This window comes from Nesoenas mayeri, assembly GCF_963082525.1.
Source record: "Nesoenas mayeri genome assembly, chromosome: 3".
In the NCBI taxonomy this organism is placed as follows: Eukaryota; Metazoa; Chordata; class Aves; order Columbiformes; family Columbidae; genus Nesoenas; species Nesoenas mayeri.
In genome coordinates, this window is record NC_137544.1 from 70,538,877 (window position 1) to 70,666,552 (window position 127,676).

Here is a 127,676-nt window from a genome sequence, read left to right on the forward strand (position 1 = left end):
GTCATCTTTGCTCAGCCAGAAGAACCATGTCACCATTGTTCTCTCCACTGTTAACAGTAGCATCAACCCCCTTGTTTACTTCTTCGTAGGAAGCAGCAAGAAGAAGAGATTCAAGGAGAGTCTCAAAGTGGTTCTTAGTCGAGCACTTGCTGATGGGTTGCGGCCGAGAAGCCAGGAAGTTGGCATGAGTTTGGATATAGCTGAAACAATTTTTTAAAGCTTGGGGTGTATGTGTGGGGGGAACTCTAGGGGCAAATAATTGGACTTCGACGGTTTAATAAACCACTGCAAAGCTAAAAGTATTTTTCTTCCATAGAATGCAAAAAGCAGTGGTGAAATGGTACTGTCATCTTCGGTGACTGAGCAATGGAAAAATATGGACTAGAATAACGATAACTTTTATTTGTATTTTCTTAATTATTCAAACACATGCTACATCCTGATGTGACTATGTCAATCAAAGATACCACAGTGGAAAACAAATGGGCCAACAGAGAATATAAAAAAAGGACACAGAAATATGTTATAAATAGTGTGACATTTATACAAGCACTGAGCACCCATAAATGCTATTGAAGTCATCAGGGCCTGTGTGTATTTGCATTTTTGAAAGTCAAATCCACTAAATGCAGGATTCACGTTACATACTGGGATTTAGTTTCAATTGTTTCCAGCTTGCTTAAGTGCGCAAAAGAGTTGCTCCCTGGGGGAAACAGAGGAAGAAAACCCTGTATGAGAGTAAGTACCCATACATACCCACAAACATATGGTGTAGTTTTTGTCTAGCAAAACATTTAGGTAGATATTAAATTGTCAGGTTCCTCTGTTGTTAAGAGTCTGTTTTCAAAGTGTGTGTTGCGTAAATTCCAGTGACATCAACATTTCTCTGGGTCCTTGGATAATTCGGTACCTGACACACAGGAGCAGCTGGCAACATAGAGATGTTGTCAAGTCACAGAGGGTTTCTGCCCTAATTATGAAGGGTGGGGCTGGCTTATCCCCAAAATGTCAGTATTCCTGTAGGTTTTGTTATTGAAGGAGCCTATGAGAAAGTCAGTCCCAACACTTGCTGTCCCAGCCACCTAGTATTTCGTGGTTCCCTGGAGAATATATATTCCCTGTGTGATCTCCTTGTTTTATAACAGTCAGTTTTAGACAAATAGAAAAAAAGGTGCTTCACACAACGCATGACTGGGGCTCCACCCCAGCCACACCGTTCCAGCCGACTCCCTCCAGCTGTTGAATGCCAGGGTACCAGGGCTGGTATTTTGTGTCATTTAGTTCCCATGCCAGGGCCACTTGCCCAACTATAGCCAAGCTGCAGAGCACAGAGGAAGACAATAGAAAGGAGAGAGTCTGGACAGAGATCTGTGGCACTTCCAAAGTGATGTCTGGGAGATGCATTTGCTTCTGGCCCCCACGGAGCTCCAAATTCAGCAGGAACTGAGACCACAGGCAGAAGCAGCATCTTCAGCTTCCCGCCAAGTTTCCATTGGCACACTTAATAGCTAACTGAGGAAAGAAAAATACAACCTACCCCTCCTTTGCTGAAAGATTGCCAGTCCTGGAATAAGGAAGACGGTAGGTTAAGACTGAGGATTGGATGGGAATTCACATAGAGAAGAGATCTCAGAGGGAGAAATATTCCTGCTACGCAAGCGCCCCTTTCTCCTTACATTGAAGTGTTGTGGTATGTCACTGCAGAAAACTCAGGAAAAGGAAGAGGTTACCCTTGTATCTTCCCAATTCCCTCACTCCATCAAAACCTTTATCTGTGACAGCCCTTCTGCTTGTCCCAGTGTTTGTCTTTGAAATTCTAGTCCCAGGCTCGTCACCTCATCTACCACCTGAATGGTGGCAGATTAGTGCAGTCCGCTCCTCTCCAAGGGCAGCGATCTACTGTACTGTTGGAATGACAAATGGGCAGAGCAGCACCCCATTGCCAATGGTGAGTGCAAGACATAGCAAGCAGGTCTGTGGACACCCTGTCGGGGTCAGACAGAATGGGTGTGTGTGATGTCTACATGTGGCATCTGTGTGCATGCACCTGCTGGGGGACGGTTGAGGAAACTGTCGACACTGACAAATGCCATAAACTTGAATACTAGGGTAGATCTAGCCCAGAAAAACAAACAAACAAACAAACCAAACCAACTCTTTTCTCTAAGGCCATTCCCTACCCTTACCTCAAGTCCCTGTATAATAATCACATGGAGAGGGGCAGAGTTGCTGTAACCACGCATGTAACCTACTACTCTCAAAGTGATTCAAGTGACACAAGGCATATTATTTACAGTGCTTAAACATACCTAGATTATTTTAACAGGTTGGGGTTGAGGATCACTTTGCATGCAGCCAGGGCAGTACATCTGAAGAGGCAATGGTATGCATTGGGGCAATCTGGGTACATGTGAGCTGAATAGGTGCTTTAGGACTTGTAGCTTCTTACCCCTTTTCGCTTATGCCTGGCCATGCCCTCAAATGTTTCAGAATTTGCACTGCTGCCCATAGATCAGTTCAAAGAGTAGAAAAAATTAACATTCAGCACAAGATGAACGTCTAGAAGGGTGAATGAGAATGAACAGTTAACAACTGAAAAATGATTAATATTTCCCAGTCCACAGATAAAAATATCTCAGGACTGTTCTTTCTCCTTTATCACGGCACCTGATGACTCGTCTTCTGCATCAGGCAGACAAGCTGCAGTACAAGCGGAACTTATCAGCACATTATTCCATTATTAAAAAAAAAAAAAAAAAGGAAAAAAAAAAACTCAGGGAAAATGTGACACTTCATTTGTTGCACAACAGGAATGTGATTCTCCAGAAGCCTGCAGTTTAAAAAATTATTTGTATCTGTGGGAAAGGGTGAAATAACCCTGTGCAGATCAGGTGGTGCTAATAAACACTTTGCAGTGGTGCAGAGCTGGAAAGATTGTCTTGTAAGTAAAGTACTAGCCATGGAGTTTAGAGATGTGGGTTCTGTTTTAAAGCAGTCTTGGCACATAATTTTTCTGTTCCTCCCTTTCCTGCCTATAAAATGAGGATTATATTATTTTGTTTCCAGTGTTGTGCCTTCACATTTAAACTATAGACATTTCAGAACTGCAGCTATCTCTTGGTCATGTCTTTTAATGCGCAGGGCAATAAGGATTCAATTTCGCTGTGCGGTAAGACGAGGAGTCATTCAGGGAAGAAATGCCCAGGATAGTGCTTACTTTATTAAAATTCTCTTTACCAAACTTCTGTTCTACTTGATACTACTGAGTGTTGTGGGATATAAAAGTGTCATCAGAAATGCAGAGAGAAATGCAGAAATGCACTTCCCTTGGGACTGCACATAGTTTTTTGCTGTGGTAGCTACTCCCTGGCTGGAGAGGACAACATGGGGCAGGTTGCTGTACAGGTTCAGGTCCAAAACTATGCAATCAGTTTATGCAGCAGCTTTCTTCTGTAACTCACAGACTTTGTGAATGATCCTTGTGACAGCAAGGGCAGAGGGGTGAGGAAGAGCTAAGGGAAATTGAAATACTTCCCAGTTGTACTGGTTGCTGATGTAGGGTTTTGCGAACAGAGAGGTTCAGTACAAGGGATCACGTATCACTCCTTGAGTTCCCCGTATCATGGATGCCTGATGAGACAATGCCCAGAGAGGCCGTTTGAATCTTTAGCTGATTTTAATCTTCCACATTCTGCTGTTCTTTCCCCACACTGCTTTCTGGACCTGCAAATACCCACCGCTCTCAGTCCGTTATGCTAGACCTGGACTGTGTACTCTTGTCCTGGTGGTGGGGTGTCCACCCCTTTGGTAGCCCCAGTGGCTATCAGGGTGGAACCTAGCTGTGTGCCCACCTCTCCTTCCCCAGCACTGCCTGGTTTCCAGCAGAAAGGACAGCTGCTGCCTGTGGCTTGCAGCTACTCCTTTAGTTCAAGCAGTGGCATTCCTGGCTTGCTGATGCTGTAGCAATGATACTGGTCAGCAGAGGTACCATTCTAAGATGGTACCTAGGTCAAGAGAAAGTGGAAAATTGGTGTGAGCTTGTGTGTAGCTGCCATAATATGCTGACTGCCATGTCTGTACTTTGCTGCTTATCTTCCTAACTGCATGCAGAAATCATCTGTTAAGATTCACTACTGGGGGCTTCTAGCTACTTATGCAACAGGAAGGCCAGTTTGCTTTCCATTTGGTTGGCCAGGTGCTTTCGTGATGTCCACATGGGGTTATTTTGCTTTTCCAGTTAGCTCCTACAAGCCTAAAAGATGAAGCACCAGGGTCCACATTGAAATAAAAGAATTGTAGGTGCAAAATTCAAAGAAGAGGTACTGAGATGAGGTGGCATGCATGATCCTAATACTTTTGCCTTGCATGTAGTAATTCAATTTTTAATTATATGACTACAACCTATTTTTTTCAAAACTGGACTCTTACATTATTATGTACACAGACTGGACCTGCTACTGGTATAGTTAGTATTTCTAAAAACCTTGCTTCACTTATTCCAGAAAAATGGAGGGTAGGAAAGAAGAGGGAGTGGACATGGCAGTGTCCCTCTGGTCCCAAATGCTATCTTCAGCAGTGGTCACAAGCAAATGCCTACAGAGAAGAAACAGAAGATATCACACTTCCTTCGCATCCCCTCCAAGCTTTCAAGAGCTATTAGCTCAGAAACTTCCTGGACTAGAAATCTTTGTATTTGGTAACTTTCAATAGATTCCCTTCAACAGTTACATCTGACCTCCACTGGAGGCCATACAAGTATTTTATGTCATCGACACTGTTTCACAGCTTAATTAAATGTTTCCTGAAAAATATCCTCCTTCAGGCTGTTTTGATCTGCCACTTCCTAGACCTTTTAAGGCCCCAAATTCCTGTATTTGAACAAAAATGTTAACAATCTGTTCTGACCAACCTGTCTGTGTTACTTGTGATCGAACAGATATCTTTGTACCTCCCAACAGCTATTTCTCCTTTGACTTCTTTATTTAAAAAAAAAAAAACAAATCCTCTCCTCGCTTTTAAGGAGCTCCTTTCTTGACAATGAGTGCAACTGTCCACAATTTTGTTACTCCTGCAAAGATCTGGCTGTATTATAGTGGCCACTGCACAGCAATGTTTTGACAGTGGCATTTTGAACCAGGTTCTATATGTTACTTAGAAGTCAGGGGATGCTTTTCTCGTCACCAGCCCCTGTGCCAGTTGCTCCTTGGAGAGTTGGTGACTACCTGAACCAGTGTCCTTGGCCCCATGCTCTGACGTGACCATCATGCTGCCATGGGACAGCTGCTGCCCCGCATCGCGGCCCCATGCTCTGCCTTCACAGCAGCTACAGTCCCCCTCAGCACCTTGGCTGGGCAGCCAGTGAGACAGAAAATAGAAAAAAAGTATTTTTAAAATTCCAGCTGGAATTTTAGTCCACAGGTTTGAAATCTAGACTAACATGTTAATCTGTAACAGTGATTTTTATCCTAAACTTTCTCCAATTTGCTGCAATTATTCCACCACTAATACTGTCTATGTATCTTTCCTCTATAGTTTGTACCTTAGTATTTCATGGTCACCCTGAAGATGTGTTCTCAAGAGTAGGAATAAATTCTCACTTGGATTCTGTCATTCTAACACCATTAAGCAAGAAATGACACTACACAACTATTTTTTTTTTTTTTTTTTTTTAGAATAGGAGTAACTTTAAATTAGGTATTTATTTATCTGATTAAGAATTTGCTTTTATGACAAATATGGACCTTGAAAATTGGACTTTATAGCAAATAAACATATGATAAAAGGTAAAAGATTGTTGAGGTAAAGAATACATTAAAATATCTCAAGAAATAAGTATTTTTATGTATAAAGAGTCTACAAAGAGATGTAAAACTTTTAACAGCTATCTGCAGAAGATGGAGTGAACATCCTGATGTTACTGTTCTATCTCACAAGTAAAAAAACCATTTGCTTAAATGTATTGGGGAAGGGTGTTTTATGTTCTATGTTGTCTTTGATCTGTCTGGATTTATTTTTTGACTCAAAGAACGACATGGGTTTCAGATATAACTTTAAAAAATTATTTATAGGACAAAAGTTCTCTTTATTACAAGTGAAGATTTTCAGATGAACACATACTCCAAGCTCGCTGAAGATACTCAATTACATACTACAACAAAGTGTAATTATTTTGGTGAAAATAAAGATGAACAACCAGCAATTTTTGTTTTGGCTATTTTTTATATTTTTTTTCCTTGGGTTTGGCCTGGAAGGGACCTGCCTTGAAGAAGGGACAGGCTGGGCCAGTCAGACCAGTGTCGGAGCAATGAACGATACCTCTATCGCTAACCTTGGTACGGCTGAGGTCCTCTGTAAATATACCTCTATTTACTAACTATATTCTTTGTTATAAGCTCTCTTTTGGTTCATTTATCAGTTACCATGTATCTTTTTGAGCACAAGACTGGCCTCTGTTTCTTAGCAGCCTTCAGTGCTGAGAAACTTTTATCTGTACTTTTCCACATCTGGATTTGATGTCACCTCCCAAAGCATCATTCAACCACTCTGTGTGCCATCCCGTGGGTTCCTCCTTGCCTAATCCTTAGAGCAGAAGACTTCTAAGCCTACAGCACAGCTATTTTAAGTTCTTGGGCAGTCACAGAGAAATATATATACCATGTATGTCTCATCTTTCTATCCATCCTGAGTTTTCCTACTCATACTTCCCTCCAGTTTGATCCTTAGCATAAAACTTATAAAATTCTGCAGAGGTTGGATGACTCCTACCTTGTCTACTCGGAGTCACTGCAGCCATGACCTTCTTCTCTTGGCCATGAGATCATGTACCTCCTGTACCATTAGAGAGACAAAACACTGCCAAGAGGATTGAACAAGCTTTCAGTACCACAGCCTATCATCCAACACAGTGTCAGTCTCCACGTTATTGCTTTGTGTGCAGCAGCAAGAACAAAAGATGAAGAAAATCCCTCCAAGTAGTTTTACCAAAGGTTTCAAATATGAACTAGTGCTCGCATATCAAAGCAGCAGCTCCTCCAACACCTGTTTCAGAGTGCAAGCTCTGAGGATGGAGCGCACATTAGAACACTGTGAAGGTGAAAGTTATGCCAAATAATATACAGAGAAAAGTATTTTCTTTCCTGTGTGACGCAAACATTCCATCCTATTTTGGGAGAGAACGTACATGGTATGTCCTAATATTAGTGTATTTCAGCTGCTAAGGAAATAACTGTCTGGAAATATCAATATTTATCACTAGTAAATTTTCCACCGCAGTTTTTATTCACTTTGGTAAGAGTGAACTATAAGATTTTCTTCCCCATGATCACATTTATCATATCTGTAAATTTCATGTCAGTACATAAGAAAATACCACAAAACTCTTCAAGGCAGTTGTCATTCCATGTTGATCTGATGCATACTTCTTAGCACATTCAGTATCATATTTACATGTGTTCTATTCACTTAACTGAAAAAAGGTAAGGAAAATCGGGATTACTTCCACTGACTCAGGTGGAGTTATTACTGATTCAAAACAGTGCAGTTTGTAGATCTCTCGTCTTGTAATCGACATGTGCAATATATTATAATCTAATGTGGATCTTTAACTGAACCATTTATACAATCTTTTTATTTGTCATTAATCCTGGAATGGCTTAATTGGGTCTTCGGATGTACATTGCTATTGATATTTTTTCTTTTACCCTAGCTCCTTCAACAACTTATGAATATAAAACATACAGGTGGACACGACATCTATTATTAAAGAAAAGGATTGTCACTTTTCTTCTAAATGAGTTTATATATGTAACCTTATTTCTTATTCTTCTACTTCAGATATCTTAAATGTTTTACAGACAAATGTAATGGAAATAAAATGCATACCGAGAAGACATTTAATATAGGCCTAAACAGATTTATGAATGTGGGTATGAAAACAAATATGGATACATGGACAGAGTATATAAATATACTCTAACAAGACACGGCAACAGAAGAATCAGCTGAATGAATTATACCACATATTTTAGTCCTCCACAAATAGCACATTATGCAAGAAATGTCTTGCATAGCTTCTTTCCCCTGAGAGGAATATGAAGAAAGAAAATGTAGGCTGAGCCTTAATGAATTAAACAAAACTGATTGGTTAATTTTTAAGTGTGATGCTGAAGATGGTGTTTTCATTTTAGTATTATTCATTTACAAGGGAAAGAAGTCACAGTACACTGAGCCAGGAAAAATGAAATGAAATAAAAAATTATCAGCTGTCTTGCGACAATCAAGATGGAACAAATGACAACTTATTGCCATGCATAGTACTAATCAATTAGGTGAAGTGACTCCTGAATTAGGAAAAGTTGCTTATTGTGTCAGAATAAAAATACAGCATGATGGGGCAGTAAGTCTTCCAGATGTAAGAAGTTTAATTTATTAACTTCAGCTTCACAAGAGATACCTGCAGGTTTCTGCTGTGGCAAGTGGTCTTTATGTATCTTGTAGCAGCTTGCACTTCTCACAGCAGAGGAACCACAACTGTTTTCAGCTACTGTAGGTGAGGGAGCAGGAGGTTATCTTTTCCCATTATCACATCCTTCTGTCCTGAGCTGCAACTTACAGTGAGATAATCATATTACAGATCAGGTCCCAGATACAGGAAAGAGAAACACTTTACCTCCAGAAGTTGTGATGGGAAAAATGAAATTACTGGAGAGTAAAAATGATAGGTTATCATATTTGGAAAGAGATGGTGATATTTTTGGAGTACACAGTTAATGGCAACAGATAACAGCCTGGGAGATTGCTGACAAACGTCAGTTGGGAAGGGGATAGAGGGAACTGTCAGAAAATACTTCTGAAATAGTAAATACATTTAGGGACATTTTCATTTCCAAGGCCTGCCTCACAAGTGGGGTCTGTGTTTGCTACCAGCATGCTTACCTCTGCTTGTCTGACAGAATGCTCTCTGGGAACACAGCAAGGTTGGCAAGAGCAGGTTTACGTTGCATGCCCGTCTGGTATCAGCATAGGTCACAGAACCAAAGGATGGTGGCCAGCTCAAAGATGGCTGTCAGCAAGAGGCCACTGAGACAAAAGCTCCCGGGAGAAGAGCAGACAAAACTGTGAAAAGCGACACTGAAAGAAAGGAGCCCAGGACTGGGTAATGAGCTTTAAAATACTGAAGAGTCTTCCACTCTACATTTACTGCCTCGGTAAGGTGCTCTGAGGTTAAATTTTTTGTGTGTGCTTCAAATGAAACACGATTAGCAGAGAAATCAAATCATATTCCTCTAACATAAAAAACTAGGGCTAGTGACATTTCATTGAGTACCAATGAAAGTACCATAGGTTTATCCTGGTGAAGTAGTTTGTATTTTACAGGTCTTGCTCTGCTTGGTGAAAATCTGCCAAATAACCTAGGCCCTAGCTGGTGAATCAGATTCTTTGTCACTATAAAATATCGAGTTCTCACCCAAGCATAAATAGCCTAGAGTCATATTCCTACAGCTAGACCAAACATGTGAAAAGAGATGGAGAAATACAGAAAACCTCCTAAAGATTTGCTCAGGCAATGACCCAAGGCTGGCCTTGACTGGTGCCATCTTCTAATCTTCTAAGCCATGGTACGAACCAGTGCCCTTCTCAGCACAAACACTGAGTACAGTATCTAAGGACTTTCTCAAGAAGACAAAGATTCCAAATAAAATCAACACATTTAGACAAAGCTGACATTCTTTTACAGTTTCATTAAACAATAACAGCTAGATTAGGAAATGTCATTAATTATCTCTCTAACTTCATGGGCAGCCTAAACCTAAGTTTGAGAAACAAGGTCATCAGTCACAGTTTTCCTCAACAGTCTTATTTTACATTGTTATAAAGCAGGGTAATTCATCATAACAAATCAGGCGGTAACTCTTGTTTTGCTTGCCTTTCAAAAATGCTAAAGAAACAGAGAGGAGTAGAAGTGCAACACAAAAGGAAGGAAAAGGAGTAGAAAGAATTAGAGAAATGGTGGAAGACTGAGCAAGCTGCCAAAAGAACAAGGAGCATTCAGAAATAATGGCAATGTTTGTAAGACTGGGAAGACTAAAGTTCAGGTGTAGTGAGACAGAAAAAGGCAAAGAAGAGAGAAAAACTTGGTGAGTGCTGCCTCTGTGCTTTCTGAAGAGCAGCACAGGTCCGTGGAAGACCCATATGAAGAGTTTTCACAAAGTACAAAAATCATTATTTTATTACAGTGTAGCTTATAGACAGCTAGAAACAAACTGTCTAAATGTCACTGAAGAAAGAATTTCCCACAATCAAATGTAAAACCAGCTCTGGATTCTGAAAGTTTTTGTTCCTATTTGCTGAAAAGACAGAGATCAGATACGAGGGTTAAAGGGAACTGAGATGGTAACAGTAGAAGCAAGCTGCCTCTCAGCCAGCCTGTGCTGCACAGCAGATACTGGCCACATGAAGCAAGAGTGGGAATCAGAAGAACATTAAATGATGTGACATTTAATGCCTGGCAAGCTGCAAGGAAGAATCCTAGAGGACCTGTGTATTCATCACCTATTGATGATACCCTGACTACTGAAAACCACACATAACTTGGAAGTTTCAGCATGAGTTTCAAGTACCCTGGGATTTAGTTCAACATAACTAGCAGTAATTGTGCTGAATCTCCTGAGGAAAAGGAAAAGGTAAGATTATGAGATCACATTTCAGAATATTCTAACACTGTCCCACAGTATCCAGTTAAATGAGATGCCAATATAATTAAACATGGGTGGTAAATATTTAAATTATAATTTATATATTATATTCAGGATGAAACATTCCTGCCTATTTGTAAAACATAGTTTAGGATACAAAAATGACTGACACATAGTTCACATCATTTTTTACGTATGTACTTAGCCTTAAACATGGGAGAAATTCCATGGACCTTCAGAGAACCACTGGATCCCTCAGATTATAAAAGTTAAGGAAAATATACAGGAAATGGAAACAGTCATAGGACTGGATTCTGCAAACTTTTGCTTTATATTTTTACTTTTAAAGTATTTGTATTTACAATGTATATTTCATTATTTATGCAGCTCCATAGCTATCCAGCTTTAATTCACTGTTATGAATATGTAGTAGTACTTCAAATGAAAGTAGAATTCCTGTTTTTCTCCTTTCTAACTGGTATTTTTTCCTGATGTTTCAATTTCTTCCCTTCTTGTAGGGTAGCTGCTCACATACTTTTCTCTGTATGCAAAGAATCTGCTCTGTATTATCTGAGCCTTGTGTAAATATAGGGGCCTACACATTGCAAAGCAGTATGCAGAATGAAGAACGTAACTCCAATAAACTTCTTCATTCTTTTGTCAGTAAGCAACTTTGAATTAGGTCTTATCAGACAACTGAAATTAGCTGTTTATACACTGCCAGGGTCTGAAACTGCAGCTCTTCATGTGTATTCCTAATGTTAGCAAGAAGAACAGTAAAGTCACTCACATGCTTAAATGTACACAAAGATAATTTCAGGAATAACACTCTATTTGCAGAAAGTCAGGTAGCTAATCAGATCCAAAGTTACAGTATGTCTGCCTGCACTGCTGTCTGCAGTGAGTTTCATGATCAATACATTTTTAATTCAACTTGGTAAGCACAGACAGAATTTACCGGTAAGTCTTATGTATTTGCTCTGCTCTGCCTAGGGTGATGCTGGAACTGCCAGCAGAGCAGCAAAGTTTAAGAAACATAACCACAGAAACAATAGACTTGGTATTCCTTTTGTCTACTGCTTTTGTCCTCTTTTGAGTCTTTAAGTTCATGCTGTCAAGCTCATCTTTAAACTATACAGGCTGGAGTCTTAAAAGTAGATAACTGGGATTCTTGGATAATCAGATTTGGAGCTTTAAGGAATCCACTGAAGGCTAAAACAAAAGAGCAAGAGTTGGCAATAATTCATCATATAGTAATAGAAAGCTGCCAAGGATAACAGCATTTACGCAGTCCTTTTCATTAATGTTTTTCTTAGGTTCTGAGCCAAGATGGATTGATTATTGCTTAATGTCACAACTCTCCAGAATAAAGATTGAAACATCTTCCTCTCTTCATCAGCTGAGGACATTGCTATTAGGTTAGGTTGTGATAACTCCAGAAGCTAAGTTGCTACTACAGATGAACTGACCTATCATTGTGGTCCTCTTTCTGTTTTACGTGCCTCCTCTTCCTCCTCTGCCCTTATACCAGGATTGATCACTTCACTGAGTTGCTAAAAGTGCTGAGCTGGTAGAAAACTATTACTTTTATTTTTTTTTTTCAGCAGGTGATTTTTTTCTGTTGGACTCATGAGTTAATTCATGAGTTGAGTGGCTTTACACAAGGACCAGCACATCTTGTGCAAGCAGACAGGCAGAGGGGACTGGGAGCTGAGGCCACATGTGGCAGTGGAGAACAAATGGTTAGACTTAGCTGTAACTTCTGGCTGCCCTGGCTGGTTGAAATTTCACAGCAGTTGAAGCTGATATTACTTGGGGCCTCCTTACCCTGCAGCGCTAGCTTCACCCTCCTGTCCCCATCTTGAGCTGCTGCCAGTGTTTCTGCAGGTACACAGTGAATCACAGAAGTCAGGCAATGGATACTGCTGAAAACTTGAGCAGAATAAGCAAAACTGTCTGATAGCTTTCAGCCAGAGCAGCATCTCTAACCAGCCGACTGCCTTGCTACACAAAAACTGATGTTATGGGAAAGGAGGGAAGTGGAATACATAACTGAGAGAAAGGAGGAGGAAAGGAGGAGGAAAGGAGCAGATTGGCAGAGGGTTAAACCACCATAGAGGCAGATCTTCAGAGCTGTCTTATTCCTTTGGATGCCAGAGTATGGGGCAAGAAAAATAGAAACAATTTCACTCATAGGCCTGTTACATTTCTTTGTGGAATTGGCTTTTGGAAGGCATTTATCATCAGTGAACAGAATTTCTTCACACAAGTAAGACAGCTATTTAATGAGTGTTTATTTTTCTTTCACTCTCCCTGCCTTTATGCCTCTTACCACACTCAAAGGTGCTTCTTCTCAACAGGAGTTTCATAAAAAATTAAAAGCTATGTCTCTCTTTTGAATCATAAACATCCTAGTTAAAATTTGCTAAATCCTGGAAATGATCTACTGTACAAGCTCTGGGCTGGCTGTCTCTTCTCATTGAGGCAGAGGTGGTAGGAGAACATCTCTTCCACTTCTTCTGGCTAGGCTGCTGCCCAGTGCAAGCCTGCCCTCCCACACACGGTTTGAAATGGGGGATTCATTTCCACACCAGCTTCCCTTCTGTAGCAACAATTCTTGCAGCCACATAACCAACCACGTTGCTGCTATCGCCTCCTCAGTCTCCATCCCTCACGGGTTTAGTTTTCTGGTCTCTCCCAAGATGTCACGGCACGTTTTGAGCAATCCCATGTAACTTCTCCCAGTGTGCCTCCAACTCAGCCACTGTGCCACCCACAGTGCCTTTCACAGGGTGGCTCCCCGCAGACCCACCCCCACCTACAAGCTGGCCAGCAGCCGGCACAGCGCAACGCCTCAAGTCCCCCTCCCAATAGCACAAAGTGTGCTGGCCGCCCATCCCCCCTGCACCCGGTGCTCCGCAAGAGGGATAACTTGTCCCTGGAGCTGCCAGGCTCTTCTCGGTGACAACCAGTGATAGGACAAGTGGAAATGGGTATAAACTGGGACACAGGAGGTTTCATTTAAATTTGAGAAGAAACTTCACAGTGAGGGTGACAGAGCACTGGAACAGGCTGCCCAGGGGGGTTGTGGAGTCTCCTTCTCTGGAGACATTCAAAACCCGCCTGGACACCTTCCTGTGTAACCTCATCTGGGTGCTCCTCCTCCAGCAGGGGGATTGAACTGGATGATCTTGTGAGGTCCCTTCCAGTCCCTGACATTCTGGCACTCTGTGACTCACTGCCCGCCCGGGCCGCGCCGCAGCACTAACGCCGCGTAACCGCCACCCCCACGCGCACCGTTGCGAGCCGGTGGCACGCGCTCAGCGCCCACCACGTGCAGGTTCGGGGGGGGGACGGGACGGGGCGCGGCCGCCGGAGTCTCCACCCACTCCACGGCAGGGGAAGGGGCGCACCATGTGAGCGGCGCGCCCGCACATGACGGCGATCACATGACCGGGGAAGGGGGCGGGCAGGAGTCACATGACGTGCCGCTGGTCGCCGGCGCCGCCTGACGTCCCGGGGCAGCCGCGTCCGCCCGGCCCGGCCCGGCCCATGGCACCCGCCGCCCCCCGCATGGCGCCGCCGCGGCTCCGCCACGCCGCGCTCGCCCCGCTCCTCCTCGTCCTCCTGTCGCTGCCCCTGCGGCCAGAGGGAGGCGGCGGGGTCGCTGCGGCCCTGAGCGACAGCTACCGGGACCTGTGCAGGTGGGCAAGCGGGGGGTGGCCAGTGGGACGGGACGGGCGGCGGCTCGGGAAGGTCTTCCCGCCGGGAAGGGCTGTAGCCGACGGGGTGCCGGGCGAGGCGGGTCTCCCGGTGCCCGTGCTTGGTCCTGCACCGCGTGGGGCCGTGTGTGAGCCAGCGGGAAATGCGGGGGCTCGGTGTGTGTGTGGGGCTGTCCCCGGGGCCACCCGAGAGGGTCTTTTGGTTGCCCCTTTCGGTGGGGGTCAGGCCGGGAAGCGCTGGGGGAAGCTGCGGCTGGGCGTGCAGGTATTCCGGGCACAAGAGCAAGCTCGGTCCGTGCCGAAGGCACCGCGGTACTGGTGTGTCAGTGAGGCTGCGGGAGCCGCTGCAGAGCGGACGCCGGGGGTGTCAGTTGGGGCGGGGAGCAGCCCCCGGTGGGACCTCGTCCCGTGGCTCTGTACTTGCAGGTGGGAAGGTGCGGAGACTTGCTCTGTTCAAGTCGCCTGCGGTCAGGGCTGCTGGTTTATGTCGCTGCATCCGTTCTAGCGTGAAAAAAAAAACAACGAACCACATACTGTGATACTGTGAAAAAAAACCCAAACCAAACTTAAAAGTGGTTTTGAAGTGGTGTCGCTTGATAGTCGTCTTTTGACTAAGGGTATCGTCAGGTTCCATTAAGTTACTTGCCGGGGAGTTAAGAAAGCTTTGAGAAATGAGATCTACTATGTGGAAATGGCACTATTCATAGTGTTTTGGTATGTTCCTACTCTGAATTCAGCCATGAATTTATCCTGGGAGCAGTATCTTGCTAGTCTTCATTTCTTTGTTTATTAGCCAGAATATGCAGTGGCACTTAGAGGAATACATTATCTCAGTCAACGGTACTGGGCAGGCACTGATGTACACAGTAAATGTAGCGCTGAGAGCAGAGGCTGAGTCACTGGAGAGAATGGGGTCTCCGGAGAGAATATGGGCTATGGTACTGGTAAATGATGAAACAGAGAAAAAGTAGGTTTGTTTGCAAGATTAACCCATGAGGGGGCAAAAATTGGTTTTATCAGATGACCGCCCTAAGTGTAGAATTGAAACAGAAATGAGAAACTGTGTTTTGGTTGCTGGAGGGAATTTAACTCCTCTGACTCTAACGATTTTTGAAAAAAACCAAAACAACAAACCCTCTACCCTGAATGACCTGACTTTCAAGTGGTTCCTATTCTGAGAATGGTGTTAAGTCCTATCAATGTCTGTCTTGATTTTGTTGCATGTCTGTGGCTAGAGGCATATTTGGGAGTGCCATTGGGAGACCTGCAGTCTCTTTTTAGATGCAAATTACTGAAGCTAGTTTCCTTTTATTGCTGGCAAGTGAAAAAGAAATTGCGAATAGATATCATAATTAGCACTGTTCCTTTCAAGATGGACTGCTTCAGAAATGTGCTCAATGTTGTGCCATGGTGGGAAAAACTGCTTTAAAAGGACTCATGCCTAGTAATTTAGAATGGGTAAAGGATGAAACAAGAACTTGCAGTCTGGCAGGTGGGAAGACCCCATGGAGGTTGGTGGTGAAGTGTCATCTCAGGCACAGTTGCAGAAAAGATGCCAAGTGAGGGATGATGCATTTAGGTAATGCAAACACTTAAAGTACTGGCTGATGTTTCAGCTAAAAGATACAACATGGGTGTGCAGGACTAGTTCCTGACCAACCTATTTTTGTACTGCCTTAAGATGAGGTTTTGATTTCTTTTACAACAGTTAAGAAAACTGTCCTGACTTTTGTGTGGTGCAGTAGGGCTGATGAAGCTGCAGTAGGATCTGTGTCTGGTGTGTGAATGACAGAAGGTGGGCAAGGGAAGAAAATGCTGGGGATTAGAAGAGACACTGACTCTCCTTTAAGTAAGAGTAGATAGAGTGATACTCAGATTAGGAAGGTGGTCTTCCAAGGAGGAGGAAGGGTGTCAAAACTGTTTTGCGCAAGAACTGCGGCAAGGGGCTACTTAAAATTGAGCTAGTGGTTTTTATTGTTTGTTTCGTGTAGCCTTAGTGCTGATAAGCTTGGACAGTGTGGGGAAAGAAAAGCTTTAATTCTCTGAAACTTTGTCAAATGTCATGGCTTGTAGTGACTGATTTCATCATGCTTTCGCCTTTGTTCTTGTATGCTCTGATAGCTGACTGTGCTGTCGTGTGACTTGCAATTTGAGTTCTCTTTTTATCCTCTGTGTAGAGATGTCACCAGGACTGCTGCAGTATGAGCACCTGGGAAAGAATATAGGGAGCTGGTTGGATATAGGAAGTTAGTAGTCAGTTTGGTCTGTTTTGCTGTTATTTCCTCTTCCCCTTATCTTTCATGTGACAACACAGCAGAAACAAATTCTGGAGTTAATTCTGTGAACTGTTCTTTAAATCCATCTAGTTTAAAAACAAAAGAAAACTTGACAGTTTGGCTTCACCTTCTATGTAACGTTGGAGAAGTTGCTGTAATACTTTCCTTCACTTCTGAAAAAAAGAAATGCAAGAAATGTTTATAGTTTTAATGAAGGGCAGCAAATACAAACTGCTTCCTCTATATGTTGTTTTGCCTGATGATCTGCCCTGGATGAGAGGTGATTTGGTGACAGGTAATGTTTTAATCTCCTGTGCAAAGATAGGAGTTAGTGCATAAATTTTGTAACTTTTAGACTTGTGAGTGGAAGGAAAACTCCTTAAACTGCTGTACATCACAGGAGTGCTATTATGCAGAATTTCCAATTTTGGGGTTGTAACTCAACTCTACTTTACATTTAATGTTATAGTTCTTAATAATGCAACTCCTACACTTTACGTACAGTACTGTTAATTCAGACACTGTCTTTTCAGTTTTTGTTGTGAAACCACAACTCTGCTCTTGTGTGCCACTGAAAGCCCTGGGTTTGGTGTTCAGCTTAGCCTTGGTGAAGCAGCGAGTGCTGAGTACAGAGATGTGACCTTTAGGTGAACTTGCTCAGCTCTATTAAGTACTGTGACATATTTAAGTGGGAGAGGTAATAAATAAGTAATTACTGGACTTATTTGCATATGAGCATGGTTGCTTCACATGTCTGGGAAGCTACCATTATAATGGCTTAAATATGATTTCTCAGCACATAAGCTTCCTATTGCTCTTGCGTACTTGAACTTCAAATTGCTATACCTTTTCTTATGCATTCTGTAACATGATGTAGTAGATGAAGTTTAGAGTATGGCATGAAAGACCAAATGTCTTTCAGATGGAGAAAGCTGAACAGCTTGTGGTGCAACTGTGAGGCTATTACGCATGATGCATATGCAAGAAGGCTTGCCTGAAGACATGTACTGTGCATGATGGTTGGAAAAAGTGACAGGTAAGGTAGAGCAGAGCTAAGCATGAGTTGGGATGCATTGGAAAGCTCTTGTGGCAGTGATAGCTTTGTACTGTGTGCCATTCAGTGTTTCATTTTCTGTGAGGAGAACTTGCTTTGATATAGAAACAAGTTTCTTTACCATAGGTACTTGTGCTAAAATGTTGACCATGTGTAATGGTCATTTCTATGGCAAGTAGTGGATCTGATGTGCTAGCTTCAGATTTGAAATGATCACACTGGAAATAATTCCTGAGCTTGTGTGTCTGCGGTCATGCTGGTTGAACCTGCTTGTAAAGAGCTTCAGATACTGGTTTGAACTCTGTGATGTTTTCATAGGTGAGGAGCTGCTGAGCATGAAATTGTGTAGATGCACAATGATCAGCTCTCCAGCTCTGGTTATAGGTTGCCTTGTCTCTCTGTGCCGGGTTGTCCATGTAACACCCCTTCAGCAAAATGAGCCACTTGGGTGCGTTCACCAGAGAGCAAGCATGTGTTTCCTTGTTAACTGTTTTATAGCTGTTAGGAGCAGGGTGTGCTCCTCTTTCTAGTGGTCATCCCCTAGGTCAGAGTTGGGAACCAAAAACTTCAGTGTGGTTAGGAGAACAGTTGCAATGGTCGTGCTGGTGCTCTGTTGGCTTTGAAGTGGTTGAGTAGTGCTGAGACCTCAAAGTGGCTCTGGCATGGGGACGCACGTGCTGTGACAGCTGTTTACCATCTGCGCCTTGTCTGACTTCAATGCCTGGGCTGCTGATCTGCAAGGTAAACTAGACTTGCTTTTCCCTTTTTCAGTTTTTTTCGATTAGCTACTGCTTTGCTTTGTCAAGAAAATGCAGAGCTCTCTTTTGATCTTACACCTTGCTGGAAAGTAGTTTGATTTTCTTTTTCATGCCTTCACTTGAGTGTCTTAAAAACAAAGCTAGGTAGCTGGAAAGGCTGACCTGCAAGTAAGGTTATTCAATATAACTCGCTTGGACCTTGCTTGCACAACTGCTTTCAGCAGTGGCCAGGGTTGGCACTGCCTTCAGGAGGTGATCCTGCCTGCTGCTGCCACTGGTGCACAGCCAGACACCACAGCCAGACAGAGTAGGAACTGGCTGAGCTCAGTCCTCTCTCTGCACACATGCACACACACCTGTTGTTTTTGCAGAGTTAATTTTGAGATAGGGCGGTCCTTGGGTCCAGCTTGTGTCGTGTGCTGGGGCCAGAAACTTGGAGGTGACAGAGAGGAGGAGAGCCTGCATTGGCGGGTTGGTGCGAGGGTATGCTTCAGAGCTCTAACTGGGTTTATCTGGAAACAGGCATCATGTGATTTCAGCATAAATACTGGACAGTTTTCATCAAGGCAGATGCCAGGTTTGAGCCCAGCTCTTGAACTGCACCAGATGCTGCTGGAATGATGGCATCTGTGAGGCAGCAGCTGTACTGAGCCCCCGGGACAGAGGGTGCATCCACCCCACCTCATCAGCAAAGCTGTTGCTTTTTAAAACGCTTGGTGTAACAGCTCCCTAAACCAGATCAACTGCATTGACTCCAGGATAGCTTAAGCCCTTCAAATGAGATAACTTTGGCAGGCCCTGGTGAGGGGGTAATTACATGAGGCATTGTGGCTGGTGGAGGTGAGTGCAAGGCTGGAGGAAGCCTGTCTGCCTGGCTCAGCTGTGGTCAGGATGGGCGATGTGATTACTAACAGATTGTTTCCATTATGGGATGCAACGGAGAGGTCAGCTTGTGTCTTATTGGAAAGTAGAGCACATGCAACTTGAAACTATTCCCAGGCACAGATTTAGTGCCAGGAGTGTTGTGAGAGGAATAATTCTGGCTTTTACCGTGAAAGTGTGTTTTGCATATCTCTGGTGAGAACAGCTGCTTAGGCTGCATCCAGCCTGCTGTTACTCCCAAGGAATAAATCCTGCCCTGCTCCTCCCACCCATTAAAAAAAAAATCCCTTGAACTTCCTTGAAAGTAATTCTACTCTGAAACTGTGTTACATTTTCTTTTCTTTTTTTTTTTTTTTTTTTTTCAGCACAGAAGGTGCGGTTTGGAGCATGATCAGGGGCCTGTAAAAGGGTGGAGGGAAGGGCTGGCTTCAGTGACAGCTTTGCTTCTGTTCTGTCAGCTGCTCATCTTGTTTCTCTTTTGCTTCTGGCATGTGGGTGAACTGACTTGAAGATGTTGATTTTTCTCTGTTTCATAACATGGAACTGGGAAAGCAAAACCCTTAATCTCTGAGTGATAATTCTGTTGTGCGAACAGCTTAGATTCTCATTCAGTTCACAAACAGATTTTAACTTTCACATTCTTAAAAAAAAAAAAAATCCCACACTGAAGATCACTTTAGCTTGATCAAAAACTTCATGCTTCATGCCTTAGTGATGTATGTTACCTCTATGTTGTCTTCCAAAATCAGTCAAAAAAGAGTACTGGAGCCCTTGGGAATTTTTCAGTGTAGTGGTAACTTTCTGGGTCTTCATTGTGAAGAAATTGACCTTTGATTGAAGTGCATGTCCTTCTGGAGGTAAAACCAACTTTAGTCTTAATCACTTGCTGTTTTCAGAGCCCTCAAAGGTACAGTCCGGTTCTCTTCCAACTTTTGTGTGTGACTTGTCAGGCTTTTTTCTCTTGCTGAAGTTTGGTTATTCTGTACTGTAGCTTAATTCTCATAATCGTCCTGCATCAGAATTGTCTTTATCGACTTCAGAAGTGCAAGACAGTAGCTCAGAGAACTAATCAGTATGGTTGTAAAATGTCAGGTCTGCCTGCTTACGAGGAAAGAATAATGACGTGCTTGTCTAGGATTGAGACGCAGTCCTTAAATCTGATTAAAAAGTAATTGTATGGGTTGTTTTAGGTATGACTCAGTACCTGGTAAGTTATTTTTTTGAGCCTTATGTTATTATATTTGAGCCTTTTTGCGATATAAAGGATATAATTAAGATGTAAAGATTTTATTTTTTTTCAGTTCACAGAGAGAATTCTCTTGTAGTTGTCCCTGACTTGTTCCAGCCATTAGCAGACTGAAATTAGTACAGCTGCTGTAGTACAGGGAAGCCAAAAACCTTATAGTCAGTAATTAAATGGAAAAGTGTGTGATATCTTACTGCTGAATCTTTGATTAGAGATGGGATGCACTGGATTTGAGAGGAGTTCTCATAGGATTTAAAATGTAAAGTAGCTGAACTGCTGTTTCCCCTCCTTCACCTAAGGACTGGGCTTCCAAGTGGAACAAGAATGAGTTTTTCTCCTGTGGGATCTGGAGTATGGTAACATCAAGTGGTGAAACACCTATGAGCTAGAGGTTAAGGCAAACAAACCTTGTGACTGAAGCTTTTGGTCAACTTGTAATTTCTTGACAGCTGAGAGGAGGGAGCTGAGCTCCCTTGCTGAATTTGGTACTAATCTGTAGATGAAGACAAATGCTTCTATGAGTCAGATAGATGCATTAAACTCTGCATGAGTTGTAAATAATGGGAATACCTACTAAGTCACTGTGCTGTCCTCAGTTTTCTGATGTGATAACTCTGTATTAAATCCTACTGAAGTTGCCCCTTGTGACAGAGTGGAAGCTAAGGAATCTCTTATGTTGCAAAAATCAACCCTGTACAGAGGATGCAGGCTGCTACCAGCATCAGAAGAGCTGTAGCTGAGCTAAGCTAAGCTGACAGCAAATGTTTACTGAACTGTGCCTTTTTAACAGAGCTTGGGCAGAGCACTGTGCCAGCAAGCCAGGCTGCCCTAAGAGCTCCTGACTCCAGACAAGCTGACCTGGGCCTGCCTGGAGACTGGTGCTGTGGTGTCACATCTCGCTGCAGCCTGGTGCTGAGGGAAACGAGGCCTCTCTTTACCCCTGAACTACACTGCGCTTAGTTGCTTTCTTCTGTTGCTCTCATTTATTCCCCATTGTATTTAACCAGAGCTTCATGTTCCTTTACCAGTTTTTAGAGAGCTGAATTTCTGCTATGGCTGTAGCTAGCTGGTGTGATCTTTCACTGAGTCTCTTGTGGATTACTCTGCTTGTTTTCATAGAGTGGTTTGTGTTGGAAGGGACCTTCAAAGGTCATCTAGTCCACTCCCACCTTGTGATGAGCAGGGACATCTTCAACTGGATCAGATTGCTCAGAGCCTCATCCAGCCTAGACTTGAATGTTTCCAGGGTTGGGGCATCTGCTACCTCTCTGGGCAACCTGTTCCAGTGTTTCACCACCCTCATCTTCTTCATGTCTAACCTGAATCTCCCCTCTTCTAGTTTAAGACCATTATCCCAGTTTTCCAGCTTCTGACACCACCCTTCAGAAACTGTCCTTTCAATATTGAGATATATATGTATCTAAAATGTATAAATGTGTAGCTAGGCCCTCATAAGCATTATTAGCATCTTGTAGTCTGAATGCTGCGAGAATCTCAACCCCCATTTTGACTCTGAAGCTAGGTGGCTCAGCTGCTGGCAGACAGGGTGAGACTGGCTGCTCTGTTCCTCTTAGACTTAGCACTTCTGCTGCAGTTATTGGGTATTGCTACGGTGCAGTAGTGTGCAGCCTGCCGAAGAGGTTTGAGAAATTTATCAGTCTCTCAAGGGAAAAGGCTCGCCACTTGTCATATGCCTAGTCAGAGGGGCCTTCACAGAGATTTGATGGGCAAGAATGGGCAGTTGGGTGTTCAAGAAAGGGGAAAATGGACCCTATATGTGGTCCTTAGGGGGTTAAACCTGTTTTGTTCTTGACCCTGACACAATAACAATTATTTCTGCTATTTACAGATATAGAACACAAATAAGAAACTTGAGTTAGTGGTGCTGTCTGCTTTATAACTTGGTTATTTCAGGGACTGACATCTGGATGATGGCAGTGCAGACAATATGAATACCAAATGATGTGTGTTTTTCCTTTTCAGTTACACATGGAAAGCAATTGATGCAGACAAACAAGTGCTTTATAAAATAAACTTCTGTTTTGGTGTTGAAGAGTGTGGACGATCAAGTGCAGTCTGTGCATATGACATGAATAAGAAGACCTATTTGTCTGTAGGTAAGTAAACAAGAGTCCTTCCTTGTAAGTAGTTCAGAGTAGTCACGTTAATGGATGCATGGATGCAAACTTTGACGTGTTAGCAAAGACTTTTTTTGTCTCAGAGCAATGTAAAACTTTATTCTGTCCTAGTCTTACCAGGGAAATTTGGGTAAACCTGATCTGATTGCAGATAATCACTTCACAGGACAGTGAAACTTATCTTAAGGTCTAATTAACTGTAATCTAGTGTGAAACCATGCAAGGCTATCTCAAGTAGAAATAAGTGCATCTACCCCGTGGTAGGCTATGCTCTGTGCACATTGTTGTTTGGAGCTCGATACTGAACACAGGATAAAATTTGAGTTAGAGCTCTAAACTATACCACAGCCTAGTGTGATGTAACATCAGCTCTTGGTTCAGAGTCAGGTTACTCTCTGTAATGCAGTCTTGGAGTATTGCTGTCTTTAAGTTGTTACACACAGAAAGGAAGTCAATTACATGTGGTCCTCTGTTGTCAGTTACGCTTGTCTAATCTGGTGTCTGCTTGGGTAGTTCACAGATGTCCTTGGTATCCTGAGGAGTGATGAATTTCTGCATGCTGATCTAAATATGAAACTGGCCTATTTTTTATACGCATGCTTGCACCTTTTCATCAATCAGAAGCAGCTTGTGCTCTGAACAGTATTTCTGTGCTTATTTTCATGGATGCTTTTTATTTTCAAGGTTGCTTCTGTGCTTCAGCTAATGAAACAGTAATATATGAATACTGATAAAGAGGTTTTCTGATAGTTGACTGTTACTTCTAGTGGAATAAAGCAATAGCTTTCTGAAGAGTTACATCTCTTCAGACTGCCTCGTAGTCCTGCAGATCTGAAGTCTGAATCTAACATGCTTGCCAGTCTTGCTTTCCACTGACAGCAGATATGAGAAGCTGTGAGTCTTCAGTAAAAGTGTTTGAGCTTGAAATGCTGGAAGATGGTGAGGAGAAAGATGATTCTTGCCTGTATGCAGATGCACAGCATCTACTTAGCCTCCATTCTCCCCACCCTTACCCGTTAAGTGTAGAGATACTTTGGTTTCAGGCTGTGGTCAGTCAGTGCTTTTCAAACAAACGACCAGTGTTGTGACCCAGGCTTGTAAAATCACCAGGCGCATGAATAAAGGTTATATCTCAGTTCATGACTGCACGTGGGTTTTTTTTATGTAGTGTGGTATATGCAAGCTCTGGAATTATCTGGGATGACTGGTTAGGTTGTATTTGAGTTCAGGCTGCAATTGCATGTAGTAGCATCTTCTGCTTTGAGGAAGATGACATCTCAGACCACTTGATGTGTTTCATTCCTAAAATGGTACAGGAAGAATTTTATTTCCTGCTGATGTGTCTCAGCTCATGCGGTTCACGCATCAGTTGCCTGTGGATTACCAAAGGAAGCAGCATCTGGGCTCCTGTTCTAACTTGCCTTTTGAGTGAGACTGGAACGGGGTAGGTTGAATGAGCCTAAGGAAGCCTGTTTTCTCCAGGGAAGTGTGAGACCTAGAGGCTTCTGTAGGTTTTGTTCCACCTGTGGGAAGAAGAAGAGAGAACAGAGCTGGGTGATGACTGTGAGCAGTATCGAATATTCCACTGTATGTGAACCTTGAGTGTCTTACTGCCTGACTACTACTAGATAGAAGAGGATTAGGCAACAATCGTAACTTGGTCTTGGTAGATGCTGTTTGAACTGGCTCTTGAGGGTTAAGCCACAAATCCTGTACAATTAAGATAGGTTTTTAACCATTTTGCAATAAATTGAGCAATCAAGGCAGTGCAGTTAACAAAATTCAATATCAATGGTTTATTGGTCAAATTGTCTCTTCTATTCTTGTTCATAGGTAGTCTGAGACTTATTTTAGTGATGCCTGCTATGCTTCATCATCCTGCATCGAGTTGCATTGGAGCTTCAGCACCATCACAATGAGTTGAGATTGTGCTAATGGGTTATCAAGCTTCTTTATGTTTTAAAAAAAACAAAAACAAACAAAAACCAACCAAACAAAACAAAACCAAAAAACAAACAAAACCCCACTCTTAATGAGAAAAGAAGAATCTCTTTGATCCAAGTCTAGACAGGTGTAGACTCCCAGTTTAGATTCCAGTTACTTAAAACAGCTAAGCTGCATGCTTGTCTTCAAGCTATCAGGCTGATATGAGATTACTTGTATGCCAAAGCTGAGTGCAGCAGAAGGGCTTTGATTTGGGGGAAGAAGGGCAATTTGCTGCCTGATAAACTTTGCTAAGTTGTAAGCTTTCTTCAAATATGGGCTTAATCAGATCTCTTCTTCATTCTTTCAGAAAAAAAAAAATCACTGCAAACAATCTTTGTTTTTAAATATCAGCTATGCAAGGAGTGACAGCTGTGGGGTTGGTTCTGTTTGCTGCTCCCGGCTTTGATGTGTGGTAAGGCCATGTGCTCTGTGACAGTAACCAGTCGGTGTCTGAGGGCAGGCCTGTGACTAACAGGAACTGCGTGTCAGTGAGGTGTACCAGGGCTGGTGCTGAGACCCCAAAGGCTTCTTCTAGAAAAAGATCTTCAGCTTGATTGGTTGACCTTACAAGTTCTCAAGGTGTAGGCAAATGCTTAGTTCTTGAACATCAGCAAGGATGGAAATGGTGTGGTACTTATTTAACTTAGTGTGACACCTGGTGACTCGTGTGCCATTTAGCTGGACTACTACTAAAATGAAGAGTGGAAATATTATTGTAACTGTGTTAAGCTGAGTGGTGAAACATGTGCTTTGTCCAGCAGTGGTGGAAGGACTGGACATGAAATGATAGCTCCCACCTAAATGCCTCCTTCTTCTGGACAACTGACTGGATGTCTTCCATGATTGCCTTTCTCCTGCCAAACAGCTCAACAGATGGAGGAGTGAATGAGCAAAAGATGTTGTAGACAGTGTCTTTGATACTGATTTAACACAACTGCATAATGTCAAGTATCTGATGCTAATTTTTGTGAGCTATACGAGTGGATTTGTAGTTTGTTTCTTTGTGGGAGGGACAAGTCTCTAAAGTCAGGAAGAAACGTGAGCGATCATTAAAGAGGGAGCTTGATGTTACGGTAAAGGTAGGTGGTTGCAGTACTGGTGCTTTGGAAGGAAGCCCATGGGAAGCTGATGGTTCATGAGACTGCTTGTTCTGTGAGCAGGGATGAGTCATGTGCTAATGAAGAGATTCTTGCTAAAACTTCCAGCAAGTTCCCAAACTAGTTCTAAGCATGCAAGGGGGAAGAGAGCATGCAAATTGGCCCATGGTAAACAGGATGCGCTGGCTTAACTTGATTTTTCTTGATTATCACTTTAACTGAGGAAATTCGAGTCAACCCACAAAGTGCCTTTAGCACAATGTGGTGTGTTCTTAGAACTGAGAGAAAACTAGTGATTACAGAGCATTGAAGTAAGTCTTCAGATGGTGCTGCCATAAGCTCTCTGCTAAATTGGGGCTTATAGCTGTTTACATTTATAACTGGAGAGTTTTTAATCATGTGTGCATATTGTTACTCTACACAGCTTTTGCCTAGAAAGTTGTGGTGGTTTCCTTCATTCTGCTAATCTAGGGCAGAGAAGAGCACACTTTGCCAGCATCTTCTAAGACATGGTGTGATAAGTAGCACTCTTGCTTTCAAAGTAGTATGGAACTCTTAAGCTTAAGAGAGCTGCATGGTACCTTTACCAGCATCAGTGCTGGAAGTCTTAAAACCTGAAGATAGCCTTTTGGTAAGAAGTGTGTCAAGAAATATAAACCACTGCTGGCCTCCAGGTGCCTGGAAGGTGGCTCTGAACTGCAGTGGTGGTGCCACACTTCACTGTTGCAGGTTCTTAACCTGCCACAAATTCTGCACACACATGTGTGTGTCTGCGCTGCCATTCTTCTGTGCTGGCATGTCTCTGCTCTTACCTCCTCTTGAGAAGGCAGAGGGTTATAGAGCAATGAGTAATACTTGTTGCCTTGGTTATACAGAGGATGCTGTGACTAGGTATGAGCATCTTAATATGCATTCCTGTAAGTGAGCGTGAGCATATGCAGCATGAACAGGAGAGCCCTGAGCTACTGAGGGGATGCTGTGTCAGTTGGCATCAAGTTTCCATGCTGATTGCCACTATTTCAGCCTCACCTGCAAGTTTGGTGGCTGTAGTCACTTTCTCTCTGCTGCAGGCTAACAGAATATTTGTGAGGTTTTCGTACCCTCTTCCCACCCAGTTTGTTTCTGCTGCTTTTGCTCACAAGACTATATTACTTGGGTGTAGTGTAGTTTTGCTTGCCTTGAGTGAGGAGATAACAGGCTGGGCAAAGTTCCAGCAAGTGTGTTTTTAAGATGAAACAACATTTGGCCTAGGTGCAAAGCTCCTATCTGCTGTGATAACAGATTTGACTTGCTTTCTCCCTAGTGTAGACATCAACAAAAACGGAAAGGGGGAAGCCCATCAATACTAGCATTTTGTAGCAGTCTCTGTAGTTCAACCAAAACTCTTTGCAGAATTAAAATCTATCTATCAAAAATGCCAGAGGTAGCATGCTAGATCTAAAAAGGCTTGGTGTTTAATGCTAATCAAAATATGTTTGAACAGGAACATTTCAGTGGCCTGAGCTGGTGTTCATCACGATCTGAGATGTGTTCCACCTTTCCTGTCTGTGTTGGGTGCTGGGGAGGGATGTGCAGGGCTGCAGCACTGACCCCAGCCTTGAGCTGTGCTCAAGGGGATGGGAGATGCAGTGGGTCTGTGTTGGGTTTGTCTGCAGGCAGCACCAGTACAGCAGCTGTGCCCAGGCAATGGTGGCTTCTTCATTAAGTGGACTAGAGCTGCAATGTGTACACACAACCCAGAAAGCTGGCCATGTCCTGGGCTGCAACAAAAGAAGGGTGACCAGCAGGTTGAAGGAGGTTATTCCTGTCTTCTACCCCACTGTTGTGACACCCCACCTGGAGTACTGTGTCCAGCTCTGGGACTCCCAGCACAGGAAGAACATGGTCCTGTTGGAGCGAGTCCAGAGGAGACCACCAAGATGATCAAAGGCATAGAGCACCTCTCCTATGAAGACAGGTTGAGAGAGTTGGGATTGTTTAGCTTGGAGAAGAAAAGGCTCTGGGGAGACCTTATTGCAGCCTTTAAATGCTTAAAGGGGACTTAATAGGGCCTGTAGCCATAGGACAAGGGGGAATGGTTTTAACTAAAGAAGGGTAGATTTGAACTAGATGTAAGGAAGAAATTTTTTACAATGAGGGTGGTGAAACACTGGCACAGGTTGCCCAGAGAGGTGGTAGATGCTCCATCCCTGGAGATAATCAAGGCCAGGCTGGATGGGGCTTTGAGGAACCTGATCTAGTTGAAGATGTCCCTGCTCATTGCAGGGGGTTGTACTAGATGACCTTTACGGGTCCCTTCTGGGTGAAACCATTCTATGATTCTATGAAAGTCTTTCTTATAGTGTGGATGCTATTTGTATAAATGGCATAAAGGCTGAGAAGCTGATAAATAGAAGCTGGTGGGAGAAAGGAGTAAACTGTGGTACTGGAAACTAGTTGGTAACAGTTTTCTGATAGAATCCTTTAGCCCTTGTTCCTAAGGCAGTCACTAGTTTGTAGTGGCACCTGCTATTTGGCTTCTTAAGATTCAAAGTGTTTGCCAAAAACCTTTGAGAAAGTAGAAGAGTGATTAGAGATGTCAAGCATTATCTTAATTTGGGTCCAGTCTTCCAAACTGCAAGAACTGCACAGCTGTACTCTGCTCAAAGACTGGTGGAGCCTGTCTGTTGAGCTTCTGTGAAGGTGCTGTATTATGATAACCTCTCTTGTGTGTTTTTGTTATTTTTAATCCTAGGTGACACAGGCTTGCAAAAAGTTTCTAAAACTATTCTGGAGCTCAACACTACACGTAAATGCTTGCAGCAAGGCAGTCAACACCAAATTCAAAGCAACATTAACTTCCTGTGCGGGAAAACACTGGTAAGTCTAAATCTTGTGTTCTTATCTTCAGTGGAAATGGCATGTACCTCCAACTTGCTTTTTAAGGAGACTTGCTGTACTTGATGTACTAATTATTGAGCTTCATAGCTGAAGAAAGAGATGGTTATGTTTTAGTAACAAGTTAAAGTGGCTTTCAAAATTCATTTCTGGTAGAAAATAATTGCAGGTCTGCAGCTTAGCTCTGATCATGGGCTCTTTTGGGTATTTTATGTTTTTACAGGGATTGCACTGTAGTATTATAGTAGTGTAATATGGAGGAATGAGTCAACAGTGTACAGGATGCTGTAACACTGAGAGCTATTGTTTAAATGTTGGCTGTGCCCAAGCTGTGGACACAGTGCAGCTGTTTAGTAGAACAGCAGTGAAGAAAATGCCTGACTTCTGTTATGGGTCAGCGTACCTGACAACAGTAAGTGTTAGGCTTTGTCTGCACATAGTTGAACTAACAGTGCTTACAGCTGGGCTTCTGGCAGAGTAGTTATTCTTGAGAATCTGCATGAAGTGTGAATGGAGATCCCCAAAAAGTTCCTAGGGGGGTGTGTGTGTGTGCAGTTTACCTCCACGTGCTTTTGGAGTCACACTTTCCACACGCTTAACTGATGCCACAGCTTGGTATTCTGTACAGACTGTGATCAGTTTACGTATTTGTGTATCAGACATAAAACACTTACTAGTGCCACTGTTGGCACTGGTGATGCTGTTGCACACCCAGTCTTGGAAATCCAGCCAATTCAAACTGAATGCCAGTGCAGCAGAGGGTTTCGGTTCTGTTCGGTTTCAGCAGGTGACTCTTTAAATTTAAAATTATTGCTCAACTCCATTTGTAACACCAGATCATAATGATCTTTGAATTTCTGCTTAGCATACTTCTGACACCTGTTCTTCATGTGACCTAGGATTTTGTAATAGTGTCTGGAACAGCTTGTTTCTAACACTTATGGCAGAGTTAAACATGGCAGGAATCAGTTTAAGTAGGCTAAAAAGTGCTTCTAACTGACAGGATGGAGGAAGAATGGAAAAATCTGTTGCCTTTCTCTAGGCAGAGACATTCAGTTGAGCGTCCAGCCCTGAATCATGGTATCTTGAAATAGATACAAATGTGTGTAACTTGAGCCTACAAAATAAGTAGCTGAGATCAGAGGTATTCTTTCTGTGTAGCAGAAGAGATTGCTCATCAGTTTTCTTTGCAGAATAAAAATGAGGGAACTGGTAAACCATGCATTGCCTTGCTGTTCACCTATTTATACACATTTGTATTGGTGTTTTCCATTCTAGTAACTAGATGTGACTGGTGCTTCTGCCAATATCAATTGGCATAGTGAGCACTTCTAAAAGATGTAGTACAGTTACTGCATATTAGGGCTGACACATGTTAATTTGAGAATCGGTGCATATGCAGACTGAGAAGGATTTGGCACCTTGTATCTTCCAGAGTTTAACAACAAAGCTGTTGAATAACAAACTTGCTATTAACAAGGGCTGTTAAGAAACTGCATGCCCTTGTTCTGTGACATACTGTATTCTTTTTTTCTTAGTCTCTTGAATAACAGAAGAAACTTCTTGCTGTCTACAGAGGTAAAATAAAACTGAAGTCTGTTCTTCAAACTATTTTTTTTTCCTTTAAATAGGGTACCCCTGAATTTGTAACAGCAACAGAGTGTGTGCACTATTTTGAATGGAGGACTTTTGTGGCCTGCAAGAAAGATTTATTTAAACCTGTGAAAGAGGTAATCTATGTACTATCCATGCAGAAGTTACTCTTCAAACATCTGACAGTTCTGCTCAAACTGCTTGCCCCCACCCCAACTTTTTTATAGACATATAAGGCACGTGTTGGAAGTTGATGGAGCTGAGAATTTTAAATAACTCACCAACATTTTTTGTCATCTGGATGGTTGCTTATAGTAAAGCTCACCTTAAAAGCTAGAGCAGAGCAGACTAACTCTGGATGCCTCAGTTAACATGTCTAGCTTTAAGTATTTGAGCTTCTGGAAGGAAAAACCTTTTCTGCTTATTAACTCGACTTTATACGTGCCTGTTGATAATTTCTCCCTAATTGTGTAGCATAGATTGCATGTAACTTTTTGCTGTTGTTCTAGGTCCCTTGCTATGTGTTTGACAAAGATTTGAAGAAACATGACTTGAGTCCTCTCATTCAAGTTTCAGGACACTACTTGGTGGATGATTCTGATGATGATTCCTTGTTCATAAACATCTGCAGAGATTTAGGTGTGAACACTTGCTTGTGTCGTGTCGGTGTATAAACTTCTGGTAGCTTGATTCTTTTCCAATGCCTCAGCTGAGGTTTTCCTATTACCAAAGATGGGTATTTTAGGATTTGCACTGTTATTTCAAGCTACTTTTGATGATTTGAGGACTGGTTTCTGTGAAGCCAAGTCTTACTCTCCAGCTATTGAGGTGTTCAGAGATATACCCCTTCTGGACAGGTGGGTACTGTTTGAAAAGTCAACTTAAACTGAGCTGAGTGGAAGAGCTCAGCTTGTCTTGTAGCTGCTTCTGTTTGCTGCCAAATAGGACCAAGATGGTTCATAGCACTTCATGTGCTCTAAATTTATTACTTTGGATTCCAGTTCAGGCTGTTACTTGGTTCTAAGTGAATGTCCTGAGATGCATCTAAAATAGAGTTTAGGTACTTGGGTAGGTAGTGATGCATAGCTAGCACTTTCATGTCAGTTGGGAGCTATAAATGTAAGGAATTAAACCAGCAAAATCACTCACTTGGAACTTGCTGAAAAGGCTGCTGTAGCTCTATACTCCTGCTGTGTTTTTTTATTCTGCCATTAAATATGTATTATGTTCCCCTACTAAGGGTTTAATACTTCTAGTTTTAGTGGCAGGTCTATTCTTTTAAAAATCCCACTAGTCTGAAACTTTTTGCTGACAGCTTTGAATAAGATGGTTTATAAGAAACAAAGAAGGGGGAAAAAACCTTCCCTGTGAGGAGAGGTTACCCATTACTTCATATCATTTTGGTGTTGTGGAAAAAAAACCCCCACACTTCTAGAAGTTCTCAAACCTCTACGTACCCTGCAGCTACAGGTAACTAGCTGCAGCTACTTTGGCAGGAAAGATGAATCTGCTGTCCAAAACTGGGGCATCATGAGCTATCACTAAGCACTTCAGGTTTTCTCTTGTCAGTTCCACATTTTCATGTAACCTGTTTTAAAGGTATTTTTAGAAAAGGATAAAGCAATGAATGGTAAGTGAGCCCACAGATAAAATGACAAAATGCTTCAGGTAGAGCAGGGATTAGAAACCAAGTCCTATCTTCTATTTTCTACATCCTATAACAGGAAGTTCAAGTATAGAGACCATAAACTGCCCAGCTGGCAGTGCTGCTTGCTTGATGCATGAAGGTCACGTGTATGATGTTGGCCATCCACAGGAACAGCTGAAACTTCATGACAAAGACAGGTATGTAATTTTTGCAGTGATACTTCTGTGAACACTTCTCAGTCACCTGGGCTGGAAAAAGCAATCTTGGTTAAAGGTGTGTCTTCTAAAACATAACATCAATACCACTTCAATTCTGAAGCATTGGCAAAAAAAATTCTTCAAATACCGGCAAGGCAGAGTCTTTTTCAGGCATCCTGTCATAGTGCCGTAACAGATTGAATTTTCTTCTTCATTGTGAGAGTTTCCTTTGTACAGAATTGCAAAACTCTCTGAAGTGAGGGATGATTGCTGCTCTCTGCCCACAAGCAGAAGAGTGAGGTTTGACCACGTCTACCTACTGTCTGAAGACCCACAGAGTAAATGCACTTGGCTCTCTGTGGGTTTAGACACTGTATTTGGCTCACTCTACTGCCCAGGAGTACATCAAAAGTAGAGAATAGAGCCAGATGTTACCCTTCTGTATTTTTGCATTAATGAGTTCTTAATAGAAGAAATAGATAAGCAGTGCAAGGCCTATTGTTTCTGGTGGTGACAGAGCTAGGATGAGGGAAGACTGTTTCCTTGATGCTACCTCTGTTCTGTTTGCTGCTGCCTTTTGTGCTGAAATCATAGCTTGAAAGAAAACAAGCAAACAAAAGACTAAAACAAAACCCACCAAACCCCCATCCAAACACCCCAGTGTGGCTCAGGGGACTTAACATGCTGATCTTTCTGAGCTTCAGGTCACCTGAGCCTGCAATTGTACCCTGTTGACTTCTGCAGTACTCCTATCTCCTGCAAGCTGAAGAAAACAAACTAAATAAACCAGGTTAATAACAGGGAGGCCAAAGGTTCTGGCCTATCAGTGATAAGGCTGATGGTTTTGTTTTAGTTTACAAGGGCAGTTGTTAGTCCTTCTTTGCAGGGCTTTTCCCTCAGCATGAAACAAGTGGCTGCAGTCTCCTGTACCAAGGCAGAAGCTTGCATCTGGGGAAACACAAGCTTGTTCTAACATTAAAGTGCAACTAGTACTCTGTAGAAGTGCTTGGCAGGAAAGTTTATCTTATCCCTGCTAGGACTGAAGAGCTCTTAATTGCTTGAAAAAAAAAAAATAATTTTACGTGCTCAATCAGACCAGGGTGGCCTGAGAGGTGAGAGGGATAATTGTATATCTGTGTCCTATGGTGTTGAGAGGCCGGTCAGAAGTGTGGCTGACCTGAAGCCAGACCGTCACCCTTCTGTGAGCTATTGTCTTCTGCCTCTTAGACTGCAAAGAACAGTAATGCTTAGTTGGGAAGTTGTTGATCTCCTTGTTCTCTCATCCAAGTCATGTTGCTGTTTGTCTCTCCATGTCAGATAGTTGCTGTGTTTCATTCTCCTGCTCTTGCCTTGTCTGATCTGTCCCAGTTGCCTTGCTCCTGTCCATTTGCTAATGAGTTCATCTTGCTCTTAATTCTGAAGTCAGAGTGGAAAGAGATTGTACGTACAGAGGTTGTAGAGTCTAGAAGTATTGTGAAACATGAGGAGTTACTATGTCCCAAAGTTACAAGTGTTTGTCACATCTGCTTTCCAGCAGTTTATGAGCAAAGCTGAAAGTGTTCTTGCGACTATCAGCCAAATTCTTTCTACAAATACGGGTTGCAAGGCATTGAGCATAGTCTGAACTGGGGTGCAAAAGGATGCTGTTTTAAGTAATTTTTCTGGGGCTGTTTTTATTTTGGTTAACTGTAAGAATAAGGAAATAAAGACCTCCATAAAAGTCACTTTCATGAGCAGGGCTACTTAGGTATATTCTGCTTGGATATCTAACAAGCAGTGGATGTTCTTTTAAGAACATACTTTTTCTGTACAGCGCACAGTGTCTTAATTGTATTTTTGATTTGCCATCTTCTGTTTCTAGGCTGGTATTGAGTTATGAGAAAATATATAGTGATGAAGAAAAGCCAGACTTCTGCCTAGGCCATAACCCAGCAGTGACGATCACTTTTGTTTGCCCATCAAAGAGGGGAGAAGAGGTAACTTTGCTGTTTTAGTTTGTGTTAAATGGTTGATCTTTAACTTTTGTGCGTATTGTCTTTTATTCAGGGCTGAAGAGAACAGAAATGCTAGTTGTTTGCAGCTTGTGAAGAGTGTGATGTCCTAAATATACTCTTCAAAAAGTCCTTCTAGAACTTAAGAAATAAACTAGAACTTGAATAAAATTTCCCCAGGGGTGTGTTCTTTCTTGTCTTCATTAATTTGGTTGCCCTTTTCTGGGTTCAAAGCCTTTATCTGATAACAGGATGGAGTTAGGGTAGTGTTAATCCTTAGTGTAGAGCATTGCTTGCTAATGAACACTTTTCCATCATCAATCAGGCCGAGCATGCTTGTAGCTCTTGTCTGTAACTTGTTTCTTTAGTAATCCAGCCTTCCTCAGGAAAAACATAGCTAGCAAGTGTCCTTGCATGGCAGAATTCTATCACTTACTAAGCAGGCTCCAGAACTCCTTTTAACTTTAAGGACACAGTTCTAGCCTAGCTTCAGTGCAGTATGATGATCACGTTGATGTGATGCTGGGTAATCTCAGCGACCCACACCCTTTGAATTGAGCCAGAGTGGCTATTGCTCATGCTCTGCTATTTTGTATTGTGATGCTTTTGGTTGCAGGTTAGTGAAGAAAGGGACTCTTATCTGGCCAATCTTTGGTTTGATGTTGTGTCCCTCATCTGACCTACATGGGTACCTTACTTCACTCTTATTGCTGCAGAAACAAACCATAGGCCTTTCTCTGCTGTTGCTTTGTACTTCCTCATAGCAGTCATGCACGCTTGTAGTATGAGTAGTATTGCTAATGTTACTTATGCCTATAATTTATCTGATACTTACTTGTGTATCTGCCTGTTGTTGTAGTGGGTGGCAGAAATACAGAGTTACGAAACAAAGTGAATTTCTAAATATTTTACCTTGAAGTGTGCAAAACCACAACTACCTCTTCTCCTAGAGATATGAAAATGTTTCACTACAGAAAACACATCTGACAGAAGTGTTGGCTGAGCAATTCTCGAATGTCTTTCAGTCTTGATTTAATCTGAGGGACTCAAGGTTGCTAAAACACTCGTCTGAAGAGAATGCTTTGCCTTCAGAGAACACTTGATCTCTGCTCCCCTCTTTGAGTATTCCTCTGCTGCAAACAGAATTCAAGCTCTGCTTAGCAGTTTGGGTTCACATATCTCATCACGTTAAGGAAAAGTGCTTTTTAAAGTACTGTTATTTCAGCTGTCCTTCTGCTAATGCCTGATACTTTACATCTATTTAGGCTTCTAATAGTTTGCCAGGTGGTTAAGAAAAGCTGTTTTATTTCTTCTCAACACCTACTTCTGAGAGACAAGAAACAATGTTTGACCCTCTTAAGTACTTTACAGGTGAAGTTAGTCGTTACTCACCCTCAATGAGTGTGATATTGTTGCTTTAAATATCATATTTCAAATAAGTGTCTACTTGTAATTTAAATTCTGTTCACTTCTGTATCAGAGTGCAGGTCCCAAACTCACAGCAAAAACAAATTGCCGATATGAAATTGAGTGGGTTACTGAGTATGCCTGTCACAGGGATTACCTGGAGAGTAAGAACTGTCTTCTGACTAGTGAGCAACATGATATCTCCATTGATTTAAGACCACTTACCCAATTGCCAGGTAAGCTCACTATTTTGCTTTTGTATGTAGCGTTACCGGCCAGTTTTCCAGTTCCATGTTTGGAGACAGGAAAAATATTCTCTGTATTTATCTGGATTTTTACATCTGTTCTGCTGTGTGTTAGAACACTTTTCCTTTTGTTATGCATCCAGATTATGTCACGCCATACTTAGCCAAGGATGACAAAGAGGAGTATTACTATTACTTGAATATATGTGGGAAAACCACTGCAGGTAACTGCAAGGATGATACAGGATACACTTCATCTTGCCAAGTAAAATCTTCAAATAACCAGCAAAAAGTGGCAGGAAGATTTGAGAACCAAACCCTAAGGTGTGTAAAGGCTCTTTAGCCCTGCTGATGTGTCTAATTGATCTTTGTTTCTTGCTTTGTTGCCCTTTTTTGTCACTTAAGCAATATTTGATACAAAATGCAAGTATTTTTACTCAGTTCTTTGTAGAAAAACTAACAGTATACAAGGATAGCATTAGTGAATGAAGGAGCAGATGAGATTGGTAGAGGCCATTGCCTAGACAGGGAATAAACTTTCACTGATATTATTGTCAGAATTGCAGATTGTGCTCTGCTGCCTCTTGCCCTCGAGTTTTGCATGTAAAGTGGTAGCAGGAACAGATGTTTTAGGAGCTGTTCTCAAGGAGAGATCATGTCTGCTTCCTTTGCAAAAGCATGCATCAATCATATCCAAGACTGGTGAGGTCTGGGATTTAGTGATTTTTATTTATTTTTTTTTTTAAATTCAGGATTCCCAAATGGCATATGGAGACAATTTGCATGAGATTGCAAAGCTGACATTATTCACCTAGATCTAATCTTCTATTCTGTTTGTAAGCACATGACAGGCTTGTCAGAGTGATCTTCCAGGAAGTATGACTTCCTCCACCATGCAATAAACTAATAGGAAGAGATATTCCACCACAGCTGGAATAGCTTTTAGAACATTCTTTATACAAACTCATGAAAAGTAACAAAAAAAATATCAGCGGATGCAAGCCTTTGTTGCAGTAGAGACATCAGTATTAATGTTGAACAAGCATTTGTTTTCCCTTTGAGACAATAAACAAACAAGAGTATGGCTTCTGTTACATGAAGAACACTGTGTGATTGTGTCTGATCCCATGTTTCTATCTAAAACTGACTTTTTACTCAGATACTCTGACGGGGATCTCACTTTAATTTATCCGAATGGGGATGCATGTAGTTCTGGCTTTCAGAGAATGACTGTCATAAACTTTGAGTGCAACAAAACAGCAGGTGAGTTTAACAAACTGTGATGACTCTGCTTGGGGTTTGATTTCTGTGCTTGCTAGTAGACCTTATGTTCAAAGGAATGCATGTTTTGAGCTAGAGCTAACACAAGGAATTAATATTGGTAGAGTCAGTACTAATTTCCATGGCTGCCAGAATTGTTTTGTGCTGTGTAGTGGCACTGAGATTCTAAATTTACATTGATCAAGAATATTGAGATATAAAAGAGCCTCATTTCCTAGCCAACAGGAAAAAACAAAACCAAAACCACCAACCAAACAAGGCCCAACAAAAACCAAACCAAACAGAGCCAGAACCCCAAACTACACAAAACCCACAAACAAACAAACCCACAAACAAACCACAAATGCAGGTCCTGTGCAGCAAAAGGATTTTTATTTTCCTTGCTCATTAGTGGTCCTCAAGTCTCCTTGCTTTTCTCCCCCTCTCCACTGGCAACCTAACATCTGTTTATCCATCTTCGTTGTTAAGGCAATGATGGCAGAGGAGCTCCAGTGTTTACGGGTGAAGTGGACTGCACCTATTTTTTCACTTGGGATACAAAATACGCATGTGTTAAAGAAAAAGAAGATCTCCTCTGCAGAGCTGCTGATAAGAGAAAACACTATGACTTGTCACCTCTGACCCGCATTTCAGGTATGGCAATGACAACTAGCTTTCCGTTACTTTTGTCCTGAGTTTACGTATCATCTCTAATGCAGTTTTTTAGCTGAACATCTTAAGAGGTCTTTTTCCAAGCAAAACGATTCTGTGATTAATCAGCTTTTGCTTTTCTGTGAATTTCTGGGGTTTGCTTCTCTCATCCCAAAAGGAGTGAGTGTCGTATGAAAGTAGCTGTATCTGTGACCGCCTTGCTTGCTGTCATCTTAAGTTATTTTAAACATGGGTTGTTTTTTGTGATAAAAAAGCCATTTTGACATGGAGATGCTAGAACAATTAAACTGGATGACTTGTTCCTAATAACCCCGTGTATTTCAGAGTCAGCCCAGAACTGGGAAGCTGTGGACAGTAGCTTTTCAGAGGCAGGGAGGAAGCATTATTACATCAATGTCTGCCATAAAGTGTTGAAGAGAGGAGGAGCTTCCAGCTGCCCAGATGATGCTGCTATTTGTTCTGTAGGTGAGTAGTTTTGGTGTTGTGTGTGGGGGTGCTTTTTTTTATGTGTTTTTTTTAGGGTTTTTTTAAGGCTTGGCACTTCTTCTGCAAATGGGTTTGGCTGCCTAGGGTGCCATCAGTTATTTGAGGAAACAGAAGTTAGGAGCATGTTTATCAAGTGTTCCCAAAGACATTAGAAGAATGATGCAAGTTGCCTTTTTTAACTAAAGAACTCCAGGGTTTGTAGCATGGTTTTGTTGAGGTGAAAACAAGCTCCAAATGGTATGCTTTCTTAAGACTTTCCATTTGGCTAGTTAATATTATCTTATTAGTGTGAACTTCACTTCTTTCTGGGGAAACAAAAGTGATTTATTTACTGTCTTTACAGATAAGCAAAACAGGAGTCAGAATCTTGGAACATTTGTATCTTCTCCTAAGAAGGTTGGAGAAAATATTCAACTTACTTATTCAAATGGAGACAGCTGTGGTGTTAACAAAAGAATCAAAACTGTCATCACTCTCATATGCAGACCAGGTGAGAATATCCATACCCTGTTCTCTGATCCAGTTAAAAACTGGAGTTTAATATGTCCAGGCATGACTGCTAAATATTAGCATGTGCCTTTGTCTTTTATCTCCTTCTGTGCAAAAGCTGAAGCATTGTGGGTTGTTTTATTAGATGATAAGTGTAATTGCAGGTATCTAGCTCTGTTCGCCTTTTATACAAGTACTCTTTTAAAGACTCTAAAGTCTCTTGAACTAAGATGCTTCCAAACATGATGAAAGTATGTTTAAGCATTTAAAGCTCCACAAATACTTTGAAGCTATACAAAGCACTTTCTATCCCTAGACTGTCTTGATGGGAAAGACAGGTTCTGAACTGAGATTAGACACTTGAACCTTCTCTTCCAATAAATACATTTTGTGTCTACACTGCTTGCAGTTTACAAAAAGAAGCAGCATTTGCAGAATTTGTTAATGTTGTTGTAATAGCCTGCTAGTTTAACCAGCTACTGGGGAAATGGGAAACCTGTATTCTTCTACCTCAGTCTGAGGAAGCTGAATGCTCCAGGTGTGCTGGCTGTTAGGAAGTAGTGCATAACCTGATCCTAATAAAGCTGTTGCTTTGTGTACCAAAGCAAACAATTTTTGAAGAGTGTGGTAGTACTCAGGAACAGACTTAGCAGTGCATCTTTAGTTCTGGGCTAAACTTGTGGGGAAGAGGATACAAAGAACCTGTGGTTCTGTTTACTCCTCATTTGCAGGGGAGAGGTACTTTAACAGTTAATCTTGGTCTGCTATTGGGGAGCAGTTAGTAGTCCTAGCCTTAAATTCCAATTTCCTTTTGGCAGCCTGACTGTACATGTAACACTTTGCTTTTGTGATACCAGGTGACCTAGAAAGTGCTCCAATCCTAATGTCTGAGGGTGACTGTTCATACGCGTTTGATTGGTACACTGCTGCTGCCTGTGTCCTGTCTAAAACTGAAGGGGATAACTGTCAAGTCTCTGATCCTCAGGCAGGTATGTATTTATGTTCAGCAAACTGAAAGGTCATGAGGGTAGAACTTTTGTCACAACTCTGAGTCCTTTTGATGCGCAAGAACAAAGTGAGTTCAGCCTAAGTGTAAGCACCTATTAGAGCACAGCACTTTTCAGAATGTGTATGGAAGGTCAGAGCAGCATGAACTTAATATTCCCCTAGTGTGTGTAGAGGAAAATAGGTGTAATCTATATTTTAAACTAGTAAATCTCTATAAGAAAACATGCTTTTTGTATGTCCAGATTGTTTCTGGAGCAATAATTACGTGGAAGGAGACTTATATGGGGGGAGGTGAACTAGCTGTATGACTGGTAGAATCAACATCTATGAGAGATGGCAGGAAAAAAATAAACTGATGAAGTTTATTCCTTCTTGTTTAGGGTTCTCTTTTGATTTATCACCTCTGGCCAAGAAAAATGGGCACTATATAGTTAATACTACTAAATACTTGTTTTACATAAATGTCTGTGGCAGTGTGCCGGATGAGTTGTGTCACACAAAATCAGCAGCGTGCCAAGTAACACAGAGGTGAGTAACTCTACTTCTCTTGTCTGTAATAGAAGATCTCTTGTTGCATGATGTGTTGTCTGTTTGTAACAGTGAACAATTTGCATGTAAGATAATTACCGTGCTGCCTGCAACAGATTCAGGTAATTTGCATGCAAATTATTATTTGGTAGTGCAGTAATTATGCTGCCAGATGTTTCAAGTGAAGTGCACAGCCATGTAATCTTGCTTACAGCTAGCTTTTGAGATTGAATGAGTGTGTCCATTGCTCCTCCTTGTGTTTCCCGTAGGGACTGTAAGCTGTGGGTTAACTGGTGCGGTTCTATTAAGCCAAACCGCAAACTGGATTCAGTGTCAGCTGGCTTCCAAGAGCTGACCTAAAGAAGCACTGCTGCACTGAGGATAAGCAGTGGCTGCCTTGTGCAGAGGTGGAGCCCAGTGCTTGGAGGGTGTTCTGTATTTCCATTGCTGAAAGTGCTGGACAGGCCCAGTCTCTGCATGTACTTCTACTCTGACAGCGTTGTTGGTCTTACCTTTTACAAACCACGTCTGAGATAGTCTCTACAGTTCAGATTCTGGGTCAGACTGTTGCCAGAGATGTGGTACAGTGCAAGCACATACAGCTGTAGTTGGCTGTATCTCAGTTAACTTCTAGCCAAGGAGAGTTCACTGCAGACACTGAAAACCTTCTGCAGAGCAAGGTGATCAAACTCAGTCTATTAGAGCCAGTGTTAAGTCAGAGTAAAGAAAAGCTCCTGAACTAAAGCTGGTCCTGAGTTAAGAGCTGGTGCAGGCAGTTTTCTTCTCTGAGTGAGAAGACTTGCTGTTGAGCAGTGCTAGATCTTCTAGGTATTTGTGTGGAACCAGTATGAGCACAGCATTATGGTGTCTGCAGTTTGAATTCTACTCTGGAGTACAGGAACTTGATATTTCTGTCACTCTTCTAGAGAAGAGAGTGTTAAAGCTATCTAGATATCTAAGCAAGGTACAATTCCCTTTGCTTTTCAAAGAAAGACACCTGTTCATGTTTTAAGTTTCTTTTTGGCAGCATTCTATTCATCCTAGCTTGCTTATGTCTAATCAGTCTTAATGTTTGTCTTATGGTGTCTTTTATGAACTCACCTGTGTGCTTACTGCGGATGACTTAAGAGAGAATTAACTTTGCATTCTGCTCAGTCTCAAACCCCACTTTCTCTTTTCTAGTAAGGATCAGGTTTGGAGTCTTGGATTGCCCAGTTCCAAACTTTCATATTATGATGGTCTGATTCAGTTGACCTACAAAAATGGTACAGCATACAATAATGAGAAGAAAACGCAGCGATCTACCCTTATAACTTTCCTGTGTGACCGTCAGGCTGGAATAGGTCAGCCTGAATACCAGGTAAGAAGTTCTATGTGAAGGAGGGAAGGATCTCCATCCGCAAATCCTGACAATAATTGCTGCTAGGCCAGTGCAAACACAGCTTCAAGGACAGAAATATCCAGTATCTATAAAGCAGACTAAGATAAGTAGTTATTTCTCTTAATATATCAGCCTCTTGTTGCAGCCATAGAGCTGAACCACTGAACAGTGAGCTCTTCACTTGGATCCAGGTTCTTCATTCTTCTCTAGTCTCTGGGCAATGTAATTACTGGTGCTTTTGATCATCTTGTATTTCTAGCTGAAAAAAAGAAACAAACAAACAAAACCTGACTGAGAAATAACAAGTAGTAGGGCGATGCATCCTGTAACACAGCAGACAGCAGTTACTTTGCTCTAGTTGCTCGGTTCTATGATTTTGGAAAGAGTATTTTTGAAACAGGAAATGAGAGGATCTACAACAAAACAGACCTAGAGATATAAATTTGAGAAGATATATCCCAAAACCAAGATAAAAACAAGCTTAACATATAAAGGAGTAGCTGTGATTCACAGACTATTCTGTGCGGAAAGCCTCACTGATCTATTCTGCTGGTTTTTAGATAGAAGATAAGTATACCTACAACTTCAGGTGGTACACTGAACATGCTTGTCCTGAAATGCCACTGGAATGTGTTGTGACTGATCCCAACACCATGGATCAATATGACTTGTCAAGGTAGGAAGGTAACATATACAATATAACTTGGCTGTTCTGGTTTAGTGTTCTGGCTGATGGTTTAGCACTGGATGAAGTTGGTTTCCTATGTAGACAGCATCAGAAACTTCATCTGTTTTAATGATCGTAACTGCAAGTATCTTGAAATAAAAGACAGTATTTTCCTCTAATATACTGACTTGCCTCCTATGACATAAGTTGACTTTTTGGGGTGGTGTTGCTTAATAAAAGCATATTACTTTGTCAACCATACTCTAATTCCAATAAGTATTCTTTTTAATTGTAACACTTAAATATAAGGGGAAGGGGTTGGTTGCTCTGTTTCTTGAGACTGACAGAGAAAGCTAGACAGAATCTGCGAAGAAAGTTGTCTTATTGTAGAACTTTCTCTTCCTGCTCAGCTTAGCAAAATCGGAGAAGAGAGGTGAAAACTGGTATGCCATGGATAATTCCAGACCAAGTGAGCGCAAGAAATATTACATAAACGTCTGTCGACCACTGCTCACTGTCCCAGGATGCGACCGGCGAGCATCTGTCTGTCAGATGGAATATCGGCATGATCAGGTGAGTAGCCTTTCTGTCCCAGCTTGGAGCTGGTTTGCCAAGCGAGTGAGATCAAGCGGTGTACAAGACAGGCACATGAATTCTGGCTTCTTTGTGCAAAATACTGTGGTATTCGTGGATCTGTAATCTTGGCATAATTATTGCAGAGTGGTAGACCTCCTGTCCACATCTTCAAAGACAAAAACTTGAATTTTTACAGGTGTTCCAATGTTGCGTTTGACATGCATGATTCTTTGTCCTGTGTTGCAGAGGTAGACAAAGTGCATCTCTTCTTTGTAAACTGTTGTGGTCTCAGAGACTGCCAGCATTGCTTTTGAAACAGACTACTCTCATGGATATTCTGTCTTGCTTCTGGCTTGTTTTAGGTTGATCTGTAGAAGAAATGTGTTTAAAGATTCTTCAGCACCCACCCCTCTGAGCTCTCTTTGGCTTTGAGGAACAATCAGGCAGAAATTGCCGAGGAAAAAAAAAAGGGATGGTGGTGGTTATGGGCTTCTACTTCTGAGTTTTCTTGAAGTGTAACATGAGACTGTGCTGATAGGCTGGATAGACACTTTGCCCAAGGTGTGGCTTCAGTGCTGCTCAAAGCTGTAGGGAAAGTTGAACTAGATGCTCACGAATCTGCCCTAATTCCTTCTGTAAAACAGAGAGAACACCTTTGCCTCCATACTGTTGAAGAGCATGTGTGAGTGTACAGCACTGTCATGGCACTTGAGCTAAAATATTACAAGTTCCCCATGCTCGCATTAGTCAGTGTTGTGTAAGGCTGGTTACTTTACATGTGAAGACACATTAGGGCTTCATTGACTTCATTGCTGAAGACACTGGAGTAAAAAGTGAGCACTTTGGGTCAACCTAAATGCAGAGTTTTTTAAAAAAAAGGTGAAAGTCTTTGTGGACAGAGCTGCTTTGGAGGTGTATTCTGTTTGTTGCTGTTGCTAAGTTAAAATATAGGGTGTTTCAAAAGGTGGACCAAATTTGAAATCACTATTGCTTTGAAATTGGGTCTATCTCTTTGAATCACCCTGTAGTTTCTTAAAAGTAGGAAACACCAGTTATCTTGTAGAAGTTAGGATTAGTTTGGACCTTGGTACTAGCAACTACTGTTGTTCTGATGCAGAGTTTCTGCTAGTGCTTTTTAGGCTTTGTTAAGATCAACTCTAAGAATGCCCAGAGGCTTCCACATGCTGTATTTTAAAGGGCTGTACAAATTAAATCCTACTTATTGTGCATGAGGCACAGACTTCCCTAAATTCCAAAGCTGTGTAGCTGGTGAGATGAGGAAGGTGCACTATGGGCACCTTATTGTACTAAAAATAAAAAGCAAACCACGTGGGCTTGTGAAGCTTGTCTATTAAATATGTGAAACCTAAGTACAGAATGCGGGCGAAATATAGGGGGATCTCTACACCTTTGTTATCTTCAAGGCTCTCAAGATAACCTTCTGTAGACAAGGTTATTGTGGTAGATATTTTCTTTTTGACTGCAGCTCCTCACTTGACTTTAGAATTGCTGACATGCTTTTCTTTGTTTCTAGGTTTCTTACTCTGAAGTCACCTCTATTAGTAACCTTGGTGTTGCCAGCAAAGAACTTGTAGTTGAAAGACCTGGACACATTTTTCTAACCTATGCAAATGGCTCTGTGTGCATTGATGCTGATGGAAAGAAAACTACTTACACCACCACCATCCACTTCATCTGTTCCAGGGGCACTCTTGTAAGGACAAATGATCTTTCAGGTGTTGCTTCATCATAATAGGTTTTCCATCATCTAATGTGAAGCTACATGAAGATGTGTAGTGTATAGCAAATGCATGACAAGGGAGACTTCTTGAGGACTTAAAATAGAAATATAAAAACAAAGCCGATTTAGATGCTAAAGAAGTGTGTGCCTCAGACTGAGCATTTTATCGTAAGCAAGAACTAGTTATAAAGAAACAGCCTTAGTGGACAGTGGTATTTCAGACTACTCTAATTAGCATGAAAAATACATGAGGACTTAAGACTGAAGAATTATACATGCAAACATTGCAGACCCTCTTAAGGGAGGGAAAATACTGTAAAGTGCATCTTGCAGGCTTAGATTCCACATCTTCTGAAGCTTGTTGATTCTAGATACATTCTTCAATCTATAAAGCTTTTGCTGATACAACCGCACATACTGAAGTTTAGGCTGAGGGGACCATTAGACTGAAGCTTGACTAGATTCGTTCTTGCTGGTTTGTGAATCTGCAGGTCTTATTCCCTTCACAAATGACACCTTCAGTCCAAGAGGTATGGTGAAAATCTGTGACTTGGAGCAATTATCAACTGTTTGATTTTGTCTGAGAACACTGAAATGAAGTGTATATAATTAATACTTCTATTACCTTTTATTATAGCGGAAAACTTTTTGAAGCTAAGACTGGAGCAAGTCTGGTTATGCAAGTCTAGATTCAGTATTGAATTTGATCGGAATGGTTGGATGTCCAATTCAGTTCTTTGCTAAAGCTTCATGACATGCTAAGTGTTTAACTAGGCAAGGTTCTCAACAGTGACCTTCAAAGAGGAGAGGGAAGCAGGATGGGAATTGTGTGCATTTGTAGTTAAGTCTCTTAGAAAAACCTGCCGGTTTCTGATGAAGTGGAATCTCAAACATGACAAGGTGTTGGCTGTTACACTTACTCTGGTCTTCTCTCCGCAATCTGTTTCCAGAGTAGCAGCCCGCGGTTTATAGCTATTCAGGAATGTGTGGCTACATTCTTATGGGAAACTGAGGCTGCATGTCCAATCAAGGAAACAAAAGATGATTCTCAGGTGAGAGAGATAATTGTATTCATAATCTCAACATACTGGGTTTTTTTCTGTCTCTTCTGGTCGCTGTATTTAAATGACAAAACTAATTACAGTGAAGTCTGAAGTTGATCATGATGGAGCTTTGTCATATTGTATTGCTTTCTTTTTGAAGTGTTCCTGAGGTGAGTAACTTCTGACCAAAGTATTCAAGTGCTCTCTTGAGAGAATAACTTACTAGCTGTGGCACTGTTTCATTCTCTTACAAGGTTGCTAGTAAAACTGAGTTCATATGTGAGGATATATGTTATCTATCTTTGTGCATAGATCATCAAATGAGGCACTTTTTATTTTTTTTTTAGCCTGAGCTACTCAGTTGCTTCTATTACACTTCACAGGTCTCAAGCACATCAGTGTGAAAGCAACCCTCAGTTAAAATTTCCTTGCTCTTAGCTAACTTGATAGATGTCATCTGTTAAATTGCATTTTGATATGTTGATATGTGGCTGATGTCAATGGACAACTACGCAAAAGAAGTGAATGAAGTGTTGCTACCGCAAGAGCTGTATTTGGGTTGCCCAAATTAAGTTTCTGATTGATATGCAGGCTAGGAATGTATGTAATTCACTACTTTGGCTCTTTAAACAAATTAAGAGATAAAACTTAAGCAGAAGAAATGCAGAAGGAGAAAATAATACTGTTGTAATACTTTTTTTTTCCAGTCCTGTTCTGTGCGAGATCCAAACACTGGCTTTCTGTTCAATCTGCAGCCATTAGCTTCTGAAAAAGGCTATATGGCTTCTGGCATTGGGAAGAAATTCTTGGTAAGGATTCTGACTATACGGCTTCTTGCTTATAGATGCTGTTGTTGCATTTTTTCCAGTTTTAGTGAGCAAGTGGAGGTTTGACTCAGTCCTTTCATGAAATTTGAGTTGACAGGGAAGTACTGTGCTTGAGGGAAAGAATGAAAGATAACTTGATTCATCTCTGATGGTCTTAAAAGCGCCAAACTTCTGGTTCTTAGCAAACATAAGGTAGCTGCACTTTTGAGGCTGTGCATGTTTGTCCAGTTATGGATTTTTTTGCATAATACCAGTTTATTTGCTGATACTGAAGAAATGGACAGTGGAAGCCTTAATGCGATCTGCATGTATCAGTTGTCCTAGGCTGTCCACAGATACTACTGTAGTGGTTTTTAGTTTAAGAATAAACTTGCTAAACTACATCCTGTACTTCTAGTGGGGAGAATTTGTGGACCCTGTAAACTGAAGATTGAGGATATTGTTCCAGTATTATAGTTGGTTGTCTTGCAATCTAGAAATGACAGACATATCATGCTGTTTGAAATAGTTCATGACAACTGAGTTCTACTGATGTAGAAATGGTTCTGTGGACCTCATTTTTATGATACGGTTAATACAGTGTACACTCACATGTTTTCAAAACTTCTAGCTAAACATTTGTGGACCCATGCCGATGTGTGGTAATGTCAATGGCAAAATAGCTGCTGGCTGTGAAGCAGAAAATCTGACATCAGTGAGGATAGTAGAATTGGACAAAACGCTGTATCTTTCTGGTGAAGGGTTTCTGACTCTTACCTACAGAGGTCCTCTTCATGTGGAATCAGGTGAGTTCAGGAAATATGCAGTGGCAATGGATTCTGATATTGTACAAACTTTCTGTGAATAGTCTTAATTCCTCCCTTTGTTCATGTACTAAAACCTACAGGTCTTGATGTTTAGTCACTTAAATAAGCTAGTTCATATGGAAATTTTAGGGAGAAATCAGATCATGCAGAATGCTGGTGGCTCAGTTTTCGGTAATACAAATGCATTTGAAAACTTCTGGAAAAAGACCAAATACAGTACAGGATTTTTTTCCTTACTGAGTAGATGAAAAATATTTTTCCTTACATGAAGAAATTGATAGTTAAATTGGGAAAACAAGCAAAATGAACTCTGGCTCTCTATGTCCGGTCATTACTTTTAAGCAGTTTCATGAATAATGCTCTAAAGTTGTTTATATTTTAACAACAAAAGTTTTTTAGGAAAATGGGGTTTTGGCTGCTATGGTGATACATCTTATTTTCCCAGTTGTGACCTTTTTTGTACCTAATATACAATGGGCAACAACTCTCCTGTATTTTGCTTTGAGAGCTTCTACCATTTTGATAACACTAGATACACTGACAAATACTACTCTCCATAATTCTACCGTTTCTTGTGGGCTGTGGAAAGGAGAACTAAAGAGGACTTAACATATGCTGTTTAAATAGTATCAGTGCAATCATTATGCTGAACTTCTTAGAAGTGAACAAAACCCCTGAACCCAAAACTTTGCTATGTGTGATGTAATTTACAGGTTGCTGGTACAGCGGTCTTGGTGTTTTATAAGTTTTCTGTTTTTTCAAATGTATCATGTCAAAGACCTAGGAAGCACAGGTCAATGAAGGTAACTGTGCTCTTGAAATGTGTCAAGGCATTTGGATCTCCCATTTGGAGGGGCAGTTGTGGCTGCTAGGCAGTTCAGTGAGGTGTCTAAAGAAGGCTTGTGTATTTGCAGCTAAAATAAAACAAACAAAAACCAACCAAACAACAAACAAACAAAAAAGACCAGGAGATACCCACGAAACCTCAACAACCACCAACCTCAAACAAAACCAACCAACGAAACAAAAAATAAGGTAGTGTTTTTCTTGAAGCAGTTAGTAACAAGAAACTGTTAGAAAATTTTGAAGTCAAGTGTTAGCTTGAACTTTTAATATTCCTGAGTGAACCAGCAGCAGATAAGTGTTTGTTTTGCAGGAACATCAGACACGTTCACCGTGACTTTCATCTGTAATGATTCATATCCTGGAGAGCTTAAGTTTGTGCGTGAAGAGATAAACAGTGCGTTGAACATCCATGATACTTTTTTTGAGTTTCACACAGCTCTAGCCTGTGCTCCTGCTCCTGTAGACTGCCAGGTTACAGGTAAGTACCTGGACTTTGGGTGGGCTCAGTCCAACAAATCTTGGAGGAGGAGAGCATGTAATTTGTTTGAAGCAGACCTACCTTACAAAGACAGGCAAGAAGCTAATGTGGATCACAGTGGTAAACTTAAGAGAGCTGATAATGGCTGTGAAAACCTTTAATCCTTACCATGACTGGGTGCTGCTTCAGCCCAACTCTGAAGAAAATGGGTCAATTTAGTATTGGGCTCTGGAAAAATATGCCTGTGAATTGTGGAGTAGTTACTTGTGGGAAGTAACTGCCCAGGGAACTCTGTTTTACATTTGGTGCAGTTACATTTTATGACAACAGCACCTTCTCTCAATGACTATCTGATGTGATTCTGAAAATTACTTCGAATTATGTGTGATTTCAAACCCACTGCTGCTGCAAGTATGTAATAGATCATCTTTCAGCTTACTGCATGTACCACATCTCTTTCAGATGCTGCTGGCAATGAGTATGACCTAAGTGACTTGAGCAAAGAAGGTGAACCATGGGTTGCTATAGACACTTCAAAGGAAGCAAAGAAGCGAACATTTTTCTTGAATGTGTGCAAGCCTTTGCCCTATGTGCCTGGATGCCCTGGTAAGCCAAGTGGCAAGCATTTCTTAACTTATGCCTTCTGATGCAAGACCTTATATGCCTATATGCCTGGTCAGTCACTGAACTTGCATAGACATGAGTGAGGTGTGTCAAGGGTATAATAAAAAGAGTTCCTCAAATTGAGAGCAAACTTAGTGCTCATCAGGACTCTTGCGTTGGGATGTGTGGGAATGCATTTTGGAAAAATGCATTTCAGAAAAATGCATTAGGGCAGTATTTGCTAGTATGCTGCTTTTTTTTCTTTCTTTTCTTTTTTTTTTTTTTTAAGGAAGGAGGGAAAGTTAAATGTTGAAGCCTCCTAACTGAAGCTGGAATGAGAAGCTTATGCCATGTCTCACTGCGCTTTTAGCCAGCTTGATTTATTTAAACTGTTGCTGTAGTCTTCTATCAGTCTGTGGGAGCAGATGACCTAATGCAGTTTTAAATATTTCAGTGAATGCAGGAGAGTAACTTGTTCTGTTCTTAAAAGGCTTTAGGCACACAATGTCTCTATGAAAACACTTCTGTTGTGTTCTGCTTCAGGATTCTGAGACAGTCTGCTTTAATGCTCAAAGCTCTCTTAAAGTTACTCCAGTATGTTATTTTACAAGTTAACTCTGATTGTCAAAGCCTTCAACTAAAATACAAGCTTTTTCTTTTTCCTGTAGGTGGTGCCATAGGATCTTGTGTGAAATACACTGATAAAAGCAATAACCTTGGAGTCATTCAGATAAGCCCACAGGCTGCTACTGATGGGTCATTAAGCATTATTTACTTGAATGGTGACACATGCAAAGACAAGAAGCATTATTCAACACGTATAATCTTCCAGTGTGATCAAACAATGGTAATTTTCTGTGCCAGTTGCTATTAATGAGGATTTTAGAGCTTGAACTTATTGTAACAAAAAAGACAGCGTTTATGCCTCTTGGAATGGAGAAGCTAGTTCTAAGAAGTGATATCTTATGTACAGGCTTTTCCCTTGTCCCTCCTTACAACTGCTTTCCTGAACCTGTAGAATACTACAGTGAACTCTATCATGAAATCCTGTGAGCCACTAAAAGAAGCTCTTTGAAAATGAGTACTGAAATTTGATTATAGAAATCTTGAACTGTGCAACTACAAAAAAAAAAAATGCATTCTGCATATATGTTTTGAGACTTGCAGAGTAATTGTTAGTAAACCTCCTTCACATAGCTCTTTTCTGTAGGGATCACCGGTGTTTGAGCAAGAAGATGACTGTGAGTTCGTTTTTGTTTGGAGAACCTTGGCAGCGTGCCCTGTTCACAAAGCAGAAGGTAAATGTAGTTATTTAAGCTTTAAAATATCAAACAAATCTGTGTAAGAAGTGAAGCTGTTTGTTTCTTGCCCTGTGAATCTTTCTGTAAAGGTGTTGGCATGTGGAGGGATTTTTCTTCTGATCTTTAAGCCAACTAAGAATCATATCTAACATTAAAAGTACATCTTAGGTTGACAGGCAAACGTACTTCCCTGTCTAGGGAAAGTAGATAATTCAGAGATGGAACTATTACTTTATAGTACTACCTTGCTAAATCACAGGTAGACTTCCTAGTGTCATGTAAATCTTAAAAAAAAATCTGGTTTCATGAGAACACAGTTGATCCTCTGCCTGGCAAGTCATTCCTTGTTCCCACACTGATGTCTGGAAGCTACAGTGTAAGCTTGACCCTTGGTAGACAATGGTGGAGGAACCAGCGGGAACAGTATCAGGATTTTACAGTTCACTTCAGGGCATGCAGGAAGGAATCACAGGTTCTAATTCAAGTACTCAGTTGACTCTTAGATGGGAAGTTGAATGTGCAGGTATCTTTTCTGCCCTTGCAGGCTTTGTTTTGCAACTTGTAGATAATGCCTTGCAAAACATCCAGACTTCCTGTAAAGGATCTGTTGCAAGAGTCCTAGATGTTATTGAAACCACCAGTGATCTTGTGTGGCATAAGAGGAATGTTTACAGGCTGTTGCTCTGTTGCACACAGTTACTGTGAAGGTCACTGGTGACAAGAGTTGTGCTTTTGAAGGGAGAGAAAATGATGTTTTTAACTTGGTACCAACTTGTTGGATGGTTGAGGAGAGCATAATAATAATGGGATACAATCTGATAGTTTTTTTTTAAAACTTCAGAATATTGAGCCAAGGGTCAGTTTATAAGAGAGGACTCAATCAGCAGCTAAGTTACTGATGCATATCAGCTGATTAGACTCCTGAAACTAGAATTTTCCCAAACCTTTTCTGTATGCATCTTGGTAGACCCATAAGCTGTAGCTAATGCTTTCTATGATCATTTCCTAACTTGGCAAACTTCATAGCTGTTAAAAGATGACGCAAGATTGACCTCTAGGACAACTTTTGCTTTGGCCTTGTGACCTCGCTGTTCTTTCCAGATAATTAAGCATGTGCTGGACTTGGTGTCTTGTTCTGTATTTAACTTTCAGCATGGCTGAGGGAAGAACCTGTGAGGCCATTTTGAGGTATATTTTAAACTACAGTGTGACTTCTGCATCTTGCTTTAATGACAGTTATAAAATTAATGTTCTGTTTGTAGCTTAGTTGCATAGTTCTAGATATTGGTGACTTCCCAAAACAAGCTGCTTAGCTGGACTACAATGGTTCTTCAGTGTTACTGCTCTGAAGTGCCAGGTACTAATTTTTGTGGGCTCTTTTGTTCCAGTAAGCCTTAATTGTTGTGAGTGTATTTGGCATGGCTTATAGATATTAAATTGTATTTTAAATTCTTAACTTCTCTTTAAAGGAGAGGATTGCAAAGTGAAAGATCCAAGGTACGGTCATGTTTATAACCTGAAGCCACTTTCCAATAAAGACATTAAAGTGAGTACAGATGAGTATGACTACTACTTCAGAGTTTGTGGAGAAATATCAGTACCTTGCAAAAAAGAGGCTCACAGTGTGTCATCGTGTCAAGTTAAGAAGATGGACAGTAATTTCAGAAAAGTAGCAGGTATACCACTTGATTGGAAAGAAATTACAGAATGGGAATATTAATCAGCATGAGATTGAAGCAACTGTGTGACACAACAGCGGTTCTGGCTGATATTGTAGGGTGTTTTATCTCTTAAGATGTACTGCTTTTGCTTTGTGTGCAGATAAAATATCATGTATGTAGTTACCTTGACACACAATTAGGAATGGGCTTGAGCCTGCTGTAGTGGAGTAGTACATATTCAGTAACTAGGCCACAAGTTTTAGAGGAAGGTTGAGATCTTTCTATCAATATTTTGTGCATATATTGATGCACGAAATATTGTGCATGTTATTTCTGTCTTATGTATCCCTGTTGCCAGAAGAGTTACTGCAATCATGTGTATTTACTGGATTAGCTGTTTACTTTTCTTAACTCTTTGCTTCTAGGCTTGGTTACAGAAAAACTGACTTTCAAAAATGGTTTAATAATGATTAATTATACCAGTGGAGAAAAATGTCATAAAATATATGAACGATCAACTGCCATATTGTTCTATTGTGACAAGACTACATCTGAGGTTAGTTTCAAAACATATACTTCCTGTATGTACTGTCTTCCAGGGTTACCTTCTTCTTAATGTGTAGGAGGGTAAGGCAAAGAACATAATCTAGCTTCCTTCAAGGACTGCCTAATCATTTACAGATTAGACAGGAGACTGAAACATACTGTGAGGTAATAGAAATGAGGAATGTTTCCTATTTATGGAAGGTACCTTTGTCATGCCCTAGGAAAGTCAGGGCATGTTGTTCCCTTAAGGGGTGCCTGCTATTAGCAAAGCTCTTGCTGATGTTGGGAGGAGATGTTCTCTCAGAAATAACAGCCATTTCTTTCTGAGAAATAAAGGCTAGGAGGATGAATCTGGAGAAAAGTAGGTATTACATGGCTGGATCAAAATAAGCTGATTACTTGTTTTTAGTATTATGTCTCTCTCTATACTTGTGCTTCCCTTTGTGTTTTTAAAACAATGGTGCCTAGAGTTACTTTTGTTCTTCCCCTTGTTCACGGAGGAGGCAGAAGCACCTGATGGCTGCTGCCCTTTATACCAGAAGAGTACATGTGGATAAACTTGGTTTGGGAGAAGCCCTGCTTTGGTCAGGGCAAAGGCATAGTGTGGCTCCTAAGATATGTAAATACAAGTTCCTGGATCTTGTTGAAGCAAGAATGAGACAGTTAGGTAGTTTTGGTGTCACTAAATGAGAAAGTAAATTCCTTTTGTATTTTGTTCTTTCAGCCTGTATTTTTGAAGGAAACTCCAGATTGCACCTACATGTTTGAGTGGCATACGCAGTATGCTTGCCCACCTGTTAAATCTACTGAGTGCTCCTACAAGTGAGTTCTTTCCACAAACTTGAAATGGAGCTGTATGATGGCAAAAACAAATACAGCCTTATTGCAGCTCACTGGAATACTGCCGCTTCAGCTATTGAGTTTTGACTGAGTCAGTAACCAACTGATGTGGCATTCAATGCCAGTGCAATATATCTTTAAGTAACTTCTGCAATTTGTACTTCCTAAAACTAATTTCACTGAAGAAAAAAGCTTTGAGCTTCTTCTGGGGAATAAGCCTAGTATCAAAGTGAACTGTTTGGTATGAAGTTATTGATGGCTGAAATCTTGAGTATGTTTAGGTTGTTACAAGTGTCTAATTATTATTTAACTATAGCTAATTTAAACAAGAATACAACTGCTGTCTATTTGGAACTTCCAAACAAAGCTCCAGGAAAGAGGTAATCTCTTTCTGTCACAACCAAATACTAGCTCATTAAGATTTGCTAAGTGGAGTCAAATGTGGCTAATAATTTTCCCAGAGTTTTAACATCTGGCATGATGATAGTTTTCTACGCTAAGGTAAAACAATCTGCTTTAATCATGCATTTGTGCTTGCCATGCCCTGAAAGCCTGCAGGCTTCAGTGAGAGGTCAGAATTACTCTTGCCTTGGCCGAGGGCTGTGTGCATGTGGAAAGTTACTGGAGGGGTTGATGATACAATGGTATCTCTCTGTACTGAATTAGAGGTTTGTACAGAGTGATGAGTCTGGTGCAGATTTCTTTTTGATCATGATACTCTGCTTAAAAGTTATTGCAGTAACTTAAGAACTGTAACTTAGAATTACTTGATTTTTTTTTTTTAAGTGCCTCTTAACTTGAATAATTTTTCTTTCTTACAGGGATGATGAAGGAAACTTCTATGACTTTTCATCTCTGACACGGCATAGAGAGAACTGGGAGGCAATCACTCTAACTGCTTCTGCACAGAAATACTATATTAATGTCTGCAGACCCTTAGTACCATATGGTGCTGCACGTAAGAGCAAAATAAAAATATATTCTTGCTGTGGCTTGGGGAGACAAGTGTTAGGACAGTACTGCTGGCTGTTTTTCAGAGTCAAAAAATCACAAAGTAAGGTATTTGGAGACAGTGATGTAATTTTAGCACCAGAATGAAAAGTAGCTTGTGGGACTGATTTCCATCTGCTTGGCAGATGAGATCAACTACCAGCTCTTCTTTTGATAATTTCAGTGCTCTAGGTCTTCCATCCGTAACCAAAGTCCACTATAGCTCTTAAAGATTAAAATATTGTTTTGGTGCAAGATGTTAACTTCGGAATTTTCTCTATGGCATCTTCTGACTGACTCCACATTTTGTACAGTGGAACACCAGGGGACAGACTCCAACCTTTCATTCTGTAGTAGTCTCCTTCCCCAGTAGCTGTTACTACTTTTGGGAAGAAAACCAGCACCCCAATGAGTATGGTTTGGACAGTGGATTGGAGATAGATCAGCCATGACATACCTGAAAATAGAGGAGTGGAGTTATATTTCAGGCAAGTAAGCTTTAATAACAATGGGAGTTATAATGCAGGTTTTGTTAATCTGTATAGGTTCCTGTCCTGCTGATGCTGCTGCCTCCCTCATGGAGGGCGCGAAGTGTACGAGTCTTGGGGAAGTGGCCGATGGTCCCCGGTGGGAAAACGGCATTTCTACTCTGAAATACATTAATGGGGAGCAGTGTCCAGATAAAATTCGCAAGAAAACAACAATATTACGCCTCAAGTGTGATGAAAGCAAAATTGTAAGTGGGCTTCTCCTGGTGGAGTTTAGTGTTTTTGTGAGTTATTCATATCACTGTATGTGTATGGAGAATTATACACAGTTCTCATCCATTCCCTAATTGTCTGTAATTGGATGTGAGCCAATCTTGTAAGCATTAGATGCAATGCAGTTTTTGAGAGATCATTTTGTATGGTTTGCCAGCACAGATTTTTATCATCAGTAATACTACAAATTGTCTCTCTCTGTCTTGAAGCACTTGCCAACCTGCAACACATTTGTATTCAAGTAGTAAATAATGTTCCTGGCTGTGTAGTTCTTAACTCCTACACATCTGTGCACCTTACTGTTAAGTACTCTTCTCTTTGAGATGCCTTACCCTCACCTGTTGGATTTTCTGTTGCCCAACTAGACTGCCTTTAGCTCTCTTCTCATCAGTTTCATTGCTCCTAATAGTGATTTTGTACTGTCTTGTATATTTGAAATATCCACAGTTAAATACTCTGGGTTAATTCACTGAACCATGCTGGGCAGTTAGGTCCTAGGACTGGCATTCACACTGAGCTCAGCCAGAGGCTCAGGGATAACGCTGTGGTATGTGATCTTATGGTACCGCTCAGTAGAGATGTCACTCTCTCCCCTGTTTCATGTTTAGGAATCGAAGCCAGAGCTTATAACGGCCATTGAGGATTGTGACTATACCTTCTTATGGTTCACCGCAGCCGCGTGTCCTCTTAAAAGCAATGTGCAAAATGACTGCCGGGTAACCAATCCTACAACAGGTAGGGAGGAGGCCTCAGGATTTTGTATGTGGAAGAGTCTGCTGGAAGTGTCACTACTGTGTGTGTGTTCTTGAGGGACTTCTTTAGAAAAGGGCAGTGTGATGTATCCTCTGGAAAGTGACCAGTAAGCTTACTGGTGGATAGAAATGCAATGTCCTTTGGAACATAAATAGTCTATAGTTCTGAAACTAGTTTTACCTCTGATTATTAATATGAAATACTAACTGTTTGCCTTTCTAAGCTAGCAGTCAAGTGGAGACTGGTTGGCCTTCCTACTAAATTAAGTTACCAAAGCTTTTAATAGGAACAAATGCCTTGCTTTTCAGTCTAATTAAAAAAAAGAAATAAATTATTTCCTCATCTGCCTTCAGGCCACCTCTTTGATTTGACACCGCTAAAGCGAGAATCTGGCTATACCATCAGTGGTTCACACAACAAAAAAATTGAGTTGAACATTTGCGCTGAAGCTAAAAGTTCATGTCCTAATGGAGCTGGTAAGTAGCTCATCCCTTCTGATACTGTAGTCACTGACTATAAAAAAACCCAAAGGAAATAGTTATGCTCCATTTTACAATAAAATGCAACGGGCAGGTTTTACTAGTGTAGAAACAGTGAAGAGAACAGCTGTGTGACTGAATTGCCTAGGAAAATATTCTAAAACTGTTTTAGGAAATGAAGTGATGTATTCCTATAAAACTCCATTCTTAATCTTAAATAGGCTCACTTCCAGTCCAGTCCTTTTAGGTCTAAATGGATGGGTATTCCTTTGGACATGGGCGTGGGAGAAGAGTGCTTCTAATGCATTTATTGACTATTGCAAAAAGTAAGAGATAGAAAAATTAAAGTGAGACTAAAATATTAAGATTCCCGCTGTTTATATTGTAAGGTGCATATTTGGAGGCAAGTTACATCAGACTTGATCTGTTTTGTTAATTTTTCTTTTTTACTTCAGCCGTCTGCATCACGGGTGGCCCCAAACCAATTAATGCTGGAAAACTGAGTAAAACTTTAACTTATGAAGATCAAGTGCTAAAGCTTGTCTATGAAGATGGAGATCCTTGCCCTGCAGACCCTGACCTGAAGCATAAAAGCCATTTTAGCTTTGTATGCAAGTCCGATGTTGGAGATGACAGCCGGCCTGTTTTTCTGTCTTTTGATGAGCAGACATGCACTAGTTACTTCTCTTGGCATACTTCCTTGGCTTGTGAGGAAGAGGTAAGAATTTAATTCTGTGGAAAACACCTGTGGGACTAAATTTCCAGGGAAGTTAGGCATAATAGCAGCACATGTTTTAAATTCCTTGAGGGAAAGTACAGAACACAAGTACATGCAGATTTTTTTTTACTGACACAGCAGGGATGAACAAATACTTGGTAAACTTCTGGTCTGCAGGGTGAACCAAGTTAAAACCTGTAGCACTTCAGAAGAACCTCTCTGTGGAACCTACTTAGCTGCTTTTGTGTACAGCTCAAATGAAAGCCATAGGGCATCTTCTTGGGAATTGATAATTAAGATCCTCCAATGCAACAGGCCAACAGAGGTTAGGTTGAATTGGGGATGGATAGCATCTCTGTGCATGGGGACAGTCTTTGCTGCTAAGCAAGTAAGTAGCAGCCAGGCAAGTTGTACATCAGGATCTGCCTCTGCTGTTTAACATGTGCAGTAATAACTTAATTTGGTTAACTCTAAATGAACTGGTGTTCCAGACAATACTTTGAGCTGGTCTCACTTTAGTTAATTTTAACTAGTTAAATTGTTACCAGCAGTGGGTCCACAGAGTAAAAGCCAGCAATAGTAATGGAAGACTAAATGAACTATAGCATCAATTTGGATCTCTTCTTAACACCTGAACACTACCTTTTGTGAATCTGCCTAATCGTTCTCTTTGCTGCCTCGATTACCTCTAGTGTGACCATTATTCTCTGTGACAAGTTATTTTTCCTCCTCATCACTGTCTCAATACTACCATAGCTCTTGCTTCCATTTAGGAAAAACAGTTCCTAGTTTTCCCTGACAGGAACTGACACGTCTCCTTCTTTTTGTACGAGTTCTGCTATGTATTGCTCTAGTTTCCTCTTCAGTAGTGTGTACCATGATGCAATATAAATAAAAAATGCTTAAAACCACTGTGTTTTCCAGCCCATTAACTCTATTCAGTCATCATTTGTGTATTTTTTGATAGCTTTACACAGTGTATCCACAATTGGCCTAACTAGTTCAGTGTGTTGACAGGTAGGAGGTAGCATTGGTAATTATTTGTCCTGAAATTAAATGGCAATTTAGTAGTTACGCCTTGTCTAATATCTAAAAAAGAATAGACCTCCCAAATTCCAGATAGGTTGTCTGTAAGCTTATGTCCTTTAAGAATGTATGAAATAGGTTCTGAAGAAATGCAGTGCTCAAGCCATCAACTTGCAATACAATAACTTTACATTGTTATGACCAGGCTTGTTTACCTAGAGGGGGTCCAATGATGTAGGGGAGATGTGGAGAGGAAGAAACTGTAGGATCTACTGATCTTATGAAGACAGTGACTATGTGTGCTGGAGTCTGCATATCAGAGCTTTATACTGTTGTATTGTTCTGATATGGACTCGATTCCATAAGAGCATTTAAATGACTGAGGTTTTTCACATGCAGCTTGTAGTGTCTATAGACAAACAGAAAATTGTGACAAATTTTGCTTTACTTAAATTTCAAGTTTTTCAGTGCAGCCCCACTTTTGGTCCTATGATGTCCAGGATGATTGTGAATAAATTAGAGCAAGTAATAAAAGAATAAGAGCAGTAAAAAGTACTTTCTTGTAGGTAAAGTGCTCAGTAATGAATGGCAGTTCCCTCATTGACCTGTCTCCTCTGATCCATCGCACTGGGTATTATGAGGCATTTGTGGATGAAGATGTAACAGAAGTTTCTCCAGACTTCTACATCAACATTTGTGAGCCTCTCAATCCTATCAAAGATGTCAGTTGCCCACCTGGAGCAGCTGTTTGCATGGTTCCTGTTAATGAGTCACCAATAGTAAGTACTATGCCTGGAATCACTGAAATGTTCATTTCTCTGCTAGTTTAAAATAGTATCCCTGCTTAGAGACCTGATTTGAACCAGAGGCTTGACAATGGGTTAAAGAAATGGAACACAAAATTTATCCTGCAAAATTCCCTTTCATTGCTTTTTCCTGTGAAGAAGTATTTTCCTGTCCTGAACCCCAGTGAATTCTTTGGGTGTCAGAAGATTCCATACCATGACAAATATGAAAAATTACCACAGAATTTTTTTTTTCCTATAGTGCTGTGTGCCAATTACGGAGCTTGGGAAACAGAATGCCTCTTAAATTGCCCTTCTGTGTCACAGAAATGGTGTGCTTGATCTCATGATAGCCTGTTGCAATATAGCTTTATATAACAGTGTATGACTGCACCATTCAGCTTGGTGTTATTGGCAAACTTGCTGAGGCTGCACTCAATCCCACTGTCCATGTCTCCATCAAAGATGTAAAACAGTGCCAGTCTCAGTACCAACCCAGAGGAGTGCCATTTCTCACTGGTCTCCACTTGGACATTGAACTGTTGACCACAACTCTTTGAGTACAACCATTCAACCAATTCCTTATTCACCAAGTGGTCCATTCATCAAGTCTGTCTCTCTCTAGTTTAGAGACAAGGATGTTGTGCGGGACAATATCAAATGCTTTGCACAAATCCAGGTAGATGATGTCAGTTGCACTTCCCTTATCTACCAGTATTGTAACTCTGTTATAGAAGATCAACACATTTTTCAGGTCGAATTTGCTCTTAGTGAACCCATGTTGGCTGTCACCAATCGTCTCCTTATTTTCAGTGTGACTTAGCACAGTTTCCTGGAGGATCTGCTCCATGATCTTGCAGGCACAGATGTGAAGCTGACTACTCTGTAGTTCCCCAGGTCTTCCTTTTTTTCCTTTTTAAAAATGGGGGGTTATGTTTCCATTTTTCTAGTCAGTGGGAAATTCACCGGAGTGCCACAACTTCTCAAATGTGATGGATAGTGGCTTCGCAGCTTCCTCTGCCAGTTCCCTCAGGACCTGCAGATGCATCTCATCAGGTCCCATGGGTTTGTGTAACTCAGGTTCTTTAAATGGTCTTAAACCTGATCTTCTCCTATAGTGGGCAGTTCTTCATTCTCCTGTTTTGCCACAATGATTTAAAGAAGAATCTACCTGTAAGAATCAGAACCTCCCTGGCTTTTTGTTTGAGCTGCCCGATTTGTGTTTTGTTAGGATTGAAAACTAACTGTTCTTTGAATATAGAATGCAGTTTTGAAAAGTGCAATCATTGTGCTTCTGTGTAAAACAAACACATTAGTTTGGATTGATCTGAATCTCTGGGCTGATCTGAACTCTAGATGTGTCCCATATGTGTCTTAATACATGTCTTTGCTTGTGTAGGATATTGGTCGTGTTACTGAACCTCCCAAGTTAAATGAGGCAGTAAATGAAGTTTACATCACTTACAACAGCAGTACTCCTTGTCAGATAAACAACAAATTGAACTATACTTCTCTTATTGTATTTCACTGCAGCCAAGGAACTAGTCTGGTAAGACATCTATTAAACTTCTGTTGATACTGGAGTGCAATGGGAAGTGGGTAGTAACCACTGTTAGCTTTTCTAAAACTAAATCAGGGACTTGTTTCTAGCATGTAAGGATGGACTTGTTTCGACAAGGAATATACGTAATATTTGTATTCTAAACTACCTAAATACTTCATACTTAAATACTTAGTATTTATATTCTTAACTGGTCAGAGTTTCATAGAGTGCATGAACTTTAGGCTTGAGCGTAGCAGCTTCTGATGGTTTCAAGGATCAAATTCCACTGAAGTAGTGTAGCGATAACGTATTGCTGGCGTTAAACTTAATGGTATGTTGTACCTTGTGTAGGTCCAAAAGCTTGTACCACAAACTGGCACAAGAACCAGTATAACTGTAAACCTGTTACTGTGAGATGTTACCACTGTGTTGTAACTCTTTCCATAATCTTACACAGCTTTAAAAATTTGCATTTAGTACTTATGTTTTTATTCTGTGGTGACACCTGAACACTGGTGGTGAGAATCTAACACTTTTTTGGATGCTTTAGCAAACTGTAGAGAAGCACTTGGGTATGATGTTCCACAAACTAGAGCAGGGGTGTCAAACTCATTTTTGCCAGCACCTGTATCAGCCTCGCTTCACTACTCCTGCATTTATACAGTCATAAAATTACATTGGGACCTTTGAAGGCAACAGTGAGTAGAGGTTGTTGCAGATACTCAGTGGAACCATTTTCTATCAACATGGGGTGTGAGCTGAAACCCTAGGCAGCTCTGAATGTTACACAGACAATACTTAAATTTTTATTTAATATTTTAACAGAGGACACAGCATTGTTTCTAAACCTTAACTCTGTGAACTTTCTTAACACTGTCTATTATGGAGAAACACAGTTCCCTCACACTTTTGTTCCTGCTTGCAACTAAGCCGAACATCAAAATCTTGACCCTAATTAATAAGAAAGTTTGCATACTTCAGTTACTGCTTTGATTGTTCTCTGGAGATGGGTAGAATGTACTTCACTTTTGCTTTTTTGATACTGCTTACAGTATGAAGGTGTGGTGTTTGTTCTACAGTCAGTCTGGCCTCAGTAATAACTGAGGTTATCTGTTGGGGTAGTGAAAATACAGAAAGAAGGACAGACTCTCCAAAAACTGAACCTAATGCATCTTGCTGTGTTCTTTGGTAACAGGGTAAGCCAAAGATGATACAGAAACTTGACTGCAGTTTTGTGTTTGAGTGGGAAACTCCAGTTGTATGTCCTGATAGAGTGAAAACTTTAGGCTGCTCTGTGACTGATGAACAGCTACACTATACTTTTAACCTGACCAGCCTTTCTGGAAGATCATTTGAGGTAATGCCATCTGGTGGCCTGAATTTTTTGTTTTGTTTTGTTTGTTTGTGGTGGTGGTGCTGTTATTATTTGTGATGTGGTTTTGGTTTTTTTTTGTTGCCCAACACAGTGAACATTTAAAAACTGAAGCAGGGGTTTCTTTTGAGCACCCTAGGGTGTGAGTGGAAACTGAAGCATGTGCTGCAGCTGTGATCAATGTTGATATGTTTGGCCTCTGACAAAGGGAATATTAGACAGAATAACATTAAGTTTTTAATGTTTGAGGGAAATTAATGGATATACTGATGGGGAAAGGAAGAAGTCGTCACCTGTGACAGAATCCTGAACATGAAATCTAGTCTAGTGAACAGACTATATCCTTGGTCCTGTGGGTGTACACTGTCTGCAGTTTTGCCATATTAAGAAAGGCCAGATTTGCAAAATTATCTTATTTTCTTCATTATGCAAGTACTGCATGAGACTTGGTTTATAAGGCACTCTGTTGTTCTTTGTAAGTATTGACTGTAGGCTTTAAGGCAACCTTGTTAGTGATCCTTCTCGGTATTTTCTGGATCCTTCACAGGTATTTTCTGGAGCCAATAGTTACCATGTTGGTGTGTGCAGTAAAGCAGCAGACTTGCCCCAGGGAAAATGCAAAGATGGAGCAGTATGTCTGACATCTGAAAGTGGTGCATCATCTTTTGGAAACATAAAGGAAATGAAAATGGACTATAGCCACCAGGATGAAACTGTCATTTTGCAGTATACAGGAGGTGATTGGTGCCCTCCAGGTGAGGTTGAAGCAGACCCATTCTTTATGCAAAAACTTGTCAGCTTTTTTCTAACTTTTTAAATACAAGGTTTTGTTGTGATAGCAGGGAAGCAACATGGCTTTTGTTTTGCATACATTAATAGAAACGTGGTTTCGTTAAATCACATGCGCCATATTAATGTGCAACATCAACATGTATCTTCTGGAAAAGAGTGCAATTTTTCTGAAGGGATGATCATAGCTAATTGTACACTACATCATCCTAATTTTCTAATTGGGTTTAGACTCCATATTTCAGTATTTCTGTTGTCTGCCTCTGCTTACAACTCTTCTTTAGTATTGAAGTGTAGTCTTTGTATATGGTCCTGCATACGGATATACCTGCTATTCTACTTCATGTTAAGAGGATATACTTTTCCTTCCCAGTGACTGAAAAGGGAGAGCTTTGTGTGTTCCCCTTCACGTACAAAGGGAAGAGCTATGAGGAGTGTATTACAGAAGAAAAGAACAGGCCATGGTGTGCTACAACTGAAGACTACCAGGGAGATGGAAAGTGGGGATTTTGTAGTAACGGTAAGAACTTCCTATACTCTGTGTGCAGGGTCTGAGCCAATGCAGGGAGTTGGCCATTATCAGGCTGGGCACAAGACCTCTGATGCAATATGGTGGAAGTAAAGGGGTAGGAGTAGGCAAAATAAGGGCTCTATGGGTCAAATCTGACCTTGAGTGAGTAAAATACTTTTGAAATAAGAAGTTCATGTCTTTAGATCATGACTGTTCGGGTTATAAGTGATGATTCTGCTTTGATGGAAATCATTTGTTTTGGAAGGAACACTACTTTTTAAAAAGCATGACAGCTAACCCAGGGAATAAAAATGCTAGGGAAAGCATTTGTGCCTCTTTGCTTTCTGAAACAATACCAGATCAAAACTTTTGCTGATACCACAGAATTGCTACACTAAAATCTATACCTGGAATTTTTTAATGCCCACTTTCCCCCTTACAGCAACTGCAAGGAGGGAATCTACCATTATCTTCACATGTGATGAAAATGCTGGTGTTGGGAGACCTTACCTTCTGAGTGAGACACTTGGCTGTGCTGTGACATTTGAATGGAAGACTCAGGCTGTTTGTCCTCCCAAGAAGATGGAGTGCAAATTTGTCCAAAAACACAGAACTTATGACTTGAGAATGCTTTCTTCCCTGACGGGGTCATGGATCTTCTTCCACAATGGGAACTCGTGAGTAATGAGCAACTCCCAGGGCACAGCTTGCTAATCAGTGCAGTTGAAGTTGTCATGTGGTATAGTACTTCTGTTTTGTCCCTGTTCAGAGTCTGGTTAAATTGCTGGCAGTGTCTTAAAACTGTCGATGCTTAACACTGCATATAGGCAAAAAAAACAAAGGAACCATTTTATCTAAGGAGGATGAATAGTTACCATCTTGTCTATTGGTAACCCTTTTTAAAGGATGAATAAGACTAAACTAAAAGCTTTTTAAAGGCTTTTTTTAAAAAAAAACTACTAACTTAACAAAGTATAATAAATTGTAGTTTAAATGCAATTTTTTAGATTCTTAATCATGTTGAACAAATATCTTAATGACTTAGCTTCTGTCTTTTGACTCAAGTGTGTAACTTTTTAACTAAAGTTTTAAGTAGGTCTTTTTTTTCCCCTCATTCCTCTAAGCATCAACTTAAAGGAAAATATGAATGGCAGAAAGTCATCAAACCCTCCAGCCTCCTTCCTCCAGTTATAAATGAACTGGCAAGGATGAGAGGAACTAATTATAAACTTATGATAAACAGTAGGGTAACAAAACTGTTTCATTCACTCCCTAACTACTAGTTCCTCTGTTTTAATAAAACTTAACTGGTGTAGCTCTAAAGAGATGCTGAATTTGGGATAGTACTATAACCTTAATAGCTGAAAAAAACTTTTGGGTGTTTCTTGACTCAGTTCCAATTTCTGGTTTTGACCTAGGTCAAAATTAACTAGTGAACTGATCTGGTAAATGATCAATTTTGCTTTGCACAGAGTCATTTACTTGAAAATGATTGTTAGAACTAGTCTGCTAAACCTTACTACATGCTTTATTCTGTCAGCTAATTAAAGTATTTAGTTTATTTCAATCTAGCTAGCTTTCTATGATGATTCTAAAACTTATATCTCACTTTTTCAGTTTAACATAAATTAATTTGAAAGAACTTTTGTTTACCGTGTTCTCTACAGGTACTATGTGAATCTCTGTCAGAGGGTACATGAGGGACCCACAGGCTGCCCTGAAAGAGCCAGTATTTGCAGGAAGAGCAACAATGGAGATGTTCAAGTTCTTGGACTTGTTCATACACAGAAGCTGAATGTGACAGGTAGCGTTACTTTTGTTCCTGTAGAGAGCTAGAGATGGTTAGATCTTACAACCTAGCTATAGTGTTTCTTATATTACGGTGAAGCCTTTATTTTGAAATATCTTTACCAATGAATCTTCTGTTTAAAAACAAAAGCAGTAAACACTACTATTCAAACTTAAAAGTGGTATTTAAGCTATGAGAAAACATTGAAGCAAATAAACAATCGTGACACTAAAACTGTAAAAAATGAGTTGTCTATCAAGAAACACTTTTTTACAATGATGGTGGCTGTGCACTGGCGCAGGTTGCCCAAAGAGGCTGTGGAGTCTGCGACCTTGTAGATCCTAAAAAGCTGTCTGGACATGGTCCTGGGCACCTGTCTCAAGGTGACTTGAGCAAGGGCTTTGGACCAGATGGTGTCCAGGGGTCCCTTCCAACCTCAGGCAGTTTGTGATTCTATAATTGTAGGAGGAAGAATTATTTTGTTCATCCTGTATTGAAAGACTTGTTCTATATCCATGATTTTTTTCCATTAAGGCAGGATATGAAAGATGACTAATTGGCTTCACTCTTAAAAGTATTAAAAAAAAAATCTCAACTTTACCCAAGTTTTCAGTTTCAAGAATAGTTTTAAAATTGCTGCTGAGTTTGTGAAATTGAGGGAAACTTTCCATCCAGCTACAAAAACAATAGTATGTATTGCATGTGTTTATTGCCCGAGTTCTTTTATAAATGGGCATCATCTTCATGTACGTTGAAAAAAAGACGTATTAAATGTAAACATTTGTTATGGCCATACTGGTGACCTGAACACATAGTATGATATAAGTACAGAGATGTTTGAGGAGTGGTTTTTTTAAATTATCATAAGTGTGAAGGCCTCAAATTACTGAAGTGATGTAATTGATATATGGTCTGTGCTGGGAGGAAAAAAAATCCCAGAAGCTGATCTGAAGTAATGAAACCTAGAGAAATGAGCAAGGGGAATTTCTGACAGCTGCTTTCGAAAGCCTTGAGTGTCACCATTTTTTTTCTTCTAGGTGATACAGTGTATATTAGTTATTCCAGTGGGCAGGAATGTAGGAAAAACAAGAAAGTAACAACAATTATAGAACTGAAGTGTGCAACAACAGTTGGCATGCCCATGCTGCAGAGGTGGGTAACCAATTAACATACCACTGCTCTTCATGGTTTATTCCTTTGTCCCTCTCTAGTAAACTCTGTCTTGAGACAGTGACTGTCTGTTCTGTTGGATAGTCCCTAAAATAATCCCTGGTCTGTACTTGTAAGATGTGGATCTTCTAGAGTTTCTGCACCTGTTTGCTTCCATAAATGATTGCATTCTGCATTTATTTTAAAATTTCTGGGCAAAAACGTCAGCGTTCTACTTCCAAATTAGACAGTGCTGGGATGCTCTTGTTTTCAATGTCAGTTGTAGTACAACCACCCTTAACTTTGTTCAAAATCTGTTTAGTAGAGAACACTTACTACATATATGTGATGGAGCTAATAAAATGTGGTTTATTGTTGCCTCATACAGATTACTTAAGTAGAAACTGTCCAAAGTGAGGCATATATGTATGATCACAAACACTAAGAAAGCTTGATGGCTTTTTGCTTGGTTGTGTTTTGGTTAGCTGTATATTGTTTGTAGAATTGGGAAACTCAGCAATATGCTTTGTGTGAGTGAAAGAAATAGGCAGCAAAATCTGACTAGCTTATACTCCTTGTCCTAGTTAAATAATGTGCAGCACATTAAAGCTACCAAGAGAAGCCTGACGTATTTGTTAGCTAAAACACTTTGATAAAACCCTCTGATACACTGTGTGACTCCTGGAACTTCTGAAGGAGGAAGTTCAAGTGCAGCCAGGTCTTTTTAGATCTTGGAACTACAGAGAAGTGCCATGATTTGAGTGGGTTTTTTTGAGTGCTACTTGACTATTTTAGCTTCTTGGCACAATGCTTAGGCAGGATATTCCCATGCATGGATTAGCAGCTGTGTGTTTTCCCTTTCTCAAGATACTAAGTATTTGTTACTGTTTCCTGGAATCATGAGATATCTTTTTTTTGGTAGGATTGATGAAGAAAACTGTGCTTACTACATCACTTGGGACACACGTGCAGCTTGTGCTGTGAAGCAGCAGGAAGTAGAGGTGGTGAATGGAACAGTTATTAATCCTGCAACTGGAAAAAACTTCTCTTTAGGGGATGTTTATTACAAGTAAGTAAAAAAAAATAAACCCCCTCAAAAACCCAAAACAACAAAACGCCAACAGCAACCAAAAGCACACCACCATAATCCTGTAGAACTGTACTGCAGGAAAAGAGAGCTTGGTGTGAATATTCTTTGTCGTCAAGTGGAAATAACACTGAATTCACTGTGTACTGATGACTGAATTAAAGACCTGTTTAACAGTGTGGCTCACAGCTGGGCTTATAGCTTTGAGCATGTCTGTGTGTACTCAAGACTAGTCTAAAGCCTGCACATACTCATCTTGCTGTTAGATCTCTTTATTGTGATGTATTGCTGTCTTCCATAGGTTATAGACATCAGTGCCAGAGAACTTGATGTTTTTCACCCAGGCTACTTACTCCTTAGCTTTTTAAATAGCACCTGTATTTCTGCTGAGAAGATCCATATGGAAGTAGGAACCCATGCTTCAGAAGCCGTAGAAGTGAGGAAGGACAGCTCTGGAGGAATGGTCAAGCGTGATTGAACTCAGGAGAGGGAGGGGAAGACCAGCAGTTACACTGTACTACACAGTGTGTGTAACTCTGATCCAGAATCTCTTATAAACTACTATATTTAATGCCAATGCTAGTGTTATAGAAGGAAATCTGCCTATTCCAGTGCTATGGGAAGAATAAACTCTCTGCTTGCAGGGCATAAACCGTATTTAAGCAAGGTCAGCCTTTGAGCAGGTGGCAAGAACAGAGAACTGTGAATCTCAGACCATTCTAATTGTAAATAGTGTTTAGGTAACACTTATGGTAGAACTACTTTCCCTTCTGGAGAGGACAGCTAAGCTATGCTAGCTATTAATATCATAGCTACAGATCACACAATATGGTTCTCAAGATCAGTAGGCTAGCTTGCGTATGAGCTGCTGAATCATGCTTTTGTCTTCAGTTTATCTTAATCCTGTGGAGGTATTTACATGTTCACATATCCATTGAGGGCATTAAAACCAGAAAAGCTTACTTTTGTGCTTTCTGAAGATGATTGGATTTATGCTAAATATAATCCTGACTTGCTATGTTTAGGGAGGAAGCCGCAGTCCTGCATGTTTTCTGGTTGCTGTATCAGTCACTTCAACTTGTTCTGGAATCCCATAGTGGTAGCAGCTACCACTGGTGCCAGTCTTATGTCTTGGTAATAATCTAAATCTGGGAGTTCAGACTTAAGGATAGACCGACCCTCTGTTTCCACAGGTTGTATACAGCTTCTGGTGACATACGGACAAATGGTGATAAATATGTATATGACATTCAACTTTCTGGTATCAGAAACTCAGTTTTCCCAGAATGCTCTGGAGCAAACATCTGCCAGGTTAAAACTAATGAACATCGCTTTCGGAGAATTGGTTCTGCCACAAATGCTAGGTATTATGTTGACGGTAAGTATTTGCCTTACTAACCAGAATTGCTTGATATTCTGTGTGAATTGCTTCATCAGAAAATGGTTCTTGTTTCACAACCTCTGTACTAATCCATTTTGCAAAGGGATGCAGAGTCTGTCTAGCAGAATTTAGGCTATTTTTTTTCTTGTTGTGTAAGCTCAGTTGCAAATGTGGCCTTAATGGGCTTTGGGCTTGACACTTGTTGAAAGACTTTGTTAGAAACAATGTGATATATAATAGAAGGCTTGGTCCCCTGATTTCCTCTGTGCTTGTGCTGCATAAGCAGTGATCTCCCTTATCTGGCTGCTGCTTCTAGTGAAGTAGCCCACTGTTCCATAGCAACTGCTGGGATCAGCTGTGTAAAAGTATAAGCTCACCTGCAGATACTGCAAAGTGTCAGATGTTATTGCAGAACAAACGCAGAACTTTCCAGGGTCTAGTGTTAATAATGTTCTCAAGGATGTAGTTAAACTACAAGATTTTCTTCTCTTTGTAGATGATGACTTGGATGTCATATTTTCATCAGACTCCAGATGCGGTAAAGATAAATCAAAGTTTGTGTCTTCAACCATTTTCTTCCACTGCAGTCCACAAGTAAAGGAAGGCATCCCTGAGTTCCTTCATGAGACAGCAGATTGCCAGTACTTATTTACCTGGTACACAGCTGCTGTGTGTCCATTAATGTGAGTGCTTAACCATTTTCTGAAAGAAGCTCCTGTCAGCACTTCTCAGCTAAAAGGCTTTTTTGTATTTGTTTATCACAGTGATTGTGAAAAAATGAACAGCCAAAAAAGCAGTAGACTCATGGGTAGATGGAGTTGGTGTTTATGTATGTAATGTTTGACACCTGACCACCAAATAAAAGCTTGCCAAGTTGATCTGGACATAAAGCTGCTTGTTTGCAAATGGAAATGGAGAGGCAGGGTAGAATTTGATATTGTTATTCTAAGTAAAACATACTGTAGCTAAGAGAACATGCTGTTTCATGTTATGAAGAGAAGTAACCAGTATTTGGGTAAGGCTTTTTCCCTCCTTGCCTTACTTTCTGGAAGACTGTAAAGTCTTTAGAGGAATAATGAGGTATTTCTGCAATTAATTATGATGATCTTGTGTACAGATCCAGAAAGGACTAATGAGGTGACAGTGTTAAAAGCAAAGTGACTATATCTGGGTGCTTACCGGCATTCTTGACATGCAGGCAGCCTCACTGAGAAGAATGGAGTGCCTCCTAGGACTGTTCACATTCTGGCTGCCAGCTTCAAGACACAGGGAAACTGTTTATTCTGGTTTAAACAGGCATTTAACTATTGAGTTCTATGTACTGCTGTAGTCAGTTGGAAGGTAAATAGTTGCTGTAGCATTTGCAGCTTGCTCAGGTGCAGATTTGGTTCTAAAACAGCAGCTTTGTGTGGATAGCTGCTGCTATGTAAGCTCTAGAGCGCCTAATCATGCACTTCAGTCTTAACCTTAATCAGTTTTATGTGCTGTTGGAAAGCCTACCAGGATGTAGGCACAGTGCATACAGTGCATACATTTTTTTTCAGTGATTTTTTTTTTTTCCACTTAGAACGAAATGCCCTGAATTCAGTTCTTTATAGCTGTTAGATAGGACTAGTAGAATGGTGTCGTGTATTTATTTTCTTTGAATCTTTGTTTCTAATCCAGTTTGCTGAAAGTGGTCAATACATCTTATTTGTCCTTTTATTCCCAATTTATGTTATTAGATCAACCAGTGATCCAGGAAGCAATGAGCACCAGACTGATCAGGAGGCTCAAGCACATAAAGGCCTTTCGAGGAGAAGTCAGGCAGTCGGTGCTGTGCTGAGTGTCCTCCTGGTGATTCTCACTGCATGCCTAATAATCTTACTGTTCTACAAAAAAGAGAGGAGGTAAGAAATCATTGTGAGGCTTTAGAAGTTTCTTCCATAGGGCTTTCTTCAGTGAAAGGGAAGTAGTGAACTTTAGAGATTTAAGTTCTGTTTTTCAGCTGGCAGCATCAGCTGTCAAACCACTGTGGTTTTTTTTAATTCCCCATTGCTGCCTGAAGGTCCATGTAAAAGGAGCTGGAGCGCACAATTGCATTGGGTTGTCTCTATTGTGGACAACCGCTAATTAAGGAGGATAAAACAATGTGACAAAATGGTTAGTGTTTATCTCTTTCCTTTTATGGTGTCAAGCTGGAACCATAAAACAGCAACAAGGAACAAAGTGCAAGTCGTGCTGATTCTCTGCTTTCCAGACAAGTTAGTTTTGGTTTGTTTGTTTTTCCTTAGACATATAGGCCAGAGGTGTTTCAGAACAGTACCCCTGAAGCTGTGGTAAGGGAGAAATGTGCATTGTCGTGGACTGAATTTTGTTAATTAGAGTGATTCAGGGTCAAGTGTCATGATGCGATAGATTGCAACTTGGTTGGTGAAGTGCTTTATGTAAAAATCCAGTGAAGAAAAGTGAGGGCTAATAGGGGGATATGGTCTCCCTAATGCAGTATTCTTCTTCTTCTTTAGGGAAATTGTAATAAACAAGATAACGAATTGCTGCAGAAGAACATCTGGGGTTTCCTACAAATACACAAAGGTAATACAGTGGCAAAATTGAAGGTTTTGTTTCCTGTCAAGTTTTCCTAATATGAAGCTTTTATTAATAAATAAACCTCGTTAATTCCTGGTTGTTTCAGTGTGTGGATTCAGGAAAGCCATGCAGCTGAGATATCTACATTTATATTGTGAAATGGGTAAGGGGAATAGAGTGGATGAATGAAGAGCAGTCCTTAAATAGCCAAATAACACATAAATCTGCAGGAAGATAAAGTGAAACTGATAACAGTATGCTGTTGCAGTATAATAGCCTTATGACTAAGTTAATCCCAAGGCCATGTGTGGTGCGGAGTCCGACAGTTGCAGAGATCAGTTTGTGGCAGAGCCTAGAGTGGCATACGCAGTTTCCTCTTGCACTTTCTATTTTATTTTTTGGGTTTTTTTTGCAGATAAGCAGTGAAGAAGAAGCTAATGAGAATGAAACAGAGTGGCTTATGGAGGAAGTCGCAGCACCAAATCAAAGAACAGCAAAAGGAGTGCAGGAGAATGGTCACATTACTACCAAGTCTGTTACACCTGGAGCCTTTACCTCTCTCCATGTGGATGATCTGGACAGTGAGGATGAAGTGTTAACCATTCCAGATGTAAAGATTCAGACAGGAAGAGGACTCAACAAGAGCAAGCACCCACAAAAGAAGCCACCCAATCTTGGGAGTGATGACAAAGCTTATTTGCTGAATGGGGGAAAGGAAAGGAAAGCAAAAGCCAAGCCAGGCCAGCAGCAGGCACAGAACTCTACAAATACAGTATCGTTTCATGATGATAGTGATGAGGACTTGTTGAATATTTAATAACCCCTCTTGTGCCTAATCAAGTATATATAGAGAGAATATATATAACAGGACAACATTTCCAACCAAATATGAGGACTTCAGCCTGAAAGATTTTTCTGAATTTTGCCTTTAACAAGAAACCATTGAAAAGGGAAGAAGAGAGAGTTTTCTTGGTTGTTTACAATGATCTGTTCAGTAATGACTGGATGTCTAAGATCCAGTTGGGTGAGTTAGGTTGACTCTCTCTAGCCAGGACACTTTTTTCTTTTAAGCCTCGGCATAAGCGTTAAGTGCTTGCTTAAAAAAGAGAAAGCTTTGAAAGGAAAGGATTAAGGTTTAATGAATCCCCTGGCTCCAGAGACTCAAGTTATCTGACTACTAGCATTTTAACTCCTTGTATTTATTGATCCTCACTACTCAGGTTTGCTTAATAGCAACATGTTCTTCCTGCCGGCAGGGTATTATTCCATGGGTTCACCCATTGTAAGACAAGGAAAAATATCATTTTTGTGTGTTGGGATGATTTGATGTAAATTTTGGAACTGGTCTAATTTATCCTGTAAATTTGAATATCCTTTCTAATTTAAACAGATCATTGGTTCAAAGGTCTTGACTGAAAGGTACAACTCTGTATAGCTTTAGCCTGAAATGATTGCTGTTCTTTGCATGACATTTTTTGGTACTAGTCATATGACTGACTTCATCAGTATTTGCCGAAGCAGCTGACAAGCACCCAAAGATTTTTTTCCCCTAGATTATGGCTGGACTAGGCCAGCTGCACTGACAACCAGAGTTTCCAAGGACAGAGGCAGAATTCCTATAATACAATCTGTACTGCCCAATTTGTCATCACCAAGAAAAGCCCAGAAACTAGAGGAGCCCTAGTCAGCACAATACCTCTCTTGTTTTAATTAAAAAAAAAAAAAAATTGGGCCAATGGTTTTTGATAGCCTAAGTTATAGCTCTTACGTCACGGTCCTGGCCATGGTAATTGATTTGAAATGTTGCTGGCAATGAATGCAAGTCAAATTTCCTCTAGCAGCCTTGCTTTTCTCCAGGTCTTTCCTAAATTAAGTTATGGGCAATGACAGGGTTTCAAAGCATTGTACAAGTACATGCGTTGGGCAGAATTTTTTGAAACTTTTTGTTGTTCCTTTTGGCTGGCTTACTCAGTTTCAACAATGGTTTCTTTTTATAAAAACTCCATTTTGAATCAAAATAGTGTAATATAAAGTATTCAGCGATTTCAATAAAAGGTATGAAGTGGGTATTCAAAATCCCACATCTGAAGTCTGGAATCTTTCTTACAGTAGTTGTAATGTTGCTCATCAGTCTGGTGATAGCTAATATTTTAATAGCATCACTCAGATGATAATTGATGTTTGACAAATATCAGAACATATAGGTAAGCCTCAATGGTATATTTTTTCTTTTATGAGACTTGGGTTTTCTTCTTCTTGTATTGTTACCAGTGAAGCTGTACATCACTTCAGCTAAAGCTGCATCTGGTCATATTTGAAAGCAGCATTTTTCATATTTCACATTAGGTTGATTTGGGGGAACCAAGAGGCTTGACGTTGTAGTTTTGATACTGTCAGTTACCATTGCAACAGTTCTCTGAGTGTGTGTTGAAGAATGCCACTGCCCTAAGTCCTCAAGGCTGGAATCTTGGAGTTGCTTGATCCATGAACTGCTGCATGAAGTGACTTCCCACATACTAAAGGATAACACTGCATGGCGTCTTCATTGTGACTGTGCATTACAAGGCTTAGGTAAAACATATGTTCTCTGCCTGAGGGTGCTTATCTGCACAATATCGATGTATTTCTAAGAGTCAGCTGGTAGCACTGAGTCTTGGTGTCTTGTCTTGGAACTGTTTCTTACTTTTTATCCAGGCATTTGTAGGTAGATCGACTGAATCTTTTCTTTTTTAGAGCTGTGTGCATGACTTGCTTCGCCAGAAGGAGGAACATGCTATGAGAATAGTGGGGACTAGACAAATACATGTAAATGGCTGGGCCAGGTGCAGAGAAGGTGCCAGTCACCGTGTGGCTCTCTGTGAGGTGAGCCTCTGAGAGCCCCACCTGCACGGCACAGTGCCACCCAGTCTGGACTGTGAAGAGGGTTATGGGAAATCGGGAAAATGATCCCAGTCTGTACCTGACTGTTTTATTTTGTGAGGATCTGGTGCACACCATTACCAACTGTGTAAAACAAACAAACAAACAAGCTAGGAAAGAAGTGATGCGAGGTTTCATTAGTGTGTTTTTACGATACAGCCTAATGGCTTTAGACTTCACCCACTCCCCAGGCAGGCTTTGATTTTTGGTTTCCTTGGCCGCTGGTGTCTGTGCACATCCCACTGCCGGGGTGGCTGTGAGGTCAGGCTGGGAATGTGGTGGCCACAGTGCCCTTGTGTGTCCCTGTCCCCATCCCCAGTTCCTCAGGGAGTCCCTGCAGCTGTGGAGGTGAAAGTCTGGTGTGATGTGATGTCCCTGGCTTGGTGACACTGCTGTAGGTGGCCGCAGGAGCAGAGTTCTTGTTCCCTTGCTTCAGCTGTTCCTGCTGGAGAAGAGGAGGGGACACATCTGTGTGATGCAGGGAATGATCCTGCTCTGCAAAGTGGCTTTCACAGCTGGTTAGACCACTATTGCTCTAATGGCTGCGAGACCAGGTGAATAATGGCTTCTATTTCTGTCCCTGGGCAGAGTGGCCTTCTAAGCTGGCTTATTTTTCTGAGTGTCTTGGGAGGAGGTCTTTAATTTCTTTGCATGGTTACCTGAACCGTGCAAATCACTTTCCAGACCATATGTCATTTTTTCCATCTTTAAAATGTTACCTTCACTTATGCTTTTCTTTCTGATGGAAGCAACTGTTGTCAGCAAAAGGTGATGGAGTAGCTTACTGCCTATCCATAAGCAGCATGAAGAACTTCTGGAGCCCGATATAACTGGATTTTTTGGGAGTGCCCCACAATGAAGTCTACCTAAAGTCTTTTACAGGCCTCTTATGGTAAGAAACAACTGTTTTGGCCAGAAGCATTATATATTATGATTTCCCAAAACTGTTTGCAGTACATAATTCCTTAGTGAACCCTTTTTCTTTTCTATCACTGCAAAAAATAAGGTCAGGTGAAAATGGTCTTCCCTGATGTCAGCAGCAGAGGATTTCCTTGGAAATGGAAGAGTGTGGAGAGTGAGGGGTGAGACACATGATACTGGAATTTGTGGGACAACTGTTCTTTTGCCATGATGTGGCTCAATGTATAGATACTTCTGTTTCTCAATGTACTTACCTCCTCTTCATAGAGACCAGTTGATAAGCCTTGTTCACATGTGATGCCCAGCAACTGCTACACTCAACTTTTCATTTGCTTGCGTGTTGGTGGAATTTTCCATCTACACATTCTCCTTGAAATGCCTCTACTTTGAGGAGCTGGTTTTGCTAATAAAAATACAAAACAAATGAACGTATATGTGCTCTGTTAAGGGTTAAACACAAATTCTCTCTGGGTGAATTAAAGTCCGATTTCAAATGAAAACTGAAAAATAAAGCTTGCAACATGTAGTTTAATAATTTATGGAGTTAGTCTTGACTTTTGGTCAAATGTCTTTGTTACTTAAATACCTTTGCTGCCAACTAAATATATCAGTGCTGCAGAGAAGACCTAGATGAGGTTTTTGGGGTGGTTTCTATGCCAGAATGCCAACACTAGATGACATTTTAGAGAATGTTGGAGAATTTGGCAGGTTCCAGAAGCAAATCTTCTTTGTCCTGTGTCTGCTGTCTGCTGCCTTCACCCCTGTGTACGTGGGCATCGTCTTCTTCGGGTTCATCCCCGAGCATCGCTGCTTCAGCCCCGGGGTGGCTGAGCTGAGCCAGCGATGTGGCTGGAGCCTGGAGGAGCAGCTGAATCACACGGTTCCCGAGTGGGGCGGCCACGGGACCGGTTTCAGCAGCCGCTGCAGGAGGTACGAAGTGGACTGGAACACGACGGGCATCAGCTGCACTGACCCCCTCGGCAGCCTCGTGGGCAACTGGAGCTCCGTCCCTCTCGGTCCCTGCCGGGATGGCTGGGTCTATGACTCCCCAGGGACCTCACTTGTGACTGAGGTAAAAACAAATGTCCTCCTTCCCTTGCCTCTCTGTTACAGACAAGCTGAGGGACACGGGAGGGGGTTAATGTAGCTGAGTAAATTGAAAATGGTATTCAAGCTACTTAGAGTACTTTAGGGTTTTGGGGCTTTCACTTTAAAAATAAATCAGGATCTAGGATGACAAATTTCACATAAGAAAGTTCCACCAAATTTTTAGAGACTGTGGAAGTTGGAATTTTTCCTTCCTACATCTGACACAAATACAAGAGCAGGTAAACTCATTGTTCCAGCAACTTCTGGATTTATGGTTTTGTAAGAGGTTGGAGATAGGTTTTTAGATGTGTAGATACGGTAAGTATGCTTCTTTCCACAAAGTATGGACTGTGTGATATTTAAGTGAGGAAAGGAGGCACCAAATCTTTTCAGACTGTCTGATACGCACCCCTCCATGGAAGGTGACCCAGGACTTGAACCAAGCAGCAGCGCAGCAGGCACATCTCACTGCAAAAGGCTAGAGCAGATGCTGTCATCCAGGTGGCCCTACCATCATCTCTTGAGATTGTCTGAGTCTGAAAAACTTGCAGTCTGTGTGGATTGATGCAGTAATGGTGTCATATCAGTCATCTTCCCTCTTCTTCTGAAGGTGGTACAAAGCCAGGCCCATGGGTCGGTTCCTTTGCAGGGTACCCATGAAATGTCACACACCTCTGCATGCATTTTGGCAATGTGTTTTGCTTCTGTAGGTGACTTTTCCATGAAGGCTCTTGGGTTCTGTTATGTTGTCGCTTGCTCTGGCAGCTAAGTGAGGGAAAGGTTAGCACCGAGTAAAGCATGTTACTTTGCTTAAAGGAAAAATCGACACATGGAAGAATATCAGTTATGTTCTTTCCAGTAACAAGAGATGACATGAATGGGAAATACCAGGAAACCACTCAAGGCTTGATCCTGGTTTTAATGTTGGACACTTAATGAGGTTGGTAGGGTTTCTGGGTATTGATAAAACAGGCATTGACCCAGAAACAAGTTTAAATCTTTAACTAAAGTGAAGGAGAGTTGTGGATATGAGCCAGCTCTGCATTTCACACTTTTCCTCTAACTGTGGTTGCTCTTTTAGTTTAACCTGGTGTGTGAGGACTCCTGGAAGTTGGACCTCTTTCAGTCTTCTGTGAACGCTGGGTTTTTTGTTGGCTCCATAAACATTGGCTACATAGCAGACAGGTATGTGTGGGCCGACAGTGAAACCCTCTGACCTCCCTTATCAGGATCCAGCAGCTCAGCCTAGGCAACGGCAGTGAAATGTTGTGCAACTGGTATCATCTACGCTCAAAACAAAGTCAGCCACCTGGATCTTCAGTCACAGTGTTAGGAGGAAGTACTCTGTCTCTTACCTGGTGGTTTACACAGATCTCTTATGCTCTGCAAGTCCTGTAGAGCCCGTGATGACTATTTTATGACCATATGCCCAGAACCCCCAAGTGCGCCACACCAGAGCCCTGGTGTGTTGACCCAAGCCAGGAAATGATGATTTAGAGCTTGGAAACATTTCGCTTTCTTTAGAGAAACTTTGAAATTTTAGCTGATATTTGAAAGCTCCTTTCCCCCCTTGTTTCCCTCCTGCCTGGAGACTGTTCGTACAGCAGGCTCTGAGCTGCTCCAGCTGTGAAGTGCAGCCCACTCACAGCAAGACCCACACGTATAAGATTTTTTGGGAGTTAAGACTGAGGTATATAAATCTGTCATCCTAGTGCATGCAGACCTATCAGAATCATAATATTAAGCCATACTGATTTCTCATCCCATTATAATATAGCCTAAATATAAAGTCAGATTACTAAACTGCCTGTTCTGAAATTCAGAGATAACAGCCTCAGCCCAAATGCATGTAAATATGGGCCTATTGCTGCTCTTTAACTTGGGATATTTTGCTTTCTCTGAGACACCTGAAAGCCTTTGTGGAATTGCAGGGCAATTGGCACAGTAAATTTTCATGGAACTGAAAAGCAGATAAGTGAGTAATGGGCTAAGAATAAAAATCAATATGCACCTATGCCTTGTATAGCAAAGTTGGATTTTTTTTTTTTTTTTTCTAAAGATGCATGAAGCTCTTAATACTTCAAAATGTCTGTTTTCATGACTACTGTTTGGCTTTACTTGTTATTATCTTCCAACCTAGGTTTGGCCGTAAATTTTGCCTCTTAAGTACAATTCTTGCAAACATTGTCTGTGGAATCCTTCTGGTCTTTGTGCCCACCTACCTGTGGATAGTCATCTTCCGCTTCTTGCAAGGGCTGGTCAGCAAGGGCTGCTGGACCGCAGGCTACATCCTGGGTGAGTTCAGATCTTTCCCAAGAGCAAGACCGGCTGCCGAAGATGACAAAAAAAAAACAAACCTCGAACAAAAGCCATTTAAAAAAAGCTTCCAAGGCTTTTAAAAATCACATATGCAAGCTGCTATCAAGGATTTTTTTCCCCTCTTTGACTACTTAGGATTTTTTCAAGCCCTGTTATTAGGGAGAAGCAACGGTAGCCTTCAAAGCTCAAGCAAACAGTGTTTGTTAGAGGTGTTACCTCAAGACAGACTTTCCCCTACAGTGCAGCTCCCTTTTGCAGATCTGAGCCCCCAGGCCCCCCCACCTCCTCTCAGGCACTGGCTGGGGAAGGCCATGGCCCTGGGACAGACCTCAGCTGCTCCAGCCCAGTTTGCAGGTGGAGCCATGACAGAGGAGGCCATTAAAAAAGCAGGCAGAAGGTGGGGAAATGGGGAGGCATTTTTATGACACAAACACCATTAAAGGGCAAACACAGCCTTCACAGCCTAAAAATACCTGAAGAACAGCAGGTACTTGCTGAGAAAAATATAAGTTGTTTGCATATCTGTACACTTGTCTGGGGGACTGTGCAGCACCAGGGTTAGGGCCAGCTCAGGAACACTTTGTGGTGCATGGTAGAGCCACCTTCTCTGACTTCTCTGGTGTGGCATTCAGGTTCTTGCCAAAAAAAGGCCCAATGGAAAACTCAACACCAAGTAATGACCGAAGCAACAAATAAAAAACTTAAATGCTGCCCAGTAGAGCCTTATCTGGAGCAGGATGGCAGGTGCTCTACCAAATGGCTCCAAGTGATTCAGTTAACTGTGATGGTGGTAAAAATGTAAATGTCAACACTCTAAATTGCTGAGTCTTTTTGTGGGGACAGCTTGCTAATGCACTTATCCAGATGTTTGATACAAATAAAACAAAACCATCTAGCCCATAGTCTAGATTATCTTCTGCCAAGACATGACTGTTCTTTCCTGTGCATATTGTAGATGCTTGCTTGGCCTCTGAAAATTTTTCCTGGCACAATTTAAGTCTTCATCACCTCTTCTGGGGAATTTTATGCCATTTCAGAGCAAAAATTCCCTTTCAGGACAATGAATTGCCCTATTCTGTTATTTTCCCTCAATTATACCTTGTTACCTCAAGATTCTCCTTGAAGTTGTCTCAGAGACGAGTCACACAGAATCAGCCCCAAAGCCCCTTTAAACTTGTCTCTTCTCCCTAAGGGTGGCCAATACTGAATGCTCAGGGAAGGGTACAAGGACCAAGCAACCTTGTTATTGTGCTCCCTGGGACACTTGTCTACCCTTCAGCTGCTTTTGGCTCAGTCCTACTGAGCCCAAGGAGATGTCTTTGTGCATTGTTTGTCCAAGAAGTGTTAGCTAATCTGTGGCTCCGAAACACAGCACTTCAGTTGGTAAACAACTGCTTTCTGTTCTTTTGCTAATCGGTTTGCTTTCTTCAAATCACACAACTGGTTGCAAAGTTTTGAGTTTGCTTGTGCCTGCCTGCTGGAATAATTAGTTTTAGCTCTGTATTAATAAGACTACTTGTGGAGCTACCCTGTGATGTACAGTTGGGAAGTGTAGATGAGGTAGGAAGCCATCCGTCCTGACTGGGAAGCTGCATGCCATCCTGTGGTACAAACACTTCTTATACACTTAGAGTGAGAAGCATGCTGAAAAGGCGCACTTAGAAAACAAAATAATATTATTTTGTTATTGGGTTGGAGACTTTATATAGGCTGCCATTAAGTTTTACAACAAAATCCATCTATGCACTTTGAGGAATTTTTTATTTACTCAGAGATTTCCATGACAGAGGACAGTACTGGATGCCTTAGGTCAGTGTAAGAGCAGGTGCAGTGCTTACTCCTCTGCTGAGGAGTTTGGGTGATAGAAAAACAAACCTTTTTCTGCAAACACCAGGGGACTTTTGTACAGAGGCTTTATGCCAGCAAGCCCAGGATTACCAAGACAGTTTCTTCAGAGCTTCAACACAACATTGGTCTTCCAGTGGCTCTACAGAACAAGTGACCGCTGCACCAAGCTGTCGTGGCTGTCATTCACCTATCTCTGTGCATGATTGCAGTGACGGAAGTTGTTGGTCCAAAGTACCGGAGGACGGTGGGCATACTCTACCAGACGGCCTTCTCTGTTGGGCTCCTGCTCTTTGATGCCATCGCTTATGCCATCCCTCACTGGCGGTGGCTGCAGCTCACTGTCACCCTGCCAACCTGCTTCCTCCTGCTCTACTACTGGTAAACCGGCTTTCCTTGTACCTCTGCCCATGACCCCAAACCCAGCTGCTTCTGCCTCCCAAGGCTTGATCCTGAGGGAGGTTTGGCACTGCTTTTCGGTTGTGTGCTCCTCTTAGTGCAAAGAGGAATTCCACAGCAAAAAGGAGAGGGAAATAGGACCCCTCAGCAACTGAGGCTTCATTGCGTTTTAGCCTGTGTGCAGCACCTGACTTCTGTTTAAAAGAAAGACCACTTTGCAAAACGCTGGAGAAGAGTGGTTTAATATCATATGTTATCTTCATTAAACATTTCTTAAACATAAAGGAAAAATGCCTGGACATAATTTAGTGAATCCCACATGGAAAAGATGGTTATTTAGAGACTGTTTAATGCTAACATAACAGGTTGTTTACATGTTCCTTTGAGGAAAACAGTTGCAGCTTTTTGTGGTTCAGCCAGAAGAAGGCATGTGGGATCACGTGTATTTTGCATTATCTCCTCTCTTTTGACTGATATTTTTCAGTTGGAGTGCTTTGATTTGAGAAATTTTCTGGATGGTTTGAGAGGTTAGAAATAGTAGAAAGATTTGTTGTCTTCTTTTTTCCATATTTTTGAATTGTTAAGCCAGTTCTAGCTTGTTTACTTCTTAACCTGTGATGGCACAACTGGAAAATGGCTCTCTAAGAGGAGCCAGTTTGTGGTGAAAAGACTGAATAAAATGATAACGCTACTGTCATTCAAAGCCCTTCCCTGATTTATCCTTAGTAAATTCATTTCTGACTAAAGCCACTACCACACCTGCTCCTCTTCCCATTTCAGAAGTAGCATATACTACTTTTCTTGATGTGAGTGGGAGGTGGGGTAACATACAAAAACCAAAAAGAAACCAACCAGCCAAAAAAATCCACCTGCCTCTATTCAGCCAAAGCCCTCTCTCCACAGTCTACATACACAGGAACACTATGTGGGCTTTGTTTTTGGTATATAACAGCACCCATTTTCATTGTAGGTGCCTCCCAGAGTCTCCCAGGTGGCTGATATCTCAAGGAAAAAATGCAAAAGCTATGAATATTGTCACAGAGATGGCTAAAAAAAATCAGAAAAAGATGCCTTCCCATTTTGAGGTGAGCTCAGGGTTTGCTTGAACTTGTAAGCATCATGATAGTCCCTTCTATCAGTTCCTCTCAGTAGAAACTTACTGTACTTTGTACTGGATCTTCTGCAGGATATTAAATTTGAAGAGGAAGATAGTGGAAAGCAGAGTCCTTCACTCATTGACCTTGTCAGGACACCACAGATGAGGAAAAACACATTCATTTTGATGTACAACTGGTAAGAAGATAAAGTTGGAGGGCTGTTTTTGAAGCTCTGTTTACAAAGGCTCCAGTAAGACATAGGCCTCTGTTCTCTGACTAACAAAGCTGGGATGCTCTTCTCTGCCCAGGTTCACAAGCTCTGTCCTCTACCAGGGGCTCATCATGCACATGGGAGTAGCTGCTGGGAACATGTATCTAGATTTCCTCTATTCTGCACTTGTTGAGTTTCCAGCCTCCTTCATCATCATCATCACCATTGATCGCATCGGCCGTCGCTACCCCTGGGCTGCAGCAAACCTGGTGGCTGGGGCTGCCTGCCTTGTCACAGCCCTAATCCCAGAGGGTGAGTCAGCTGAGCAAGGCCTGGTGGTGGCTTCCCACCCTGGCACTGTCCCTGGGGAACAGCACCCACCTCTTTCTCCCTGAAGTCCATCCCCAAAGGTCCACAAACCCATGCCCGCTATTGGGTGCTGCCTCCCTGATTTTCAGTGGTACTCCTCGTGCTGAAGAAGCGAAATTAGTTGATTTGTAGGACTGCTAATAATAAATCTCAAAGCACTTGAGTGTCCCCCATGCCACTTTGGGAGGGTTCCTGTGTTGCAGCTCATGTGATGCTGACTCTTCCCATTCCCTCATTCACAGAGGTGAAACAAAGCCCCTTAACATCAAGTGACATGAGATCGGAGGTCCTCCAAAAATAACACCGGTGTGTTAATTGACACCCATTAAGTCACTGGGATACTTTTAAATGAGTTGGATGTTTTTCTCTGCAGACCTACATTGGCTAAAAGTGATTGCTGCTTGCATTGGGAGAATGGGAATCACAATGGCCTTTGAAATGGTTTGCTTTGTAAACACTGAACTGTATCCAACATACATCAGGTAGGTACATCCTTCTCCCCATTGGCATTTGGCCTGGAAACAAGTAGTTGACGCCAAGGTGTATGTTATATTTTATGCTAAATTAAACTACCGTCAAATGCTTCAGAGCTACATAAGTACTGCTGAATATAACATAGGTGGAGTAGAATTAAAATACTTCAAAAAGGTAGTTTAATAAACAGAAACATTGTACTTCAAGTCAGGAGAAAACTCATGTGACTGAAATAAAAGGCAAAGTGCAGACTACTGGGGTGGATGAGGTATCTTTCTCCTGCACAAGGGTCAGAGTTGTGATCCGTCTTCTTCTGTCTACAGTATTCTGATGCTAATGTGATCTCTCTGCTGTTGAACCAGGAACCTTGGGGTGATGGTCTGCTCCTCCCTGTGTGATATTGGTGGAGTCATTGTCCCATTCATTGTCTACAGACTGGTGGAAATCTGGCACGATCTGCCGCTGATAGTCTTCAGTAAGTGTCATCTCACCTCCTTGCTGACCACTTCTGGGGTACAGCAGTGGGGCCCAGGTTACAAAGGGAGGGAAAAGCCACTGAGGCAGTTGCCCCAAGTTCAGTAGAAGCCCCTTGCTGTCTCTACAGAGTATTGCCTTTGGTTTATAACAGCCTGGAGCTTGTTATATATTCATGTGTTCTCTGCCCTATTATCATCCCTTGCATTTTAAAGGAAGTTAGAGGTGAACACAGGTTTGACAGATGGCAAAGAGCTGAGAATCATTTTGATGAGATTAATATCTGAAGAATTCAAATCTGTTCTTCCATGAAGTATATTGTCTCAGTCCAGGAGCCAAAAACCTAGGATTTCACATAATTGCCTATTTAATGGAGTACAAATGTGGCTGTTGCACTTCAGCTCTCCTGACAGTCTGTTAACTGGCTATTGTCCAGCTATTTGGAAAGAGGTTGGTAAATAGATGCAGAATGAGTGTTTGCAGACTAGTGACCTGAATTCTCAGGCCAGGGTCTGCAAAGGTTTTATGAATCTTTAGATCAGCATATTATTTATAGAAAATCATATCCAATGGCAATACACCATTTTTAACAGATGGGACATTTAGGAGGGTGCTCAGTACTTTTAATGTACAAAGTGGGAAAAAGAAATTATCAATGGATAAGTTAATTGCATTGTGTAGGAGATAATACATTCTGTATGTATTTTCTAATTTTACATTAATAACAGAAAAACTGAATGTTTTTCCTGGCATGGTTTTCTCACACTGGAAAGGGTTCTCTATGAAGAAAGGATTGTGTGTTCAGTCTGAGATGCTCTAGTTCAGTGCATAACTCACAACTGAACCTGGCTCATTGCTGTCTCCATGTGGCAGCCGCATTGTCCAGAAGTAGCATGACAGTTTTGCATATAGAGCCTGCATGTACACATCATGTATGGAAATAAAACACCATTTATGGGTCCTTTGTGTCAGGCAGTAGGAAGTGGTGTCTATGCTGGGAACTGGTATATGCTAACAAGCCCTTTGTGCATCTATTCGATTTGAAGCTGTTGTTGGTTTGATCGCGGGTGGATTGGTGTTGCTTCTACCTGAAACTAAAGGAAGAGTTTTGCCTGAGACTGTTGAAGATGTTGAAAACTTTAACAGGTGAGTCAGGATGATGAATTCTTAGCAGCCTTCATTTGAAATTGTGCAAAATCCTTCCTTGGGGAAGCCCAGGGGTTACTGGCTGCCTCCTGTACTTCCAACAGGTTGCTAATTAATTCCTAGACTCTAGCTGCAGAGATTTTTGGACTCTTTTTACAACTTGCCTACTTAGGCATCTGAAAACAAGCAGCATAGGCCTTTACTGGCCTGTGAATAACTGCACTAGTCACTGAATACCTTTCCTGGTTCCTGGTCTCCTGCTCATGTCTTGCTATTTTTACAGGCAAAGTGCTCCAAAGGCCAAAAAAATCTATCTCCGTGTCCAAATGTCAGAAGTATCACACGACTGAAGATGGCATAACTCTTCCTGGACAGTCTGCTTTAGGGCACCAGCATTGAAAGGCAATTTGGAATAAATATTCCCTTAAAAGTCTTGCCTATTTTTTTCCTGATCTGTCCTTTAGTTACAATGCTCAGGGTTTGTCCCTATCACTGTATAGCTGCTTCTCTCTCTGTACACTACAACAAATATTTTAGGGCTGGGAAATTTTTATACCAGCTGAGTGGACCTCAACATGGGGACAGATCTTAATGTGGGGATGGTGTAGTCCATCCAAATGAAACTTTATAAACCTCCATGAAGTCTGACTTTGTTGTTTTGTCTTATGAAGAGGCAACATAATATAACTGAGATTTACCTTTGCTGTGGAAATGAGGTGGCTACAAACCTGGTACAATCTTGTTACAACTTGCAACAGATTTGTGCAGGCTTTTTTTTTTTTTTTTTTGCTGGCCCTTATGTCTTATCATGTTCATGTGAGTCCATATGCCTATACTGTAGTCCCCATTGGGATCTTATTTGGTATCCTCAGACTCCTAAGGGTGGGTATGTGGCAACTTCAGAGTATGAAAAGGAGTGCATGGGAGAAAGGCTTGTAGTCCTTCATTAGGTAATAGCCTTGTTTAGTTTTCAGTGTGTAACCACTGAATTTTCTTGTCTTGCTAAATAACATCTTCATAGTGGATAATCTATAGTGGGACTTTTTGGTTTTTTTGGAAAACTAGTTTACTGTGTCTCCACAGCATTATAAATATGTGAAGGCGCTGGAGGAGAGGTGCAGAGCTGAGAGCCTACCAGCATCCTGCTCCACTGAAGACTTAGGATGGGACTATGGATTCAGCTGGGGGACAACATTGGGTCTGCCAGGAAATATCCAGTACCTTTCACAAATTTCCTAGTCCATCCCATTGAGCAGCTGTAATAGACTTGTGGTTGCAGAGGAAAACAGGCACAATGGCACAGTGGCTCCCTGGAACTGTTTGTGTTGCTGATCCCTGGCACTGCTGGGACATGCTGTTTTTCAATAAGGATGCTGTAAGCAGGGCACAGGATACTGATGCCCTTTAATGATCCCCTGCAGAGGGTGAGCTCCCAGCTGAGCAGAGTGTTTCTGGACTCTGGCAGGAAGGGTGAAATTCCCCCAGGATTGCTTCCCAGTGTGGCAGTACGATGATCTTGTCCTTGCTTTCAACTGGCCTGAGCCGCAGTTGATGTTCAGTGTTGCTGTGAGGGCCTCAAAGACAGGGAAGCATGTTGTCCAGTAAAGCAGGGACATGATGAGGTTGCACTGAGAAGAGCAAGGACAGACTGGGATTGACAGTATTTACCCTGGCAGTTGCAAAACTAGTATTTGCTTCAAGGTTAGGGGGGAACAAGCTGGTCCTGAGGTGGGCAGGAGGGAGAGTGAGGACGTAATTATGTGTTTTGTGGAGCTGGTGTCCTGCTGTGGTTGCAGAGATGTCTCTGCTCTGGAAACAAAAAAAAAAAAAAAAGAAATCTGTCAGAGCAGCTGTCTTTATTACAGTTCATTGATTTGAAACCTGTTGAAAACTCTGCAGAAGGAAGATGAGGGAGGCAGCAAGAAGTTAAGCTAAGCAAATACTGGGATGAATGAGTAACTACAGAAGCTGACTCTCAACACTCTTACCTGTAACTCTGGCATTTCTTTCCATAAGCACTGCTTACTGCCACAGCAGGACCTACTGCCTGAAGGCAGGCTCTGGCATGCCTTCACTTCACAGACACAAGTTATAACAGCATTTGCTTCTGGTGGCACCTTAACTAGCACAAGGGCAAATGTGCTTCATTTATTTCCTTGCTGGTAACCTCGTCCATTCATGTTTTGCTTTCTGGAGCTGGGAAGTCAATAAAACATGTCAAACATAGTCCAGCTCTCTGGCTGCTCTCAAGAGGCAGAGAGCCTTTGTGTCCTGGGCATGTGGTAGGAGTGGATCTCCTCTGGGGTATAAGACAAGTACATATCCTGCCTTAGATAAAACAACAGTTTGCCAGCTTTACTTCCCCTTAATAGCAGCTGAAGTTTGTCTGCTCCTAGGACTGCCGAAGCATCACTAGCTCAGTGGCAGGGCTGTCCATGGAGCTTGGGAAAGAGCTTCAACCATCATCTGGCTCACACAACCCAGGAAGTGCATGGACAAGGGTTCTATCTGGGTTAACGAAAGTGGGACTGGCCTTTTAAAAAGACCCTGTCCCTCACCCAGCTACTTAAAACTGGACTATATAAGGACTGTGCCTAAAGAGAACATAAAATCTCTATGTTTCAGGGTACCCAACAACATTGAGTTACTGGTTTTGGGAAAGAATTGCTCTTTACTTTTACAAAGTTTCTGGTGTTCTCCTTGCCATCATCTACTGGACAGCCTGGCTGCAGCTGTGGTCCAGGGCAGCACTTTCTAAGCACAGTTCTTGTGCTCTGCTATTGCTGTCAGCACCAATACCCAAACATCACCACTGCTATTTGGAGACCCCACTGCTAATTTTACCCCATCAAATGTGACCATGGGCTCTGTGGTGTATCAGAGACTTATTAAGGCTTCTTGTCTGCAAACTGTAATTTTGACGTGGCTGTTTTGTCAAGGTTTTCTTGAATGCATGTGTTCATGAATTGGCAGAAAATCACATCCTACAGGCCAGTACAAAGCTTGTGTGCCTTCCAGCTCCCCTGTTTATTGTGTGATCAAAGCAATGCATGTGCTAGATTTTATTTGCAACTTGCTCCAATCCCGTCACTACTGTATGGCACTGGGTCATCTTACATTCTGTAAATCTTATAATATATGAAGAAACTCGGCCTTATCCTAGAACTGGGACTGGCCAGGAGACAAACCCAAATCTAGAAAATATATGCAAGTTGATGAATATGATGTCAATTATGTTTTAAGTGCTTTCCAGTGGCTATAGAGAGGACATTTCAAGCTTCAAAAGCACTACAGGAGAGATTTTTTTCCAGCGTGTTATTAAGAGAGATCTACTCAGAAAGCCATATCTTCTTTTTTGGCTCATCTACTCCACCTTCCTCTCCCTGCCCCCATCCCTGCCTTGGTCCTTGTCTCCTATAACTATTTTGAAGTTTGGCTGTACAAAAACCCAAACTCATGGCATTAGGAAAACAATCAGGTGTAAACACAAATAAGAATATGCTTTAATATGCAGGGCATGGTGTCCTGTTGTTGTTCATGCTACTCCCAGTGGGTCACTGTAATGGGTCTTTCTCCCCTCACCCCATCACTGATCACTAATGATGACATAGTTGCATACAGCCCCTCAGGTCCTGAGGCTTTGCTGCCTCCAACTCCTCTGGCTGGAATACCCCAGGCTGCAGACTGCTGGCAGCTGGGAGAGTGCAGTGGAGAAAAGCTTATCGCATTGGCCTGGCTTGTCCCCTGCATGTGGGGTTGAGGTCTGGGCTTGCTACGGCTGCTCTGCTGGCCCCCTTCTGCCTCCCTGCCCCGACAACATCAGATGCAGGGCAAAATGGGTCTTTCGAGGTGCTGGAGTGAGTCCAAACAAGGGCAATGAAGCTGGTGAGGGATATGGAACACAAGTCTTATGAGGAGTGGCTGAGGGAACAGGAGCTGTTTAGCTTGGGGAAAGGGAGGCTGAGAGGAGACCTTATTGCTGCCTACAACTACCTGAAAGGAGGTTGTAGGATGGAGGGTGTCGGTCTCTTCTCCCAAGTAACAAGTGATAGAACAAGAAGAAATGGCCTCAAGTTGTGTCAGGGAGGTTTAGATTGGATATTTGTCCTGGTTTCAGCTGGGATAAAGTTAATGTTTTTCCTAGTAGCTGGTATAGTGGTCTGGTTTGTATTTAGTGTGAGAATAACGTGGATAACACACTGCTGGTTTAGTTGTTGCCAAGCAGTCAAGGAGTTTTCAACTTTTCATACTGGCCTGCCAACAAGAATGTGGGGAGTGCACAAAAGGCTGGGAGGAGGCACAGCTGGGACTGACCCCAACTAACCAAAGGCATATTCCACACCATATGAGGTCGCTCTCAGTATATGAAGCTGGAGGATGAAGAAGGAACAGGGGGAAATGTTCAGACTGATGGCATTTGTCTTCCCAAGTAACAGTTATGCCTGATGGGGCCCAGCTGTCCTGGCAATGGCTGAACATCTGCCTGTGCATGTGAAGCGGTGAATGAATCTCTCATTTTGCTTGGCTTATGTGTGCAGCTTTTACTTTACCTGTTAAACTGCCTTTATGTCGACTCATGACTTTCACCCTTCTGATTCTTTCCCCCATCCCACCGAGGGTGAGTGAGTGGGCAGCTGTGTGATGCTTAGTGTAATGGTTGGACTCAATGATCTTAAAGGTCTTTTCCAGCTTAAGCAACTCTATAATTCTATGATTCTTACCTGGGGCAGCTTCAGAAGTCAGAACTTGTAGGTAAATCAATTTTTCCTTGCTTTTCTTTTGCCTGTGGAAGGAAAGGGGGACAGGCAGATGATGCTCCTGGTGGCTAACACCATGATCCACCAAATAATCTGTATGTGTATATTCATTGAAAATTAGGTTTAACAGATGTTTCATCACTGACAATTTTTCAAATGAGGTCAGATTATTTTGAAGAGTAGCAGAATAAGGAGCAAATTGGAGAGTTTCTGTGGCCTCATTGTAGCTGCTCTGCTGTCTGGAAATCCTGTCACAATAGTAGCATTAGTAACTTTAACCTGGCATTTCCTGCTGTAAAAACAGTCATTCTGTGTGGTTTCCAAAGTAATGGCTGGGTGTGCAGTTGTGTGTATGAACTTCTTAAAATTTTCCTAGAGGCAACCTCTCCATGCTCTACCCTGTGCTACATTGCCATCCTCTTCTGGCCGGGCTGGATTCTTTCACCCCGACACCTTATTTTTTTTACCAGGCCGAGTGTCTTTTGGCTTCACATCAGCTTCAGTAAATCTGAGCAGCTCCTTCAGTCCCCATGCAGCTCTACCCTCACCGTGGGAGCTGCTCTAGCACGTGCGAGTCATGCCAGAGGAGAAAGCACTGAAAACTCAGCACATTCCCTGCATTTCTTCTCCAAATTTAAAACCACACCTCAGCCATTTTTGTCCTGTTGTGTATATCTCCAGCAAGACCAGCAGTCCCCTTACTGGCACAGTTGCATATAGGAGGTGAGACTAGGGTGGTGAGCATCCCCAGGCATGAACAGGGTACAGCTGGCAGCCACAGATGCTTAGATGGGATTGCTAACTTTCTGGGAGGTTAGCGTGACTGACGGTTGTGTTCCCTGGCTTCACTTCTCACAGGTACAACAGCCAGCTCAAGTAGGGTTTCCGTGCCATCAACCTGTTCACCTTTTCCAAGGAGCTGTGCCTTTACCCCTCTGCCTCACCTTCCCTGGGCAGGTAGGACAGCTAAACAAGATGCCAAAAGCTCCTGCCACTGTGCTCTCCTGCTGATGGAAACTGGCTGTGGCAAAGAGGACATGTTTCCCTGTGCTGACAGACACCTCTGAAGGCAGAGCAGCTGTACACACTGCCTAAGGAGTGACTAAAGCCCAGACTGATGTTTTTCAGATGGTGCATGAAACCACTCTCCATGCCTCCTCTTACTGTCTGGCTCCCACATAAGGTGTTAGTGGATTCTGGTCAGATCATGCAGGAGAGTCCAGAGCCTGGTCTTGCTACTTGGGGATGAGTTACCCACCAGTCATTCACTGTATTTACATAACAAAATCCAACAGATCCTCAGAGATGTACAATAACTGTTTTTTGATAGCAAATTTTGTGGATGTAAAGGAGAGTAGCTTTGCTCCATGGGAGGTTCCTTAATGTCATACCTGTGCAAATTTTCAGCATCTTCAATGGTCTCAGGCAGAGCTTTTCCCCTCATCTCAGGTAGGAGCAAAACCAAGCCACCGTTGATTAAGCCAATCACAGCTGCAAACAGAGAACAAGGATCAAAAAGACAATGCAATAGTCACACTTGAGTTTAATTCCAAGTCACTAATTAATTCTCATTGAGACACAGCTGTCCTAACAATTGAATAAGGACTCCTCAAAGTGGTAATAACACTTGGCTTTTCATCTACATCATTCTCATTTTGTAGTAATTGCAGATATTTCTGAAGTGCATCTGAAGCCTGGAAAGCCATCCTGGGCCATGGACCCAGAGGTGGTCTGGCTCCCTTGCTTTGTGCACACTGGCTCTAGTCATCTGGCTGGCACGGGACTGGGGTGACACGAGCTAGCTGTCATCCCTACTTTTGGCTAGGTTAGGACATGCACGGAAGGTTGCTACCAGCCCACATGACCAATTTCACCTTCTGGCTAGTTTTAGAGCCTGCTATGACAGTAGTGAGGGCAGATGATTCATATGGGCACACTGATCTGAACACAGGCAGCAGCAGACTTTCAAGGAAGCCCATTTTTTTAGTGTGCTAGTCTTAACATTAGGGCTGACATGCTGCTTTGCCATACTCAATTGCCATGGGATCCTTGACAGACTGGGCCCCTAAGGTGTCAGCAAGAGATGGAGAGTAACATTTTGGTACAGAGGCGGGAGACTATCCTGCTCAGACCTCAGGTCCTGTAACCATGTGCAGGTGAGAGAGGCAGAACCCAAAGACTTTCCTCCCTTGGGAAGGGCTCAGCAGTAGGAAGACAAACCTTGAAAGAGCTGTCCCAAAAACACAGTGTCCCCTTCACTGCAGGAAGGGCTAAGGGGTGACTTTGGCACCATTTCCAAACACTCAGATAAAACAGACTTACTGAGCTGTGCCTTACATGTGTCCACACACGCATGTATATACATCTCTCTATGTTTTTTTTTAAAGGCAAGAAATAGATCACCGAACTCACTCATTCATCTAGGCTATGGCCAACCAAGCCATCTCACAACTCTTACCAAAGACCACCAGCGGCAGTTCGTGCCAGAGCTCCACCAGTCTGTACACAAGGAAGGGTGTTATGATCCCACCAAGGTCGCACATGGATGAGCAGACAAGGACTCCCAGGTTCCTGGAAGAAGGAATGCAGGCATGCACACACACCATGTCACTAGTTCTGCCTGAAGATGCCTCCCACAGCTTTGCACCCCAGCACCTCAGCAGGTAGGTGGACCAGGAGCCTCAGGGAGAAAAAGACAGAGAACAACCTGGGGCTCAGAAAGGGCTCGGCCACTATTGTGGTGAACATAATCAAAAGAGGGCACAGGCAGAGCATTCTCCCAGGGAGTAATACTGCAAGATTAGATGGGTGAGAAGGGAAAGAGTCAGACAAGGCAGGACATTAAGACTAGCCCTGTACTGGAGGAGAGATGTGAACGATCTTTTGACCTCTCCTGATTCACCGAACTGCACTGGAAGGGAAGCTTGGATAGTGTTGGGGAAGGTTTTTTTACACATTCCCTCAGAAATCTGCTACATCAGTGCTGGGCTCAGAAGTGGGGAAGGGGCATGGCTGGGGAAGGTGGTGGGTTTCTGCTGCACCACCCAGCAGCTCTCTTCCACCTTTGCAAGGTGTATTTTACACATGCAAGCTCCTTTTCCAGGGCAGTGCATGAGCCACAGGCTCCTCAGCTGCATACACAGCCTTGAGGTCCCTGGGAAAGTAATGGAACAACTTATCCTTGGTGCTATCTCCAGGCATATCAAGGATAAGAAGGTTATTAGGGGCAGTCAGCATGGCTTTACCAAGGGTAAGTCATGCTTGACCAACCTCATAGCCTTTTATGAGAATGTTACAAGGTGGATGGATGATGGCAGAGCCGTGGATGTGGTCTACCTTGACTTCAGTAAAGCCTTTGACACAGTCTCCCACAGCATCCTAGTTACTAAGTTGCAGAGGTGTGGTCTAGACAATAGAGTAGTGAGGTGGGTTACAAACTGGCTTAAGGAGAGAAGCCAGAGAGTGGTAGTCAATGGTGCGGAGTCTAGTTGGAGACCAGTATCTAGTGGAGTACCTCAGGGGTCAGTACTGGGGCCAGTATTATTCAATATATTCATTAACGACTTAGACGAGGGAATAGAGTGTACTATCAGCAAGTTTGCTGATGACACTAAGCTGGGAGGAGTGGCTGACACGCCAGAAGGCTGTGCTGCCATCCAGCGGGACCTAGACAGGCTGGAGAGTTGGGCGGGGAATAACCTAATGAAATTTAACAAGGGAAAGTGTAGAGTCCTGCATCTGGGCAGGAACAACCCCAGGTTCCAGTATCGGTTGGGAAATTACATATTAGAGAGCAGTGTAGGGGAAAGGGACCTGGGGATTCCTGGTGGACAACAGGATGACCATGAGCCAGCACTGTGCCCTTGTGGCCAGGAAGGCCAATGGCATCCTGGGATGTATTAGAAGGGGGGTGGTTAGTAGAGCAAGAGAGGTCCTCCTTCCCCTCTACTCTGCCCTGGTGAGACCCCATCTGAAATATTGTGTCCAGTTCTGGGCCCCTCAGTTCAAGAAGGACAAGGAACTGCTGGAGAGGGTCCAGCGTAGGGCAACCAAGATGATTAAGGGAGTGGAGCACCTCCCTTATGAGGAAAGGCTGAGGGAGCTGGGTCTCTTTAGTTTGGAGAAGAGGAGACTGAGGGGTGATCTTATTAATGTTTATAAATATATAAAAGGTGAGTGCCATGAGGATGGAGCCAGGCTCTTCTCGTTGGCAAACAATGATAGGACAAGGGGCAATGGGATCAAGCTGGAACACAAGAGGTTCCACTTAAATTTGAGAAAAAACTTCTTCTCAGTGAGGGTAACAGAGCACTGGAACAGGCTGCCCAGGGGGGTTGTGGAGTCTCCTTCTCTGGAGACATTCAAGACCCACCTAGACATGTTCCTGTGCAACCTCACTTAGGCGTTCCTGCTCCAGCAGGGGGATTGGACTAGATGATCTTTTGAGGTCCCTTCCAATCCAGAACATACTGTGATACTGTGATACTGTGAGTTGGCCTCTCCCAGTCTCTTCCAGAGAAACACCTAGTGCTCTATTGAGCTAGCAGAAGACAGCGCACTTACCTGAGAAATGTTGGATACAGCTCAGGATTTACAACACAAATAATTTTGTAGCACATAGTAATTCCCATCCTGCCCAAGAATGCTGGAGTCATTTTAAGCCAATAAAGAGCTGAAAAGACATTGTGCACATTAAGGATGGAATATAAAACTATGTTTTTTTTCTGGCCTTGACATAAAACAACATTAAAGATTTAATGTAAGGAAACAGTAAGTTTGTTGTCATGAAACGTTAAGAGGACAGCACATGATGGTGTTCCAGTTCACTCAATAAAACATTTATAATGCAATTTGCTTGTGATTCAAGCAAGTAACCAAGACTTGAGACTATGCTATGTTGCTGTCACAGAGAGAAGAAATCAATGATACAAAGTAGTTTGGGTTATCTAGTACATTAACCGAAAGCTTAAGATGTCATTTCTTGCTTGCAATAAAACTAAATGGAGGGCAGCTGCATTGTGTGCTAGTTGAAACCTGTTTATCAGCAAGAGATTGTACTTTTGCACAGAGGCTTCTCATGGCTTTCAGGCTGGGAAAAGTTCGTGTTGGTCCCCTGTCTCTCGGTGTGATCTCTACAGTTGCTTTCACACCTGGAGCTACAGATGTCTGCTGCAAATAAATATCCCAGCCTTGCATGTAGAGTCAGTCCAGGACACTGTGTGTCATGTGGGCTTTTAGATCCCAAACTGACCTTGGATGATGGCTTCAGCTGTTTTAGCTGTTACCACACTCAAGCATTGTTTCTCCCTTCTAGCCAGCTGAGGGGTGCATCAAGCCCAGGGCAATGTTTTACTGACCCACAGCTGCTGGTGACCCCTGCTAGTAGAGCCTCTGCAGAGCTGAGACACCAGCCACTGCTGCATGTGGTTTTCTGAGATTGCAGCTGTGGGAGAGTGTCCCTGCAGAGCCAGCCTGGGTGAAAAAACCCTTTTCTGGAAGGCTGGACTTTGGGCTATGGGTTTTGAAGGTGGCTCAACTCAGGGCTGGCAGAGGCAAATGGGGAAGGCTGGGGAGTCTACGCTGGTGGGTACCTCTGCCAAGCCCCACGGGGTGTTAAACTGAGCCAGGTTGGCAGCAGCATCTTCACTAGCTGTGCCTGTCCCCGGGGCGAGATGCTGCCCCAGGCACTGCTGCTCCCTGTACCTCAGCACAGGCAGCAGCTGTGGGGCCGCAGGACTCCCACCCCTGCGCTCTCCCAGTGAAGCCCAGTGGTCCCTTGCAAAGTCCCTGAACTCCCCAGTCACTTCTTAAAATGAATTTGTATTGTCTGGACACTTTGCGTTTTCTTGCCTATGACATTTTTCCTGTAATATTCTGTGGTTTTGTCTTTGTCCCCCTGTGAACTGATAGTTGTTTGGCACTGTTATGTCTGTGGTTTCTGTCTACTTGTATTCTACAAAGAAAAAATGCTTCATTTTGTGGCCCTTAAGGGACACATTGCTTTAAGACTGTGGCCCTGGAGACAATGCTTAGCTAAACAAAAGCCAAGTGCCTGTCACTGTGGTTACTCAACATCCTACATTTATGGTAGCAACACTGGTCATGTGTAGATGCAGAAAGCACTTACTGTACCCTGATGATGTTTAAGTTTATACATGTGCCCATACATTTTTCCTTTTCAGAAACAGAAATCATAGGGAGTTTTGGATTAAGAAGCTGAACTATGCATTCAAATCCAAATTTTAGGCCAGACAAAAATTGTGGACTTAACGTGACATCTCTCAGGACCTAACACCTGTGGACTTGTCATCTGATTTGATGCCCTTTGGAAATTTAGTTTGCCCCATTTCTTCAGCCTCTCATTAGCTGGTATAAATTCTGATGGTGGGACATACTTTAGCTTTTATAGTATTTGTCTTCATTGGATCACAGTACTGACATGGGCCAGGTTAGTAAGGATTCCTGTCCATTTTCTGGGGCAATAACCAAGAGACAGGGAGAGAATTCATTGTTGGAAGAGGTTTGCATGACTCACTGTCTGGACTAAGGCCGTAACAAGGCAAGCACCACCTGCCATCACGCTTGCCGCAGCCCAGGGGTAGCGACGGCCAATCCAATCCAGTGTTAGCATGAGGATGAAGGCGGCTGGGAACTCGACAAGTGCAGAATAGAGGAAATCCAGATACATGTTCCCAGAGGCTATTCCCATGTGCATGATGAGGCCCTGGTAGAGCACGGAGCTTGTGAACCTAGGCAGAGAACAGGATGCAAATGAAGCCTAACCCTTTGAGAGAAAGTTTATGCAAAGAACTGAGATCTGCAGCTGATCAGGAGCAAGACAGGCTTCAGTCAATGACAACAATTTAGGGCACTGAATCACACTTCTTCATTTGGGCTGGAAGAGCCTTCCTTACCAACTGTACATCAAAATGAACGTGTGTTTTCTAATCTGAGGTGTCCTGACCAGGTCCAGAAATGAAGGTTTCAGCTTTTCTGCATCTTCATCTTCAGACTTGAGATTCTAGGAGCACAAGCAACAAAAGGACAAGAGATTACAGTGGGCAGGCGAGGGAGTAGTGAGCACTGCAATTAATATTTTCCTCTGGATTAATGGAAGGTTGAGGATTTTCATTTGCCAGTTAAATAACTGAGGGCAAAACACACTTCTCCAGAGTGTTCTGGGGAAAGGAAACATAAAAATTTGTATTGACAGTCTTCATGTCTGTGCAGCCACGTGTATAAGGCTGTTGTATGGCATGAAGCAGCATTTTTAAAAGCCCACAAACAATAAATAAGGATGTTCTTGAATTTTCAGTCATGAGATTAGCAAGTTTACTGTTGACTGATATGACTTAAAGGAAGAATTTTTCTTGTCTACTGGCTATTTTTGCAAGCTTCTTTTCCCATATATGCTCTGCAAGGGTTCTAGGCAGTCAAAGAGAAGAAAACTCGCTTGCCTTTGCTTGAGGGAACTGCAGTGCTTTTGGTCACCTACTCTAAACCCAGAACAATCCTAAACTTGTAACTTTATTTGTCCCCAGGTTTGCATATTACCAACAAACGCAGTTCAGTCACCTGGAAAGAGAGAGATAACTTCTTCTTATTACCCTTGGCAATGCGCTTAATAACTTCCAGAGCTTTGTCATTTTGCTTTTGAGCTATTAGCCACCTAGGAGACTCAGGCAGACATCTGCAACACATATAAAAGCATGACAGCTATGGGGAGGGAAAATGCATATTACTGGTATGCAGAAAATGAAAATGGAACTGAGTTTCTCAGGCTAAGATGCTGCAGTGTATTGAATATCCACAGGTGGTACTGAACTCAGTGGTAGTTGTGGCTGTCAGTGATTGCACTCTGATCTATGGTCCACTTGAATGACAACATAGCCTTATTTTTTGTTCATTTTGTTTTTAAGGCTAAAACCTATTTATTACAGTTTGGAAAAATAAATCTGAGATAATTTCTCTTAAAATGTTTTAGAAATGGCTAATAGCCTGTGGATATAAAAAGGAATAGCTGTAAACCTGACCCATAAGCTCTTCTATGCTGAAAATAACTTTTCAAAAAAAAGACAAGAAAAAAAAACCCTCCCAAATCTGTTCCCTGATCTTGATATGGAATTTTCTAAGGATCATTTTCACTCAGTTTTTCTACAAGTAGCAAACAAAAGCCTGTTTGTTGCATTTTTTTTTTTTTTTTCTGAAAAGGCAATTTTATTAAACCATTAGAAAAACTTCTCACAGTGGGTAAAATACTGTAGCTCTTGGCTACAATCCCCTGGTTTTATCGGCGTGGCTCAACATTGCTGGGAGTTGTAAGAGCAGGCACTTACCAATAATAGAGCAGGAAGAAGAAACTGGGCAGCGTGACCACGAGCTGGAGCCACCTCCAGTGGGGAAGTGCATAAGCCAGGCCAGTGAGGACCAGGAGCCCCAGGCTGAAGGCAAGCTGGTACATGATGCCCACTGCCCTCCGATAGTTTGAGCCAACAAATTCTGCAACTGCAAAGACAGTATGAGCACAAATAAATTGAGTTGAAGAGCTGGGGGAATGTGACTCCTGCCAGCTAAAACCACATGGACCCCCTGTGCTTAGCCTTGTCTTTTCTTTGTGGTGTATGAGCATGGTTTTGGACAGGAAAGCAGAGCAGCTCTGGGTCCCTTGTGTAAATCAGAGGCTAAGTCCCAACCCTTCTCCTCCACCTGTCAGCTGAGGACTTTGCCCCTGCCTTCGAGGGTGTGAGGCCCTCACCCATCAACACAGGGCAAAGGTTGCTTTCTTCCTCCCACTCCTAGCTAAGAACTAAATGGGAAAATGTAATAACAGCTGGCACTTGCTTGACTCTATCTCCCTCCTCCTATATGGCTTTGGGAACACAGCCTCTCTGCCTGCCAAACATGTGAAACAGGACAGCAAAAACCATTTTGGCACCAAGGCCACAAGTGTTCTCTTCCACAGCACCACTTGCTACCTGTCCCAGAAAAGTCTCATACGTCTTCACAGTGTTTTCAAGCTGTTCTTGTCTCTAGACCTTGCCCTTCATTTTGGCAAGAGCCTCTCCAGGTATGAACGCTCCCTACTTTTCAGAGATGCCCCCTAATTATTCAATTTCTGGCTGTGAGCTGGTGCAAGCTTGAATCATAAACACCTGCATTTAAGCAAAGAGGTGCAGTTTGGCAGTAAAGAACCCAGTGTCATTGTCTGCTTTTGTTACACACGGTTCCTTAAAAATCGGATGACACCAGCAGGGGTCAGCCCTGCTGTTAAATGTGGGGTTCCTGCCCAGAAAGTGTACTTGCAAGGTGCCGTAACTGAGGACGTAGCCTGTCAGCCAGCCCCCCTTGCTGACCAGTCCCTATATCAGGCGGAAGATCACTGTCCAGGTGTAGCTGGGCCCAAAGGCCATGAGAACCCCTGAGACCGCATTGATGAGGACTGTGACCAGGAGGCAGAGTTTGCGGCCAAACCTGCAGAAGGAAAGAAGAAAAGGAGGCTCAGCTGACGACAGGGTAGCTAAGGTGGCAAACCAAAGGGTTGGAAGAGGGTGGAGATGGTCCCTGTCTCCCTCTTCTCTGCTCATTTTGAATAGGAATGTGTATCTGCTCTTCCCTTTGCAACAGTTTTCATCTCAGTGGAAGCTCAGGGGACGCCTCTGTCCTGTGTTTTCAGGTCATTCCCCACTTCTGGTTAATGACTTAGCTAATGAGTTTAAGAAATACTCTGATAGGTCTCTTCAGCCCATCTTTCAAAGCTACCACAGATTTTAATGGGAATCTTGTTCTATAACTGTGATCTTTACTTATTTTCTCAGCAACATAGGCTGACTATTGAGCTCGTCTTGAAGAGGACCTTGTAGATCTCTGTTATTTGTTATTCCATTTATCACTATGACTCACTGATAGAAATAAATTGGTCCCAAAAGAAAAAACTTACTGGAATACTGGAAAGACATTTGTTTTCTAGCTGACACATATATATTCAGCTAGAAGTATGATTTATAAAATGCATTAAATTAGTCAATGTCCTCTAACAAAAACAGGATGACAATAAATGCCAGCCAAAACAAATGTCTTCTGTTCTCTGCAGTAACATCAGCAGACCACATCGCTCAAACTTTCATGTTGTCATAAGCCTGACATGCAGACATTTTTGAGTTGCCTTAAAGTCCATCACAAGAGAGCCTCATCAGACCACGAGAGCACCCCTGTCCTGCAATGGCCATTTCCCAGTGCCCCAGCTCTGAATGGCAGGGGTGCAAGTACTGTGTGTTAGCACTGACCTCGAGAGCTGTCTAGGGAAACAGGTGAGCCATTTCAAGGCACCTATGACTGTCTAATGTCAAAGTCAGTGCCTGGATGGATGCCCAGAGGCCAATCACGTAAATGAGTAGGCCTTATCCCTCAGAGAGAAGCATGTTTGGTAAGAGCTTATAAAACCTCCCTTGAAGCATCTAAAATGTTTGCAGGAATTGTCCTGAGTTCAGCAGGTTGCAGCAATCTCATGCAGGGGAAAACTAGCTCTCCAGCTGCACTCAGGCTCTCTGACAAGAAGAGGCCGAGTATCTCAAATCTAGGAAACATGGAAACACAAGATTCATGGGCCTTTTCCCCATTCCCTCTACTAAATTTGAGGCCTCTGGGATTGTTTTTGCCCTAAGCACAACTCTCTGTGGGTATGGGATTTTGTGTTGCTCCTGGGTGCTTGCAGTGTTTTAGGACCATGGTGAACTGGGGGAGACTGGCAGTGAGTAGAGCAGTAGAAAAACCCTCAGTGCTATGGCATGCGTGTGCATTATCTTAGCAGCAATGATACCCTACTCCCTCAAGTCTTTTCATACTTTTGCATGATAATAAGCCTTAGTAAAAAGATCCTTCGGTATTTTGACATGGAGAGAAAGAATTTCAGATAGAATTGGCTGTGGGTTTGAGAGCTCCTGTTTCTATTGGCTTGCACAGCAATACACTGCCAAGAAATGCCTTTGCTAGTGAACATTATTGCTTAATTCATCTCTGTGCTGAAATGGTGATTTGGAGAGTGGCGTCTCTGATGGTTACATGATCTCCTTGCTGCTGTTTCATGTCTCGTCATGCCTAGATAAGCAGCTGATACATATCCCTTCCTTTGCTCTCATGAGCTGTGCATCATTTTCTGACTGTCAATTCTGGGGAAAAAGGGCTGAATACTTTCAAATTCACTAGAAGACTGGACAGAAACCAAGAATTTGGGCTTAGGGGAAAAAGAAGATGAGGAGTTGACATACTTTTCTGATGCAAAAAGAAACCAAGATCTTTCAAGATGTATGTCAAGAAAAGCAAAAATTGGCATGTGTCAAACCTTGTCCTTCCAATCAGGGGACTCTAGCCCAGGACTGAAGACATGATATGTGGCCAGAAATAATTGCTTTGATAAATCACTATCTTCTGAAGACAAGTCTTTTTAAGTAGAAAGCTTCCAGCATGGTCTGGTGCACTGGCAGTAAGACAACGGTTTACTGAGGACTGGAAAGTGGTCTGTGCAGTCCATGTATAGGTGAGTTTTTTCACAAGCAGGTTTGTTTGTGTGGAGGAACCTGCTGGGGTTACCCAGGACCGTGGTAGCCACTTTCCATACAAAGGCATTGTGTACAACCCAACCGATGATGGTTTTGCCTGCAGTGAAACATGGGGGCAGGGACCAGCGAGACAAACACAGTCCCATCCTTACTTTGTGGCATGGCTGTAGGGGATCGCTGTGACCCTTCCTGTAGAGCTTCCCATGTGGAGGACGGGGGAAGTGAAAAGAAGGGAGTGGTGACAATATCTGTCCAGCAGAGATGTTTCTGAGGCCTGGTCAGCATGGGAGAAAAAGGCTATTGCCCATCTGTCCTCTTGTATGTTCTCAGAATACAAGGAAAAGAACCCACTTCTCCAAGACAGACTAAGTCTATGGGATTGTTTACCCCATGTTACCTCCACCTCTTCAAATTCCAGTTTTAGCCTCTCATGCCATTCTACTGAAAAATTTGGGAAACACCCACAGGAAGGTCAGCTACAAAGTATTACATTTGTTTAGAGTCTAACCTAAAAAAACCCCAGTGGACAGATTTATGGCATGATGACATTTGTGGTGTAAAAGAGGTGAGGGATAATAAAGTCTAGATCCAGCTACATACAGAACCAGCTGAAAAAAGGGGTACTGAAGAATATTTAAGAAGGAGCAACTTCTTTTATTTCTGTATCTGAGAAAAACACTCCTATTTTGAAACTGATTCATGGCCATCTGGATACTGCTAAAACTAACATGAAACTAATTTTTCACAAAGATAGGAAAAAGGGTGTTGGGGTGTGAGTTAGAATTCCATCTCAAACTCTGAGCTCACATTGCAGCAAGTCAGTGTGAAAGAAAACAAAATCTTTTCACTTGTGAACGTGCAGATTCCCCACGGAGCCACTGAGAGGTTGTAAAAGTGAAATACCACCATGGCATTTCTGTGTATCACAAAAGCCTTTGAAAGCCAGGGCTTAGAAGCTACCATCTGCCCCTTTGTAAGTGACACATGGACCTTTTGGATCAAGGTTTAAGTGCATTGATTTCTCCTTTGAATCATGAGTGTTGACCAGTAATGTGCAGAAAGCAGGTTAACCAGAGGAAACAGTTCATCTCACTCCTGTTCACATACTACCTACCTGTCTGCTATGTAGCCAATGCTTATAGAGCCAATAAAAAACCCAGCGTTCACACATGACTGGAAGAGGTCCAGCTTCCAGGAGTCCTCACACACCAGGTTGAACTGCATGAGCAACCACAGTTAGAAAAGCAGGAATATTCAACAGAAACCATGACTTTTTGAGGAATGATAAAGGAACAAAACCAATGACATACAAATAGAAAACAGGCTCCAGAAAACAAACCCTCTAATCTCTTAAACCGACATCTGCCATATATCTTGTCTAGATTTTCTGAAATAATATGGAAAAGTTACACCCTAGGAAATTATTGCACAATGACACATAAGGAGAGGGAGAGAGGAGAGAAACTTTAAACAGACAAATTAGAAAGTTCAGAAAAATCTCACCCTCTCCTCCCTACCCATCTGCTTGAAATTTGGAGGACACTTGGAGCATCAATTCCTTCCCAGATATCAAGGCCTGTCTCTAGCTGTATATTATCTCACTGTGTGAAAGCAGCACAGGGCGTGAGAAGCATCGGGGCTGCTCTGAGCCCTGCCGGAGGGGAGTTGATGTGACTGTCCTGCTCCTCAACAGCACTGGCAAAACGCCCAGGATTTGGTTGACTTCGCTCTGCAGTGAACCAGTACTCTAACTTGCGTTTGATTTACAATTAACAGGTTACCAACCTGCACCTAATGAACAGAGGAGGGAAAAACAGTGTTAACTTCTCTACAGCTGGGAATATTCATTCAGGTGTAACAAGACTTCAAACCAGAAAGCAGCATTAATGTCTTTGGCTGCTTATTTAATCTCTTTCTATCCTGCACAAGTTTACTGGGGTCGTCCCAAACAGCTCAGATCGGTTTCCCTGGCTCAACTGACATGGAGGATGGCTGGGAGTGCTCTTCTCTGCCCCAACCCATCTCTCCCAAGGGAAAATGAGGTGGAGTTGCTTTGTAATGGTAATGATAGCAAAGCAAGGGAATATCAATACCCTACTCAAGGAAGCCTTGAAGTACCCAGTATCACAGTTTTTTAAGAACAGGTTGCAGAACTGACTGGTAGGTATGGTTTAGATATAATTTATACAGATTTGGGACTGGAGGAGAAGTAAAACAGATCTCTCTTAGGGTCCGTCCTATACTTTAGGTCTCTAAATTTCTTATAGACTGTTTGTACTGGTTTACGGATTTTCGTTTTCTAAACTATCTGGTTTAGACACTGCAAGCTGGAAGAAAACAATGCTGCTGTTGCTAACTCATTATCTGACAAATTTAGTCCCATCCTCTGCTTCTTGTTCATTGTGAGTATCTGGATTGTCACCCAAATGTGCAGTTCCTCAGTTTGGGCTATGGGGTGCTAGCCTCAATTTGGTGAATGAAATACTGAATTATGAGAACAGTCACTGTCTGATTGATGAGAAACTTACAGTATTATCCTCCCAGGAAAAGCAATAATTTCCTATTGTTTATCCAAATAAATCTTGGCTCTAAATCCCTAGCAAATCCTGATATTCACTATTTATTAACAGTCAGGCTCGGGCTGTGCACCAAATCAAACTTTACAAATCCAGCATCTTCTAGCTTCAAAGTGTGCAGATAAAAGTGATTTTTCTTGACAAATTGTGTCTTACCTCAGTGACAAGTGAGGTCCCTGGGGAGTCATAAACTCAGCCAACCTGGCAGGGACCAAGAGGGACAGAGCTCCAGTTGCCCATGAGGCTGCCGAGGGGGTCAGTGCAGCTGATGCCCGTCGTGTTCCAGTCCACTTCGTACCTCCTGCAGCGGCTGCTGAAACCGGTCCCGTGGCCGCCCCACTCGGGAACCGTGTGATTCAGCTGCTCCTCCAGGCTCCAGCCACATCGCTGGCTCAGCTCAGCCACCCCGGGGCTGAAGCAGCGATGCTCGGGGATGAACCCGAAGAAGACGATGCCCACGTACACAGGGGTGAAGGCAGCAGACAGCAGACACAGGACAAAGAAGATTTGCTTCTGGAACCTGCCAAATTCTCCAACATTCTCTAAAATGTCATCTAGTGTTGGCATTCTGGCATAGAAACCACCCCAAAAACCTCATCTAGGTCTTCTCTGCAGCACTGATATATTTAGTTGGCAGCAAAGGTATTTAAGTAACAAAGACATTTGACCAAAAGTCAAGACTAACTCCACTAACAGAGCACATATACGTTCATTTGTTTTGTTTTTTTATTAGCAAAATCAGCTCCTCAAAGTAGAGGCATTTCAAGGAGAATGTGTAGATGGAAAATTCCACCAACATGCAAGCAAATGAAAAGTTGAGTGTAGCAGTTGCTGGGCATCACATGTGAATAAGGCTTATCAGCTGGTCTCTATGAAGAGGAGGTAAGTACCTTGAGAAATAGAAGTATCTATACATTGAGCCACATCATGGCAAAAGAACAGTTGTCCCACAAATTCCAGTATCATGTGTCTCACCCCTCACTCTCCACACTCTTCCATTTCCAAGGAAATCCTCTGCTGCTGACATTTTGGAAGACAATTTTCATCTGACCTTATTTTTTGCAGTGATAGAAAAGAAAAAGGGTTCACTAAGGAATTATGTACTGCAAACAGCTTTGGGAAATCATAATATAGAATGCTTCTGGCCAAAACAGTTGTTTCTTACCATAAGAGGCCTGTAAAAGACTTTAGGCAGACTTCATTGTGGGGCACCCTCAAAAAATCCAGTTATATCTGGCTCCAGAAGTTCTTCATGCTGCTTATGGATAGGCAGTAAGCTACTCCATCACCTTTTGCTGACAACAGTTGCTTCCATCAGAAAGAAAAGCATAAGTGAAGGTAACATTTTAAAGATGGAAAAAATGACATATGGTCTGGAAAGTGATTTGCACGGTTCAGGTAACCATGCAAAGAAATTAAAGACCTCCTCCCAAGACACTCAGAAAAACAAGCCAGCTTAGAAGGCCACTCTGCCCAGGGACAGAAATAGAAGCCATTATTCACCTGGTCTCGCAGCCATTAGAGCAATAGTGGTCTAACCAGCTGTGAAAGCCACTTTGCAGAGCAGGATCATTCCCTGCATCACACAGATGTGTCCCCTCCTCTTCTCCAGCAGGAACAGCTGAGGCAAGGGAACAAGAACTCTGCTCCTGCGGCCACCTACAGCAGTGTCACCAAGCCAGGGACATCACATCGCACCAGACTTTCACCTCCACAGCTGCAGGGGCTCCCTGAGGAACTGGGGATGGGGACAGGGACACACAAGGGCACTGTGGCCACCACATTCCCAGCCTGACCTCACAGCCACCCCGGCAGTGGGATGTGCACAGACACCAGCGGCCAAGGAAACCAAAAATCAAAGCCTGCCTGGGGAGTGGGTGAAGTTTAAAGCCATTAGGCTGTATCTTAAACACACACTAATGAAACCTCGCACCACTTCTTTCCTAGCTTGTTTGTTTGTTTGTTTTACACAGTTGGTAATGGTGTGCACCAGATCCTCACAAAATAAAACAGTCAGATACAGACTGGGATCATTTTCCCGATTTCCCATAACCCTCTTCACAGTCCAGACTGGGTGGCACTGTGCCGTGCAGGTGGGGCTCTCAGAGGCTCACCTCACAGAGAGCCACACGGTGACTGGCACCTTCTCTGCACCTGGCCCAGCCATTTACATGTATTTGTCTAGTCCCCACTATTCTCATAGCATGTTCCTCCTTCTGGCGAAGCAAGTCATGCACACAGCTCTAAAAAAGAAAAGATTCAGTCGATCTACCTACAAATGCCTGGATAAAAAGTAAGAAACAGTTCCAAGACAAGACACCAAGACTCAGTGCTACCAGCTGACTCTTAGAAATACATCGATATTGTGCAGATAAGCACCCTCAGGCAGAGAACATATGTTTTACCTAAGCCTTGTAATGCACAGTCACAATGAAGAGACCATGCAGTGTTATCCTTTAGTACGTGGGAAGTCACTTCATGCAGCAGTTCATGGATCAAGCAACTCCAAGATTCCAGCCTTGAGGACTTAGGGCAGTGGCATTCTTCAACACGCACTCAGAGAACTGTTGCAATGGTGTGGCAATGGTGATTGGGGGTAAATCCCAGGAAAAAAATCCCCACGTAGATGGGAGGGAAGGTAGCAGAAAGCAGGCGTAAGACAAAGAGGACTTGCTTCTGAAAGAAGTCAAATTCTCCGATCTGTTCTAGAACCTCATCCAGGGTTGGCATCTTTGTATATTGCAGATCATTAAATTATCTGAGTCAGTTGCTTTCCAGGGCTTTGCCCTTCATTACATGCTTAAATAACAGTCAAAGTGTTTGCTTAAGACTCACAAACAAATAATTAATTAACTTTGTCAATTTTCAAGCCATACATCACAACCTTTGTTTCTCAAATGCCATGTCTAAACAAACTTTGGCTTTCTTCTTTTAGCCGTTGTTGTTGCTTTGTTTTGTATACGACAGGTTTGAAATAGAAGAGCTGATGTCTTAGGTTATGGCTCTTCCAGTCTGTCACTGAGAGTCAGTCAGTGCACAGTATGGGGTAGGTGATAATTCCTTTGTGCAGTATTTTCGGAAGCCATAAATATTACGAAAGCAATGTTGTCTGCGCCCTCATACGTACATAACTGAAGAACTTTATACTCAAAATTACACTGGATATAGATGACTTCTTGCTTGCTGCTTTGGGTGTGTAGAAGAAGACAATGCAAAGAAGACATAACAGGGCAGATTTCTTTTAGGCACCCAATACCTAAAAAATATTTTTGTGTCCCAAACAGGAAGCAGACCAGCCACTGCAGTAGGAGTCGGTACTGCTGAGACAGAGGTGCCCGTACCAAACTTGCAGGGCTTCACACGCAGCTGCCCCACATGCGAGGAGCTAAGGGTGGCTGTGAGACCCCACAGCAGCTCCCATGTGCCCACTGCCCTCTGTCATGTTCCCAGGGGGAGGCAATGGGCAGAGGCTGCACCAAACCACAGCCCCATCTCACAAACACTTGACAGCTATTTCATGTGAATTTGTTAGACAATGGTAATGTGTAAATGTGTGCTTAAGCAATGGAGACATTCTCGGCCTCTTTTACTGAGGGGAATGATTTATGCTGTGTTCCTATAGCCACAATTGAATAAGATCCTTTCATAGTGTTCCCCATTTGCCTGCCCTGTAAACAATTAGCTTGTGGCAAATCATGTAAGCAATGATGGAAGACTGGAAGAGATTCAGCGCAGCTAAACATAAAAAATGTGGATATGCACAAAAAAAATCTATGGTCAAAGATTTCTGCCTGCAGATTTTCTGCTGACAAGTTTTATTACCCCTCTTTCAAAGGAAAGACTTTGTAGCTTGTTTAGTGCTTACAAAGGGAATCCCCTGCGGGGCACTTGATCTCTGAGTTTTATGAAGCACCAAACTACATGATGAACATGATGAACCTTGGATGAAAAGAGATGTGAAAAGTAATCCTGCTGAGTTACAATGACCAGTGTTCTTAAGAACTGTCATGAATCACAAGTGGGACTGCTACTTTGCAATAAACATCCTTCGCAGCTAAGAAAAGACCAGACCTTTGACCATTTACAACTGAAATATTTATCTGTCTTTGTTCAGGTCTATTTTACATCAGAAGGCGAGAATGGGCTCTTCCACATGTTAGTGTTCTAGGAACTCACTGAAGTAGCAGCTTTTAAACCTTGTACCCACCTGCACACAGACTACTCCTCAGTGCACATATTTGATGCTTTTGTTAACAACTATAATCTAGGTGAGCCAAAACTGAATCAAATGCAACACGAAGTGTATAAAGCATCCTGGAAAGATGCTTTGCTCCCTTGCCTGATTCTTCTTAGTGTAGTTTCATGCTGGGGAGAGCGAGAAGGAAGACTGATGTGAGTATTGTATTCATACACTTTTTATACTGGCAAAAGGTTTTATCACTGCTTTTGAGGCAGATTAATGTTCTTTTCTCTTGGAAAACCCCCAGTGTCATTTGTGTGTTCTCTTGTATTGCCAATAAGAAAAAGCTTGCCCTACAGTGGGAGCGACCACTGAGTAGCTTCAGATGTTGCATGATGTCCAGAGATTTTTGTTATTGACATCTGAGCTGCCCTCACATATCCTGACAAGACTCCCTGCTGTGTGTGGCAACATCAGTCTTAGGGGAACTGAGTGGTCCATCACACCAACATAAGGGCATGTGACTCTTGTCACCTGAATACACCTGAGTGTGTTTGTGTGATCTCTTTAAGATGTTTTGGAGCAGGATTTTTTTCCGTTTCACTGGGTACAGGGCAGGGAGTAAGCATGAATGCAGTTCTGCTGATGAATCAGACTGCAAGGAAATGGGGACAGCATGACAGGTTGCCAGGCTGACATCCATACTGAGAACCTAAATGGGACCGTGTATCGACTCAAGCACTGTCCCATATCTACCCTGCTTAATCTTTACCACTCTCCCTGTACTGTTTTGCCAAACTCCTACTGACACAGTCCTCAGAATGCCCAGGCAGGCGTGGGGTGGTGACACCAGACAGGCTGTTTCTGGTAGGCAGAGGTGAAAAGATCGCTCTGACTGGGGACGGTATATACAGATGCCAGCCATGCCATGTCCTATGCCTCAGCAATAAAAAGTGCGCCTGCCCATTTTATTTATTAGCGCAGATGCAGCACAATATCAATCAGCACATAAGGTGTAAGGCAGCCAGAGGTGCAAGGTATACAAAGCTGGAGCACCTCTGTTAGCAGGAGGTGGCTGTGCCTCTGACAGAAGATCCATATTGCCCTGCAGTAGCAAGTTCATGAAACAGTGTCATCTGTGACAGGTTTACTGCACATAATCAGTAATCCCTTCAGTTTACAGGAGTGAAGCATTACCATGCCTGCTTTAAAACATATCAGCAATCCAAAACCTCCTGGAAACATTCCCATACCCTGACCTTCCTGAGCTTTAGATATAAACTTACAAGGTTGGGTGAAATGTGAACAAAGTGAAGGCTAAAATTGCTGAAAAAAAAAATATGGATGCAGGACAGGTCTAATCCATCCATACAAACAATGTGCACTCATTATGATAGTCCGTATAACTCTTCATTGTCAAACAAAATTTCTAATTAAATCACTCCTGAAGACCAAAAAATGGAGGCAGACAGATCTAACAGGCTAGCTCTTCGGAGACATTCATTTTCAGGTCTTTGAGAGTTTAGGCTAAAATGATTTACTAGAGGTGCCTCAGACATTTCCATTCAGGTGCCTCCTGAAATGTTCTCTTACAAGCCCTCCTGCATGAGTGAACATTTCTGCACTGAATTCCTTCTAGTGAGTCATTGTTTCATCCACACCATTTAGTAAGGATTTTGGTTACATGCTTACCTATGTGTGTGAACCTTATCACAGCTCTGTTTCCTGTGAGTATAACAAGAGCATAGACGGTTAATAGGGAGCTTTGGGCATGATGCTGTTTGCCGTAATACTATGCTACCACGGACCTGAGCAGGATGTTCAGACAGATGTGGTAAAAAATCCTGGAAACATCCAAGCCAACAGTGAGTTGTGCTACCACTGGGTTCACTCCCTGTGTATTAGGATGCAGGTACATGAGACAGGGTGAGCCAGCCTGATTTCTTGGTGTGAAGGTCCCACTCACCATCCCCTTTCCTATGGCCCACTCTGGTACCTGTTGGTTTTATACTTCATTAATTAAGTTAACTCACTAAGTAGGCCGAGGCTGATCCCAGCAAATACCTGGGTAGATTCATCCTGCAGTGGTCAGTCATAGGGGCTCAGTGAAGTGACCAAGAACCAGGACAAGGGAAGAGACAGGATCACATGTCTGGGAGCTGCTGGGAAAGGGAAGCTGGAAAGGAGAGAGAAGCAGCAGGATGTCCTTCTTGTAGTGATGAGACCAGCTGTCAGGTAGACTTTGGTAGGACTTTACCTGATCTAACATCAACCTTGTAAAAGCTAAGCATTTAGGCTAGAGGTAGTTGCCTGTGTCTGTAGTCCAGACCTGTCCAGTAAACAGAGAAGGACAGGTATCTCCAGATATAAATCCAGATGTATAGCAGGAGCCTGCAGCAGTGGTTAATAGCAGATCTGTGCACCCAGAGCTGTTAACAGCAGTTGGAGCACCACCCAATGCGCAGCTAATCTGGACGAGGTGTTGACACATAGGAACATTTCTGACAAATTAAACAGGTCATAAAGTGCCAAGCACATGATGGGGTTGACTGCGGGTGGCCAGACAACACCTGATCATGCATGAATTCTTCTGGGAGAAAGGTGTCAGTCAAAAAATGTTCAAGGAAATTTGGACTGCCAAAGAGTCTGTAATATACCAGTGCTTTTTGTCGTGGGACAGCTCTTAGAGATAAATATCTAAGAACTGACTATAGAGGGAGCCTACACACCTTGTTTTTAGGCTGCTCAAGTTATTTCAAACAACATGTGTTTGCACTTGGTATTTATTTGCACCATAAGAACGTATTTTATAACTGAGAGAAACAAAGTGTACTTTATGGTTGGCTCAATATATTATTAACACATTTTTCTTCGATGATAATAGTTGTATTTGGCAAAAACCCTCTAGTTTTTTATTATTTGTGCCTAGATCCAAAAGTCACAGCTTGAGCTCATTTCCCCATTGAACGCTAATTACCACCTAGTATTGTGCAAGCTGGGAATATCTCCCTCGGTTACAAAGACAGCTCAGTGCAAAGTCCTCACTCCTTGACTTTTGCCACGGCATAGAGCATGACACGTTGCTGGAGTTTGTTCTCCGAATGTTTCGTTTCTACAGCTGTGAGGTGGCACAGCTTTTGCCAAGGGTCAGAGTGCTGCTGAGCCACTGTGCCACTGGCAGTTGGGTGCATGAGCTGCCTGAGAGCTGTATGAGGACGGCAAGGGACGCTTGAGCTGCCTGGGGAAAGGGAATAGGCCCTGGGGCAGCTTGGCTTCTTGTGAACTTCTGTCATGGTCCTCAGGATCCTGCTGCTTTGCTTTGACTTCCCAAGGAGACAGCAAGGTCACCCCACAATGTGCCTGGCATTTGCACAGCTGCTCTTATCAAAGGGGGCAGTGATAGCAGATTACCAAGGGGAGCCAAGAAGTCCCGGAAGCCCTGTAACTACCGGCACAGAGCCTGAAGGGTGTGCTAGGCACTTCAGGAAAAACACACAAGTTTTGTTAAATACTGATCAGACCTTTTTCCTGAGTATAAGAAAGTCATCCCGGAGCTGTCTGGAGGACGTGATGACATCCAGCAGCAGAGCTGATGCTGGACCTGGCTAGACCAGCCTTCCCACCTCTGGAATGGTATGGCAAAGGCACAGTACAAGCTGTCCGCAGTCATCCTCATGTCTCAACCCAGCCTGCTGTCACAGTGACTGATGTGACTGGGAAGCACACAGGTCCCAGGGCTTCAGCTTCCTGGTGAGCGACCATGTATGGCTGGAAAGAACAAGCCCCATCCCCAAGACTTGCAGCTGAAGTCCTAGGTTTGTTATTTCTTTTGTGTAGGTGAACTGCTGATACCTGCTGTAAGGATAGCAGGACTCGATATGAGACAAACAGTGCAAACAGTGAGGTATTACAGGGCTAGAGCCTACACAAGGGACTTGATAAAAAGTGAGGATGAAGTGAATGTGAGTACTGAGGCTGCAGCATAACATATGTTTCTGCTGGTGGCGAAGGTAGGCATGGTCCCACTGGCCCATGCAGAAAGGGGGGACGGGTGGCTGCATGGAGGAGAGGGTGACTCTCTGGCTTGTCAGAGAATACTGCACTGGAGCAAACTGTCCTGACCCTGGGAAGATGGAAAGGAACAGGATGCCATGACTGCTTTTGTCTTTCAAGACCATTGGTCCTCTTTGAAGACCCCAAACTCACTTTTTGCCCTCCTTCAACCTGCAGCAGACTCCCCTGACTCCTCCTGCAGTGCCTGCCCCTGGCCTGACTCCTGCTGAAATCCCATTCAATCCTTGAGGCAGCCAAGTACCATTACCTGGAGCTCTGCGTTGTCTCAAGCCAGCCCCAATAGCATAAAAAGTGGTATAAAATTATGCGACCTGATTTTCTGAATTTTTGACAGCCCTGCTCCTTGTGTATCACTATGCAGCTAAAAGGATCACTGGTGTGATTGTGGGCTAATGAGAGCTTCATTGTCATTATGCAGATTATTCTTGGATTTTCTGTACAGTCCTGCTGCAAGGGAGTAGTTTAGGGTTCTGCTCACTGCAGAACAATCTTTGGATTTCTCAAAGAGAAGTGAGACTTAAAAAGAGTTTGGTGGCAGGTTCACTCTACTGTTTACTGCATGGAGGAAATAGGCCAATCCAAATGCTGCTTACTTTCTCTCCAGGTGCCCGTACCCATTCATGAAGCAAACTTTCAGGCGTCTTCCCTCCCTGATAATTATTCACTCCGGAGTCTGTGTCTTGGAGCTCCGGAGGCCAACTTTCAGGTGAGGCCTGTCTCCATCGTGGTACAAACTTTCAGGATTCTTCTTGCCCTGATAACTGTTTGCTCTGGAGTCTGTATTTTAGAGCTCCAGAGGCAAACTTTCAGGGGAGGCCTGATAACTGTACGTAGAGCAGGCTTTCAGGAAAGAAAATTCTCAGAAAAAAAAATATTAATGGAGTAGAATAGCAGGAGGGCTGGCTCAAGATGGGTACTTGGACAGAGGTCCAACTCGAGCACAGAAAACCAGAGACTTCTATATTTCTACAGACCATTCATACCATGATTCAGTCCAACAGCAATATTTCCCTTTGGGGTCTTCTTGCTTCTCATTGGATCTTTTTCACTGACCTCATATGTGCCTTTGTTTTGTTTAGCTGCAGGCACTGTTTAGAGTCCATAGCCTTGTAGGTGCTGTTTTGTTTGAATAAATCCTTTTCTTCTCAGCGAAGTGAAAAACAGGCCTTATCTTGGAAGTGTTCAATGTCGTTCATAGTTGCTTTTGGTAAATACAAGCAGAACTTTATAGCTTAAGATTTCAGAAAATCCAGCTTGCTAAGTAACATGAAGCAGAGCGTATATTAAAAATGACATAACTTTATATTTCTAGATGATTCATTATGTTCAATATGCATTTACTTCACATAAATTATTAATGTGAAACTTAAATAGGGCTCATCCACTGACCTGTGAGTAGTAAAACCATTGCCATACAGCCAGCTTATTTGGCAGGGAGAGCTCAAAGAGGCCTCATCTAAGCTGTCATATTTATAGAATAAAGTGGTTGACTTGTAGTCAGATTGCATACAGTGGGAAAGGTATGCACGAGACTCTTTGCACCCACAACCTGTCAGTGTTCAGTGTATCATTCTGCTTCCTTGTGGGTTTCTCAAAAGGAGTTCTTGGCCTGGCTATGATGGCTCAAGCCTTTATCTCCTCTGGAGCCTGGACCAAACTGCTGCTGGTTTGGCTGGTGGGGGTTCAAGTGCATCCACCACAGGTCCTCAGCTAAAGCATCATTTTAGCACTTCTATGAAATGAGTGAACACACCCATCTCTTCTGGCATGGTTATAAATTGCTTTTCTCATGACAGAAAGTCTGGAATCAGACACAGCACTCATTAGAAAGAGAAGTAAAACAGTTAAAACAGACCTAGAAAAATTATAAATAGGGACAAATGAGTGCAACAGATTTAGTGACAGATTTTTGTTCTCTGAGTTTGTGCATATTTTTTCCAAAAGCAAAAGAAGTTCATATATGTTCTGCAAGCGTGAATCTTTGGGGAGTTAAGTATCATATGCACAGAGCTGTGATGCAGTTTGTCAGTGTTTGTTTACGCAATTGTTAGTAGCCCTGATATTTATGTTTCTAAAGGGCTTTCCGCTCAGCAGGGTATAAAGCTATTGCTTCTGATCAAATTTCTCATAAAACCAGCCCTTTTGTAGCTGAGAAATCGAACATTCGTCTGTGAGCTTACATGATCAGGTCTGCTGCCTCTGGCACCATTCAGGTGCAAGTGAGATGCTGCCCCAGTAAAGGAGGTGATATCTAACACTACTTGTCATGGTAGGTGGTCTTAGGTCTTCTCTTCTGGAGAAGATGAGAGCTCCCACTCTTTAGTTTTATTTCCATATCTTAGCTTGTGCTGTAAATGTTGGGGTTTTGATGCTTTGTAGTTTGGTTTTATGAACATTTGGGCATCTGTCTACACTTCTGGGAGATAATGAAACATACTGATGGCACAAATCCAGTTGCAGCTACAAATAAGAGAATGCAAACAATCTCTCAGAGTCTGCAAGGATAAAGCAAGCTGCCAAGGAGCAATAGCACGAAACTATCAGTAGTTTTAAGTCCAAAGGGAACATATAGACCCAACATTCATGGGCAAGCAGATGGCCTTTGGTAGAGTGCCTTCATGACTGCCTCCAGTGTAAGAAATGAGGCAATGGGTAGATGTTGGCAGTGGAAGAAGCAATGAGACAGTGGTGGTCACTATTAGATATCCCATTTGGGGCACTGGTAGGTGAGAAGTTGCCCACATGCTTCAGTGAAATCATGCTGTTACCTTTGAGCATCCACAGCATTGGCCACCTCATGAACAAGTAGCTTTTGAAGTGAAATAACCATAGGAAATCCTAGATGCTATATAGTGAAGGGAGTGGGTGAACAAGATTGTTGGACTTGGCACTTCATAGGGATGAACCATAAATCCAGCACAGGGGCTCTGTTGGGCTGGAGCAGGTCCACTCTTGAGTAGGGAGGAATTGGCTATGTGAAGGCTGGGGAGCTCCCTCCAGAAGAGCCCTTCTGGGTGGACTACAACTAAGGCATTGAGTCACTCACGTTAATTGACTGCAGAAGCTCAGCGTCCAAGTCAAAGATAAAAACAAGGACAAAGTGCAGGAAGCATTCACAGATGGAGCCACAAATTCAAGTACAGGAACAGCAGTGTGTCCCTGTGTTTGTGCATGTGGGGTGGTGTGTTTGCAGGGAGAGTCTTGCACTACTCAGTGGGTGATGGACAAACAGCCACCCTGCAACCTGTGTCGCCAGCCATGGAAAGAGAGATGGTCCCATCCTGGTTTTTCAGGACTGAGGGGGCAGAGCTGGCAGCACAGGCAGTTTTACAAAGCACAGGTTGTTGTCCAGGAAGGTATTTTGGACAGACTAACCTTGTAAAATGTACAATCTGGCCCTCCTTTGGAGCAAGCTGTTCATTAAGTACAAGAGGTTTTCAATAACTTCTGAATTATTGGGCCGCTCCCATAAATACAAGAGTGAGTGGACTATGAATGCACCAGGTCACTCTGAGCCTAAATCATCATTAAATATAACTCCATGAGTCCCTCAGAGTAGAAGTGGGTGGCAGGGTGGTTAGTCATACTCGTAGGGACCACCCAGGTGAGGGACTATTCTTAATCACATGTATGATGAAGTATGTACTATTATATAGATTTTTTTGGCCAGGCCATAGCTACATCCCAGCAACATTAATATTTAATTGCATCTGCCACTCAGTCACAGCAGAAGATGCAGTGATTTCAGCTTTTCCACCTGATTTCAGGGTATGTCTCTGCTGTGACCTGCAACAGAGTTATTCCCTCACCAGTAACACCAGTGCTGGTTCCCAGGTCACAAAGCACACAAAACTGAGCTGAATCACCTGGAGCCAAACACGTATTTCTGTTGAATTAGTGCACATGACGCAGCGTCTATGCCAATTTTATGCTTTTACATCAGTTTCAGGGCCAGCCCCGGGATGACAGGTGATGCCGAAGACTGCAGTGATTCACACGTGCTCTGCTGGGCTGATCTGCACTGCCAACAGACCTCAAAGCCATGCCCAATGCAAAATCAATCTGACAGCTACCAAGCAGGGAAAAAAATATGCTGCAGACTCCCAAACTCTGATCTTATCAAGAACATCCTGTAACACTTGTGTGTCCTTTTAGGTAATTACAGGTGGCAACTGTTAAGGGAAAAGCTTTTAAGCAAGTCAGATGACAGCATGTAAGAACTTTGTTTAAACTTCCGTCAGCACTGTGATTATCTTGGGGTTTCCTGGCACAGTGTACTCTATGAAAAAATCTTTAAAAAAATAGCCTGTAGATTGGCTAAATCAAACTGATGCATAGCAAGTGGGAAGCTGAAAGACATTTGAAAAATTTCAGAAGCTCCAAAGAAACAAACCGAGGTTTTCTAAGCAGGAGCCAGGAGTGATCAGTGATGCAGGCTGAATGTGAGACCGCAGGAACACCACGTCCCCATGGATGCCCTATGGAGGTGGTGGCACTATTAGTTCGGCATTAACAATCAACAACGCTGATTTTCAGCATTGCTAATCTGTGCCAGAGAGTGATGAGCAGTTGTGCTTCCCCCCACTCCTGAGACTGCCTTTGGTCCCCTCCTGGGACAAGACCTCCCTGCTCCCATAGCATGGCAGCTGGCAGGAGCCTTCACCCATGCAGTGCCCACAACAGTGTGGTGACACCGAGTGATGCAAACCCCTGATCTCACTGTCACAGCTCCCTGTGAGTTCAGAGCATGATGTGGTGAGGGTTTTGCTGTTAGAAAGATGTGACTCAGTGCTGGCTGAGCTGATGCCCATGTGTGTAGGACTCCCCGCAGGGCTTTCCAGCCATCCCTACATGTCCTTGTTTTGCTCCCTGATCCCATGGTCACACTGTCCATGTATCATGTCCCCATTCAAGCTCAGCACTTTGCATTCCTGCTGCTTCTGCAAACACTCCTCATGATCGAGTTTTTCTAGCCAGAGACCTTTGCCTCAGGTCTCATCTTGCATCAGGCATCTGCGTGCAAACTGTCACCTCGGCTGACCCTCAGCTGGCCTGTGCCATCTTACCATGACCTGGACTGGTCATCACCTGCTTCCACCACCTGCTGCCACTGCCAGCCACTGGTGTGGCACCACCAGTCCTCATCCAGCCTCAGCCAAAGGCAAATATACACATGTATATGCATATACATAGAGTGTTAATTTATTCCTCTGAGAAAAATGAGTGCTAAAGGAAAACCCACTTCACCAGGAGAGCATCAGCTGCATGCCTGACCTCAGCCACTGTTTCACGGGCATCACAGCAGCAGACTAAGATGGTGGATGCTATCTGGAACAGCATATTCTTTGCCATACCTCGGATGTTGTTTTTCCCTGCATAGGAAATCAACTTTTTCTGAAATACTGCCTGCAGTGACAGTGCTGGAGAGACCCTGTGGACACTCATGGCTTTGGTGAAGACAGACATTTTCTACCCTGAGGTCATAGATAGGCACGGCAAAGCTGAGTGAGAGCAGTCTGCTGAGTTGTCCTTGGAGGACTGAGGGACAAGGGTGTCTCCTGCCTCCTCAGCCCACCAGCAAGCCCTTCTCCCCTCTAGCCCTTTAGTGAGGGTCTAACTCAGGCTCACTGCCTGCTGGAACCCTTCAGAGATGGCTCCAGACCTCACTCAGCTTCTCTACAGTTACTCTATGGCTGCAAATCATGGGAGGAGTTGAAGGCTGCAGCAGCAAGGAAAAGAACCTCTGAACCCCAGCATGAGCTGTGTTGGTGAGGATGGAGTCCTCTGTGGCTGTCATGGCTCTGGGAAAGGTGGCACAGTGGTGTCTCTGCCTTCACTCACATGGACTCACAGCAGGAGGTGGAAGCGATGCCAAACGCAGAGCCAGGTGTGACCAGCTGTCCACAGTGGCCACCACTTTGTTCCCTGTCCTTGCCCTCTGACTAGTTCCAGCTCTTTCATGTCTATCCAGGGCAGGCAGAGCTGTGGGGCCACCAGAGGAGCTCAGCAGCTCTCCTCTGGGGACCTGGCCCTGCATGATCATTGCACCAGCTAACCTGTTCCCTCTCCTTTCCTCTGTGGATTCTTTGTACACATTTGTGTTTGCCCAGGTCACATGGTTTCACAGTGTTTTCAACAGGGCTTTGTTCCACAAGCCTCTCTTCGCTCTCAGCAAGGCATCCAAAAGTCAAACCCACCTGCAGGCAGGGAGAAAGGCAGAGGCAGAAGCAGCTACCAGCCTGGGACAAGAAGAAACTGAGGAGACCTGGTGAGAGTGAGCAGAGCCAGCCAGTGACCCCAGAGCAAACCAGCAGCAGACAACGGCATTCTTCTCCCAGGCTCTTATTTCCATCGTCATCCACTCCCATACAGACTTCCTGGTTTGCTCTTAACCCTCTGCCCCCAATTTTGCTGGTTTTGCAGTAGTATCTGGTATCTGTGGTATGAAAGCATACAGTGTACCCTCAATATTTTCTACCTGGGTCAGCAGTTCCTTTAAGCTACTGCTTCCCTTTCATCATATGCTGAATACTTTTCTTTTCTGCCATTTCTCATGTTGTTACCTTACAATTTCTCACGCAGTTGTTTTGTTTGTGTAGGTACAGGCCAGGGTTGGACTTTTGCATGCATTCCTCAACAGAGCAAGCTAGCTGTGACAGCATGGAGGCAAACACAGGTCAGTCTAGCTCAGGTGTTGTTAGCGTAAGCATCTCTGCAGGCACTGTGGGGGTTAGACCTAAGGCATGGTGAACAAAACTGGTGTGGTACCACCACAGCATGTAACTGACAGGAATAATTTTGTTACTTGGCACTACTATAGTTGTTTGCACATGCACATGGTATTTTCTGACAAAGACATAAGAAAACAGAGCTGAAGGTACAAAAAATCAGTTTGCTTTTGCTTCCCAGCAGCAGAGAGAGGGATGGCTTTGCACAGGTAAAGTAGGCTGCAGTTGCTTTGAGCTTTGCAGGGAAAAGGAGACTCAGAATCATCATGGACTGGTTGAGGCTAGAAGGGGCCTCTGTAGGTCATCTGGTCCACCCCCCTTGCTCAAGAAAGGCCACCTGGAGCCCAGAACTGTGTCTGGATGGCTTTTGAATACTTCCAAGGATGGAGAATCCGCAACATCTCTGGATAACCTGTGCCAGTGCTAAGTCACCTCACAGTAAAAAAGTTTCCTAGTGTTCAGATTAAACCTTCTGTGTTTCGATTTGTGAATATCGTCTCTTCAAACATCTGTCCTAAGACTGTGCTTTAATTCTTTCCTGGCAAAAATCTACAGCCTCTGTACATGTAAGGCTGGACACGGCCTGAGTTAGTGAATCTCTAAAACATCTTGTCACAGTACGAACTAACAGCTGGGACTGTTGTTGCAAGGTCCTAAGCCTCCTTATGTAGGTCATGAGGCTGGTGTTTCCCCCTGTACTGATGGCTTTATGGAACAGGAGAGTAACAGGAGGAGGGATTTCTCATATTGTGCACAGTTTATTGATCTATCCAGGAGAAGACTGGAATTTCCTAAAAGGTTAATCCTCAGAGGAGAGAAAATTGAGATGGAGCAGAATAAAATAAGAACAAAGTATGATGTGATGGGAAAATCAAGGGAGAAACCTCCTTGAATACAGAAAGGTCAGTGAAGGATTAGCTGGGGAGACCATAGAGTTCCAGAAGATAAACAAGGGGTTTCCTTGCTGAAAACTGACATATTACTTAGCTAGTGCCACCCCTCTGAGCAAAAGACTTTACCAGGAAAATGTGAATGACATATTCCTGGTACTTTAGAATAAATTGCCATATTAATCATATTACTGAAAGAAAGGAAGAGAGAGAGAGGGAATTTTTTTTTGCATGTTAGTTGTGCCAAGGCTCTGGTCTGATACAAAATTGTCAATCATCCTTTTGCAAAATGACTGTGAAGAGCGTGGAGGTTGGTGAAGGTGTCCTTAAGCCTCCACTAAGCTGTGATGAGGGCTGGGAGAGTGACAGCGAGGACCTTCAAAGCATGAGATGTGTGACAAATAGCCTTCCTCCTATGCACAAACCGGTCTGACAAGTGTAACACCCTGCACCCTTGCTCCACCAGCCTGGGCTGGATGGGCAGTGGGGCTGGGACAGGCTCAGTTCCACCTCAGCCCCATGGGAAGGCAGTGAGGCCTGCAGCCCTGCTGAAGATGAGGAGAGGATGAGGTCCATGCTCATGCCTGCTCACTGTGCAGGAGTGAAACAATCTCCTTGGCTCCGCTGGCCCAGGCACAGTTTGTTGTTGTACACAGTGCCGGAGGGGGGTAGTTATTTGAGGGGTCAGGATGGTGCCAGCAGCTGTGCTGATGCATATATGGAAATGATATTGTAACATCGCTATTTTCATTTATTAAACAAACCCAAAGTAAATCCCTTTTGCTTTTCTTCAGCTATCATTTTGCTAAAAATACCATATGAACTAATCCTCTAAATAACGTTTTCATAAAGCTCATCTTTGGATTAGTCTCCTAAATCTAAGTTTCAAGGAGCTGGCAGTTAGTTCAGTAACTGCTTATTCACTGGAATTGCTGGTCCTTTCCCTGTCTCCTCATCTTAGCATGGAAGAGGACATAGGTTGGACTGAAAGTATTGCCCTGCCCTGAAGGACTGATGGTGAGCCTACCCCCAGGGAATGTCACTCTACACAGCAGAAGATGGCACTGCCTCGGGATTTCCATAACCTCCCCAATTCCTTATTCAACTGCAGATGGCCAATGTGGAGCTGGAGGGGGGAGCTGTGGTCCCATCCTTTGTCCATCGTTGATCATGTCCCTTCATCATTCGGTAGCCTCAGCTCTTGGCTACTGCATGACTACAAGGGCTGATTGCACAGCTTCTGCTGTGACCAGCTGTCAAGTGGAGAAACCTTATAGTTGAAAGAACAGTCTTTTGCAGATGACGTCTTCCAGTTCCTGGTGTCCAGGCCCTTCCACCTGCTGCCATACTTTGCATTGTGGCAACACTGCCAGGGTCCACCTGTCTGAGTTTCCTGATCACTGTTGTCCCCTTACATAAAGTCCTTGGCCAAAGTATGGGCTTAGCATGTAGATTCTGATGACCGAAAGCTCAGCCTAGAAATATAGCAACCATATCAGGGACTCCTTCTGCCACCTGCATTATTTTGTCTGGTTCAGCTTCCCACGAGTCAAGTGTTAGGCTTTCCATCCATTCATTGCAGGTCTGTTTCATGGGAAAATTGATACAAATGATGCAGCCTTTTCAGATACACTCAGCTTGAACTGGTCTTTGTTTCAGCTCAACTTGTTGCTCATGATTTGGAGATCTCAGACTAATATAAACAATGCTTTAATTTTCAAATGTTTGTTGAATCATTCCTGCTTTGTGTCTCCATACCAGATATGTACATATTTGTATTTTTTTTTCTGACATACACTCAGGAACATTTACCAGGGAAAGGAAAATATAACAAATCCTGTATAATAAATATACTGACATCTAAAAGCAAATAAGCATTAAAACAACTGAAAGTACTGAGCAATCGAAGTACTCTGTGGTAGGTCCACATATCCAAAAATGCCCATTTTAAGTAGTGTGCTAGGTGCTGGATTGTGAACAGCAAGGGTGCATGCCCAGCTGAACGGCCTGATGAAAGTAGCCCAGTCCCTCTTCCTATTAATAAAGCATGCTAATCAAGCAAGAGGTGCGAAACCAGCTGTAAAGAATTCCTTTGGGTTGGTATTGTACAGTTAGGACAAAGGACACAATGTTATAGCAGAGATAAACTACAAAAACAGTCAACTATAAATAGACTGTCACCACTAAAGGCTTCCAAAAACAACTACAGAGAGATTATAGAAAGGCGCTGAGGAATTACTGCTTCCCATCCATCCTTCCAGGATGACTCAAACTTTTGCTGGTGCCTTTAGAGTGCGCTGGGTCTCTGCTACAGCCCTCAATTTACCCTGCTCCTTCAGCCTTTTTTATTTGCTGCAGAGCTGTATCTTGGTTCTTTTTCAGTGGCTGTAAAAAAAAAGAAATATATATATAAATATATATGTATATATATATCTATGTATATATATATCTCTTGCAAATCCAGAAACAGGAATTTCCTGAGGCTAAATAATTTTTTCATGTAAATACGAGATGTATACTAATTCTCCTAGATGGAATGTGATCAGCTAGATATTCAGGCTCGTGGGTTATTTTGAACCTGAATTGTCTTTTATACTAAGTCAGGCTGCTTCTACCCAAACCTGTCCGTAAGATGGGAAGTGGTGATCTAGAAGAATTGTTCTATTACCTTCTTCTCACAGGTATGAATGCTACAATTTTTGTTACACTGACCAGATTAGTGGTCTTGAAAGATCTGGAGAGTTCTCAGCAACAGAAGTCATCCAAGAGAAAGGCCACAAAAAAGGCTTGTTGGAAATATTTGATATAACAGCAAACTGAGAAATGGCATGAAAAACTAATGTTAGAAACTCTGCAAGGGTTTTTGCAGTTTTTTTTCTTTTTCTTTAATCAAAGTCCCACTTCAGAATCAGTGAGAGAAGCAGGCAGCTAGTGAGTGGCACCCCCAGAAACCTTCATTGCACTGACACCTTCTTTGATATGTTTCACCCTTATTCTCACAAAAAATAGTTGCCTTCCAAACTTGATGGAAATTGGATCATTGGGGAGGGATGTACAACCACAAAAATCACAAACAAAACTGATATAATTTCCCTCATCTTTCCAGGCAAGACTTGAGGCAGGTGCGGCTGAGAGAGAAAGCAATCCTGCGATTCACAGCTGTTTGATAATACAGGGGGACATTTTTGCTTTTTCATCAGGACTTTACACACATCTCTGAAAATATTCCTGTTTGTTCCATTGTGTAAAATAGCCTGTGGTAAACTTAGGTTGTCTTATCTTGTGGCTGTAATGCTCGGTTATTTGAAGTCATTAGCAAGGATCCTGACATACGTGCTGTGGGATTATGGCATATTTATCTGAACAGGAAGGCAGAATGTGATGCAGACTCTTCGCTGACTTCCAGAGTGACCGGGTGAAGAGGAAAAGGATGAGGGAAGCCACATACAAACAATAAAAATGTGTGTGTAGGAATTCCTTTTCCTCTGGCTGCCCTTCCTTCAGCTGGTCTTGGAGAAGCTGATGAGCCCATTTGGTTCCTCAGCCTGTCTTGGATACTGAGCTGAAATCCTGATGAGCAGGTGTGCCTGGATGTGGTTGGAGAGCCACAGGTTTCTGCTGCTTTCCCGGAGGAGGAATAAAGTCTGGGGAACAGACACAGGCTGTCCACAGTCACCCAAATGTGTGGCAACTGATCGTGTCTGAGAGGCAAGGAGGAACAGTGTGCAAGCACCAGGGTGGTGAAACAGCAGTGGGTTTGGGTAAGAAAACACAGACCCACCAGGATCTCATTTGCCTTGTGGCAGGTGACACTTTATCCCCAGAAAGAGCCTGTGCAAGGAGAGGTGTGGGGCAGCGGGGCGGGATGAGCTTGTAGGAGTTCCAGGGGCTGTGAGAACCTAAACCCTGTCTGCCCTCCCCACTCTACACTGGGGCAGCAGAAGGAAAAGCTGAAGGTGTGAGAATGAGCACAGTTTGCGGGTGGATGATGGCTTCCTCCTCTACTGTATGTTTTTCACCTGCACATGGTCAAAATGACAGAGACAGGGGCTGTCTCTGGTGTGGTCACTGCTAGTCTGATTTTTTTTTCCCCTCTCCCGTGAGGAGAGAAACAGGAGTCTCTTTGATCCTGTTCTGCTTTTCCTATCACTTTCCACTTTTTTTCCTCATTTGGATTTTCTCTTCTCTCCCCATGTCCCCATTTTCCTCTGCTGTTTCAGCTGCTGTCCTAGCAATGAGTAGAGAGTCCCCCTGGTTGTTGCAGTCTACAGTTCCTAGAACTACATTTATTTATACTTGTTCTTGGAACCAAGTTGGTAAAAATAGCCTAAAGGCCATGGAAATAATGAGGGAGAGGAGTATAATGCATTGTGCATTGCTTTCATGGATTGCCAAAAGGTAGAAACCCTGTTGATTGGAATTGACTTTTCCCATGTCTCAATGTTAGCCTGCAGTTAACTAAGTTCATCTGCTGGCCTGGGAAAGGATATGCTCCATTGAGTAGAGGTGCTGCCTTTTGGAAGGGAAAAAAGGAACTCTGGAAGAAAAAAAGGGGGAGATAAAAGAAGATTATGAAAGTGGGCGGAGGGAGGAAGAAGAAAGACTAATAAAGTGAAGAGAAAAAAAAACCAACCAAACAACAGCAACAAAAACCAAAACATAAATTCAGTGTTCTGAGTTGGAATGGGATTGTTCCATGTGTGGGAGAGGGGAACATAAACATCTCTAATTGCCCCATGAAGAGGTCTCGCTCTTATCTCAAAAAAAATCCACTATTTATTTAATCTTCAAAACTGAGGTCCTATATCCTCCCCAGCCCAGCTTCTTAAGGAGATGTGTTGTAACACTGTGATCCCTATGAACACGTGGTATTTCTGGGGCTGGCATCAGGGTTCTGCACTCCAGCATGGAAGAGCAATGATTCCTCCACGGGAGAGCCAAACCCACAGGATGCAGCTGCAAGGTGTGTGAAAGGTGGAGTGGTGAAGAACGATGAAGGGTCCTGCCATCTTCTGCTGTGAAATGAGCTTTGCCACTAAGATCTGTGCAACACACTTTGAGCTACTGCCGTCTGTTCTTTGTGGCAGTTTCTTCTCTGGGGTCACTGGTCAGTGGAGGTAAAGGTGATCCCCAAATACAGGGCTGTGGAGACACCCGCTCCTTCTCCTGGCATGGATTGCTGAAGAGAAGGCTGGTGTAGGCAGTCTCCTGGCCCTAGGACGATGTGATGCTGACTGGTCTGCACCACTTCTGCTTGGGGCTATCTAGTCTATAGTAGATTTGTCTGGAGGACAAATGTTTGGTGCAATATGAAGCTGCATCAAACAGATGAGATAATAGGCAGGATGGATGATCGCTGCCCAAGCTTGCCCTCAGACCCTCTTTTCTTTAACAAGAGACGTGGCTATAGAAGACCAAAGCCTAGGTCGTGCTTTTTTGCATAACTTTATCACAGAAATGGTGCTGTTTCATAGGATGTTGCTCTCAGGTGTCTGCAGACTGGCTGATGTCACTGTTCCACTGCTTATAGTGTCCCAAAGAAGGACTTTGAGATTTTCAAGTGTTTGTCTGAAGCACTAGCAAAGGTTACCCAGGATGCTAAAACTGTAACTTTGCAGGATTCAGTCAGATTACTTATTAATCCAAATGTCTCATGCTATCACCCAGACATGTATAAATGGTAGTATAATGCCATGGGTGTACAGAGAATGTATGCACCTTCCCCTCTAGACTACATAGTTTTCATTCTGTTTCCGAAATAGCTGTGACATTTGGGCTTGCAAACAGAGCTCCAACTGAAAATGCTCATGATCGTAATTTAGTTGTACTTCTGTCTCTTTCCCCTCTGATCCCCTTTCATCACCGCTTCTGCCTCTGCTCTTTCCTGGGCTTGCTGCCTTTCCACTCTGCCCCCTCCCTCTTTCTGTTCTCTTCTCTGCATCTATTTTTACTGTCCCTGTCTTCATCAGTCAACATCTTCCCTGGCTCTTTCTTCCCTTGCTTCTTTCCCAGTATGAAAGAGCATCATTTTTCACTGTATGTATAGGGTAAAATGTTTAAAATGCTGGTTTGACCCTGAGAACTGCCCTCAAAGATTTAAAGGCATTCTCTCAAGAGGTTACAGTTGCAGGCTTTGTATATAAACCCATCATCTTCCCATCCTTAGATGTGTTCAGCTCTCACAGCACATGGAGCTGAAGTTCCAGGAAAACCTCAAGGAAGCTGAGAATTGCTTGCTGTAGAATAAATGCACTAATGCACACTCTCATGCATCCGTCATTGGGATATTTTAGATTTCTTTGACAAACTTGAGTCTTGCAGCACACTGATACAGTGGTAAATATTGATAAGCCATTTTTGAACAGAAAAATTAAAACACAGGTGAACACTGAGGAACCAAGATCACTTTGATATCATGTATGCCAGACAGCTGAACTGATTTTACTGAATGAATCCTTGCTTGTATGACCAGCAGTGTAACTGTGGGGAACATTAGGAAAACTCCCAGATATCCTATGCCGTGACATTAGTGCTGATCTCTCTCAGCTGCTAGGTCTTCTAGCTTCAGGTCTGTCAGACTGCGATGCACATGCTGTGCATGACAAGAGCATAATGGATGAGACGTGTGACATTTTGACAACCAGCTACTAGATCATGCTTCCTTTGGGCAAAGAAAGTAGCTCCAGAACCAATGTTGCAATAGTGGACTGAATTCTCACTCAACCAAATCTGGTCTAGCTCCACTGATTATCTAAGTGGTGGCCACAGTAATTGCAACAATGGGTTTGTGAAACAGGCAAAATGCTGAGCACAGCTACATTGGTACATGGCTTACAGGGGACTAACCCTTATGATTCAGAATTGAGTTAATCCCCGACAAGGATAAACCAAACATTTTTACTGGAGTAAGGTTTCAGGAGCAGTGGAGGCTTAATACACCCTTGAGCAGACCTGTAAGAGCAGTGCACAGGCTGATTATCATGCTCTGTCCCCATTTATTTGTATTTGTGGTGATCCCTACAGTGACAATCTCTTCCACAGTCACTGGAAGCTGTCAGGATAAACCATCTGACCTTCAACATCTCAGCATGACTGGCACCCCAATTAGCCCTGTTTGCCTAAAAGAGCTTTCCTTGTTTGAAACTAACCATCAGAGAGTATCCCCACTCCTCAGACACAGACCTGGACCCAAAGGTGATGTGGTCATGGCCTCTAAGCTTGATTACTGCAAAACACCTGAACCAGGAGACAAAATTCCCTGAAAATAATCTTCTGGTGCAAGTACAGCAGCGTATCCACCTAGCAACCCACATCTTTGCTGAGCTCACACCACAGCACCTGTCTGTTATAAAATCCATGTCTGATAGCCTGTATAGCAATCAAAGCCTTCCTTGGTCTGGATCTGTTTTGGAAATTGTACTTTGCTTCAAAACCATAGACACCCATGGTCCAAGCTGTAGGTAACCAGAGACAAGGGATTGCAGGAGACATCCTTGGTAGGTGCTGCCCCGTTCTCCTTCTCACAGGAGAAGGGAGTGGCCATGGACTTCATGATCCTGAACAAAGTGCAAAACACATACAGTTCCATATCTGATTTGATTCAGGGAGTTATGCACAAGATGTGCTTATGTGCATACAAAATGCAATCCTGTCCTACCTCCTCCTCTTCTTCCCCCCCCCAAAAAAACAGCTGAAGAGAAAAGTGAAATAACTTGTTTTCCATTCATTTTTGAGAAAGAAAAACTGGTCATTTCTCTTTTAAACACTGTGAAGAATTTGTGAAATTAGCATTAACAATGTCAGAATAAAGCCTTCTTGAACGTGTAGATCCAACTTAAAAAAAAATATCCTGGATTTTGGGCTGGTGCAGTTTATGAGCCTCGCTTATTTACACTACAGAGAAGAAAGACTCTTGCAAATTAAACCTGTATAAGTGCTGAAGTAGTGCTTTGGAGAAGTAACTAAACATTGTCCCAGTATTCGTTTCTATTTGCTGAAGGAAAGACCTCATAACTCTCTTTGAAACAACTTTCTTCCTGACCCTGCTGTCCCACAGAGAGGCTGCATCCCTCACTGCTGCTTTTTGCAACAGCTTCTGCACTCTTTCCTGTTTAACTCTCTGCTTTATCTTGCACCTATTTATTCATCACAGCCATGGTGTGAGCTGGCATTTGTGGCTCCTCCACCCTGAAAGAGTTAACTGGGTTTATTACATAATCTGTTTAACATTCGGGATGAATAGGAAACGCACGCCCCTCCTCTCCTACGATGTGTTTGTGCACTTTAAATCGCACTCCTCCCCGGCTGTGTGTGAGCCCCACGCCACTTGACATGCCCTGAGCCTCCGCATGTGCGCCTGTGTGTGTGCTTGGGTGCCCGCTT

At 42.6% G+C, this 127,676-nt stretch overlaps 3 protein-coding genes and 1 pseudogene across 6 annotated transcripts in view; 3 read left to right on the forward strand and 1 right to left on the reverse strand.

Moving 5' to 3' along the window:
• MAS1 (MAS1 proto-oncogene, G protein-coupled receptor) overlaps positions 1–217 on the forward strand; it is a gene marked incomplete at both ends in the record, with an annotated part of 990 nt that extends 773 nt beyond the window's left edge. The window contains one exon of the mRNA XM_080342070.1: positions 1–217. This exon is cut by the window's left edge and continues 773 nt beyond it. Within this exon, the coding sequence (XP_080198196.1) occupies positions 1–217 (217 nt within the window).
• Positions 218–14,174: 13,957 nt separating this feature from the next.
• IGF2R (insulin like growth factor 2 receptor) lies at positions 14,175–75,646 on the forward strand (the record flags this gene model as incomplete). 3 transcript variants are annotated; one of them, XR_013921941.1, is made up of 49 exons in its annotated part: positions 14,175–14,398; positions 22,616–22,749; positions 28,588–28,712; positions 30,362–30,460; positions 30,833–30,962; positions 32,048–32,168; positions 34,030–34,144; positions 35,640–35,802; positions 35,955–36,135; positions 36,971–37,074; positions 37,561–37,725; positions 38,068–38,208; positions 38,573–38,719; positions 39,576–39,707; positions 40,107–40,254; positions 41,437–41,614; positions 42,196–42,311; positions 42,713–42,875; positions 44,413–44,592; positions 45,570–45,671; positions 46,370–46,471; positions 47,100–47,274; positions 48,452–48,619; positions 49,082–49,225; positions 49,891–50,069; positions 50,433–50,520; positions 51,993–52,199; positions 52,610–52,740; positions 53,455–53,552; positions 54,392–54,528; positions 55,106–55,296; positions 55,930–56,056; positions 56,428–56,550; positions 57,009–57,271; positions 58,864–59,076; positions 60,482–60,631; positions 61,821–61,982; positions 62,545–62,752; positions 63,160–63,306; positions 63,740–63,974; positions 64,965–65,101; positions 66,124–66,238; positions 67,158–67,304; positions 68,516–68,700; positions 69,200–69,386; positions 70,428–70,592; positions 71,208–71,277; positions 71,687–75,082; positions 75,197–75,646. XR_013921941.1 is itself a non-coding variant. In XM_080341256.1 (48 exons), 48 exons carry the CDS (start codon positions 14,175–14,177, stop codon positions 72,086–72,088), a joined length of 7,524 nt encoding a protein of 2,507 aa, XP_080197382.1. In that variant the 3' UTR covers positions 72,089–75,646. The 3 variants fall into 3 exon arrangements, 2 of the variants coding, with proteins under 2 accessions (XP_080197382.1, XP_080197383.1); XM_080341256.1 differs by having other exon boundaries at positions 71,687–75,646; XM_080341257.1 differs by lacking the exon at positions 14,175–14,398 and adding an exon at positions 17,617–17,728 and having other exon boundaries at positions 71,687–75,646.
• Positions 75,647–75,772: 126 nt separating this feature from the next.
• LOC308038508 (solute carrier family 22 member 2-like) lies at positions 75,773–84,884 on the forward strand (the record flags this gene model as incomplete). The annotated part of the gene is made up of 11 exons (XM_080341136.1): positions 75,773–76,183; positions 77,282–77,385; positions 78,341–78,495; positions 80,577–80,745; positions 81,734–81,848; positions 81,950–82,056; positions 82,169–82,383; positions 82,814–82,922; positions 83,277–83,389; positions 84,435–84,534; positions 84,818–84,884. The coding sequence occupies 11 exons, from the start codon at positions 75,773–75,775 to the stop codon at positions 84,882–84,884; spliced, it is 1,665 nt and encodes a 554-aa protein (XP_080197262.1).
• Positions 84,885–85,895: 1,011 nt separating this feature from the next.
• LOC308038664 (solute carrier family 22 member 2-like) lies at positions 85,896–106,152 on the reverse strand (annotated as a pseudogene). The gene is made up of 13 exons: positions 106,084–106,152; positions 103,579–103,920; positions 101,961–102,064; positions 98,608–98,762; positions 97,628–97,796; positions 96,867–96,981; positions 96,206–96,312; positions 95,827–96,040; positions 93,855–93,963; positions 91,750–91,862; positions 90,683–90,782; positions 89,256–89,317; positions 85,896–86,162 (listed from the first exon to the last, which is right to left on the reverse strand). The product of its transcript is annotated as a solute carrier family 22 member 2-like (transcript).
• Positions 106,153–127,676: the final 21,524 nt, after the last annotated feature.